This window comes from Vombatus ursinus, unplaced genomic scaffold (assembly GCF_900497805.2).
Source record: "Vombatus ursinus unplaced genomic scaffold, bare-nosed wombat genome assembly UNPS02014959.1, whole genome shotgun sequence".
Taxonomy (NCBI): domain Eukaryota; kingdom Metazoa; phylum Chordata; class Mammalia; order Diprotodontia; family Vombatidae; genus Vombatus; species Vombatus ursinus.
The window spans coordinates 4,285,500-4,429,678 of NW_020954737.1; the positions used below are offsets into that span (position 1 = coordinate 4,285,500).

General features: G+C 38.5%; 2 protein-coding genes across 2 annotated transcripts in view; both read right to left on the reverse strand.

Annotated features, from left to right (window-relative positions):
• Positions 1 to 9,579: 9,579 nt before the first annotated feature.
• HACD2 (3-hydroxyacyl-CoA dehydratase 2) lies at positions 9,580 to 105,657 on the reverse strand. The gene is made up of 7 exons (XM_027845130.1): positions 105,464 to 105,657; positions 93,931 to 94,048; positions 82,614 to 82,632; positions 56,294 to 56,382; positions 27,356 to 27,477; positions 24,619 to 24,797; positions 9,580 to 10,931 (listed from the first exon to the last, which is right to left on the reverse strand). The coding sequence occupies exons 1-7, from the start codon at positions 105,628 to 105,630 to the stop codon at positions 10,849 to 10,851; spliced, it is 777 nt and encodes a 258-aa protein (XP_027700931.1). The 5' UTR covers positions 105,631 to 105,657; the 3' UTR covers positions 9,580 to 10,848.
• Positions 105,658 to 119,767: 14,110 nt separating this feature from the next.
• MYLK (myosin light chain kinase) overlaps positions 119,768 to 144,179 on the reverse strand; it is a 313,404-nt gene continuing 288,992 nt past the window's right edge. Inside the window, exons 29-32 of the mRNA XM_027845152.1 lie at positions 142,203 to 142,326; positions 128,235 to 128,364; positions 125,713 to 125,844; positions 119,768 to 122,353 (exon numbers count right to left, since the gene is read on the reverse strand). Of these exons, the coding sequence (XP_027700953.1) occupies positions 122,091 to 122,353; positions 125,713 to 125,844; positions 128,235 to 128,364; positions 142,203 to 142,326 (649 nt within the window). The 3' untranslated portion in view covers positions 119,768 to 122,090. The remainder of the gene's footprint in view (positions 122,354 to 125,712; positions 125,845 to 128,234; positions 128,365 to 142,202; positions 142,327 to 144,179) is intronic.

Sequence of the window (144,179 nt, forward strand, 5' to 3'; positions counted from 1 at the left end):
AAGCAAATCAGCTGAAATATCTCAAGGGATATGGCAAAGACAAGTAATGCTGGGGCAGAGGAGCAGACACACTAGCCTGGGATGTAGCAAACAGGAATGGCAAAGGGGTGAGGAGAAACAGGCTTGTTAGGATCACTGTTGTTATTCTCTTGAACAAAGGAAAAAACTCTGGAAATAAAGTGCTACAATTAGTGAGAGTCTTCACTGACTGGGGCTTCAGCCGTAAGCCTAGTGACCCAGTTTACCAGTGTGCAAAGGGGCCAGGTAGGTCTTTTACAGGCCAGGGCAGCAGGCTTCCATCATTCTGGGCTGTGTTTAGGCTATCAACAGACACCCGTCAGTCGAGTTGGACCTGAGGTGACACCTCTGTTCTTAAACTAGTGACTTATTTAACCCTTAGTTTTCTAGGTCAAAAAAGCTATATGAGAAGCTGAAGAAAATCAATATAAACAAAATGTATCTGATTTCCAGACCTGATGAACACTTTCTTCTGTGCTAATAACCCTTAACAGAGACAACCACCATCACTTAAATAAACTAGTCGATATGTTTATAACAATATAAGCATAACCTACTTATTTCAGGGTCTTGAAAAGCATTATATTAACTGGTTGATAGACATTAGCCCAGACACCAATTCTGTAAATTCCAAACAGGTCCCACTTAAAACAGCCATCTGTTCAGGACAGATTTTTATCTGTAAAAGAGACAGAGAAAATAATCTAAGGCATGAACAGAGGCATTTAAAGACTGTGAGAAAAACAACAGTCCAGGAATCAAGTTAACTTGAATCCCCAGTGTATTCAACATGTGGCAGGCAAGAATTCTCTGGTCTAGACACAGCCTTATAAGGTGGCCTGACATTTTCTCTCATGGCCCAGGCCACTCTCCAAAAATATCCCAGCTCAGAATAGGGGGTTGGAATTGACCTCCCGGGATGTTGGCAAAGAGTATTAGTGAATAAGCCTCTCCAATAAATAAGAGTATGAACACCTGTTTTATTTTTTTTTTTTATGGTTTTCAAAATGTAAGTATTTTAAAATGGGCAACATGGGGTATTGGCATAAAAAGCGAGTACAGAAATACATTGGGATCTGTGTAATTGTAAAGATATGAAGAGCTGAGCTTGCATTTCTCAAATAATGTGCAATTTGGGGGGCAACAGGAACGAGGAGGAAGTTCTTTTTTTCTTCTAGTTTATACTTTAGAATCAGTTTTTTTTTTCCTTTATGGTCCCTGAAGGTCTTTGACTAATTTTCATAAGCACAGGCATTTTTGCTTCTGTGTCAGAAAGATCTGAATTCAAATCAGGCCTCAGACACTTTCTGGCTGTGTGGCCCTGGGCAAGTCACTTAACCAGTTTGACTCAATTTCCTCATTTGTAAAATAGTGATAATAATAGCACCTACTTCCCAGGGTTGTTGTGAGGTTCAAATGAGACAATAATGGCAGAGTTCTTAGCAAGTGCCTGGCACATAGTAAGCCCTATATGAATGTTAGCTGCTATTATTATTGTGTTTGCCAAAGCCCTTCCACGACCACGACTACTCTGTCCTTATGAACTACTGCCCTCTAGTGGTGACATCAGGCAAGGCATCAGCTCGTAAGGGACCGCTGACCATTAGAAAGGATTAGACTTATTCTACTTGGCTGTGGTGAGCAGAGCTTGAACCAATGAATGGAAAGTACAGGGAGGCAAATTTCAGCTTAATATGAAGAAAATTTTTTCTAACAATCAGTACTAAGAATGGAATGGCATGTTTAGGGAAGGAAGTGAGTTCTCCATCACTGCCAGATCTTTGAAAGACAGCTAAATGGACATTTGTTAGGGAAATGATAGATGGAATTAATGATTTAGGTGGGACAATGTTTGAGGTCCTTCCGACTGGGGGAGTCTATAATTCCCTCACTTGACACATGAGGAAACCAAGATGCAGAAAAAAATTAGATGACTTGTCTAAATGTCACAGCACATCAGTGGTAGAGCTGAATTACAACCTAAGGTCTATGGAACTGTAACTTCTACCCATTGGTCTTAATTTTGCCTTCTGGAACACAGCAAGTCTAATCTAGTCTCTCTTCTATATAATAAGGCGTCAGAAACTACATCTTGCTAAAAGGTACCAGAAAAAATGAAGCAATCAAATTAAAAGAGCAAGGAATAGTCTACCTGTCTGTCAGATCTACGGGGAGGGGAAGAATTCATGACCAAACAAGAGGCAGCATTACAAAATGTAGAATAGATAATTTTGATCGTATTCAATTAAAAAGCTTTTGTACAAACAAATCCAATGAAACCAAGATTAGAAGGAAAGCAGAAAGCTGGGAAACGACCTTTACAGCAAGTGTATCTGATAAAGGTCTCATTTCTCAAACATATAGAGAACTGAGTCAAATTTATGAGACTACAAGCCATCCCCCAATTGATAAATGGTCAAAAGATATGAACAGGCAGTGTTCAGACAAAGATATCAAAGATATCTATAAGCATATGAAGAAGTGCTCTAAATCACTTTTGATTAGAGAAATGCAAATTAAAACAACTCTGAAATACCACTTCACACCAGTTAGATTGGCTAATATGACAAAAAAAGGAAAATGATAAATGTTGGAGAGGATGTGGGAAAATTTGGACAGTAATGCACTGTTGGTGGAGACAAGAACTGATCTAACCATTCTGGAGAGCACTTTGGAACTATGCCCAAAGTGCTATAAAACTGTGCATACCCTTTGACCCAGCAATAACACTACTAGGTCTGTATCTCCAAGAGATCATATAAAAGGGAAAAGGACCTACATGTGCAAAAATATTTATAGCAACCCTATTCGTGGTGCCAAAATATTGGAAATAAAGGGGATGCCCATCAATTGGGGAATGACTGAACAAGCTGTGGTATATGAATGTAAAGGAATACTGTTGGGCAATAAGAAATTATGAACAGGCAGATTTCAGAAAAATCTAGAAAAACTTGTACAAACTGATGCAAAGTGAAACGAGCAGAACCAAGAAAACACTGTACATAGCATCAGCTGCATCGTGTGATGGCCAACTATGAATGACTCGGTTTTTCTCCGCAACATAATAATCCAAGACAAGTACTAAGGACTTACGAAGGAAAACACTGTCCACATCCAGATGAAGCATTAATGGACTCGGAATGCAGATCAAAGCACATTTTTTCACTTTGTTCTTTCTTGTGTTTTTTTCTTTTTGATCTGTTTCTTCTTCCACAATTGTGATGAATATGGAAATGTTTTACATGATAGCATATGTATAAACTATATCAAACTGCGCACCATTTTCAGAAGAGGGGAGGGGGAGGGAGGGAGAAAAATTTGGAATGCAAAATTTTGTAAAAATGAATGCCAAAACTTTCTTGATATGTAATTGTGGGAAAAAATAAAATGCTAATTAAAGCAAAAATAATAATACGCCTTCAGAATATGAAGACAAGTATGTCTTCCTTTTGTCTCTTTTCCAAATCATTCTTGTTGTTCTGTCCTTTTAGTCATGTCTGACTCTTTGTGACTCCATTTGGGGTTTTCTTGGCAAAGATACTGGAGGGGTTTGCCATTTTCTTCTCCACTTTTCCAGATTAAACATTTTAAATTCCTTCAGCTGAAAACCTAGAAAAGAAAGTTCTTACCACCAACACAATTGGCACTATTAAATCATTTGACATCAGAAACTGGTATCTTTCTATCACTGGAAATGCCATGAAAGAAGAGGCATTACCATTTGTTCTTCTGCTACACCCCAAGGAGCATGGAAGATTTCCATTTGACTTGCAGCTGAAACCTTCCACATGTACCTGTATATGAATGTGAGGTCCTTGAGGGCAAGGGCTATCTGACTTTTCTATTTGTATCCCCAGCACATAGCACATAGTAAACACTTTATAAATGCTTTATTCATTCATTTAGGTATTTCATGTGGAGTTGCAAGAGCCTTTACCATCCTGGCCAATATAATCTAATTTGCCAATTAATGAAGGGCTGTCTTTTGTCTCCTAGAACCAGAGTGTTGTCCATTCTATCACTGTTCCTTGAACATTTGACTCCAAAGAAAAAAGCAGCATCTAGAAATTCATCTGAGTAGCACCACTGTGTTGGTAAAAACAGGAATGAAGGAAGTAAATGAATATTAATTAGTAAGATCTCCTTAGCAAAGACATCCAGCTTTCACATCTAAGAACACTTGACGAAATGAGGGAATTAGATAAATTGTAATGTAAAGTCTCATCTCCAGTATTATGATTTTTGGTTACCAAATCATAACTTTTTGAAGGGCTCCTGATAAATTACTTATTGAAAATGTGTTACCTTCTAGCTATTTGGAAAGTGATATGCCTTCATGATATGCCTCTTTGATGCCATCAATAAAAACCTATCAGAAAAGTGGACAGCAAAAGGTCATGACTAGATTGTAGGCAACTTTCTATCACAAAAATGGGTCTTCTGATTCAAAGCTGGGGGATGGCTTCCCAATGAACAATGAGATCTGTCCTAGAGCTTGAAATTTAAAAGGGGTACTTTTGTCCCCAACCTGGGTGAGCTGAGGAGTAGGCCACAGAAGACCCTATCAAGGGGAAAAGTAATTACATTTGGTCTGACTAGAAGTAACGGGGACGTTATAGGAAAGACACAGACCCTTTTTCTTCCCTGCCCTCTGTCCCTCCAAGGCATTAGTATGGACTTTATTTAAAAAAACATATTTATAATAATCATATGAATTTGACACACATCAACAAATATGAACACTTTCTTAAAGAGCAGAAAAAGAGGCTTGTATATGACCATGAATCTCCATTACAGTTTGTGTTAAGTATATATTAAATTTATAATTCCAACACTGCCCTGCTTGTTATCCCTTCCATACTTCCCTGTGTGTGTGTGTGTGTGTGTGTGTGTGTACCAGCATGTGTGTGCATGTGTTTGCATTTTGCTGTTTCTTCTCTTTTTTGAGGATCAGGTCTGTGTCCAGGTATAAAACTAACTCTTCCTAGACCATGATGCATCTCTTATCTCTCTCTAAATTACCTGCAATCTCATGTTACGTAAACCAGTGGTGCCCTAGAAGGAGTACTGATTGGTAACCTAAGTCTTACTGGAGGGACTCCTTGCAGGAATGCCTTTTTGTCTAACCTTTTTTTTTCTCCCTGACTAGTGATTTCATCTTTGTGTAGAACTCCTGTTGTAGAAATGTCTTAGCATTGATGTAGATGAGCAACTCATGTGTAACTTCTAATCCTGGAGAGCTGCATGAGGCAGAGAGAAATTGAGCGACTTGCCCATGGTCACACAGCCAATGTGCATCAGGGGTTAAGCCTTGAAGCTACATCTTTTTGAATCCAAGCCCAGTACGCTAACCACTATATCATGCTGCTTCTTCCTTTAGGGTTACTGTTAAAAATTACATTCTCAATCTATTAAAGTCATTCTTGACAGATGTATATGTTTGCACTGAACTAGAAAATCTGACACAAGTCTACCTGCTTACCAGTCTTTATTAAATAACTTAATCTGGTCAAGAAAGTCTTATCTTTTTCTTTGAGTAAAATTCAACCCCAAATACTCTGGGCCACTTTCTCAAAGCCTTAAGAAACTTCTGATCGGGACGGCAATTCCTTCCACCCTTCAAGAAAAATAAACTAGATTTTAGGATAACGTTTTCTCAGGGAAACAGTCTTCATAATATTTTTTTTAGTCATTAATCAGCAGTAAAGAAGAGGATACAAAGTGTTTGTAACAATGCCGTTGCAATATTTAATGGTGAACAAGAAATTGCCTGTCTGTGCTGAGGGCCTGAGCTGCTAGGTGGCGCCATAGTGCACAGAGTGCAGGGCTTGGACCCGGGAACTCACCTGCCTAAGCTCAAATCCAGTCTCAGACACTTCAAGTCTCCAAACCCAGTTTGCCTCAGTTTCCTCACCTGTAAAATGAGCTGGAGGAGAAGGAAATGGCAAACTGCTCCAGTATCTTTGCCAAGAAAACTCCAAATGGGGTCATGAAGAGTCGGACACGACTGAATAACAGCTTAGAGTCTATCACTGGATTTAAAGGAATGCATGAATAAGCTCATCCCTTAGATTGTGAGCTACTTGAGGGCAGGGATTACCTTTTACCTTTCTTTGTAACCCCAGTATTTAGCAGGGTGCCTGGCACAGAGTAGGTGCTTAATAAATGTTTATTGACTGATATATTTCAGGGAATTTTAAAAAATCAGACTGATTAAAAAAAGAGAGATCTTTCTTAGTTGTGTGATAAGATCACAAATGTAGCAAAAGAAGAGACTTTAAAAGCAATCTAGTCCAACCTCCTCGTTTTACAGATGAAGAAACTGAGACCCACAAGTATTCAGCGGTGGGAGAGCCAGTATTTGAACCCGTATGCTTTGACTCCAAGAAGTGCTAGGAACAATTTTTCTCATTAAATAAATCAACCATTAGGCTACGGATTAAAATAACCATGTGAGTAGAACTGCGAGGCTATCTCTAATTTTTAAGACAAATGAGACACAGAGCAGTGTTTATGGTACAGTAGAGAGTACAATGGACTTAAAAGTCAGGAGTCCTGGATTCTGGGTTTGACATTAAGTAATTGTGTGAACCTGGACAAGTGCCCCACCTGGCTGGGCCTCAGTCTCCTCATATGTAAACTGAAGTAGTTGAAGTAGACGATGTCAACTCTTACATTCTAAGACCTTTTACCAGGGCAGCCACAGCTAGTAATTCTGGCACCGGGAACAATCAGCATTGAAAGGGAATCTCAAATCAACTTGAAATATGAATTTGGGGACAGAAGACCCAAGATCTCTGGACAAAAGGTTCCTTGGTAGGGAAAAAACCTGGGATGCTGACCCATGTGAGGGAAGACCAGAATCCCAGGATTAGAGGTTGCCGCCATCTGCTATCTTCCTCTTTTATAGAGCTAAATATTTAGGCTGACTAGGTGCTAACCTGAGTTGTTTCTACTTCTTTAAGGACTGTGTGTTTGTAAGAGCCTTCTAAATATCAGTAACCCTAGTTGAACTGTAACCACAGAACTCTTGATTTAAGGGATTAAGTAGGGACCAAAGGTCATGTTTCCATCACACAATAAAATGTATATGGAAATCTAGAATTGCAAAGCTCAGTGCCTTGCAAACAGGAAACGTTTTCTATCCTCTTCTTTACTGCTGATTAATTTAATGACTACTTCTGGGGCAGCTAGGTGGCGCAATGGATAGAGCACTGGCCCTGAAGTCAGGAGGACCTGAGTGCAAATCCCGGCCTCAGACCAAACACTTGACACTTATTAACTGTGTGACCCTGGGCAAGTCACTTAACCCCAACTGCCTAAGAAACAAAACAAAAACTATTTGCCTGAGAAAACATTATACTAAAATCAAATTTATTTTTCTTGAAGGGCAGAAAACTCAAAGCAAGACTTAGGGAACAGAAAGTCTAAGTCCAGAGAACCTTGGCTTTCCCACATATTCGCTTTCTGATATAGTTGCTGAAGGTTACTAATAATTGAGATTTACTCTGTATGGATAACAATTCATATCACTGGTATTTCAAACCCAGGCAGATAGGACATCAGTTTATTTTTAAATGTAACACACAAATCAGTATTTTATGAATTAGACTTATTACCACAATAACATTATCCAGTAGAAAGTTTCCAAATGCATGCGTAAAAAGTTTAAGCATAGTCTTTGAACTTCAGATTTCTAAATATACAAAAAATACATTCAACTTACGTAATTTTAGTGAATCACTTATAAAATTAGTTTAATTTTCACAACATAGAAAAATACAAAAAGACTATATATACAACATATACATATATATGTATATGTAAATATATATGTAATTTTCACCCAAATTTCAATGGAAATGCATTCAATTTGACATAATCTGATAAATTCTTTGTCCATAGCCATGCTGTTCTTTCTTCCTAAGTGAATAATTAATAAACAAATGTTAATGTGCATTCAATTTGCTCACATGCACCTATAATTCTAGGGCTTGTCAAATTTTCATGTTGGAAGTTCACTCCTTTACTGTTAGGAAGAAAATGTTTTATTCTCCAAGTCTTTAGAATGCCTTTGATAATGCTTGTTAAACGTTCAAAAGAATGGTCCTAAGTGGCAGATGGAGCACAGCAAGCTGCAGAGGAGGCGCCCATGTCTACAAAGTACTACTGCACACCTCAAAGAAACTTCACTTATTGAAAGAAGAAGGGGGCTCCTGCAGGGGTGATCTGAAGACAAGCAGATCCAGTTAGTTGCAAAGAAAATTCTTTTGACTCTATCTTGAAATCAAGAAAACTCTGAAGTCTGACAAAATTCCCTCCAAAATACCACATTATTTTTCTGTGCAGTAAACTGCACTTCAAAAAGATGCTGGTCTCTGTGGGATAGGATGGACTTAGCTTACAAAAGAACACTACTATTTCAAATGGGAAACTGATTCATGTTGGAGAATCGAGAAACCAGTTACTGAGAAATATTATGGAAGGGATTCCTTGGTACGCCTTACTTGTCCGCATTATGAGTAGTTCAGATGTTGGAATGGGGAAGGGAAGAATATTTAATATAACATAAAATTCCCAGTGAGACCCTACTTGAAAAAGGATTATGTTTTTCTTTTATTATCCAAATCAAATTTGGTGAGGTGCCATTGTTTGCACTGGTCTACTTATCATGAATGATGATACAATCCCAAAGCAGAGACTCTTAAACAAACAGGATTACTCAGAACAAAACGATTGTTTTCAGCATTTTTTTTCAATTTCCATTCTTCTTCCTCTTCTCCAACTCCCAAAACTATTAAAAAAAAAATAACCAAATATTTTCCCTCCTCCCAATAGCAAAGTAGGTGTGGTCCATATTGCTTCCATTTTATAAGGGTATCAAATTTTGGTGGAAAGAAAAAAGAGAAAAAAGGAATTTGGGGTCAAAAAACATTTAATATGATTAAAGATTACCTGACATAGTGAGGAATTTCCATGCCAACTCAAAGCAGAACAAATTCTGTCCCGACACATCCAACATAAATCTCACTAAAATTGAAGCAAAATTTTAAAATTCAAACCTAAACTAACTTGTTCGTTTTTTAAAAAATAATAATTATTAGCATTTATATAGCACTTTAAAGTTTGAAAAGTGCTTTATTTATGTTAACTCATTTGATCCTCACAACAACCCTGGGAGGTAGGTGCTATTATTACCCCCATTTTACAGATGAGGAAACTGAGGCACAGAGAGGTTAAGTGACTTGCCCAGGGTCACAGGGCTAGTAAGTGTCTTAGGCAAGAGTCAAAATCAGGTCTTGCTGACTCTATGTCCTGCACTCTGTTCAATCCAGCTGCATTTTCTCCTTCTACCTGGGCTCCATATGCTATTTGCATAATTCTTGTTTATTTTCCTTCTTAGCTTACAAATGCTTATGAAACAAGCATTAAAAAAAAAAAAGGTTAAGCTGGGTTTTCCATTATAACATTCATCTGATCTTAGCAAGTGTATTTAAAGCGATAATTACTCTACAGACCAGACATTTTGTTTAATTACCATTAAAACTCAACCAAAATCAATTGGGTAAAGGCTCCAGAGACCAAACTTTATTTAGATTCTGATGAGTATCTAAGATTAACTTTCCAATTTTAATCCAACTTCTTCTTTAAAGGTTTGAGACAATGTCACTAAATTAGCAGGTGAGTAATTAAACAGAATGAAGCTTGCAAGTGAAACAAAAGAGCTTGACAATGCTTGGGTTCATTACTTCCCAACTTTAATTTTTTTTACTGCTTCTGTATTCATAACATAGGAGTTGTTGAAAGAAGAATCATACCCAAGGAAATGCACTGATAGAGAGGAGCTGGATAATCGAAAAATTATAAAGATGTTAGAAAAGCTATCCCAGATTGGTTTCTGGAACTCTACTTCTCAGGACAGCCCCTGCTCCTGACCTGTTTCTTCTCTTTCTGTAAAGATTTTTCCACCCCTACATACCCTGCTGGCTAACAGACTGAACTGGGTTAATGTTGGAAAAGGTTCATAATAAGGGGTTTCTTAGTAGTTCTACTGTGCAAATTTGTTAATTGCCTCAAGAGTTTGTTTCTGCCTGAGAACTGTTTCTCGACTGAAAAACTGACTGAGGCTAGGCCTCTAATGACCTACAGATATTTAGGCAACCGCCCCTCCTTGGGAAAGGGCAATGATTGCTTAAATGGAGGTCCCCCAAAAGAGACAATTACAGTCGGTGACAGAATTGTAAGGTGGACTGACATCTGAATTTGCTGCTTCTGATGCCAAACATTGCCCCTTTGTTCCCCAGGCTTGCCCAGTGCAATTCCCTTACTGGATGTGGGGTGATATTACTATGGTCCCAGACAGAACCTCAGAGCATTCCCAGGAATAAAGTTGGTCATTCCAGCAATACATAGTTTCCAGCATGCAGTCAAGTACTTTGAAAAGGCAAAGCTAAGTACACAGCAGAAACAAAACATAATTAAAATTTGAGCTGGGCATTCAGTTGGTACAACTTTTATCGCTTGGACTATAACTCTGAAGCATTGAGCATGAAGGATATTTAGCAGATACATGAAGAGAAGGGAAGCTACATAACATGTCATCCCCTCCCCCTCCTTACATTTTTGGAATTTCTGGTTGAGAAAGCATGCCGACAAGATATTCCAGTGTGTTTCATGTAATAACTCCTTGTAAATCTCAGGTCCACTGGCCATGTCTTTTTTAGTATTTAAAAATAGTCCTTGCTTATTCTTCTCTGTGAAACATGTTGGGAACTCAAAAAGTCTGCAGCATTTTTGATCTGTGGAGAGTTTTGTGGGGGAGAGCAGGAATCATTCACATTTCTTGTGTTCTTCAGGATGAGAAAGGACCTTTCTTCTCTGGTGTATCATGTGCAAGTACAGCTGAGGGAAAACTGGAAAGAAACACAATGAGATTAATAGCTCAAATTAAAGGTGACTTTGAAAAGCCCCCTACCACAAGGGCACGCCTTAACAAAGGAGAGGAGCACCTGGGGGGAATGGCAGGGTGGTGGACTGAGGAACAAGGAGCACTGTGGATGACAGAACAAATCAAACATTTCCCTCGTACAGTTATGTTTATTGAAAAGAAGTGGTAAACAATTCGCTCTTTATGTTTTAGCCAAAAGACGAGGGGGCACAGCTGGGCAGATGGCAGTCATTACTAACACAAGTAATAACAACAGTGTCACACTGCAGCTGGCTAGTCCTTTCAGATTTTTTCAAACAGCTTTCCTTTCTAGTCTCACATTCAATACTTATGAAAACTTTGTGAGGTGGCTGGGTTGGCTTTTATAAATGAGGAGGCCAAGGTATTTGTGAGCCATTCATAGAGCTGGGCCTGGACCTCAAACGGCAGGGAGAGGTAGAGATCTCGAGGTCTAGCCTGCCTGACATTTTAAGCAGAGTTATTTTAAAACACCAAGGATTTGTAATTTTGTCCATATGGCTGCTCCTGCTGGCGATGGCAATCCCTCTGTAACACAGACCATCCTCAAGTGGTGCTGTGGAGAAATAACCCGACGAGCCTTCCAAGCTTAGCAAGGCTGACCCTTGGGTAGCCGGCACACAGGCAATCCCGGGGCCCCACTGAATTGGAATTATCAATGTGGAAAGAAGTGGTTCTTGAGTAGGGCTATGAAGAAGACTGGGAAACTGATCTATTCTAATAGGAAAAGAACAACAGGGAGGCCTGAGGACACAAAGGGATGGCTATTTGATTTAATCAAAATTAAGTGGAGTTTTGAAGGGGAAAAGTGATAAATCTCTATTTCTTCAGATGTATGCCAGCATTGAGGCACTGGAGATGCTGTTCAAACTCAGTTCACTAAGTTCTTTACTAGGAAGAAGAAAAGTCAGTGTTAATTTGGGTTATATCAGCCAGGTAACTCAAGAGTAAAGTGGTTTCCAGATCAATTTTTTACTTAAAAAAAAAAAGTTCAAATCCATATCTTGTCGTTCAGCAGTGTCTGATCAATTCAGTAAATACTGATTAAGCACCTACTGTGTGCACAGCATATGCTAGTAGCTGCAGTGGACAGTGACCCTACACATTCTAGTAGGGCGGAGGGATTAGGAGAGGCTATAATACATAAAGGGCAGCAGTGAAGTAAAGGTCAGTGGAGGCAGTAGAAGAGAGTAGAAGGATTACTGGCCTTAGGGTCAGAACACTTGAGTTTAAGTTCACACACTATGATGTTGGCCTACTCACCTGGCCTCTCTGGGCCTCAGTTTTCTTGTCTATAAAACAGGCAGAGTGACTTGGGAAGCTCTTTCTAGCTCTAACATTCTGTGATTCTATAAAAGTCTGACACTAAAATGAAGGATGTTAATTAAAGCCAGGGAACACTTTTTGAATATTAGTCTTTGCGAGAATGATTTTGATCAGAGAGTCCAAAAAATTTGACAAGCTCTATTATATGAAACCAAAGATATAATTAAGCCATAAGGATGTTAATTTTAATATGAATAATGGTATTAATAATAAAATAATATTACTAATGAAATGGGAGAAATTTAACATTTCTCTAAATTTAGGAGGCCTCAGCAGAGAAGCAGGTAGATTAAAAAAGAAACTACCTGAACATCTGTAATCCCACCTGCTGTAATTAGTTCAGAGCATGTATGTGTGTGTGTGTGTGTGTGTACACAGTATATTGAGGACTTCCAGCCTCCCCAAGGCTCTGAAGAATACAAGGGGTGAAAGAACAGTAACAATTTCTCAGGCTGGGGCCAGCAGATCGGGGAGGGACCCGAAAGCAGCTCAGTCACTGATGAAGAAACAGGATGGTTAAGGAGCAGACTGCTTCAGCCATCCCAGAGGCTGAGAATGGAGATGGAGCAGCTTTTTTCTGTTCCCTTCTTCCCAGACAACTCCATGACGGCTCAGCACCAGCGACAAGACTGGAACTTCCCCTGCATTTGGAATTACTCATATGTCCAAAGGAGGGGCTGCCAGGACCCTAAAATAATTGTGGGTAATTTTCTGTAGCCAGGATAGAGAAGAATAACTACAGGAAGTCCTACGAGATTTCCTAATAGAGAAGGCCTGGTTTCCTCCTCCACATTTCAAGGAGAGATCCCTGCTGCTTCTGGGGAAACAGCTGATGATCCATGACAACCTCCTGGCAGTGTCCACCTTCACCTCTGACCCACCAGCAGGGCTCAGCGTTACTCTAAAATGAGGGGGTTTCCATTGGGCTTACTCACAGCTCCCCAACAGTGTATGATCGGGGCGATGACTCAGAGGAGATTGATGAAATCCCCTGCAATTTGTGATAGGGGTGAGGGAAAACTGAGAGCGAAGCTTCTCGAAGCAAAATGTCTTTTTAATGCTGATATTAGGGACAACCTGCAGCACCCTCACTTTCTGATGACCTTAGTCAGTATTCATAGTTAGCTGAGGATTGCATCCTGGGCCTATATATGTCAATAATACTGAGTCACCTTGGGCAAAGGCAGCTAACCTTGCACTTTCCATCTGTAGTTCTGCTGGGTTTGAACTCTACGGAACATGATGAGCCCCTGCCAAAACACCCGCACTGTCCACCCTTCCTCCTCTTTAACGTGCTGTCTTCTCCCATTAGACTGTAAGCTCTTTGAGGGCAGAGACTGCCTTTCTTTTTCTTATTTGTATCCCAGAGCTTAGCACAGTGCCTGGCATATAGTAGGTGCTTAATAAATGTTTACTGAATTAAATGACTGAATCTTTTCCAAAAGTGCAATGAAGAAAGCCACAAAAATATCACAGGGTGGTGCAAACTGGAAATTAGGAAGAAATAGAAAAATCTTCAGAACATTTAAGAAAGCCATTCCCAAATTCTTTTGATAAAGACAGGCGAGTGTACTAGCAAACGCACAGGAGTGTAGACCACCCTGAGAAACTAGATGAACATCTAGATACATCACCAGGATGAGAGAGCACTGTGCTGAGAGTTCTGGAAGGACTCAAGGATATAACTGGGAAGTGGGTGGTCCAAAGTTACCTCTCAATATAAATGATCAGAGTCTTGTCAATGTAACTGCCATCCATAAGAAAAGCTGCTCTGTGGACTCTGGATAGGAGTTTCAGGTAACTACTAGAAGCCATAATAAAAGGCAAGATGACAGAATATTTAAGAAATCAAAAGTCTGCGGGGTGGGGTGTAAGGTCACATTTTCCTTAAGGGAAAATAAAATTTGATTAATCCATTAAAGCTCTCTGAGGAGGTTAAAAAAAAAAACCCCAAAGCATGTAGATAATGAGAAACTAATAGACATCATTTATTTGAACTTGCCCAATAATCATTCTATACCCAAGACAAAATTTTATAACTCAGGCACTGGGGGGAACATGTGGATCAAGGACAGGAAACTGGTGTTTTAGAGACAGGAAACAAAGGGATTCTGTTCCAGGTGGAGAAGCTTAAACAGTAGCATCTCCCAGGGACTGGCACTGAGACTAGTTTTATTTCACTGTTTTGTAACTAAAGAGGGATTGCAAAGTAAAATCTTCAAGTCGGTAAATGACACTAAGCTCTTTTGGGTAACGAAATGTCAAGCCGACGAGGATAAATTGCTGGAAGACGCTCTGGAGCTGTGTGAGTGGGCAGAAATGTGGTAAGTAAGCTTCAGAAGGCAGGTATGAGGTAATACATTTAGGGAAAAATGAAGGGATCTCTCTATCAAGGAAGAAGATGCATTCCAAGGTCATGCTTCTTTGTCAGAAATTCCACTTCCAGAAGTAGAAATAGCATAGAAAGCAAGGAATACATTCCAGGATGGCAGAAAAAGAGGATTATTATGAGGTTAAAATAATGAAAATCACCTAAAATAATGCTGAATGTGGTAGAAAACATAAAATATACACCTGTTAGTATTGGAGACAGAAGACAGGGATAGTGAGAGGTAGGCCACTAGGGAAAGGAATAAGGAAGACCTGGGCCAGGGCAGGGCAGGCTCCAGATCTTAAAAGAAGTTTACGTAACATAAGCTTCTCTGCTTCCAGAAGCTTCTGGGATAACCTTCTAGTTGATGCATTTAGCTTAGCCCCAATGGATTTTCCCCAGAGCAGCAGGACCCCAGAAGACCCTCTTCATGTCACAAGTCACCCCGAAAGGACTAAGTCAGATTTACCTTCAGGGCATTCATTCTTATATCAGGACCTGACCAAAACATGATCTCAGTTGTTTGATGACCCTTGACATTACTTTAGGTAGGAACAAAACATTTTGTTCCAATATCAGGTGTAAATCTGGAGATAAAAGATCTGAAAATGCAAGGCAGCATATTGACCAACTTATTCCCATTAAATATAATCAACCAATCGAGTGCAAATGACTGATAACAGCAGATCCTCCTCTGTTCTGATGGGGGGGGCAGTTAAAAAGTGGGAAGGCTGATGGAGGGAAAGGGGGAAGTTAGGAACAAACTTCTATGATTTCACAACTTTGTTAAGGTTTGGCGTTTTTTGCTTTGAACTCTTTGTCTAAGTCTTTTTCTGGTGTGTAGTCATCCACAAGTCATTGAATTATTTGACACAAGCCATGTCAACAATGCTACATGTGATTTAAGATGACTCCCCCCCTCCAAACATGGCTGACTTGACAGGGGACTTGGTTCCCTGGGTCTTTCAGGTATGACTAGATTCCAAGTTACAGTTACAGAAAAATGGACTCTAACATTTTAGTTACCATCCTGGAAAAGGATCAAATTGCTCACAGAATGACAGATTTAGAGCTGGAAACGACCTCAGAACCCAGTGAATCCATCTCTTTTACTTCACAGTTGAGGAAACTGAGGATGAAAGAGATTAAATGACTTGTCCAGGGTCACACAGCTAGTCATTGTTTATCCTTTATAGGACTGTGATCAATACAAGTCTTCCACAGTTGATCATCATTACAATATTGCTGTTACTGTGTCCAATTATCTCCCAGTTCTGCTCATTTCACTATACATCATTTTATATTTTCATAACTCTCTTTCAATGTGGTATTACGTTGTTGTTGCTGTTGAGTTGTGTCCAACTCTTTGTGACCCTGTATGGGGTTTTTTTTGGCAAAGATAGTGGAGTGGTTTGCTGTGTCCTTCTCCAGTGGCAAACAGAGGTTAAGTGACTCGCCCAGAGTCACATAGCCTGAGGCCAGATTTGAACTCAGTTCTTCCTGACTCCAGGCTCTATCCACTGAGCCACCAAGCTGCCTCCTGTAGTATTATGACCAAAAGGCAAAGCATCTGACAAAGTCTCCTATAATATCCTTGTGGACAAAAAATGATGAAATGTGGGGATTCTTACTTTAGGTAGAATGATTATATCAAAGAATATTAATAGTTCAGAGTTAACCTGGAGGAAAGTCTCCCATAGGGAAATGTCTTTAGTATCATCCTATATACAATTTGTTATTAATAGTTTGCACAAAGATATTGAAGAAATGCTTATCAAATGTGCAGATGATCCAAATACGGGAGTATCAATTAACATAAATGTAAGAGAAGACTCAAAATCATGTTGACGAACAAGAATACTGAGCTTAGATGAACAAGACAAGTAGGTTTGGTGTGGGTTCAGAAACCATATGAGAAATAATTGAAGGAAAAGAAAAGAAAAGATAGAATGGGGGGCGGGGGGGAGGGGAGAGACTAGGTGTCCCCAGTCTGGAAGTGCAGTGACCACTCCAAGGACTGATCCAAATAATCCCAATACCAATAAGCAGAAAACTTTGACCTGCTCCATTTTCCCAGCCTGGCCCAGTTTACCTCTCTTTAGGTAGTCGAGTGGCCCTCAGCTCTCTGGGGCTCACCATACTGAAGCCAAATTTAGTACAGATACTCCCTTGGCTTCAGCCCTACTACAGCTTGGAACTCTTGAGCTCCAGGGCTTCATCGGCATCAGCCTCCCCAAAAGCTAGAGTGGCTACACCATCGTGCCCAGCAGTGAGCGTTTTCTTCAAACATCTAAGTGCTGTCACATGAAGAAAGATTAGACCTTCCTACTGCTTCAGAGAACATAATTGGGACCGAGGAGGGGGGAAGGGAGGGAAGGAATTAATATACTTCAATCTGTACTCAGAGATCATCAGTTCTCTCTCAGTAGGCAGATAGTATTTTCCATCATGGGTCATTCGGAATTGTCTATGTATAGTTTCATGTAAGTCTTGCCAGGTTTTTCTGCAACCATCCACCTCATCATTTCTTATAGAACAATAGTATTCCATCACCATACCCCACAACTTGTTCAGCCATTCCCCAGCTGACGAGCATCCCCCTCAATCTCCAATTCTTGGCCACCACAAAAAGAGCTGCTATAAATATTTTCGTACATACGGCTCTTTTCCTTTCTCTTTGACCTGTTTGGGTACAGACCTAGTAGTGGTATTACTCAGTCAAAGGTCACACACAGTTTTATAGCCCTTTGGGCATACGTGAAGACAGTCTTTTATACATTACACTGAGGAGAGGTCCAACAGTGGAAAGGGCAGCTTTGTAGGGTTGTGAATGTCTGTCACTAAAGTAACTCAGGCACAGACTGGATGATCACTTGTTAGGGGTACTGTAAGAAGAGATTCCTGCATCGGATAGGAAGTTGGGCTCATTTGCTTCTGAAGTTCCTCACAACCATAAAAAGCAAGGTTTAAATGAAGGGACTGCGCAAACGAATTAAGATGAATTACAGCTTTTCTCCCTTACAGAGTGCTAGCTTTTTAAACTTCATAGCAAAATCAACAAGAAATCTGTATGCGAAAGAGGACTGGATTAGATTGCCTCTAGGGCCCCCTATTAGCTTCTAAATCTGTGATCTGAGGACACAATGAAAATGCATTTCACTTTATTAAGAAAATAATTTGGAATGGTGCAGTAGATAGAGTACCAGCCTTGGATTCAGGAAGACCTGAGTTCAAATCCGGACTGAGACACTTGACACTTTTTAGGTGTCTGAACTTGGGCAAATAACTTCACCCCGTTGCTTCACAAATAAATAAATAAATAAATAATCAAATAAATAAATAAAAAAATAGATGGATCGATAGATAGATAGATAGATAGATAAAGAAATAAATAGTTTGGGATGGGGGGGGAACAACATTGTCTATTGGTATAGATTAGGTCATTTTCCCCCCAAATGTAAATTATAATTTTATCTACCCCAAGGAGTTCAATGACAAAAAGAATAGGCCTATATACACCAAAAATACCTATAGCAACATTTTTTTGTGCTAGCAGGGAACTGAAAACAAAATAAATGCCCACCAACTGGGGAATGGCTAAACAAGCTGTACATAGTGTGTTATAGGAAATGATGGAGATGACAAAGTTCATCATCCAACAGGGGAAAACTTATGTGAACTGAAGCAAAACTAAGTCAGCAGAAACTGGAAAGCAACATAAACAATGACTACAGCAATGAAAATACAAAGAACAAGACCAAAACAATAAAAATGAATGTTGTGACAGTTTAACGATCAAGATGTAGAGCTACGAGAAAGCAACTCCCCTATTCCTTTGCAGAAGTGGGAGCCATGGCTGTGGAAGGTTGCATATACTATCACGTTTTTCAGGATATGTTGGTTAGTTTTGCTAAGCCGATTCCCTTCTTCCCCTTTTTTATTCAATGTTATAAAAGAAATTACTTTCTAGAAAAGGGATAAAGGTAGAATACACTGAGAAATTTAGGTGCTGTAAAAACAATGTATCTTCCTTAAAATGATTAAGTAGCATCTACCTGAAACCTTCAGTAAGCATCATATGTAATGGGGATAAGCTCGAAGCATTTCCAATAAGACTGGGGGTGAAACAAGGATGTCTATTATCACTACTGTTGTTCAATACGGTACTGGAAATGTTAGCTTTGGCAATAAGAGAAGAAAAGGAAATTGGAGGCATTAGAATAGGCAAAGAAGAAACAAAGCTATCACTCTCAGCAGGTGATATGATATACTTAGAGAATCCTAGAGAATCAAGTAAAAAACTACTTGAAATAATAAACAACTTTAGCAAAGTTGCAGGTTATAAAACAAACCCACATAAATCATTGGCATTTCTCTATATTACCAACAAAGCTCAACACTAAGAGATCGAAAGAGAATTCCATTAAAAGTTACTGTAGACATTATAAAATATTTAGGAGTCTACCTGCCAAAACAAACCCAGGAACTATATGAACACAATTACAAAACACTTTTCACACAGATAAAGTCAGACCTAAATAACTGAAAAAATATCAGTAGGGTAGGCCGAGCTAAATAAAAAATGACAATTCTACCTAAGCTAAATTACTTATTCAGTGCCATACAAATCAAACTACCAAAAAATTATTTTATAGGGCTAGAAAAAATAATAACAAGATTCATCTGGAAGAACAAAAGGTCCAGAATATCAAGGGAACTTAATGAAAAGAAATGCTAGGAAAGGTGTGGCCTAGTCACGCCAGATATTAAACTGTATTATAAAGCAGCAATCATCAAAACTACTTGGTACTGCCTAAGAAATAGGGTGGTAGATCAATGAAATAGGTTAGGTACACAAGACATAGTAATCAACGAGTATAGTAATCTACTATTTGATAAACCCAAAGACCCCAGCTTCTGGGATAAGAACTCACTATTTGACAAAAACTGCTGGGAAAACTGGAAAAGGGTATGACAGAAACTAGGCACAGACCAACATTTTACAGTATATACCAAAAGAAAGTCAAAATGGGTTCACAATTTAGATATAAAGGCTGAAACTATAAGCAAACTAGGAGGGCAAGGAATAGTTTACCTGTCAGATTTATGGAGAACAGAAGAATTTATGACCAAACAAGAGATAGAAAACATTATGAAATGCAAAATGGATAATTTTGATTACATTAAATTGAAAAGTTTTTGCACAAACAAAGCCAATGCAACCAAGATTAGGAAGGAAGCAGAAAACTGGGAAAGTTTTACAACCAGTGTCTCTGATAAGGGCCTCATTTCTAAAATATATAGAGAACTAAATCAAATTTATAAAAATACAAGTCATTCCCCAATTGATAAATGGTCAAAGGATATGAATAGGCAGTTTTCAGAGGAAGAAATTAAAGCTATCTGTAGTCATATGAAAAATGCTCTAAATCATTATTGATTAGAGAAATGCAAATCAAAACAACTCTGAGGGACCACATCACACCTATCAGATTGGCTGACAAGACAAAACAGGAAAATGATAAATGTTGGAGAAGATGTGGGAAAATTGGAACACTAATGCATTGTTGGTGGAGTTGTGAAATGATCCAACCATTCTGGAGAGCAATTTGGAACTATGCCCAAAGGGCTATACAAACATGCATACTCTTTCACCCAGCAATATCACTTCTAGGGCTGTACCCCAAAGAGATCATACAAATGAGAAAAGGACCCATATGCACAAAAATATTTATAGCAGCTCTTTCTGTGGTGGCAAAAAATTGGAAATTGAGGGGATGTCCATCCATTGAGGACTGGCTGAACAAGTTGTGGTATATGAATGTAATAGAATATTATTGTGCTATAAGAAATGATAAGCAAGCAGACTTCAGAAAAACCTGGAAAGACTTGTATGGACTGATGCTAAGTGAAGTGAGCAGAACTTGGAGAACATTGCACACAGTAACAACCACACTTTGCGATGACTGACTTTGATAGACTTAGCTCTTCTTGGCAATGCAAGGATCTAAGATATCTCCAAAAGACTCACAATGTAAAACGCTATCCAGATCCAGAGAAAGAACTATGGAGTTTGAGTGCAGATCGAAGCATACCATTTGCTATTTTTTTTTCTTCTGTTTTGTTTTGTTTCCTTTCTTGTGGTTCCTGCTATTGATTCTAATTCTTCCTTACAACATGACTAAAGTGAAAATGTGTTTCGTAGGAATGTATATGTAGAGTCTATATCAGATTGCATGCCATCTTGGGGACAGGCAGGGAGGGAGGGGGAGAAAAATTTAAAATTCAAAAGCTTATGGAAGTGATTGTTGAAAACTAAAAATAAATAAATTAATAAAAAAATTATCAATAAAATTTATTTTAAAAATAAAACTTGTTTTGTTTTACTTAAACATTTTAAAGTCTGCTGCTGCTCTCCCTTCCTGAGTGCCATCTCACAGATCCCCGAACCAACTCTGTTTTACACTTGAAAAAAGCTGATCTTTTTTGTTATCCTGATTCTATCACCAACAAGCAAGACAGGCTAATAAAATAATGAAAAATAAATGCAAATTTGGCTTTTTCATGAAGTTACCTACCTGAATATTTCTTCAAAATGGCACAGGACTTAGATTGGTATATTTCACACAAAAGCATGAAATGCTATATTCAGAGCAGACAAACTTATCATTTCTAACTTGTGACTCATTAAAAGCCTTAGTTTATAAAGTTTCAGGTACTAAATGAAGGATTAAATGTTGCTTGAGTTTAAACTGGATTTATGATATTGCCAACTATAAAGACTAGGAATTGAAAGGTTCCAGGAGTGGGGAACCTGCAGCCTTGAGGCCACATGTGGTCCTCTAGGTCCTCAAATGCAGCCCTTTGACTGAATCCAAACATCACAGTTCCCCACCCCTGCACTACTGCAGACAGACATAAAAAGAAAAAGATGTGGTATGGCAAATATTTTCTGGACAAGAGCAAATTGATTACAGACAATTCTCGACTTAAGAATGGAATGCGTTCCAAAAGTTAATTTATAAATTGTCTGGTGTTTTCCCAGAACTCTTTAAGATGGTTAGCTTTTAGGTCAGCCCACAAAAGCCCATCTAACCTTTCTGTAGAGTATTATACTAATGGCATTAAGAGAATCCAACTACCATGTGCAACAATGCTTCTATGTGAAAATTTATTTGGAGTCTCCACTTGGAATTTCAGAAATACTGTGGCCTTGGGAGCTAGACTGAAGATGATTGGCGAGAATGGTGATCCTGCCAGTTCCAAGTCTTTGTCAGTGGCTCCCAGAGATCCTAGGGGCCTGGGAAAGCAAGTTATTGGTGATAGAGCAAAGACAGGAATTTCAGGAGATTGAGGATGAGAAGAGAAAGGGGAAAGCAGAGACCATGATCTCCTTCTTGTATAAATTTTCAGTGACACTTTTTAGTTAAGGCTGGATTCTTGTCACTACTTTTTTTCTAATGGACCCCTGGGCTTGACCTGTAGGTTTCCCTTTTCACTTCCATCACCTGGAGTTCCTGAGGATGGTTTCTCTCTTCAGTGGTTTACTACAGAATACAATGTAGACTTAACAATTCCTCCCCTACCCTAAAATCCTCCAAGTAGGTATATAACCCAATGGGAGTTCTATTTCTAACGGTTTCTACTGCTATCAACACTAGGGAATGAAGAAAGAAGGGAAGAAAAGGTTTCCTCCTGTGCTTCCCACCCTCATTTACTATAGAAGCAATACCATTTCACAACCAGCCTCCTGCTGACAGGCCTCCAAATAAGGCCAGAACCTGCTACGGCCTGAGTTTTGTTTTTGTTTTTTTAAAACTGCTGGCAATAAAACATAATAAAGTGGAGAGGGAATAAAAGGCTCCCTGCTCCCTTCTGGTGCTGCCCCCCCCCCCCCCCAATTTGTGTACTTTTAACTTTTCAACAGAAAAAGAAACTGCAGAGAGGTCATGATAGTGGTTCTTTGGATACAGAAAGAACTAAAATGGATTCAGTTCTATTTCAGAGGTTTTTCTAAGAATCTCTTGAGCTTTGTCAATAGAGTAGCAGGGACCCCCTCAGGAAAGAGGAGGCAATTCATAGATTATATAGAGAAGATGTTTTAGAGGCCATTTAATCCAACCCCCTGCCCCCTCTGTAGAGCAGAGGAAACTGAAGCCTAGAGAGACACAGTGACTTAAGGTCAGGCAGCTGGTATCAGAGCTAGGCCTCTAACCATGTCTTTGCAGTCCTGATGTAGCATCCTCTTTCAGCCTCAAAGCATAACATTGGAGATGTTATCCCCCAAACATTGCTGGGGCTGAGAAGGGGGAGCTAGAGGAGCAAAGATAGGAAGGGAAATGACTATGAAGGTTCCACTTTCTTCCTTTGCCTCCACTGCAGATTCCAACTTGAACTGGCCTTAGGTCCAAGAGAAAAGCAGGGGCTGGGGTTGGGACCCCAGGCAACATTACTGTTTGCAGGGGGGGCAGAAGGCAATAAGCATTTACATAGCACCTACTATGTGTCAAACATTGTGCTAAGCACTTTACAAATATTTTCTCATCTGATCCTCACAACACTGGGAGGTAGGTGCTGTCATGATCCCTATTTTACAGTTGAGGAAACTGAAGCAGAGAGCAGTTCAGTGACTTGCCCAGGACTAGTAAGTGTCTTGAGCTCATGGCTGACTTCAGGTCTTCCTGACTCCAGGCCCAGCACTCTATCTACTGTACCAACTAACTGTGGAAGTAAAGAAATGGTAGAGGCATCTGGCAGAGGGAGGTTTTGATGGCTAGAGTTCCCAGGTAGCTATTTGAGCATAAAGTTCATAATTATTTGGTAAGTGCTTTTATGGGCTTTACACTTGAGTACCATAGCTAAAAGAAGAATTAGAGCTATTTGTCCTTAACCCATAGTAAAGCTTAATGAATGCGCTCCCTATCTACCTTTATCTATCTGAATACTATGCCCTAACAAATAGGATTCTTCTGAGAAGTATCAGTCTTTTATGAGGCTGAAATGGAACACAAAGGGGTATTTACTCAATCAGGGTATCTCTGCAACAATAGCAGCCCACAGTAATGCTAAGTTTGATACTTTAAAACCTGAAGTATTAAAGTGATGACTAATTGGCTCTCCACATATTTAAAATGTGTGCTGTGCTCTTAAAAAAAAATAGACATAAAAAACCCTTTAAAATCCTAAATTTGGAAAATTCTAGTTAGCAATTCTTTGTTGCTTCTTGTTTCCAAAAAGAAAAGAAAGAAAATGGGAAGTAGGGAGAAAAATAAATTAGTTTTCATATCCCCTCATCTCCAAAGGAAATAATTACTTCCAACTTTTTCTTTCCCAAGATTCAAAGCAAAATCTTGTTGAATAATAAATGGAAAGAGAGGCACAAGTCTTAGAAGGCTGAGTCTACTTCCCAGGCCCTTCTGACTTTTCCTGTCCTCCCTTCAGCATTTTTGCCTGGATGTTTAACACCTGTTATAATATTTACTGTTCAATGTTGTTTTGAGGGCAGTGATATTAAAAAAAATCAGGCAGCTGGCATCAGAGCTAGGCCTCTAACCATGTCTTCGGAGTCCTGATGGAGCATCCTCTTTCAGCCTCAAAGCACAACACTGGAGATGTTATCCGCAAACAGTGCTGGGGCTAAGAGGGGGGAGGTGGAGGAGCAGGGATAGGAAGGGAAGGACTATGAAGGTTCCACTCTCTTCCTTTGCTTCCACTGCAGATTCCAACTTGAACTGGCCTCAGGTCCAAGAGAAAAGCAGGGCTCCACAGCTAATTCTCTTTAATGGAAAATATTCAGTTAAAATGGATAATTTTCCTTGTGGATATAGACCCTACCTAGTAATTTATTTTATCTTGATGCAAAAACACTCTAATTTAATATCTAGTTACTGGATAGACAACAATATTTACAAAAACACATACATTATAGTTTACTTACGTGGAATATAAGAGATCATAATCAGAATGAGGAATGCATAGTAGTCAAAGGAGAAATTGTATTTGTTAGGTAAGCTAATGGAATACAAGCTGGCTTGTCTGACGAAGGGCAAAGCAGCATATATCGTGAGTAACTCGCCTGACACTCCCATTGGGTACAGTACAATGAAAAGCGTGTACCTAAAATAAAATAAACAACAAAAAATTTACTGGAGAGGCATAGGACTCAAGTGTTAGTAAATTCACTCCCATCAACACACTAGGGCATATGTATGTAATGTATTCTTATTAAGCCTTAAGAAACAATATGTAGAATCCAGAAAAGCGCAGGGAAGACTTACATCAACTGATGCAGAGTACCACTTAGAATCAGGAAAACAACGTACAGAATGACCTTATTGAGTTGTTCTAACTCTCTGTGATCCCATTTGGAACTTCCTTGGCAAAGATATTGGAGTGGTTTGCCATTTCCTTCTCTAGCACATTTTACCAGTGAAGAAACTGAGGCAAACAGGGTTAAGTGACTTTCCCAAGTTCTTACAACTAGTATCTGAGACCAGATTTGAACTTAGGTCTTCATGATTCTAGGCCTGGCACTCTATCCACTGGGCCGTTGAGGTGCCCTTCAGAATGACTATAACAATGTAAACGGAAAGACTGACAACAACAAAAACCCTTAAATGAAGTTATAATACCAAGTTTGGCTCCCCAAAAAGAGAAAAGGCTCTTCCCTCCCTTCTTTGAAGAGGTGGGGGAACTACAGATATGGAGAAATGCTTGGATTGTCAGACTTGATCAGTGTATTGGTGTGCTTTGCTGAGCTACTTTTTTTTATTTTCTTTTACTCTGGGCTAAAGGATAGCAAGTAAGAGAGGAAAAATATACTTGGGTATGAAAGTGATGCTAAAACAAAAGCTATCAGTAAATGAGTTGTTTTTTTCTTTTAAATCATTCCCATCCTTCAAATGTGTACTGAGTCTTTAAAAAACAAAAATCATACCAAAAAAAACCCCTCTAACAACAGTATCTAGATTTTTCTGTTTACCCACTATTTTCCTTTGACCTAAATTTTAAGAGCCAATTTTTGAAAAATGACTAATAATAGGAACTTTTTTTGGGGGGGGGGTAGAGAATGTTTCTTACCAGTCTCAAAAGGCATCCATGACTATACAATATCTCAAATTAAAAAGTGAAAGAACAAATTTCTTCATCACCTTAAAATTACTAAGACATTAGTAATAATAATGATCTCATCTTCTCTGCCTCCTGGCTTCTCTCAAGTTTCAGTTAAGTTAAAGTCCCACCTTCAGCAAGAAGCCTTTTCCAGAGCTCCTTAATCTTAGTGCCTTCCTTCCGAGATTTCCTCCAATTTATCCTGTGTCTATCTTGTTTGCACATGGCCGTTTGCACGTTGCCTCCACCATTAGACGGTGAGCTCCTTAAGAGCAGGGATTATCTTCTACCTTACTTTGCATCCCCAGGGCTTTCTCTGCACAGTGCTGGCACAGCAGCACACAGAAGGCACTTAGTAAATGCTTATTGATTTGGCTCCCTTGATAATAGTTCATATTTATAAAAGCTCTTCATGGTTTAAAAAGTGCTTTCCTCACAACGACCCTGGGAGGCAGGTGGTACAATATTCCCCTCCTCATTTTAAAGAGATGAGGACAGTGAGGCTCAGAGAGTCATGGGGGAGCACAGGGAGTCATGGTTTACAATCCTAGTATAATCAATGAGGTAAGCAAAACACTTGTCTTGGTTCCTCAGTTTCCTTCTAACTAAGCTTACAAGAGATCTTCAGACTTAGCTGAAAGTAGATGTCTAAATGATTGACAGTCAAGCATGAATTCTGATAAATTTGAGAAACTGAAAACCTTACTAGAAAATGCTAACTTTTCCCAGAAGATTAATAGTCTGAAGTCGGTAAGGGAAGAATTACATTTCATCATAAATACTGAAGTGAATGTGAAAATCTGATGAAAAAATTTACCTGAGTACTTTTAAGCCTCTGACACTGGCACTTATTTTTTTTGATAAGTTGTTCAATTAATGTCATCTGGACCTACGAAGTCTTGTTTGAGAATTTAACTACCTTTAACTCTCAACACCATCATCAATGAATTCTTTTTAATAGATTTTGTTGAAATCATCAATGAATCCCTAGCATATATTCACAAGATACAAAGTACAATGCCAGACCTGAATATTTTCTTCTACTGGCTATTATTTTAGTCTGTATAGATGTTAATTTGGAACATTCTTCCCAGTGAAATTGAGAGGTACTAGAATAACAGCAAATATTTACCGAGCTTCAAGGTTTACCAAGTGCTTTCCTTCCCACAACTCTGTGAGGTGGGTGGGGAAAGTGTCATTGATGTCACTTTACAGGTGAATTAACTAAGGCTGTGAGAGTTTAAGTGACTTATGCATGTTCACATAGCAAGTACTGTCAGGAGCAGGATTTGAATCTAGGTCTCCTAAATCTAAAACCAGAACTCTGATTTTCTTATTTATGAAATAAAAGTTTTGAGCATCTACCCTATGGGAAGTACTATAATAGACGCTGTAGGGGGGATCAATAACAAAAAGACATGGTTTTTGACCTGAGGGAGACAGCACAGATGAGATCCCCATCTGTTCTGCTTGTTACTTCTATCCTCAGGAGGCAAAACTTCGGAAATAATGAAGAAAGGAGGAACAGGGTGATTGTGATAGCTATGACTCAACGTTCTTCTTACCTGGCCCATTTGATGATATAAGGCAGATGGTTTAGTAGACTAAATGTATAAAAGGAGTAGCGAATAATCTCAGTGATTGTCCAGGCAATCACAAACAGAAGGACACTGTCTTCATTCTGTACCTGTTTAAAGAAGGGAAAAAGACAAAACAAAACACCACCACCCCACATTAAAAAGAGTCATTCACAATATGTTAAAAAGTTGTACAACTTAAAGGTATTATCTACCATCAAATAAGTACCTATTACGTACAGAGTAATAGTAGGTTAAGCCAGTAAAGAAAATAATGTTTTCTGCCCTCAAGGAGCTCACAGACTAAAGACATCGAACCAATGCAAATATCAGGAGGAAATCCTCAAATAACAGCAATAAGAATGATATGTAACCAATAATAGTTGTGGCAAGTACTAAGGAAAGTGATGGGCTAGATGATGTCTGGAAGGCCTAGAATGAAAAAAGATCTTTTGAACACCATCTGCAAGGCAGGCAAGGCTTAGAGGAAGCTGGTCATGGCAGGTGGGAGAAATAGCATGTGCCACAGCTCAAAGACAAATACAGACAAGTTATGAGTGGGATGGAGTAAGTAGGTTTGCTGGTTGGTAGAAAGAACATGAATTCAGGGACAGTGGGAGCTGAGAGTAGTTAGGTAAGGGGGTGGGAGGGCAATTGTAGAAGGCTTTTAAAACCATTATTGGGAGTTTTCATTTGATTTATATGACAACTGGGAATCACAGTAGAATATCACAGGAAAGAAAGGCAGTGTAATGATTAAAATGATGACTAAATATGGTTCTGCATGAAGGGCTGCTTTAAGCGAGGACAGAGGAAGGATACCACCTAGGGGCAAGCCCATTTACCGGCCTTTTCTCATGACCTGCTTGTTTTCCATTTTAAGCCATGAGGTTCTAGATCTTGACTACAATGTCCAGACTTAACTGTTTCAGTAACCTATTTGCTGACTGCCAGTTTTTCCTTCCTTTGGATATGTTCATGTGCTTAAAAGCAGTATAACTTATCAAAGTGCCACTAGATATCACTGCAATTCACGCTGTTTATACAAGGAGTAATGTTGTCTCTCTGGATGCCCAAGGGTCTTACACACATATACACACACACATTCAATAAATTGCTATAGTGTTTTACACCTTTTCTGAGTCATGGACGCTTTGGAAGTCTGGTGAAGCCTAGGGACCCATTTTCAGAATGTTTCTAAATGTAAAAAATGTATAGGATTGTAAAGGAAATCAAAGGTTAGTGAAAATAAAGATGTAATTTTTTTCCCCATTCAAGTGCACAGGCTGACATCTATCCATGGATCATCCTTGGGCCACAAGTTTAGAACCCCTGCATTAAAGTCATATTTTGTTTTTGAAAGAAAATTATAAGTACCAAGCTCGACTTCTCCTGAACCTTAATAACTTGTGATTTCCCACATTCGAGTGTGAAGGGCAGGCCAAGACTATATGAAAAATTAAGACTTATCTTAATATCTTTTGGGGGAAAAAAAGAATAAATCTTAATGAAAAAGTGGACAGTCTCAGTCTTACTACTTATATGATAAAAGTCTATTAATGCTACTTTCTGACCTTTAGGTTTGTAATGTTAAAATAATTCTTATGATGCTTAGGTTCTTCTTAAGAAAGTCTACATGCAGTTCTCCACCTACACAATGAAATAACTAGTCATTTACATAACTATTAACTAAATTGCTCTGACAATGAGTCTTATTGTTCATAGTTACTATTCTCTAAAAATAATAAGAATTTCATGCTGTCAAAAGAAAGAGTTACTTTTCCCCTTCCTTCTGCTCTTACATTAGCGGGGGTGGAAAGAGGGCATCTATACCACACCAAAAACATCTTGTTTTGAGAACACCCTCCAAAAGTGAGTAAGTTGAACTCATGCTTAAAACCCAACACTAACAGTTGTGTTTCTTGAGTTTATTTTGTGTTTTCTTGTATTTGTAGATTATTAGGACCAAATTAGAAGTGGGAGAGGGGATAAAGTAAGCTCTGAAATCTTTTGAAGTCTATATGGACATGTTTTGGTACTTCAAAGGTGTCTAGTCCTATCTGAAATACCACAGAGTATTATGAAAACTTCCTTTAAGTACTTCAATCAATCTTGGGGAACTTTATCCCTTGGTTTCTCTTTCTGGGATCCCAAAACAGCTTTTGAAAGTTGTTTGCCCCTTTGAGCTAACATTAATAATGATACAAAACAAAGCAAAAAGTCCACCTAAGAACTTCGCAATCAGCCATTAAAAACAGAATAAGTATGAACTCAGGCAAAGTGTGAAAATGTGCTTGCTCCTAATCCCTTGATAAAATTTCATCCTGGGTCCCTAAGAGAGAGCAGCTCCTAAAAGGGCCACTGACTTTCACACAAATGATACTTTTGGATCAGATGGAAGTTCAACACAGTCATTCTCAAAAAGGTACAGATGAGAGAAAGCTAACTGCATAAATAACAGAATCAATATTCAAAATTATGTGAATTATGAAAAACAAGCCAAATATGTAACACTAGGCCAAAACTAAATGAATGACATTTAATGAAGATAAATGTAAAATTCTGTAATTATGTTAAAAATGAATTGTACAGGATAAAGAAGACCTGGCCTGCTAACAGTTTGGCTAATTCAGGTTAAAAAAAAGAAAAGATCTTGGGGTTTTGGTTGAGTCAACACTATGATGTAGCAAAACAAGCTAATACAATCTTAGGTAGAGTGTCCTAGTGCCTTGGTTTCAAGTAATAATAGTCTTGTATTTTGCATTGGTTAGATCATATCTGGAGCATTATGTTTAAGTTCTGGGTTTGACACTTTCAAATCAAAAAAGATCAACTAGGATGGTGAAGATTCTAGAGCAGACTTAAAAAGGAGAGACGATAGTATTTTCAATACTTGAAGGACTTTCATGTAGAAGAAGGAACAGACCCATTCTGAATTGCCTCAAAGGCCTGAACTAGGACCAGTGGGTGGAAGGTACTAGAAAGATTTTGGCAAAGGAAGAATTTTCTAAAAATGGAAAGTGCTACCTTCTGAAGTAATGAGCTCCCAGCTTACGAAATTATTCAAACAAAGGTTGGATGACCATCTCTCTGCCAGGCATTGTACTGGACAGTTAGTTGGATTAGGTGATTTTGAAGGTCCCTTCCAACTTTAAGAGTCTATGTAAGTGACTTTAATTCTTTCTTTAGGGATTGTTAACTGTACATGTGAAAACTGTGAGTGTTCTACATTGTGACTACAACTAATACTTCCTTAAATAACTACAATCTTGAAGTAGAAAATATAGGTATATGTTCTTTAAAAGCAAATAATTTTCACTTCAAAAGGAAGTTGAAAAGAATACTTTTGGAATCTACCCTTTCCCCCCATTTTCAAAGATTGTTTTCAATCTAGAAAATACAAATATTTCTCAGCAGCACTAGACTTGGAGTCCGAAGGTGAATCACAACTTCTTTGGGTACCAGTTTTATCATTTGTAAACAAAGGACTTGGACCAGATAACCTATGAGGTTTCTAACTTTAAAGGTCTATGATGTTAATTTTGGAAAGTCAGGATGTTCATGTTTTATTTTTAGTGACAAAATAGCTTTTAAAGGAGTGACACTGCCAACCTGTGGTGTTTCTAAAAATTGTCATCAGGATTATTTTAAAGCTCAAGTCATTTATAATAATTCACATTTACAAAGTGCCTTAAGGTTTACAATGTATTCTCCTCACAACAACCCTATGACGTAGCTAGGCCTATTATTCTATTTTACGGATCATAAAACAGAGGGCTCAGAGAGATGAAGGGACTTTCCTAGGCAATTCATTAGGAAGGAAATAGCCATAATTAAAATCCAGATCTTCTAAATCTAAGTCCAAGGTTCTTTCTACAAAGGTTCTCCCTTTTACAGATAACCAGCATAAACCAGCAGTAACTCATCATTTTTCTACCCCCAAATGCAGACAAAGGCAACTTGCCTTACCTGTATCCTCACCATTATCCTCTTAATCCCCAATTTTAAAACTCTGAAGCAATCTTTGACTCCTCTTTGTCATTCAATCCCTACATTCAGCTGAAATGTTATGAATGCCAGAGGCCAATGCGTTGTGAGGTAAGTGTTTTTCATTCCTTTCAAGCTCCTATTATAGTTGTATCCTGCAGTGATTTTTAGGAAGGAGTTACCCTTTTACAGAAATAAAAAAAATGTTAAAAACCAGCTTGCCTCTTGCCTTTTTTATTGACATCCCACACAACAAACATCCTTTTCTGTGGCAAGGACAATCACAGGCAGCACAATTCTTGGGTATCATCAGGAAGCAACTAAATAAATATCTAACCCAGAACCTGAACAGACCCTATACTTACAATGGACGTTTTGAGACATTATGCATGTCGGCCTGCTTCCTGGGTTGCACATGCAGAGAAACTTTTTTTCTACCACGAAACCAACAAAATAAGAACTTTGAACACAAATATCTGTGCTTCTACACTCTGTGGGGTCCAAACAGGCCACAAGACATTTGATAAACTTCTGGGAATATTGACATACTTTTCACTCTCACTCATGGTCATAATATGAACTTGATTTGATTTCCATACAAATTGTAGATAGGGTCTAGGATCTCTTAAAGAGATCACTGGTAAATGTCTAGATAGTAAAGCTGTGATTACAATGAACTATCATGGCTTCATCAAGAATAAGGTCATGCCAGTCTAACTTCATTTCCTTTTTTTGATAGTATAACAAAACTAGTAAATAAAGGGCAAGCTATAAGAAAAAGTTTACCTAGATTTTAGCAGTGCTTATAATAATTTGAGATACTATTCTTGTGGAGAAGATGGAGAGATATGGATTAAATGAAAATATAATCAGAAGAATTCAGAATTGTTTAGATGGCCAGACTAAAAGATAAGTTGTTAATAGTTCAATGTCAGTGTGGCAGGAGATCTCCAGTGGGATCTGTGCTTAGTCCTATGCTGTTTAACCTTCTGAATGGAGACACATATGGCAATGCAGATGACAAAAAGTTTCAAGGATAACTAACACAGTGGATGACTTGACACAAAGGGCTGAATTTAATAAGGTGAAATTCAAAGGGGCAAATGTGGTTGTGTACTTGGGTATAAAAAAAATTAACTTGACAAGTATGTGATGGGGGAGGCTCAATTAGAATCTGAAAAAGATCTGGGGGTGTGAGTAAACTTCAAAGTCAGTAAGTTAGCAGTGTAATATAACAGAAAAAAAAACATATATATATATATATGCACACACACACACTTGGGCTTCATTAAGAAGAATATAGCTTCCACAATAGGGAAGTGATACTCCCACTGCACTCCACCCTCATCAAACATCATCTGGAGTACTGTGTTTAGTTCAGTTCAGTTCAGGACCAGGAATTAAGGAGGACACTGATAATCTGGAACCTATCCAGAACGAAGCAATCAGGATGGAGAAGGGCCTCGAGTCCATGTCTTAGGAGGACTGGCTGAACAAATGGGGGATATTTAGTCTGAAGAAGAGAAGATGGCAGGGGAATGGGGCGGGGAGACCAACAACGTGATAAGGACGGACAGGGACCTGAGGGGGTGTCATCAGATTTGGGTTTTGTTTTTTTTTTTTTGTTTTGTTTTGACTCAAAGGGCAGAACCACGAGCAGGGTGCAAATTGTAAAGAGGCAAATTTAGGCTTGATGTGAGGAAAAAACTTGGGCACTGTTTTGCCTTTCTATTTGTGTCCCCAGAACTTAACACAGTGCTTCGTACACACAGGAAGCACTGATAACTGTTTTTTCATTCATCTGTTCTTCAAAAATATAATGATCTTAGGGACAGCAAGGTGGTGCAGTGGATAGAGCACCAGCCCTAGAGTCAGGAGGACCTGAGTTCAAATCCGGCCTCAGACACATAACACTGGCTAGTTGTGTTGCCTCTGGGAAAGTCACTTAACCCCAACTGCCTCACCAAAAAAAAAAAAAAAAAAAAAAAAATAATGATCTTGGTGTTGATGGAAGATGCTCCAAATATAATATGATTCCTTTGAAAACTGTCCATTCAACAAAGGGATCTTTGCAAAAGATTATGTAGTTAAATTAGTTCACATTTGCAGGAATCAGTGTCCAAGGTGTTCATACTATCAGAGTAGTATAATTGTAGATAGTTATCTACAGATAATTTAGAGTTTTCTTTAAGGAAGTAGGAGTTTATATAATAAATTTATATAAGTTTATATAATTAAATATGTAACACAATATATAAATATATAATATATAAATGTTAGTTAAATATATTATATATAAATTAAATAAGTTTATATAATAAAAGTAGAACTGTTATTCTATCTGGATATAGTCATAGCATCAACTCATTTGAAAGTTAGACATATACCTTTTGTTCTAAAGAAAAGAACAGAACCTGAAGAGTTTTAGCATCTAAACCACAGAGACTTTGAGCTAGTTATCAAAATTAGATTAATTATACCAATTGTGTTGGTACTAAATCCTAATGCTAAGATGAGTTATGTGCATTGCTAACAAGGTATTACACAATGGTAACCATCAATTGTAGTCAACCAACTCTGTTGTGCTTGGAGAAAGTTTCTGTAAAAACTTGATCATGCTCAAACTTATCAGCAATTGGTCTTGACAATACCACTGCAGACAACCAAACAAGTAACACTCAGAGAGGGGCAGTCTGAGCTAACTGTTTTTACAATTGAGAATTTTTGTTGCCCCTGCAACTTCCACTGTTTCATGGAGACTGCTTTCTGGGATTCCATCTTTATCATGGGATCAGCAGAAGATGAAAATGAAAAAGGACCTCATGAATTCTATAATGTATCAACATTAGGTACTGATATATCAGAAAAAAAAAGCAAAATTGGAATTTCTAATGTCAATTTCTTTAGTTATAACATTAATGCTACTGGTGTCAACCCAATGCAAGATACAATACATGCAATCCATATGTAGCTATCCTAAAAACAAAGTAAGAACTTCAAGTCATCCAAAGTTATTTGATTTCAACATACCTTTCTTCTAAATTCTATTAAGCAAATTCTAACATCTTGCTGCAGGGTTGAAATAACCCTAGATTTTCAAAAACTGTGCCAGAGTAGTGCAAACATCAAAGTTTCTATAAAGATAGAAAAAAGGCAAGCAATGTGTAGGCCCACATCATTACCCATCTACTTGTGAAACATTTCGTGGCACTGGCCAGGACAACACAAAGATGTTTTATAAAATGTCAAGTTTTTACTTACTTTTAAGGCTTTGCTAACACATTGTGATATCCATTAACATTATTTACTATCACTTGCACTACATCTTACCATGCTGTAGTTCCTTTGTCTTTTGGGATCTCATATTCCAAGCCCTCTGTTCCATTACTGTGGTAGCTGCTAAATCTCGTGTAATCCTGACAATAGCTCCATGGTATTTTAATTATTTCTTTCTGGAAGCCAAGATGGTGGAGGGAAAGCAGTGACTTGCTTGAGCTCTCCCCCCAAAACCCCTCCAAATACCTATAAAAATGGCTCTAAACAAATTCTAAAGCAGCAGAACCCACAAAAAGACAGAGTGAAACAAATTTCCAGCCAAAGACAGCCTGGATGGTTGATTGGAAAGGTATATTGTGCCGGGCTGGGAGAGGAATGCAGTTCGACATGGGGGCGCAGGCCACAGCAACCCTGGAGCAGGCCTCAGAGGACTGAATCGCCGGCAGCTGTGGCGATTCTCAACCCATGAACACCAAAGACAACTTGGAAGGTCAGTGGGAAAAGTCTGTGACTGCGGTGAGAGAAGGAGCTAGGTCTCAGCTGCAAGTCTCGAGCGCTGCAGCTGTTTCCTGAGCTTCTGGCCCACAGACTGAGGGGGAATCAAGTGGCTGATCTGAGCGGGATTGCAAGGATCTCTTTGTCAGTGCTGATGCAGGAATCTCTTGCTTTACCAGTGCTTGGATCTGGGTCACAGTTCTGAAGGGTGGTCCTGGGGCGAGCAAGAACGCTGGTGTGGTAGAGCTTGTTGTGGTGGGGGAGAGAAACACCTCGCCCCTTATCATAGCACCTTGGAAGAACTGACACTTTTCAGGTCCCTAGAAGTATCTCTGAAAACAGCTGTACAAACCCCTGAAGCTTGGGACAGTACATTCTCCACATTGGAAGTAGACTTTTACCTTAACAAAGAGTTTAAAACTCAAGTAATTGGTTGGGATCATGGGTACGCAGTGCAAAAAGAGTCAGATTATATTATCTTACTTTGGGAACAAAGAAGATCAAAACATACAACCAGAAGAAGACAACAAAGCCAAAGCTCCTACATCCAACCCCTCCAAGAAGAATATGAATCAGTCCCAGGCCTTGGAAGAGCTCAAAAGGGATTTTGAGAAGAAAGTAAGAGAAACAGAGGAAAAACTGAGAGTTTTGCAAGAAAATCATGAAAAACAAGTCAACAGCTTGCTAAAGGAGACCCAAAAAAATACTGAAGAAAATAACACCTTAAAAAATAGCCTAACCCAAATGGCAAAAGAGGTCCAAAAAGCCAATGAGGAGAAGAATGCCTTAAAAAGCAAAATTAGCCAAATGGAAAGGGAAGTCCAAAAGCTTACTGAAGAAAATACTTCCTTAAAAATTAGAATAGAGCAATTGGAAATTAGTGACTTTATGAGAAATCAAGACACTGTAAAACAAATCCAAAAGAATGAAAAATTAGAAAATGATGTGAAATATCTCATTGGAAAAACAACTGACCTGGAAAACAGATCCAGGAGAGAGAATTTAAAAATATTGGACTATCTGAAAGCCATGATCAAAAAAAGAGCCTAGACACCATCTTTCAAGAAATCATCCAGAAAAACTGCCCTGATATTTTAGAACCAGAGGGCAAAATAGAAATTGAAAGAATCCACTGATCACCACCTGAAAGAGATCCCCAAAGGAAAACTCCTAGGAATATTGTAGCCAAATTCCAGAGTTCCCAGGTCAAGGAGAAAATATTACAAGCATCCAGAAAGAAACAATTCAAGTATTGTGGAAACACAATCAGGATAACACAAGATTTAGCAGCTTCTACATTAAGGGACTGGAGGGCATGGAATATAATATTCAGGAGGGCAAAGGAGATGGGATTACAACCAAGAATCACCTACCCAGCAAAACTGAGTATAATCCTGCAGGGGAAAAAATGGTCATTCAGTGAAATACAGGACTTTCAAGCATTCTTGATGAAAAGACCAGAGCTGAATAGAAAATCTCATTTTCAAATACAAGACTCAAGTGGAACATGAAGAGTTAAACAGGAAAGACAAAATCGTAAGAGACTTATTATGGTTGAACTGTTTACATTCCTGCATGGAAAGATATTTGTAACTCATGAGACCTTTGTCAGTATTAGGATAGTTGGAGGGGAAAAAACTATATGTACATATATATAGATATAGATATAGATATAGATAGATAGGAGGCACAGGGTGAGTTGAAAATGAAGGGGTCATATCTGGAGAATAAAATTAAGGGGTGAGAGAGGATTATACTAGGCGAAGGAGAAAGGGAGAGGTAGAATAGGGTAAACTATCTCACAAAAAAAATAGAAAAGAAAATGCTCTTACAGTAGAGGGGAAACGGGGGAAGGTGAGAGGGAATGAGTGAATCTTATTCTCACAGGATTTTACTTAAGGAGGGAATAACATACACACTCAATTGGGTGTGGAAATCTGTCTTACCCTACAGGAAAATAGTGGGGGGGGAGGGGACAAGAGAGTAGGGGGATGATAGAGAGGAGGGCAGATTGGGAAAGGAGGTAATCAGAAGCAAGTACTTCTGAGGAGGGACAGGGTCAAAAGAAAGAATAGAATAAATGGATGGACGGGATAGGATTAAGGGAAATAGAGTTAGTTTTTCACAGCATGTCTACTATGGAAGTGTTTTGCATAACTGTACATATATAACATATTTAGTTGCTTGCCTTACCAATGAGGGTGGGTGGGGAGGGAGGAAGGGAGAAAATTTGGAACCCACAGTTTTAAAAACACATGTTTAAAAAAAATGTTTTCACATACAACTGGGAAATGGGGTATAGAAATCCATCCTGCCCTACAGGAAAATTGAAGGGAAAGGGGATAAGAGAAGGGGGGGAGAGATAGAAGGGAAGGCAGACTAGGGGAAGGGGTATTCAGAATGCATGCCATCTTGGAGTGGGGGGAGGGGCGAGATGGGGTGAAAATTTGGAACTCAAAATCTTGTGGAAGTAAATGGTGAAAACAAAAAAAACAAATAAAAATTACCATAAAAAAATTTATTTCTTTATGGCTGCTCAAAGTATTTTTTCCTTGATCTGAGAGTTCTGGATTTTGGCTATAATATTTCTGGAAGTTTTCATTTTGTAATTTCTTTTAGGAAGTGACTGATGGATTCTTTCAATTTCTATTATGCCTTTTGGTTCTTAGATATTTGGAGAATTTTCCTTTATCATTTTTTGAAATATAATATCTAGGATCCTTTTTTTTTGTTGCTATTACTGTTCATGGTCTTCAGATAATTCAATGATTCTTAAATCATTCCTCCTCAATCTATTTTCCAGGGCAACTGACTTTTTTCTGAGATACTTCACATTTTTTTCTATTTTTTAAAAAAAAGTCTTTTGCCTTTGTTTTAATGTTTCTTGATGTCTTATGGAGTCATTAGCTTCTACTTGAACCATTCTAATTTTTAAGGAGCTATTTTCTTCAGTGAAGTTTTGTATACTCCTTTTACCAAACTTAATTCTCTCTTCACAGTTTTCTTGAATAGCTCTCATTTCTCCCCCCCCCCCCTTTTTTTTGCTTAAAAACAAAAACAAAAACAAAAAACAACTCAACTCTTCCAGGAATTCTTGTATCCAATCTGCATTTTTCTTTGAGGATTTGCTTGCAGATGTTTTAAAGTCATTGTCTTCTATGTGTCTTGGGCTTCCCTGTCACTACATTAGCTTTTTATGGTCAGGGGTTTTGTTTTTTATTCTTTGTTCTCATTTTTAGAGCCTATTTCTTGACTTTGGACTTTAGTGTTAGGCTCTGCTCATTGAGGGCGAGGGTGGGGGATGGGGAGGCAAAACGAAGCAAGAGGGGCATGTATGGTTTGTGTTTCTGTCTTTTATGTCCTACTGCTTTCACAGCTCAGTCTAGGGGCTTTTAAGTTCTTCAGGGTTTCCAAAGTGGTATGATCCAAGGAGAAGTTTGTAACTGCCCCCCTGATCTGCCCTCTTTAAGTTCCTGACCTGGTTTGAGTCTGTTGACTTGAGTTTCCATAGACTGCTGCTAGATTCAGTCACTCTAATTTCTGAAGAATTAAAATTGCAGGTGATCTAAAAAGCATGGAATAGCATATGATATACACAAACAGGCTGTAGCAGATAGACTGATGCTTTTACAATAGAAATGGTCTACTGTAAGACTGTACTTAAAGCCTTTCTAGCATGGTAGGACCTAACAGAGCTTGAGCTCAGCAAAAGAACTGTAAAGAACTGAGGCAGCTAGGTGGCGCAGTGGATAGAGCACTGGTCCTGGATTCAAGAGGGCGTAAGTTCAAATCCATCCTCAGACACATAATACTTACTAGCTGTGTGACCCTAGGCAAGTCACTTAACCCCACTGCATAACCACCACAAAAAAAAAAAAAAAGAGAGAGAATTGTAAAGAATCTAGGCTCATTTCCACATCATGATGAAGCAATGGAGATCTTCTGTGGGTTTTTCCCTAGATTTTTAAAAAACAGTACTATCTTTTGTTCCCGTATATTTAATTTTACTTGCTTTGTTTTTCCAGTTCACATCATTTTTGAAAACTTTACTTCTCCAGACTTTTGTCTAAATTAGCATGATTTTCATATAAGTCAATCCCTGATAGGTGTCTTTAGCCTTACCTAGTCAGGAACCAGACCACTTCCTGTAGTTTCCCAGCCACTCAGGTAACGTGCATTTTTCTCCTCCTCCCTTTCTTCCCCCTGGCTTTCCAGAATCCCTTTATGATTGTCTTTAAACTCCTTGAGGGCAGGGACTGTCTCATTTGCTTTTATGTGTATCCCCAGTGCTACATGCTTGCACACAGTAAGTGCTTAATAAATGTTTGCTTACTCACTCCCACCTAATGCATACTGTCTTAGTGATTCTGGGCAAAAATCAGTGCCCCAAGCAGTTCTCTAAAACACTTGCAGATATGAATTGGTAGAGGGAATTTTCCCACCAGGAGTTCTCTACACCAATGAAATCACAGGTCTGGTCCAAAACCGCACATGCTTACAGAGAGCTCTTCTTTAGTCGATATCTAAATAACACTCTACATATTTTATACCTCAAATGCTGCATTTAACCACACAAGAAGTAGCAGCTTGGTGATGCAATGAAGACAGCCCTGGGCCTGGAGTCAGTAAGATCCTAGTTCAAATCCAGCTTCAGATACTTGGTTAGCAGTTTGATCAGGGCAAGCCACTTACCCTTTATTTTTTCCATTTGTAAAATGGGGATAATTATAGCATCTTCTTTCTAGGGATGTGGTGAATATCAAATAAGATACTATTTGAAAAGTGCTTTGCAAACTTTCAAGTGCTCTATAAATGTTAGCTATGATTATTTTATGATGAGGAGTCATAAAGTCACAGGATTTAGAGAACATCTTGTTCAATACTCCTATATTGTACAGTTGAGGAACTTAACAAGAAAACTGAAATTAAATATTTCTAGTTACATAGACAGCAAGAGGCAATAAGTGTAGAGTTGAGACCTGAACTCAAGTCTTATTACTCCTAACCTACTGTTCCTTTTTATTAGAGCACTAGGTCTCACTGAGGGACAACAGAGGCCTATGTGAAAGGGTGGGAACCAGAAGGTGGGGCAGAGTGGCTACTGCAGCGTGTATACTAGTAAATTAAGTAGAGGTTATGGACAAGGCCAGCAATCTAGAGTGTCAAGCCTTACCAGTGGATGAGGTAGAGGCTCAGGGCCCAGGTAAGTGGGCCTGGGCAAGTATTCAGAGATGCAAGGCAGGAGGGTAAAGGTAGGAACAAGTCTAAGTAAACAGGCTAAATTTCAAAGGCCAAATAGAGCAGAAAGAAAAAGGCAAAGAACGAAGTTTATAAGCAGAGACCAGGAACAGCTTCTCAGATTTGAAAGTGGTGAGCAGGCCCACTTAAAATAATATAAATGGAGTATGAACTGATCTTAGGACAGAGACAATCTGCCATCCACCCTCATTTTAAAGTAACTTGTTGGGTTTGGGAAGGTAAAGGCTAACAAGGATTTTCTACATGGCAAGGCAAAGATCTGTAGATGCCGGTAATTGTAATGAAGAGTTAGCTCTTCTGGAGGATCCTCTCCACAAGTCTAACAATATACCCAACATTTTAGGAAGTGAGATCGATAAACACTTCTGAATAATGATTTACGTAGCTTTGATAGCCATTTCAAATTGATTTCTATCCTTAATGATCACTGGAAATTTGGAAAATACTATTATGTGGATAGCTAGATTTTTAAAAAAATACATTTAGACAAATATTAACCAGAATCTTTTCATATAATTTGACAAATTCATGCATTATTATTTATGATATGAATTCTTAATAGATGCTAAGGTAAGAAAGATACTATATGGAAAAAAATCCTCATCTTTGGGGAGTTAGAATCTAAATGATAAGGATGACAGATACCAAAGAATCTACGACTGAAAAGAACTCAGGAAATAATCTAATCCAACACTGTCATTTCACAAATGAGGAAACTGATGAGTGGAGGGGGTGCAGAGGGTGGTGGAAAGGAAGGGACAAGATAGGGAGCCCTTGATCAATCTGACTAATTCCCTCACCAACTCGACTATTATTATTATTATTATTATTGGTTATTGGACATAGACTTTTGTCCATTACTTTCTTCCCAAGGAGGTGAGTATATGCCCAGGCACTTTGATGAGAGGACATAGGGAACTCCTTTGATTGGTTCTCAGTGACAAAGGCTGAATCCAAGTAGACTGGCAACAGAATCAGAAAGGATGGACTCTTGTTAGGAGAGCTGTCCTTCCTTTCATGAATCTTGATATTTTTTTAATAGGTTAGAAAAAGAACGTAACTCTGAAGAACTTATCTTTAAAACCTTAGGAATAACAAAATAAAGTGGTTAAGAAAGCTCTTACCATTCCCAAATAATTATTTAGCACTGTTTTTTGGTGCAAGCTAGTTAAAATTAAAACTTAAGATTTACTAGATACTAGGAAATAAGGTTTTCTAAATTCACTTCAATTCAACATATAATAGCCATCATTTACATAGCCATTAGGAGTGTATATAATCTCCTTTGAGCCTATCCATTGAGCCTATTTTAGTATCATGGTAATAACCAATTATTAATTTGGGATCCAGGCTTTTCTCCTTTATTTTCTTATTTAAGGTCCAGTCTCTGTAAAGTCAGTCTCTGAAGGACATGACTGATTGATGAGATCATTCTAGCCCTCAAGGTACGTGCTCTACAATCTTGAGTGGGACCCCACCCAACTAGGAGACCTTACTTCTGTTATGAGTGTAAACAGAATCCATTTCTTGAGGAGGGAAGACAGAGCCATCTTGTATGGGAATCGGCAAAGAGACCAGTATCAGTGGAGGGTAGGGAGTGATGAGAGATGAGACTGGAGATCAGGCTGTATGAAGGCCTTAAAAGCCAAATAGAGGGTTTTATATTTGATCCTGAAAGTGACTAGGAGCCACTGGAGTTTATTAAATGGGGAGGAGGGAAGGAAGAGGGAAAGAGGAGAGGACATGGCCAGATCTACACTTAAGGAAAATTAATTGACGTTTGAGTGAAGGATAGACTGGAGTAGGAACTCAGCACTTGAAGCTGAGGACTGGGCATATATCATGGTCAGTTAGATTCCACTGGGCCAGGCACTCCTATAAAAGCTCACACATCCAAATATACACTGGATGGCCATTATAGTGAGCTCAAGCTAACAGTATTTAAACAGAGTGGCTAAGTGCATTCATCTTCTGGTAAGGCTTACATTTCTTTCCAGGAAACAAAGCCAACAAATTTCACAGGATCAATGTTCTAAATGAGGAGTGAAAGGGAGAGGTGGGTGCAGGAGGGCTGAGGCTGCCACCCTCTTGTCCCATGTCAGACCGCTAAAAGAGCACCAATTCCTTGAACCAGAGAGGTACTCAATCTGATAACCCAAGCCCAAAGCACTTCTCACCACTACCCTATGATGTATTTTCAACTGGTTACCTCTTGGCCTAGTAAAAAGATTTTTCTCTTACCAAGCTTCTCAGCCAATTATTATTTTTTTACTTTGATTATTGTTCTTAAAATAGTTCACCTACCATTATAACACTAACTTCCTCTTCCAGTCTTCATCACTCACAGCAGATTCTCTCTCAATGCCTCTTTTCTTCCATGAAAGGAAAGATCTGCCTCACAGGTTTTTGTCACAGAGATAGTAGCAAAAAAGCAAAAATAACACGCTGCGTCTTCCTCTTCTTAAAGGCCAAGACAGCACACGTAAACTATGAAAATCCTAACAAGCTCCTCAACCAGTTTCATAGATCATATTAAGCAAAAAGGCCACCATGCAACTATGACTTTAAACCTAGACCAGGGGAAGGACACCTCTGCAAGCACGTCATGCAGGCTATAGTTGACTCGAGGCTTGACCTTATCTGGTGGGGAGCAAGCACCCTAGGAAATTATATTGTTCAGGCTCCAGCCACTACATTCCATAGTGCAACTTTCCCCACTGAGGGCTACTGTGGTTATACCATTCAGAGCAGAGCTTCTGAGGGGTTAACAGTAATTAGCCAGAATTTCTGAGGGTAATAACTCCTGAAGCCTAAGGATATAACAAGCAGTTTTCATCTATTAACACTCACCTTAAAACCTACTTAAACCTAACTGTCTGGAAAAAGCACTGGGTTTGGAATGTGAGGACGTGGGCTTATTACATCCCACATTGACTTCCGTAACCTCAGGAAAGACCACTGGGTCTCACTTTCTTCGTCTGTAAAATGAGGGGGTTGGACTAGAAGACTTTTAAGGTTCCTTTTAGCTCTAAATTTGTGGCTGCTTCTTCTTTCTCTCCATTAAATCAAATTCTCTCCTCCCTTCACTTCATCCCTGTGTCCTTTCTCTGACGTGGTGGTCTGTACCTCCTCACAGCTTTGATTTCTCTTTCTTCCTTCTTCTCTCTTCCACCATATTTTCTCATTTTCAACTGTCTTTTTTACTTTATGAAACCTACTTGATCTTTTATATTTGATGTACTGAGTAAAATTTAATGTTCTTTGCTCTGATTTTTTGAGAGAAAAATATACATTAAATTGAGTTATTTTTTATTTTTCTGTGGCCCTTGACTGATTTTCCTCTAGGTTAATGGCCCTCACCGGACAAAAGATTTCTCAGCCCTGATCTGTCTGAACATACCAAACGAAAAACCAAAGAGAAATACAATTTTTAAAATGCTACTCACTGGTATGATTATGATGAAAGTAGCCAAAGCAAATATGGTAACATGAGAATATAAAGTTTTTGTCCTGTTAAATAAAAGTTACTTTTTTGAGCAATCTGAAAAAAGCCAGGATTTTTAATAATGCGTAAATATTGAATGCATCAAACTTAAAAGAGTTAGACTTCTTTCTAAAATGTTAAGGACATCCTCAGCATGCAGTCACACATCAATTTATATCTTACACAATCCAGAAGTACACGAAAGTTTCATTTCAGCCTTGAAAGGGGCTCTTTTGTGCAGACTGTTCTCTGGAAAACATAGATCACTCAGCAATAATCTTTTGGACAGTATATCTATCTTCTGCACTCAGATCAATATAGAAAAGAGTTTCTTTTGCTGGGAAAGAAAGTTATATAATCTCCTTTTCTGCAGAAATTTAATCATAAAGACATACATTGCCCTAGAATGGCAGTTTTCAAATCCCCCCACCCTCACCCCTCCCACCAGAAGAATAAAAGACAACCTCTAGAAACCCTGTCTTATCCTAAGGATTTTCAATAAGCCCATTTACCCCATTGTGTTTGCCGCCTAAGATAATTATTAGAAGGCTGGATGAGAATTCAAATATCCTTATCAAGATGCTTTGCTTCCATAGTGTGAGTGCTTTCTTTTAGCCTACTCTAGGAGAAGATTCTAGAATAAGTTACTTACACCCCAATTTCTATGCAGATAAAGAATTAGTTTGACAAGGGAGCAGCTAATTTAACAGGCAGGCCCTCCCACAGACCAGAGGCATTCAAATGTATATTAGCTGATGCTACGAAAAAATGCCAAACATGTATTGTGGAATGCACCTGCTTAAAATGAGTTTATCTGTGTTCACTTTTCTTAGCTTGGATGAAATATTTTACCAAAGCTCACGACGCATGAAAATCAGATGACTTTTACTGAGTGAAACTGAAAACTTGCTCTAAAAAAAGAATTAATAATCTTGCCTCTATTTCTACAACATCTTTTAACTCATAAAACAGAATGTAAAATTCAACCAGGTATTTACTGAAAAATTTTATTTTAGTGGAGCCTACACAGAGGGTACGTTATATACTTTGAAAAAAAAATCACTGGTATCTTTTAATTATATCTAACATAATATATAATTATAATATATAACAAGATATATATGTGTATATATAGGTATGTCTATTTATCTATCCTTTCCCCCTCCCCTAGAAGATTATAAATGTTTTTAAAAGATGAAGCATATATAGGATACCTACTTAACGTCTACATCTTACACTACCATTTGTAATGGAAAACTTAGGCTGAACCCTAGTAATGGTTTCCCAAAGCAATGGTTTGAAGAGGATCTCTATAACAAATTTAACAAAGGATACTAGCTTTTATCCCTTGATTCTTTAAAATAACAAAATATCCCAACAGATACTCCTTAGTTTTAAATATTGCTAAAGTATCGCTGGGTATCAACAAATGATAAACACTGATGAGGAAAATGTTGGTAACTAAAAGATGTGCTCCTGTCCTGTTACCATGTAGTACCAAAACTCTCAACTATAAAAGCCAATTTGAGGCTACTGAGGAAGGCGAGCTTGAGTGTCACAATTTAACTCACTGACCAGCTAACTGGCAGAATAATCCTGTGATAAGGGTTTTTATTTCCAAGTACTAATAAATTGGTGACATAATTATAGAAGTGATGCCTGAAATAATTTTGGTTCCCAGATAACAGCTATCATAACCTTTTTGCTTATTTAGCAAACTACTATTTTAAATTTAAGATAACAATATCTTTCCCTTCTACCTTGCATTCTTTGCTATGGCTATCTACTGATGTCTATAGTCATGCTAAAAAGTCAAAGGTTTTTGTAAATGAAAGAACCACAAATAACCAGGTTCAATTCTGAACAAAATTTCCAACTATTTGTAATTGGCAGTAACATGTATGTCACATAAGCTGAAGCAGTATTACAGAAAAATTACATGACTCAATAGAAAAATACTTAATAACACATCTGTTAACTTAATAGGACACATTCTGAGGACAAACTTCTTCGTTAGACATTTCTACCAAAAGTAGAAATAATAGAGACAGAGGGATGCTTCACAAGATGTTATATAAGGGGGCTTATAATACAAAAATATAATTAAATGCAAAAAAAAAATATCCTATGCTTTGAAAACAAAATCAGGGTGTCTTGGGGTCAGAGGAGAGGCTTTAGGGCAAGAAGGTGTTTGACCTATACTGGAATAGGAAAGGGACAGAAAGTAGGATCTAGCGGAAGATCAACCTACTCTTGAGCAGAATGAGCTCCAGGTTCTATGGGAAGGCAGTGACAAAGAGACTTACACTTATCAGATGCCAGCAGCTTCTGGGAATAGACTTTCTATAGCTATAGTCAGATCAGCCCCCAGCTAATCCACCTTAAGGATTCATCTAGCTGTGTCTCATAGCAATGCTTAGGTTTACCAGGATATTATCAGTGATGAAATAATAAGATTTTTTTCCATCCTCAAGAAGAGTACTAATTTTAGAAGCAAAGATGATGTAAATCCACCTACCAGAATAGTTTAAGTAGAGAGTAAGGGACTGAGTAGAGTACAATGGAGAACTCTGAATATTCAGTCCCTAAGGGAAAAACTAATATTTAGAATATATCCAACTCCATTATCCTTACAAAATGAGGCAATGGGGTGAGCATGAAATAGGCTGAAATCAGAGTTAGATGACTTCAGTTCTAGATCAGGCTTTTCACTAACTATATAATCCAAGGTCTCTGTTTCTTCATCTGCAAAATGGGGATAGCAGCTGTCTTATCTCTCAAACAGGGATGTTGGAAGGACCAAGAGAACTTTGTATATGTGTGAAATGTGTGGCACATGCAGAGAAAAACAAATGTCTACTGTGTGATAGAAGCAATGGGTAATTGTAGAAGATGTGGCTGCTAAACCAGGCAGACCAAAAAACAGAATGAAAGCCTGGTATGTACACAAGTTGTTCAGAACTTGGTAAAGAAAAACCTTTATAAGTAGAACTACTGGAGTTTGGATAGGTAGATTCCCAAACTTCTTACTTTTACCAGGCACATAAGAAAACTTTAAAGAAGGAAAAATGAGAAATGTTTGTTTTTTTAATAGGTATCAGACGGTAGGTGGGAAGAACGGAAAATACAAGAAGGAAAATGGAAAGAAAGTAGAGACTATATCATAGCCTATAAGGCTGAGGAGGAGAAAGAGGGCATGAGAAGAAAAAGACTTCATGGAGGACATATCATAAGACTCTACTTTATAAGGGATGAGCCCAGAAAGAGATTAAATGATAGGGATGGGAATTCTGATTATTAATTCATTTGTTCACGTACTTATGAGGTAAATCTACAATAATGTTGAAAAATGCATGCAAAGTCAGGGAAGTGGGACCAGAAATAATAACTGAAATTTAAGACAGTTCTTTGAAGTTTGCAAAGCAATTTACATATACTCTTTCATTCAAGCCTCATAATAATCCCTTTTACAGATAAGGGACCTCAGGCTCAGAGGAGTAAAGTAACTTGTCAAAGGTCACAGTGATTATAAGCAACAGTGACAAAATCTGAACACAGTCTTCCTAGTCCCATCTGTCTACTAGGCCAAATTATCTTGAGTAGAACTAAAAGAATTTATATGCAATAAAGATAAGAGGTCAAGACATGTTACATGAAAGTTATTATCTTTTCTTATCATTCTGTTTGTTAATAGCCATAACTAATTTCTCAAATGCTAGATAATTAGGCAAATACATGGAGATGTAAACAAGTTGCTGTTAAGAGTGATTTTCAAAAACCTAAGAAGGATGGTAAAATCCTACTCCATTTTCAAGGTGCCAGAGGGTGGTAAATGTTAGAAGTTACATTAAAAAAAGATCAGTAAGTAAAGAGACAAAAACTTAAAAAAAAAAATATTCAAAGATAAAAAAAAATGATCCATGGATAATAAAGAGGATTTTTTAAATTTTTAATTTTTTTTTAAGTTTTCAACATTCACTTTTATAAGATTTTGAATTCCAAATTTTTCTCCCTCCCCTCTCCCCTCCTTAAGACAGCAAGCAATCTGATACAGGTTATACATGTACAACCACATTAATCATATTTCTACATTAATCATAGTGAAAGAAGAATCAGAATAAAAGGGAAAAACCACAAGAAAGAAAAAACATAATAAGTGAAAACAGTATGCTTCAATCTGTATTCAGACTCCATAGCTCTTTCTCTGGATGTGGATAGCATTTTCCATCATGAGTACAGACAGATTTTTTTTGAGGTATTAGAAAGTAAGGGACTAAGTGGATACAATGCAGAACTTTGAAAGTTCAGTCCTTAGTGAAAGTCAAAGAACAAATGAGAGAAGTCTGTATATATAAGTCAAGACAATGAAGAAAAAGAAGGTCAAACAAGAAGAAAGTCATTAGGCTATAAAAATGTGCATACCCTTTGACCCAGCAATACCACTTCTAGGGCTGTGTCCCAAAGAGCTCATACAAATGGGAAAAGGACCTACATGTACAAAAACATTTATAGCAGCTGTTTGTGTGGTGGCAAAAAATTGGAAATTGAGGAGATGCCTATCCATTGGGGAACGGCCAAACAAGTCGTGGTATATGAAGGTAATGGAATACTACTGTGCTGTAAGAAATGATGAGCAGGTGGACTTCAGAAAAAACTGGAAAGACATATATGAACTGATGCTGAATGAAATGAGTAGAACCAGGAGAACACTGTACACAGTAACAGCCACATTGTGCTATGACTAACTTTGATAGACTTAGCTCTTCTCAGCAATGCAAGGATCTAAGACATCTCCAAAAGTCTCATGATGGAAAATGCTATCCACATCCAGAGAAAGAACTATGAAGTCTGAATGAAGATTGAAGCATACTATTTGCTCTTTTTTTTTCTTCTGTTTTGTTTTGTTTCTTCTTTCTTATGGTTCCTCCTATTGGTTCTAATTCTTCTTTACAACATCCCTAATGTGAAAATATGTTTAATAGGAATGTATATGTAGAGCCTATATCAGATTGCATGCCATCTTGGGGAGAGGCAGGGAGAGTGGGGGAGAAATTTTACAACTCAAAAGCTTATGGAAGTGGATGCTGAAAACTAAAAATAATTAATTAATTTTAAAAAAAGAGTAAAGGTACTAGGTAGAGAGATCATGAAGCATGTAAGTAGCAAAAAGAAATGGGGGTGGGTTTAATGGATTAAAAGCAAATTAAAATGGCATTAAAAGCTTCCAAAAATAAAGCCATTCTTTACTGAATTCTTTACTGTTTCAGGAGCACGTCTTCCAGAAAAAGACAAGAATGTGGACTAAAATCAGTGTACCAATCAATAGAATAAACAAATAATTTAACTGCAAACATCACTGCTCCAAAAGTAAACAGCATGACTATACTGCTCAACTGGGGAAGTACTTCACAGTGTGATAGCCTCAGATAATTAGTAACTATTTATCAAGTACTTACCATGAGCCAGGCACTGGGTAATGAGTTATATAAGAATTTTAAAGACTCTCTGAGCAAACACTGGTTGCTCAGATTCAGTGAAATATTAGTAAAAGGTAATATGACAGATTGGCAAAGATGACAAAAACAGAAAATGGTAATTGCCAAAGAGACTGTGAAAAAATGAGCACATTAATAATCCACTTTCAGTGGAGCTATGAATTAGCCCAATCAATCTGAAAAGTAATTTGGAAATATGCCCTTCAACATCACTAAACTGCTTATTTTCTTTGACCCAGGAATGCCACTACTAGGCTTAGCAGAGATCAACGAAAGAGGAAAGGCACCATATAGACAAAAATATCTCTAGCAACTTTTTGCTATAGCAAAGAAATGGAAACTAAAAGGAATGCTCATCGACTGAGGAAAGCCTGAAGAAAGTATGGTATGAATGGAACAGATTACTATCGTACTATAAAAAATTATAAAATTTATAGCTTCAGAGAAAACTGGGAATATTTATATGAACTGATGCAGAATGAAGTGAGCAGAAGCAAGAGAAAAAGGTATTTAATAACAATATCCTAAAGAAAAAACCATCTTTGAAAGACTTAAGAACTCTGATCAATGTAATTATCAAACACAATTCCAGAGAACTGATAAAGCATGCTACCCACCTATTGAAAGTGAAGTGATAGCCTCAAAATGTAGAATAAGATGTGTTTTGCAAACAGCCAACGTGGGAATTTCTTTTGCTTGGCTATGCATTTTTGTTATAAGGCTTTTCTTTTTTTTCCAATGGGGGGGGAGAGGAAGATGTAGATATGAGAAGGAAGAAAGGACGGAAAAAAATGAAGGAAACTGATGTATTTTTTTAAAGGCAAAGAAAAGAACAGAACAAAGGCCAAAAAGAGTCACAGATAAACGGGATAGCTTTGAAAGGTTCATGTTGAACTTATTATATATTTTTAAAAAGCAAGCAATAGAGAAGAAAGATTCACAGTTTCTTGTACAATCTTTTTTTGTTGTTGTTGTTCTACTAGGCATATGGAAATATTAATTTTATTCAGAATTTCATAAGTTCAGAATTTTTTAAAATATTAACAACTAAAGAAAGGTAATGTGATCAATACAAGAACAAAGACTTTATTAATGACATTTACAAAAAGAAACAGGGAAGATAAAGAAACTAGAGGCCAATGACACTGCTAAATCTTGATTATAACATTTTTCTTAGAATCACAGAATATTAGTATTTAGCAATCACCTAGGACAAACCTCTCATTTTACAGATGAAGAAACTGAAGACCAGGGTTAAATGACCTGACCAAAGTTACACACTAAGTTAATGTTAGAGCCAGGATTACAACTCATGTCAACTCATAGCCAAATATTCTTTCCGTTACAACAAACTATCCTGCTTTAAAAACAAAAACAAAAATACTGGGAAGACCAACAAAAAGCTTAATAGACAAGAAATCATAAAAAGGCAAAATATAATCAACTAGTGAATTTATACTAAGAATCATCAGGGAATATTCCAAAGGAGGAAGGGAAGTATTATTAAAATTTTTGATCAAGCCATGAAAAGATATAATATGCCAGAGAAACTGCTAAAATATAAAGTGAACAAAGAGATTGATTTTCACAAGCCACACAAGCAATCTATATTTTATAGTCACACAACATATACACAAGAAACAGTAATTGGTAGAGTGCTGACTTGGGGATCAGGAAGACTGAGGTTCAAATCCTACCTCTTATACTTAAAAGCTCTGTGACCATGAACAAGTCCTTAATTTAACTTCTCAGTCGTATCTTCCTCATCTGCAAAATGAGGATAACTACCACATAAGACTGTCATGGAGTGTAAATGAGAAAATATACGTAATGTGCTTTGTAAATATCAAATAAACATCAGTTGTGGTTACTATTGTAATATGGAGTCATCATATGGGGTATTAAGGAGCGTCCCTTCACTCTGCGGGCAAGGTGGAAAAAACAAAGGGGGATGAAGCAAGGCTGCCTATAGTTTACTTTACTGTATACACAGTCTATACTTCTCATAGGAACATGTGTGTTAATTTGAGGAAAGTCCAATGGAAAAATGGGGGTGGTGATAGGCTGAATCAAGTCATAGGTAGACATTACCACATTGGCAACATCAGAAGGATACTGTATTTATAATGCATAAAGATAATATGCTATAATAAAATCCAATTGGATAAATAACCTAGATATTTAAAAAATCCAAATTATGAAAAAAGTAAAGATAAAGAAATAATATTTTTCTTACTTGTGGAAAAGAGAAAAAAATTTATCAACTGAATAAATGGAAAAAATTGTTGGAGATGAAATTCATTTAATTCTGTAAAAGGGGAAATGGTTTTACAAAACGTAAAGTAATGTATCCAAAATAAAAGAAACAGATAGGGGGAAGGGACTTCGTGATAACTTTATTTGGTGAAAATCTGACTTTTAGAATCTGTAAGAAATTGCAACAATTTATAAAAGTAATGCTCATTTTTAATGGAGAAAATGATCAAAGAATATGAAAATAAAAATTAGAATGTTCTCATTGAGTATGACTGTTTTAAAAAGGCACCAAAATTTTATAAATACCTAAGATTAGAAGGGAATAGAATAAATATTTTTATTATTATTTTATTAAGTTTCAGGTTTTTCATTGAAATGTAAATAGAGGATTTAATGGTTTTATATGGCATTTTATTCCTTATTTTATTTGACTGTATTTGTTGATATTGTTATTGCATTTAAAATAGTTTTATGTAAAGACTGTAACAAAAGCTGGAGCAAGAGTGAACAAAATGTGCAACATCAATGAAGTTTTTAAAAGGTAGATATAAAAATAAAGGATGGGTCTATGAGAATTTTGGTATACACTTCAGAAGGGAAGATTTTTCAAGAAGACACTGGGAAATGAAAATAAAGAAAGAGGAAAAGAAAGTTAGTATGTGGGAATTCAGGCAGGATTATACCAGAACAAGGAACTAATAAAGTAGTTTCTGAAGCCAATTTTCTTAAGCATTAGTTATGTATGGTTCCTACCAACAGAGATCTTTCCTATGGTAACATGGAGCAAGAAGACCATTATAAAAGAAAGGCTTCATATTTGCTGTTAGAAAAAAGAAAGGTGGGTGTGATGAGTACAGAATTGTTTATACCTCTATATTTTAGCATTAAGGTGGAACAGATAATTTTAATTAGAAAACAAATTTCTATTTTCATCTGTCCATGCTGAAATGTTGGTGGGAAATGCAGGCACTATTGATGATGAAAAGTTCATCTGAAAAAATGCAACTTGTGAAAAGGAGGGGGTGAATGAAAAAGATTTTAGAACGGAGGATCAACACTAAGAGCTGAAGAAAAAAATCAGGAAAAACATATACTATACCCAGAAAATTAATTTATGGAGTTCAAGATAGAGAGATTAGACATAGATTGCAGTGGTTACATAGATTAGAAGAACTAGGTCAAACATGAAACTGCACATAGAATGCTTTATATAACAAACTGCTTATTAAAGCCAAAATAACACCTGTCCAAGAGAATAGCAGAAGGAAGAGGAGATCTGGCCAAACTTTTGTCTTTGGAAGCACTACAATAAAAGACAAGAGGTAGCTGGCCAAGGGGTAATGAGGGGTAAGATGGCAGCAAAAAGGAAAGGGAAAAGGGAAAGAACAAAGACTTCTGGTATGGCCAGAATGCTAAAGAAGAGTCAGAAGAACTGCATGGAAGGATAAGACACATCATGGAAAAGGAGAAAAAGGAACAGATGGAAGGAAAACAAAGGCAACTGAAATGTGCAGTGTTCTCATGAGATGGATACATGATCCTCCTGGTTTGTTTAGTAAGGAGAAACTAATTGTAAATATGTAAGTATGACTAATATGTAAATACCTTTTATAAAACTTGGAGCCTGGAATGAGAATGTCTTAAAGAGCTCTTTGAAAAAAATGCAGCTAGACCAATGTGAGGCATCATTATGACTGAAGATAAATAACTGCTAAAAAATAAATCCATAGACAATCTAGAAACTTTGCTCACCAAGTATTGTCCTGCAGGCTCACTGGTCAGATTGGGGCCCTGAATTCTGTCCCTTCCTCTTCTGCCCACACCCTCTGGTGGTGATGTTGGGCACGCATCACTGATAACACTGCAGAGTTAGTCCCAGATAATTAATGATTGTCTATACTAGACAAGTTGGGTAAATATGCTTCTTTTTGTTTTCCATTTGAACTTGGGATTTCACATGAGGGAACTTGCTCACCAGCTATATCTCGGGCTGATACGCACGGACAGACACTTACTGAGTTGAACAGGGCACTAAGAAAGTTAACTGTTTTGTCCAGCGTCACAGAGTCAATGTGTGTCGTAAGTGAGACTTGAACTTGTGTCTTCCTGACTGCAAGGTGAGCTCTCTATTAATGATACCTCTCATGTACAAACAACAGATTAACACTAGCACAGGGAACAATATTCAGCCTTCAAGGACATGCCCATAAAAACCATGTCATCATTTAATTTTTTCATCTGTAAAATGAGGGGCTTTAGCTAGATGAATCAGGTTAGATTTTTAGAGCCTATTAACTAGTGGAAAATGGTAAAGAATACTGAAATGTGTTACTGCTAAAAAGAACTGACAGGTCATTCTGAGTGTGAGAAAAGAAAACTATGACTCAAAAGGAGGTTAGGAGAGGGTGAAACTAGATGACAATATGGAAGAAGACTATCAGAAAATGACAGGTACAAAAGATTTCCAAATTAAAGGGAAAAACCAAGTACGAAAATATTTAGCAAAATGTGTACATCTATACTGATATCAATGTGAAAATGTGAAACTCTCTTATTTTAATATTTTATGTTTTTGTCAATTACATATAAAAACAATTTTTAATATTCATTTTTTTTAAAATTTTGAGTTCCAGATTCTCTCCTCCCCCAAGATAGTAAGCAATTTGATACAGGTTATATAAAACATGAAACTTCTACATGAGAACATCTGCTATTGGGGTCCCTTGCTTATTTTTCTCCAACTGGGGATTCCTTTGTATTATTTTTACTATGCATGTAGAAACACAAAATTGTTTAATGCTATTCTTGCACTTCAAAAGTTTAGGTATCTTTGGGTGGTGAGATAGTATCAGTTTTCTTTTTAAAATGAAAGGATTGTGAACATGCAAATTCCACATGACTAACAAAATATTAATTTAATCAATTTAGGTGAAAACTCATTAGCTACAGTGTAAAAATAAAAATTGTCAGACTAAATCTGGGATGATGGAATGTTTTGACAAAAAATTTGATAACCATATCATAGAGAAAACATGAGAATTTGGATAGGATGCATTCTGAGTTCCAATAATATTCAATAATATTGGCTCTTAGTCATTGGAATGAGTGGAAAGACCACGTACGTATAGCTATAGATTAAAACTGGCCAACTGGCTGGGGAGGGGAGGCTATCTAGTTAACATGTAAAGAAGCAGAGAATACATTCATCAATTATAACTTTTGCAAAGATTATTGGGTACATTTTAATCTTAAAGATCTGTAGTTTTTAATGCGTCAAATACATCTGTGAACCTGAACGTCAGAGCATTAACTAGGACTTTTTGTACCATGGGCACGTACTACAAACTGTGCCTGGGGCAAGAGGCAAAACAAAAAACAAAAACCCAACCCAGCTTTAGTCATGAGGGATGAAGAGGCTTACATATTGCCCTACAGTGAAAGTTCAGAGACTGTCTTCCACCTCACAAAATGGGCCATGTGGTAGCTTCCTTATTTAACTAATTATTTTTGGTAATCAAGTATAAAAGCCAGTTGTTTCTTCAGGCAAGTAAAATCAAGTAGCAACATCTCCATCAAGTCAGCTTGATTGCTGGGAGGCTGGAGTGGTAGCAACTTATGCAACAAGCAGATAGATGCTTTGGAAATGGGACGAAAAAGACAGTTTGAAGATACACCTTCCTCTCCCACTTCAAAAGATCACATTATGCTCGAAAGGACCTCAGGAATCATTTAGTCTAGACTTAAACCTCTTAGACCACCTTTGTCCAACTTCCTCATTTCACAGAAGAGGCAAGAGGCCCGGAGTCGGTGTCAAAGAAAGTCAGCTAGGTTGTTGAAATCTGGCTCTTCTCAGGGGCACTAGACCAGCAGGCCCTAGTTTTGTGACTCAGGAAAAGCAGCTAAGCAGGAGAGGGGGACGCTTGGTTCTTCCAGAGGTACCCTGCCACCCTCTATTCTTACTCCCTCTCTGGACTCTACTCTGTGACAAATATGAGCTAGGGCAGGCAGAGCTTTAAGACAGAGACAAAAACCTCAGTTGAGAGGTAGCCATGATTCCAGGAAGACCCCAGGGGCTGAGAAGTTGTCTCCTTTCCCTCACTTCAGGCTTTCCTGTCTCTAGGGAGGCATCCTCTCCTCACTTCCTCAGCCTCTGTTACAAAGGTATTGACACTGAAGGGACCCCCTTGTTGAACCATGGCCGCATCTTCCTCCCCATTCCTAGGCTGGATTAGAACTCCAATTATAGCTCTGGTAGTGTGGGAGTAAAGTTAAGCTGCTCTTAGCCCAGTGAGGTTCAGGAGCTAACGACTTCATTCTACTCCTAGCCTTCTTGGGTTGTTCTCTGAGCCTAGAGCCTAATGGTGCTGAAAGCAAGCAAGAGTAAGGAAAAATGCCCAACACACATTGTCCACATTATCTTGAGGATCTTCACTATAGGACTTTAACATTTGAAATGTATCTAATAATCTGTAAGAATATTGCATTTTGAAGCCCATTCCTCCACAAAAGTAAAGTTTCTCCAGTGAATGTGAAAATTAGTCAAATGATGCTGATATTAGTTGGAATTCAATCTTTAGCCATAACACACATATATGAAAAAGAAAGACAGAAAAACGGGAGTTTTTGTCTAATTACTAGTCTTATTATATTTCATCCTATGATTTAAACACTTACCTCTTTGACACTGTGTGTTACTGCCCATATTAGAAAAACTCTTGACATCACCTGGAAAGAAGTCAGGACTACAGAAGAGGGAACAATTCCTGAAAAATATTTTAGTATTGGTAAATTCACTGATTTGAATATCTAGTACTTCATAAAACAATTGAACACATTCCAAATTTAGTATTTAGAGCTAAATAGTATTTTAAGGTCCCTGACAAAAGAAATTGTAAGTGTCAACATTTTGCCACAAAATGTTTCTTTACTCAGAAACTATGTGAAGTTACAAATCATATAAACTAAGCACCTTTACTCCAAATATAAAGCACAATCTACAGAAACAAGACTTAAGGAAAAAAAAAAAGCTTTTCAAATAATCAATGAGAAAATCCCCATAAGAAACTTTTAATGTGTTGTTGTTTTTTTCATCTAGGTAGAAAAACAAACTATCATTTAACCATCAAGACGGATGACAGAGGAGAAGGTATGAGAATGTACCTTCCTCCCTTCTTTGAAGAGATTGAGGGGGAGGGCAGGGTGGTGTTAGGGGAACAGGGAAGGAACACTATATATGTGCTGGTAACTTTAATGTACTGGTTTTGTTCCTTTTTTTTTCACCTTTGATATAAGGAATGACTCTCTGGATGGGGAAAGTGTGAGAAAAATAAAGGCAATATAGAAACAAAAGACAATTAAAATTGTACTTAAAAGTGGAAACAGCATTTGAAGGTGTCACATTAATCTCAAAGTCACTCCGTAGACCTCAAAACCCCTTCTTCTTTTGTCTAGTGAGATGTGAGATCAGTATGTACATGGACAGTTCCATTTTTGTCTTTCTGTCCTCTGGGACCTATAGTGCTATGTGGCATTCAGTGGTTGATGAAGTACTACTTCATAAAATGTGTGTTTTATGTATTTTGACAGGTACTCCTACTCTAAACATCTGTCTTTAATTTCCTGACAACAAATCTACTTACCATTTTCTTGGACATGCCTCTCTCTGTGAGCTTTTTGTATATGGTCCCTTGTGCCCTGTAAAGCCCTCTGAACCATCCTACCCTATCCTTCTCTGCCTTCAAAACTAACCTTATTCAGGGAGTATATTCAGATTGAGCCAAACCTTAGTCATTTTCTTGGACAATATTGAATAAACACTGAAATCCTTACTCCTCATCTCTCTCTTTTCAGATGTTAATCAAAGAATTCATTTCAACAAGTTTCTATTAAGAACTATGTGCCAAAAATTATGTTTGGCACTGGGGATTCCAAGACAAAAAGGAAAAAGATCCTGCCTTCAAGGAACTTACATTGTCCTGGGAAGAAACAATAAACATACAGACAGATACAAGATACATACAGAGTAATATGGAGGGTGGGGCAGGCCACGCAATAACAATTGGGAAATTAGGAAATGCCTTAAGCTCAAACTTGAAGCTAGAGATTTCAAGAAAAAGGGATAACTTTCCATGCATGGAAGACAACTTGGCCAAAGGCATGGATGGATGGAGGACCAGCAAGTAAGCTAGTTTGGCTGGAATGCATTACATGAAAAGAACTGATGTGAGCTCAATTTGGAAAAAAAGGCTGAAGCCAGAATAGGAAGGGCTTTAGGAGCTTCAATTTTATCCTAGAAAGAAGAGGAAGACAAAATCTTCTTGAGCAGGGGAGGAACACAGTCAGACATGTACTTCAGGAATATGCTAGCAGCAGAGAGGAAGATGGATTAGAGAGAGGAGAGAGTGAAGGCTGGAGATCAATTAGAAGACCGCTCCAATAGTCTAGGCAAAAAAGGAATGGAAGCCTACACTAGGCTCACTGATTATATATTACGTGTGAGAGTTAGTCTCATCTCTCTACTATACTCTAAGCCCCATTAGAGACAGAACTATTTGTTATCTGAGCTTTCTCTTCCAGGACCAATTATAGAGCTTAGGATAAAATAGGTGTTTAAAACAAAGTTGTGCAAACACTGTATCATGCAAACAGCAATTAACAGTTATGCTTCATGATGTGAATTTGATTTCTTGGTGTCAAATATGAAGCCTGGGCAAGTGTGGCAGTATTATTGCAAGTGTGGCAGTATTATTACAAATGTGACCTTGGACAGATCTCAACATCTCTGGCTCTTGGTTTCCTCATCTATCAAAGAAAGGGTTTAGTTCTATGTGTTTATAAAAAATTCTGTATTGGTAGCGGCTTACCCGAACTGTGGGCAGAGAGTTTAGGAAGAAATCAACAGTGTGTGACAGGCAATTTTGCAAACAGAACTACAAAGTGACAATACACCACAGGGAACAAACACAACAAATTTTCCTATCATTTTTCAGCTACTGGGGAGATACACGTAAAGACATCCTGACAACAAGCTGACTGGGGACACAGGGCCCCCATTTCCCTTTTGCAGAAGCTATTATCCCAACGTTTAACAGATGGGAAAGCAAGGCTACACTTACTCAGGTGGCAGGGACATTTGAAAGTTACTTTGTAATTGCAAAAATCTAGTGTGCTACTCTTAGATTTGCCTGACAAATTTGTAGAGTAAGGACTCTGTTGTGATTTGCCCCCCTTTGTGGATTTGTCCACAAAAGAAATACAAAACTTTTGCAGAGCTATAGTTCTGCATGTTCCTATTTTACATTTTCCTGTTTATGCTTTCCCACATTTTACATTTCTGTCCATTTGCCACATTAGGTCATAAGTAGGGTCTATATACTTTGCAATTTCCTGAAGCAACTATGTACTACACAGTTTAGGGTGCTGGGCTTGGACAGGAAGTTAAGGATCACAGTAAAAGAAGAAAAACAACAGAAAAGGAGAGGTCAGAGAAAGTAAACAGAATACACAGTCAAAAGTAACATTCTAAAAAGTCAATTAACTCAGCACATATACATGGGGCAATAAGGCAAAGACCTATGGTCTTATCTCATGTTACTCCCTTCCACAACATTAGGGTCCAGCTGCCCTTAGTGATAGGCTCTCAAAATAAGACACATCCTTAGAGATCAGAAATTAAAGAATTAAAAGTTATAACTCGACAAATATTTCTTACAATTCATGGTAAAAGGACACTGAGCTATCCAAGTTGGGGTAGCGGCCTCACCCCAAACAGCAAACTTGGAAGCTAGGGACAATTTTTAAAATACTGATCAAGTATGCAAAGGAAACCTAAAGGGAGAGATTCTATGCTCTCATTTGTTCAGAATTAAAAGGAGTACTGTATTCTCTCCATTCTTCCATCCTGCCTCCCCCTCCCAAAAAAAAGGTTAATAAATTGGATAATACTATCCCAAATCTACTATCCCAGAAACAGCAGTCTTTAGCTGGCACTGAAGAGGATGATATGAGAACTCCTCATTGGCAAAAAAAAAAACCCAAAAGAAGCCCAAACTCCTAGGTTCTCCCTCCCTCCTCATATCCTTCCTTAATGTCATTTGTCACCGTACTTGCATCAAGCAGCTCCTTTTCTCCTTTCTGAGGACTAGAAAAGCAGATCACCAAACTTGGAAATCGTATGGGCAGTAGGAGCCAATAAGCTTTAAGTCAGGGCCTAACAGTACCTGAGGTATATGGGTTTTGTGACAACTATTTCAACAAGAGGCCTGCCTCCTTCTTTCCTTCTGGTGTCATAGCTATATTTTAGATGGCTTGAGGTTGTTTGACATCGGAGCTATGGTAAATATGGATCTATTTATGAAGTAAATATCAACCAGATTCTAATGATTTTCTCTCTGCAGATGATAAATAACATTATTCAAAAAGATAAGAACTGTAAAATATCTGGAACAAAACTACAAGAACCTACACTGTTACTCCTAGGTTCTTTTATGTGACAGCAATTTTCCCCTAATCCCTGTATTATTATTAATTAGCATTTCTATGGCAACTTAAGCTTGGGAGCTGTTATACAAATTTTTTTCACATTTATTAGTGCTTTAAATATTTCAGATCATGCAGTTAACTGGGACTGAAGGAGAAGAATGGCAAGTATTTCAGCTCTGAGATAAAACTAAGTACCATTTCTTTTCAATAAATCAGTTCAATTAACATTTATTAAGCATCTACATACACTGAGCTAGGTGCAAGCAGGGAGGTGGTAATGAAGCTTAGATAAGACACAGGCCCTAACATCTTGGAGCTGACTCTGATATGGGGATATCACACCGATACAGCTATTTATATTTTATATTGTGGCTAAGCATATATATTTTAATTAAATATGATTCATTTGGCAGTGGTTTTATTAATCTTTTCATCTTGCATGTGACATTAGGAAGTAGTTGTGTGTAATGGATTACAAAAAGTATGCAAAAAGGCATGGCATCACAATTATTACAAAAGTGGTTTAGAAAGATTGATAAAATGATGGAGAAACAGGAATACCAATGTTTCTGAATTTAAAATATTTTGCTAAAAATGATGGTTAAGTTTATTAGAGTAATGCAAAAAAAAATGCTATGTAAAGTCTGAGTCAGGAAGAGGTTAAGAATTAAAGAAAGAACTTCAGGAAAGGTTTCCTGTCTAAGGTCTCATCGGACCAGGCTTTAAAGAATACAACATGCAAAAAGAGGGTGGGAGGGCTCTTTAAGCATGGAGAAGAGTATAGGCTTTTGCTCAAAAGCAGGGAAGCTCAGGGGACAGGGAGTGGTCACATTTGACTAGCATACATCATTTATTGGGAGGAAAGCGGAGCGGTGAGTCTTAGATAAAGCTGGAAAAGTAGAGTAATGTGAGACAGAAGATTCTGAACTCTTTGGGTTCCACATGCATGTTCATTTCTCTTGTAATAAACCTAGTTTTCACATAAATTTTGTGAAGTTGTGATTGCCTGTTGACAAATATAATAAGGATTAATTCAAAAGCACTATAAAAGGTGTACAGAGACCTGTGTAGAGACAGAAAGACCTGTGATAAGGCTATAGAGTATATAAGTGGAAATAAGACACTATACCAAGGGGTAGCACCATCACAGAGGCAGAATAAAAAGGCTTATGGTGTATTATATATATTATACTAGAAGTGTCAAATAAAACTGATTGTTATTTGAGTAGCTATATTTATGCCCTTGGATTTCTAAATTGCAGTAAGTGTTTAAACCTAAGATGAAGCAACGTAGTAAGATCTCTGCTTAATAAACATGTTTCTTAAATTTCACTTAATGGATATGACAGACTCGGAGAAACTTGCAAAAACTCATAAACTAATGTAGAATGAAATGCGTAGAAGCAAGAGAACAATTTATAGAATGATGACAATAACGTAAAATGGAGCAACTTTGAGAGATTTAAAAACGATTGATTACTTCTTTATTGCTTATGTGCTTCCTAAAAGCCAAAGTGATCAGAGAAAAAGGAGCAGGACTCTTACATTTATGCAGTTCTTTTTTGTTACAACAAAGAACTGTAAACTCAGGGGGCAGTCATTGAAAGTGAAGTGGTTGAACAAAGTAAGGTACATGAATATAACTGGGCTACACAAAAAATGAAGAAAGAGAAGGTTTCAGAGAAACTGTGAAAAACTAATGCAGAGTGAAGAGTGCGAAACAAGATTAATTTTTATAACGACAACATTACAAAGACAAACAACTTTGAAAGACTTTAAAACTAATCAAAGAAATGACCAACCATGATTCCAGAGGACTGATGATAGCTAAGCCTTCCATCCACCTTCGGACAGAATGGTGATGTATTCAAAATGCATTTTTGGATGTGGCCAATGTGGGAATGGTTTTGTTTGACTATGCATCATTTGCTACAGGGTTTTTCTTTTTCATTTCGGGGGGAGGAAGGAGGGATGGAAGAAAGAGAAAAAAAGAAAGACAACTGAAGCTTAAAAAAAATGCACAAAAGAGAACAGAAAAGTAAAAAAATCACAGACAACCAAGACGGCTCTAAAAGTTACACATGAATTTATCATACATTTTAAAAGAATTGCAAGCTGTATATAAAAGACTCACATTTTCATGTACAGTCTTTTTTTATGTCTATTTTATTTGGTGTTTCTTAAGTTCAGAGAAAAATTAAATTTAAAAAAGGGAGGATGGACTTGGGGGAAGTTGGTGAGTAGTGATAGTGATGAAAAAAATGAAAAAGTGTCAAAAAACATTAAAAACTATAAAGAAGAGAGCAGAAGAAAAGTTTATTATGGAGATTCAGGCAATTACAGGATGGATCTTGTGTTGTTTTTTTTTTACCGCCATGTTAAATGTAATATACATTTAAAAACAAGTTGTACATAATAGAAATTCACAGTGTTATATACAATCCTCTTTTCCATTTCTCTTTGTATGATAAAATTTTTCTGCATGTTGCTGTTCAGAATAAAAATATATTTTCAAAGTCACCAATATCAACTTCAAAAAAAAATCCTGCTTAGGTATATTTTTAAGTTATATTTTGATAAGCTTTTGCAACTTTCAGATTTTCAGAAAGCAATTTGTACCTAATTATCAGGGTGTGATTAACTGCTACAGGATCATTTGATGCAAATTAAGGATAACAGAGTCTAGTTTCAAAAAGGAAAAGCTCTTTTTGTAAGATAGGAAAATTTAGAAAAATTTCTCAATGGACCAAAAAAAACCCAACAAGACTTAGCAAAAATGGGTGCTGGGAATCTTATCTATCTGGACTTTGGCAAGCTATATGGGAGAAAAAGAAGGCATTTTGAAGAGAAAGGAGCTAAGTCAAATGGGGGACTATTCTTGGAGAAGGCTATGGAAAACAGAAACTCGTAGAATGATTTTCTAAGTACCCTTAGCTACAATCACATAAGCTATTTAAACAGTGATTACTATAAGTGATTAATGCTTAGAGTTTTATTTAAAAAAATAATAACTAAATGGAAAAGTATCCTTTACCCTCTTTCTTGATTAACCAGAAATCATAGCCATTTGGATCAGGTAATCACAGCCAAAGGACACTACCTACCTGGTGGCAGAGAACTCTTAACTGTAGGAAAAGTAAGTACCTGGGAAGACATAAACCGTCTCCTAAGAGTAGGCCTTAAAAACTTGAACCTCAAGAGTTAGCAAATATCATGAGTCCTAATGCTCTTACCCAGTCCTATTTTCCATGTCCTGACACAAGAATAACATCTTAGGGGAAAGGAGAAATTCACTAAAGAGGAGGACCTCAAGAGAACAAGGCAAAAACTTAATTAAAGGTAAATCATGTCAAACTATTGAAGAAACTGAAAAGCAAACAAAACAAAACTTTTTTTTTAAAGAAAACAATTTCAATCCAAACCTAAGACTTCTTTATCTCAATTTAACCAGAGCTTGAAAGTGACTTGGCCAATCAATGTTCAGGTATAAAAAGAACAATGCTTCCTACACTATAATGGGGAAAGAAGAAAAGTACTTACTTTCACATCAATCATTTGGTATTACAGTGATCAGAATGGTATGAGTAAACACACTACCCAAAACAAAAGATTTTGACAGCAGGTTATAAAGCAAAACTTATAAGAATTAATGAGAAATTACAAATCTTTCAGAAATTTTCAGAACTGTCCATTTAAAATTTCAATTAGTCAAGAATAGTTTAAAAAAACAAAAGGCAACTCATGCTTGTACCTATAAAATCTGAACCAGCTGTTCATTAAATCTTCCAAACCTTTATATAATAAAATATTTTAACTAATACCTGCTTCAACTGAATGGTATACACATGCAAATAAATATTCTGTCACAAGCCATAACTTCATTTAACAGTCACCGTACTGCAGAATCAGCTAGTATTTCTAAAAGTGGTTCTGGGCATGGGATACTCTATCTTACATGCTTAGTATTTAAACCGGTACTGCATTTGAGGTACAAGGTATGTAATCAATTCGCAAATAATCATGAAAAAAAATGGTCAACATAAATTTGGAACAACTTTTGGTGATATTTATTCAAGAAATGTTTGTTCCAATTAAGCTGTTTTGTTCTGTTTTTTAAAGCAAGGGAGGGGCATAAAAGAGGACAAGATGTGTACTGAGTAGGTAAAGTGTGTGTTGAATTTTATATTTGTGTGCAATAACAGTGGAAGTTGGGCCTATTTTTATTTCAAAAGCCTTACTTTGTTTCTAGACTGTACAAAAGGATGAATGGTTCTATCATGCATAACACATGCATATCATATTGCTCTCTTTCTAGAGGGACAATAGCACAGATCTTTAAGAGTTTCACATACAATTCATATACTTTAAAATATATCTTTCAACAAAAGTGTTGAAATTGAGTTTTGTTGTCCGGTCTCTTCACCCAGAGTTATTTTAAGTGAAGATTTCCCTATCAGAAATTTATACCTTATTATCACCAAATCCAAACTGTTAATAAGCTAACCGTGTACAAGTTAACTTAGGTAAAAATAATTTTAGATATGTATACTTTACATTTGCATAGTGCCTTATTGTTTATAAAGTACTTTCACATATATCAGTTTATTTGACCCTTCCAAAAGCTCTGTAAGGTACCATTACTCCCATTTCCCTGGTATGGAAATGAAGGTTCTGAGAGGTCCAATGATTTGACCAAGGTTACAAGCTATTAAGGGGTGGAGTAAAGCATAATAACAATGCTTTACTAATAGTACCTTTCACACATCAAGTACTTGATAAATATTTGCCAAATGAATCAATTATTAAAGGAGCACAATGGGCCCGAAAATCATTGATACAATTCATAACGAGAGTTCAGAGGAGCAATCGCTAGACTTTCATGGCATACAGAGATAATTCTACTGTGGTCTCTGGGTAATACTACCATGTAACAGTCCTTTATAAAACTATATTTCCCGATGTTGCCTTGCTTGAAGGTGGAGTCCACCTGTCCATCCATGCTTTATTATTCACTAAGATACCCTGATTATGTCCATGTCTACAAATCCCTAATGATCATTTCCAAGTTTCTTAGAAATTCTACTATCTGGTAGTCACCGCCAATGGCTAAGTGTTTCTTTTATTAGGACAGTTATAAGCCCGGGTTGTCAAACAGCAAAGAAGGGGTCAGAGTAGAATGTGGTATTGCTCCCGTGGAGTTAGGGGAAGATAATCAAACAGAACAGTCGTTTCATGTGAACGTCACTTGGAACAATAACAGAAACTATCAAGGTATTCAACTGCCTAACACATTAATGAATCTAAACAACTCTGAGGTTTCACCTCACACCCTGCAAATTGGCAAAAATGACAAAAAATGGCAATGGTCAAAGTTGCAGGAGAGGCAATGTGGAAGGAAAGGGACACTAATACATTGTTGGTGAAACTGTAAAATGGTACAACTATTTTAGAAAGCCATTTGGAATTATGTGGATAAAATAACAAAAATGTCCATACCATCTCTGAACCAGAACCTCCCTTACCAGGCTTACATCCAAAGGAATCCAGTGATAAGAGGAAAGTCCCATAAACTCCAAATTATTTATAGCAGCCCTTTTTGTGACAGCTAAGAACTGGAAACAAAGTAGATGTCCATCAACTGGAGAACAGCTAAACAAATTGTGGTACATGTGTACACATGTGTACAATGAATACAGGGAGGCATGGAAAGATCTATATGAACTGATGCAGAGCAAAGTAAGCAGAGACAAGAAAACCATATGCACAGTAACCACAACAATGTAAATGGAAAGCTGAGAGAATAGAAGAGAGGGGAAGAACTGTGGCAGAGGAATGGAAAGAAAGATGGTTGGGAAGGCAAAGGAAAAGAGAAAATTAGGGAGAGAGGCAGAAAGAAGCTAAGAGAAGGTAATGAGGGAATAGTGGGCTGGAAAAAATGGAAAGAAGATAAAGATATGAGGATGGAGGAAAGTATAGAATGAAATGGAGGGAGGACAAACCAAAGGAATTAATCTTTCTATAGTACTTTCTACTTACTGTAATGACTTTACTCTATTAACTGGCTAATCTATCTCAAAGGATAAATCTATTTACATTAACTAGATCTTTGCATAAACTTCAATCACGTCCTGCCTTAGCCTTTATCTTTTCAGATTCACAAATTCAATTTTCTTAAGAATCTCTTCATAAGTAACCTTTCTTATCGCCTCATTTTAATTACACCTTCCTCAGTTTCTTTGTGTCTTTCTGCAAGCAAAGAGGTACAGATACAGTAGGAATATATTAAAACAGAAATATCCCTTCTGGAGTGGTGGGCCCCGGGCTATTACTGTGTCAACTTTTCCCTCTAGACTACAGGTTCCCAAACTTATTTGGCCTACCACCCCCTTTTCAAAAAAAAAAAAAAATTACTCAGCGCCCCTCTGGGAATCTTTCTTTAACCCTTTAACATTTTTTTTTTCGTGTCACTGGTGGCTACTACTGCTCCCCTGATCATTCCAGCACCTCAAAGGCGGTGGTATCACCTACTTTGGGAATTTATGCTCTAGACATTTTATTATATACTTTTTATTTCATATATTTTAAAAATATATACTTGTAATGTTTATTTGTTTGACAAAAGTAAATAAGGGCAATGAAGGGAGAAAAAGGAAAGAAATATCATAAAAGGACAACATAGATCTTAAGAGGCTGGGGTGCATGGAGATGGGGTGAGAAGGGTATTGCTGCTAAGCAGCCATCCTTGTGCTTCTTGAGTACTGATTGCATATGAGTTCTTGAAGTTGGTAGTTTTTTAAAATACCAACAGCCCCATTTCTCTTATTTTGCAAAGAATAATATGGAATGTAATTGAGTAATAAAATCACTTAAACATTTACTCTTAATGATTTCCACATAAAAATCATTTTCTATGTGTAATATGCCCATAATAATTTATTACATACTCCCTCTACAGCCTCTCCTGTTTGTCTATTTAATCATCTCTAAATTTGTGTATATATTTTTCCTTTTAGGTAGTTATAGAATATGTTCTTTTGGTTCTGAATTTTTCATTTTGTACAATTTCATGTCTTTCCAAGTTTCTTTACAATCCTCATATTTAGCATTTTAATGGCTATGTAGCATTCTACAAATACCACCGATGAACACAAAATGTGATAGCTAAGAACTGGAAACAAAGTAGATGTTCATCAGCTGGAGAATGGATATACTGGTTGCCTGCAGTTCTTTGCAATTAAAAGATATAATGATATTGATGTTATTTATGTACATATTTTTGAACGAATATTTTTTTTCCCTTTGTGATAACACTCTTGTGGGATATTCTTTTTAAACATTTTACTGCTTTCTTTAACATCACTTTCACTTCTAAATAGGGCAAATTGCATGATTATTTTGGTAACATTGTGCATTGGTGGATTACCTCCAAAAAGATTCTGATTTGCAATTCCATAGGCAACTTGCATACCTGTTTCTCCACAACTGCACAATCGACCTTATTGTCAATCCTATTCTCCTGGAATAGCCAACTGTCCCCCTAAGACAGCGCTAGTCACCTGGAACCCACAACAAACTGGCACTAAGACCTCTCTAAGGTATAGAACACCTGGCTAATGCAGATATGTTTTTCATGACCATATGTATAATGGGGATTGTATTTCTTGTTTTCTCAATGGGTGGAAGGAGGGAGAAAAATTGGAATTAAAAATAAAAATTAAATTTTAAAAATTAAATTAAAAAACCAACAATAAAATATAGAACATAGGGAGATTGTCCAAATTTGTCATATCTAGGGCTGGCTCTGTGTACAAGTTTAGGATGTTTTCTGTGGGTTTTTCTCATTCTTCTGATGACAGCTGCTGTGAGTAGCAACAGTTAACATTTTAATCATGCTTCATCCTCACAGCACAAAGAGCTTTCACATACATATCTAATGAGGTTGAAACATCCTGGGAGTTGGTTATTGCCAATAATATTAACTCTTTTTACCAATGAGGAAAACTAAGGCCCCAGGAAGTTAAGTGTTTTGCCCCAAGTCACAGACTCAGTAATGGCACTGCCCAAACTACCCTGATCTTCCACCTACGGGCCTGGGGCTCAGTCGATCTTTGACAGATCAGCAGCAAAACGAGCCGATGTCTCATGGGGAGCCTGGGCCATTTATCTATTCTGAAAAGCCCTCACTAAGTCACCTCTCTTATTTCACCGAATTACAGATTCTCATCTGGAGGAAGAGATCTTCACATGAGAAAGTATCTGCTACAACAACTACCAAAAAAGCAGGCAGGTAGTAGGTGAATTTTTCCATTTGACACAAAGTTTACTGAGGCTCTGTGCTCAATAGCACAGAAAGTAGAATAGTATTAAGTAGAACCTATGTCTCTTGGTCCCTAATTTATTTACTGTATTTATAGCCCCAATGCCTAACAGGCCCTTAGTACAAGCTTGTGGATCAGAAAATGAATCAGGAACAACAACAACAACAACAAAAAAAAAAACGAAACAAAACCTTTTAAAAGATGTAAAATGCTATCCACATCCAGAGAAAGAACTATGGAGTCTGAATGCAGACTGAAGCATCCTATTTTCTCTCTTTTTGATTTTTCTTTTTCCTGGTTTTTCCCTTTTGTTCTGATTCTTCTTTCACAACATGACTAATGTGTAAATATGTTACAATATGATTATACATGTATAGCCTATATCAGATTGCTTGTTGTCTTGGGGGAGGGGAGAGAGGGAGAAAAAAAATTAGAACTCAAAATCTTATAAAAGTGAGTGTTGAAAATTATCTTTACATGTAACTGGGAAAAAATGCTATTAAGTGGGAAAAATAGAAGAAAAAAACTTTTTAAAGTAAAAATTAAGAATCTTTGCTCTAGAGAGCTTTTTAGTCTTAGGGCAAATCTACTTACTCTGGTCCCTCACTAGATGGCGCTAGACTGCCTCAGTAGCTTTAATGCAACAATCTTGGGTTCTGAAGCAAACAGAACTTGGCCATAATAAACATTTTATAATTTACAGGAAACTTGGGAGATCATAGGAATCATGGGATTTAGAGCCCCAGGAGCATCAAACTCATCCCTCTCTTCATTTTACAGATGAAGAAGCCCCTCAGAGTTATACAGGTAGCACAGCAGATCCTTTCTCTGAACCCACACTTTAAAATTCAAATCTAATGCCTTTTGCTTTACATCATCTTATCCAATCTATTCATTTTACAGACAAGGAAACTCCCTCAGGTCAACTCCTAGGGTCCCTTCAGAAAATGTCTAACCAGAAAATAAAAATTTATAGCCAATGGGAACTCCTTTTTAATAGCACATGTAATTAATTGTTATTGCTGAAAATCACTTGGGATCATAGAATTAGAGCTGAAAAGGGACCCCCTCTTCTTACAGAGGAAGAAGCTCAAGTTCAGAAAAGTTAATTGTCATGTTCATGGTCAGAGGCAAGTTTTGAATTCCAGTTTGCCTACCTCTAAGTACAGCAGTCTACCTTTCACACCACACTTCCCCTCCTTCATGCCTGCCCAAATTTGCCCGTTCATTAACTCCAACAGTGCTCTTAAAGCACCTAAATTTATTTTGCTTTCCTATACATCAATCTCCTTATTTGTTAGTTTTAGCGACTTTCAACAGTCTATTTAAAAAGCCCTACAGACAATATAAACCCAGGACTCATCTCCTGTTATCAATACAGGTCCACCATCTAGTGGCAAAAGTGGGTAACTCCAACCTACAGGAAACAAAAACTTGTTGGGTTTTTTTTTTGGTCTGTTTGGCCATTCTGTTTTCCAAAGTGGTTTCCAGCATTTCTAGTCTTTTACAATATCCTTTTGCTGCCAAACAATTGTCTATAGGCAGAACCAGTATCCACCTAACCTTCCTAGACTTGGCTCTGAAGTTACACGGGTGTTCTGGTTCTGCAATGTCTCTGTTCCACATTTATGGTTGCTGCTTGCCAGGATAACAAGCTGAAGTTTATTTTAATTGAAGGGATTTTCAACAATAGCTTTCCTGGCAAGGACAAGATGGACCCTTTCATATTTATCTTGGTATTTCTAACCGCCCCAGTCCTTAGTTTAAGGCACTGCACAAAACTGGTGCTTAATGTTTGTCAAATTAATATGAATCTTGGTTCCCCCAATGGCTTTTTCTTAATGAAATCCAAGTGGGCTTATTAAGACCACTTTCTCTGGACACCTCCCCCAATTCCTCTTAAAAGGTCCACTGGTGTCAACTTTGCATGTGTTTTAATTTTTTTTAAAAAATGTGTTGATTGGTTTGGCTGATTCCCCCCCCCCTTCTTCCCTCTTTATTTAAAAAAATTATCATAGGGTAGTTCTCTGGGATGAGAGAAGGGAAGGTATATGGGGTAAATTTAGATGTATAAAAACAAATCAATGAATTTTTTTTTATTCTAAAAGAGCACTTCTCCCAGTCCTATGCTTATTTTCTACCGCGTGAGCGTCAAGCAGATCCACCCCTCTTATCTTTTCAAGCAATGTAGTAAGAGCTTACACATAGCTTTTTAAGGTTGCAAAAAGCTTTACACACACAGTCCCACTTGATAGGAGGAAGAGTATGATACGGTTGAAAGAAAATGAAGATAAGAGAAGACGGAGGATCCAATTCTTCTACTTCCTAGTTTACTAATGGACAAGAAACTGAACCTGAGTTTCCTCGAAAATGTGTGAACTGTGAATAATGCTTAGCTTAACATGGTCACTGTAAGCAAAGTACTTTGTAAATTGTAAATGTGTTACACAAATACCAGCTTCAAGAGCTCTCCTCACAATCCCATTATACAGATTAAACTCAATTCAACAAAGCTCCTTCTGTCTGTCTATTAAGCACCTCAAGCTGTATAAACCCAGTCATCATTTCCTCTGGTCAGTCTAGTGGCAAAAAGGGGATAAACTCCAGTCCTTGGGGGGAAAAAAAGGTTTGTGCAAGGAACTATGGACACAGATAGAAACAAAGCAACCAGGCCTCAAAGACCTTGTAACCTACTGGAAAGAAACATGCACAAATTAATATTATACAGGGGAAACTGAGGAACAGCAATGACTAGAGAGAGGAGTAAAGAGGGAAGGCTTCACTGAGGAAGGAGGTACCTGAATTGTCCTAAAGAGAAAGATTGAGCCACAGGGATGAAAAGGGAATGGATTTCAAACATGGAGAACAGCTTATATGAATGCACAGAGCTGGGACAGGGAACTTAGTTTGGGGAACACAGCAGTTTGCCTGGAAAGGGGAGCAGCATGGAATAAGGCTAGAATGCTATTAAGAGAGTGGCAGATTGTGAAAACCAAGATTAAGTGGCTTGTCTACGGCGACACGGCTAATAAATTGTAGCATTGGACCTGAGACTCAGTGCTTCTGATTCCAAGTCTACTGAAAATATCTGGCAGCCCAAGTCTTTTAAGCTGTTAAAGTTTAAAACTGTACTAAGACTTCAGGGATGGTCTACAGAGACCAGTTTTAAACATGTCCCATCCTTCGCTTCTCTTAGTAACACACAGCCCCCTGATCAGCAACCTTATCCATAATGTTGAAGTGAGGAAGAGCAAGTGACTTCTTGTATGCACCAAAAACACACCACCAAAATACATGATGTGCAATACTGACACAGCTTCTCTCACACCCAGCTGCTTCCCACATTCTGTCCAAAGTCCTCTGCCAGGCTTTTTAGGATTTCCATAGTCTGGTCCACCCCTGCCCAAGTCAAGCAGACCCTGCTCTGTCCCACTACCACAGGGTTCATTATTGACCCTGTGTCTTTGCCATGTGGTATCTGCTCCATAACATGCCCCCTTTCCTCCTCTCTGCCTATCCAAGGCTTCTCCACCCTGTAAGGCCCAGCTAAGCCCCACCTCCAGCATGAAGCCTTCCTAGACCACTTCATTGCACAACGACCCAACCTGCATGGTATTGTCAATGTCACACTTCATTATTCTCTATTACTTAGCACTTAATTGTCTGTTTCAATAAGACTTCAAGTAGACTGGCTCTTACTGGGTAGGAACTATGCCTTTTATTTCTTTTGGATCCCTTCAGAGTTTAGCATAGTTAGGCACATAGCTGGTGCTCTGTACATGTTTGTTAAGTGAATGTTGAATGCCTTTGGCATTAAGAGAGAAATATCTTCAAAGGTTCCTGCTAATACGAACATCTATGACTAATATGGCATAGAAGCATAAAATATTAAGAGCCAGAATGGATCTGAAAAAGCTCATCTAGTCCAAATGCTACATTGTACACAAGAGGAATTGAGGCTTAGGAAGGTTGAATGACTTGCACAAAGCAGGTTTCTTCTCCAAGTTTAATGTTGCCTCCAACCATAAAGGAGGAGGATACCGGGGGAACAGAGACATGATGGCTGCCTTCAAGTTTCTGAATGGCTTCTTCTACGTGGCCCCAGAGGACAGAAGTAGGAGCAAGGAAGAAGACACAGGGTGGCCAGTTTAGATCTCCTTCATTTACCATCAGATCATACAAAGGTGGTGGGCTCTGTCTCCTTGGAAGACTTCAAGTCGAGACTGGATAGTCACTTGTCAGACATGACACTGTGGTGATTTCTCCATGGTGGGGTCAGACTATATGGTCAATGAGGTCCCTTCCAGCTCTCAAATTCGGTGATTCCACTCCCCCCTCTTCCCTCCCCTATCTGTCAGGGAAAGGGCAAACACTAAACAGAAAGAATGGAGTGAACCAGAAAGGCTGGGCCTGGGGAGACTGGGCTTAACAGAGGGGATGAGTTCTACAAAAACAGAGCTGGTATCTTAAGTCAGGCACTAGCAAACTACGGCACTACACACACGAGCCAAGGGTGGCAACGCAAGAATTTTTAATGGCATACTCTCAACTGAACAGCTTCAGTATGAGCACATTTAGCACTCTTCCCAGGCTTTACAAAACACTAAGGCTAATTATGGATGCCATATCACACACATACAACTCTACTGACAGCTAGATACATGCAATTTGGGCTGATATCCTTAGACTTCTTCAGCCTGTATCTTTATTTCTTTTGAGGGTCTTATTTTTTTGTGAATTATTCACATTTTGTATCAATGCTTATTGATTATATTTGGTAGGTAAACTAACCAAATTTCATTCATTCATTCATTCATTCAACCAGCATTTACTACATTCCTATTATGAACAAGGCACTGTACTAGAGCCTGAGGATGTTAAGACAAAAGGAATTAATGTTCAACTGTCCTAAAGGAACTTAGATTCTACAGGAGTATAGTACAGGAGTATAGCTAAGCAAATATAAAGTACATATAAAGTAATGGGAGGGGGTAGAGAGAGGGCACACTTAAACTGGACCTTGAAGGAAGCCAGGAATTCCAAGAGGCAGAGGTTAGGAAACAGAGCATTCCAGGCATGGTGGACACTGTGCAGAGGCAGAAAAAATTGTGTATTAGGAACAGCAAAGAGAACAGTTGCGTTGGAATGGAAAGTGTATGAGAGTAATGTGTTATCAGTTAGGAAAGATGTATGTTTCAGCAAGCCAGTGAAGGACTTTAAATTACAGAGAGAGAATTTGTATCTTATCCTACAGGCAACAGAGAGCCACTACAGCTCTTAGAGGAGCGGAGTGACACAGTCAGGCCTGTGTTTTAGGAATGCCAATTTGGCAGCTGTGAGGAAGACAGATGCTTATCACATGCATTCTGCTGCTGAGGGGTTGCTAACATTCCACTGGGGGGCAGTGGAGGGGATGTGAATATTCTTCTCTACCTCCCGCCCCCTCAAAAAAACTTTCCTTAATTGGCCCAAGGCCTATTAATGGAGTTCATTCCCTGACTGACCATTATTACCTTAATAAGGACACTCCACAAGCACTGTATGAACCACATAAAACAAAAAGGTTCAAATGGATGTTTCTAGGCCCTCTAGAAAGGCTAAGAGAACTCAGATCCATAGGGGTCCAATGAAGTCATTCAGCCCATAGTCTCTGTATCTTGCAATCAAGACAGAACCCCTAGAGACAGGCAAACTGAAGCCTAGGATATCTATACAACAGTAATTACAGTTGGAGAATATCCAGGGAATCACTGGTCATAACATGAGGGCATTCAACATTTCAATAACAGATGAGTCGTATCCTTCTAATCACACGTGAAGGGTATTCTTGTTCTTTTTCATTTAAACCCCTGAGAAAGGGTTTGAACTCTTAAGAGAGACAGAGATAGAGAGACAGAAACAGAGGCAGAGAGAGAAAAGATGAGGTTCTTCCACAATATGGATGATATTTTTCAGACACAGTACTCAGATTTTCCTATGGGCAGACATCCCTGGAAGATGTCCCTGTGAATGCCAACAGTACCCTATACTGAACATCTTGAACATACTGAAATTGAAAATTTCTGAAAACAAATTTTGAGAAAAATTGAAAACAAATTGAAAATATCAAACATACATGTTATATATATGCTACATAGTATATTATTTATATAGTGTATATATATAGTTTACATGTAGTATATATTACATAGTACATAATTATATATTTCTTAGTATATATGCATGCATATTTATGTATATATGCATGTATGTATGTATGCAGGTGTGCATCTATATCTATAAATATACATGTATGTGGAAGATCTGAGTTCAAATGCTGAAATCCTGCTTCAAAAGTTTAAATCCTCCTCTAGCTGTGGTGCCTCGGGCAAATCGCCCAACCTTTCTCAGCCTCAATTTCTTCATCTGTTATAAGAGAATGACAATAGTACCTATCTCGGAAGGTTGTGAAGTTCAAATAAGATAACTCTCTGTAAAGACTCACAAATCTTATATAAATGCTAGTGATTGTTACAGTTAAATATGTATGACTCCCTAATATATGCCCTTGAGATTCAAAGGTAATTGCCCTTTTTTACTTTCAGTATTTAAAAAAAAAAACTCCTAAATGCAAAGTAAATAAGGAAGACTCTGACTTGATTTCATCTAATTATTGCTTCCCAAAATACTGGAATTTGAGGGAGCAATTAGATGACATATGAGAATAGTGGGACAGAAGATCTGAAATAAGGCCTATCCTGGAAAATGTGGGTTACGTGGTCTGCTAATCATGCTCCAAAATTATCACTATCTCCTTTCCAATCAAAATCCCCATTCCCTGAGTATTCTAGATTTCACTTAAATATTGATTTGATAAAAGTTAGTAATACTTTCATTCAGTTGATCTAGGTTACTTTGGCTGAACTAGTTTCTCCCCCTTCTCTTTTTATTCTTTTGGACTTGGGTGTTTCTGATTCTAAGTACAGCATTCTATTCACTCTGCTACCTAGGCTTAGCTTAACCTTCCCACGAGGTATTAAATTTTAAAAAGTAAGCTAACCAAGTGACTCTTAATTGGTAGAGATGTGAGAGAGCAATCTTTTTTGTGTGGACTGAATAGGGTCAGGGGAGGGGGACTTCTGAGGCTACCCAAATGCCTTTGGGCTCTAGGAGAACTAGTCCCACACCTCATTAGTCTGCCAAGGAATAAACCATATGGAATCAATATTCCTTTGTAACATATAACCATAGACTATCCGCTAAACTCTTCCTAACTATACAAATCTCTGAACTGAATTCATAGGCTTCAGGTTTTATGTTTTTTTAGAAAATATTTGAAACCTCAATTGCAGCCACAACATAAACAAAGGTGTCCAGTACTAGCTGAACAGTCATTAAGATCAAGTTACTTTTTTTTTTTTTTGATGAGGCAATCGGGGTTAAGTGACTTTCTGAGGGTCACACAGCTAGTAAGTGTCAAGTGTTTGGTCTGAGGCTGCATTTGAACTCAGGACTTCCTGACTTCAGGGCTGGTGCTCTATCCACTGCGCCACCTACCTGTCCCAAGATCAAGTTACAAATACACAACCGTAAGTATCATGTATTTTTCTGCCTCCTACTTTTTCAAGTCCCACCTCTCCCTACCCACCATAAAATGAGCTTATTTAAAACAAAGCTCCTCTTCACTCGTACATTCAGAAGTTGTGTCTAAAGGATATACACAAATAAAAAAAAGCTACAAAGTCATTTGAAAAGATCTTACAGGAGAGCTACAGAGTTCAATTAGGCTATAAAACATGAAACTTCACAGTTTGTCAGGAGTTGTCCTCCAGATATCCTTAAATACAAATATTGTGGAAATATGATTTCCAAAAGAAAAGTAATAAATCTAGTTTCAGCAAACATAAAAGAATGTGAACCACTGCCTAGCTTTCAATGGCCTTTGTCATAATTTCTTAAGAGAACACAGAAAAACACAATTTTAAAAAATATAACATTTGCTTCAGTGAAAACTGTACAACTCACCAAAAAACAAAAACCACCAGAAAAGCACTCAACTTATTTACCAATTCTGTTGAGCTCTTTAGAAAATATAAATGAATAAGAACAGCAAAATGGTTTTTTTTTCAAACTTCTCATTTTCAGTTGAAGGAAAAAAACTCCCTTAGTTGTGGCAAAGCATCAGGATCCCATTTTGAAGGCAAAGTCTACTTTTTACATGAGAACATTTTTTCATCTTATAGATTTTTACTTGGAGACCCCCTTTTGCCACCTTGCATTCTTTCTTCACAACTATGGGTATAACTGGTGCTGAGGCCCCAAGTGATGCTAAGAGTAAGAGGTCATACATCATTAAAAAGTGAAGTTATTTTAAAAGAAAGGGAAATGAATGTGAGTATTTCTATACAATGACTCAACAGCCTTATGGGAGAAAACTAACCCTAGTAGTTTTGGAAAATGAATAAAACCTATCATTACCAGCTTTTAACATCCCAAAATATTTCACTGTCATAAGCATGTAAACCGAAGACATCTCAAGGTTCTTTTTAAAAAGTTCTGAATTCCAAGCTATTACTTATATGAAAGCTGGGGAGAAATAAATCCTTATTTCAAAATTAAACTTGTAAGCTGCTTGGAGAAAAAAGCTGTGAGTAATGATGAAACAAAGGGTCTAAGAGGAAAAAAAGAAGAGCATTTAAAAAACAAGTTTTTGGGAATCTCTTCAAAATATGGATTTCAACTGAAAAAGTGAAAGGACTTTAGTAACAGATCTCCTATATCTCAGAGAAGTATATTACAGGGTCTGAAGGAGTTTAGCTGAAATAAGACTTTCACTGGAGGTTTTGTTGAAAATCTTTCAAGCATCAGGGATTTTTTTTAAAGGCTCTTCAGGTAAAAGGTCTTTAGTTTGCACAAAATTTGGCCAGAGCTCTTTTCACAGGTAGTGGATGTACTCTAGATTTGTCCTCAGTCCTCACTGTTCTCACTGTATTCTCATGTAGGGTGTAAAAGTCCTCACTGCCCACTGATAAGGACTTTGTTCAGACAACTGGTGTTATCTCCTGGATAAGGTGTGAAATCTTTGGGACAGCTAGGTGGCAGGGCAGCTAGGTGGCACAGTGGATAGAGCACTGGCCCTGGAGTCAGGAGGACCTGAGTTCAAATCCGGTCTCAGACCGGACACTTGACACTTACTAGCTATGTGACCCTGGGCAAGTCACTTAACCCCAATTGCCTCGCAAAAAAAAAAAAAATCTTTGTCTTATCCTGAGTTGCCCAACTGAAATCATATTAAAGATGATTCTCAGTCAATTCATATATCGTAGCTAAATCTCTGTACATGGCATTTAAAAAGGATGAAGGAGAGTTACAAGGGTAACAATGAGAGAAAGGGACAATGATGAGGGCTAACCAGATTCTCCCCACCTTGGATCACTGCCTGGTCTTGGGAGGGGATTTTGTGTAGCTCAATGAATGTGAAGTGGTCTGGTAGATAGAGTACCTGAAGAACTATGTACAGAGGTTCACAATATTGTACAGGAGGCAACAACAAAAAACAGTCCAAAGAAAAAGAACAAGAAAGCAAAATGTCTTTCTGATGAGGCTTTACAAATTGCTGAAGAAAGGAGGACAGCAAAAGGTAAAGAAGAAAGGGAAAGATATGCCCAACTGAATGCAGAATTCTAGAGAACAGCAAGGAGAGATAAGATGGTTTTCTTAATTGAGCAATGCAAAAAAAAAGAAAGAAAGAAAAAGAAAGAAAAGAAAACAACAGAATGGAAAAGAGGGCTCTTCAAGAAAATTAGATCAAAGGAAAGTGTCATGCAAAAATGGGCATGATAAAAGACAAAAATGTTAGGGATTTAACAGAAGCAGAAGAGATTAAAAAGTGGGTGGCAAGAATATACAAAATAATTATACAAGAAAGAAGAAAGACCTTAACATCGCCAATTAATGTTACTGATCTAGAGCCAGACATTCTGGAGAATGAAGTCAAGTGGGCCTTAGGAAGCACTATGAACCTAGTGGAGGTGATGGAATTCCAGCTGAGCTATTTAAAACTCTAAAAGATGATGCTGTTAAAATGCTGCACTCGATATGCCAGCAAATATGGAAAACACAAGTGTCCACTGAATTGGAAACGATCAGTTTATATCTCAATCCTAAAGAAAGGCAATGCCAAGAAATGTTCAAATTATCGAAGAATTGCACTCATTTGCACACCAACAAGGTTATGCTTACGATTATGCAAGCTAAGCTTCAGCAGTATGTGAACGGAAAATTACCAGCTGGTTTTCAAAGGGGCAGTGGAACTAGAGACCAAATTGCCAACATTCTCTGGATTACAGAGAAAGCAAAAGAGTTCCAGAAAAACATCTACTTCTGCTTCACTAAAGCCTTTGACTGTGTGGATCACAACAAAATGTCGCAAGTCCTCAAAGAGATGGGAGTGCCAGATCATCTTACTTGTCTTCTGAGGAACCTGTATGTGGGCCAAGAAGCAACAGTTAGAACTGAACGTGGAACAAGGGATTGGTTTAAGATTAGAAAAGGAGTACAGGGGCAGCTAGGTGGTGTAGTGGATAGGCCCTGAAGTCTAGAGGACCTGAGTTCAAATCCGGCCTCATATACATAATACTCACTAGCTGTGTGACTCTGGGCAAGTCACTTAACCCCAACTGCCTCACAAAAAAAAAAAGGAGTACAACAAGGCTGTATATTGTTACCTTATTTATTTAACTTATATGTAGAATACATCACATGAAATGCCACGCTGGATGAATCAACAGCTGGAGGCAAAGTTGCCTGAACAAATCTCAACCCCCTCAGACATGTAAACAATACCACTCTGAGGGCAGAAAGAAAGTGAAGAAGAATTAAAATGAGAATAAAAGAGGAGACTGTAAAATCTAGCTTGAAAAAAAATTAAGATCTTGGCAACTGGTCCCTTAATTTCCTGGCACAGAGGGAGAAGAAATGGAAGCAGTGTCAGATTACATATTCTTGAGCTCAAAGTTCACTTCAGATGGCAACTGCAGCAGCTAGGTGGCACAATGGATAGAGCACTGACCCTGGAGTCAGGAGGACCTGAGTTCAAATCCAGCCTCAGACCCCTGACACTTCCTAGCTGTGTGACCCTGGACAAGTCACTTAATCCCACTGCCTAGCCATTAAAAAAAAAAATTTAAAAGACACTTGCTCCTTGGAAGGAAAGCTAGAGCTAATCTGGACAGCATAATTAAAAGCAGAGACATCACCCTGCCAAAAAAGGTCTATGGTTTTTCCACTAGCAATGGATGGCTGTGAGGGTTGAAACTGAACTTGAGTAATACTTAAATACTTTGGTCACATAATGAGAAGACAGGTATCATTGGGAAAGACCCTGATTTTGAGGAAGATTGAATGCAAAGGGGATGGCAGAGGATGAGATGGAAAGATAATGCCTTGGAAACAATGAACATGAACTTGGACAGACTTCAAGAGAGAGTGGCGAACAGAAGGGCCTGGCATACTATGGTCCACGGAGTCACGAAGAGGTGGACATGATTGAACAACTGAAAAACAAAAACAACCACCAGAGTTCCAGGACTTGGTTTCCTACACAGGTAGTCTGGCCACCCTCCCGATCCTAAGGAACAACATACTGTGAAGAAATTCCTGGACCAGTAGAGGAATTTTTGGCCCAAGGAGCAAATCGGGACTTTGTCCTTCACTGGTAATGTAAGTTATAGGTGGATTGTGATGGTCTGGAAGATTCTGCTGATGTCAAATACTTTTAGCTCATAAGAGAACCTCAGGGGAGTATTTTAAGTCTGCAAGACAGTAAAAGTCCCTAAGGAGATGTGAGGCTCAATGGAAAGGAAGGCTGCTTAACTTGCCAGCAATCCTGAATTATTTCTGGGGAGGAGTACATGTGTTTGGTAAGAATCCAGGATATTGCTCTAAGTTAGGACTCTATGGTATATGGGTCCCTGAGACAGGAGACTCACCAGAGGCGTGAACTACTTTACTCTTTAAGAACTTCAAGTTCTTTCCTCTTGACAAGGCACTGGCAGGGGGAATACAGTTAACTCCAGAAAGGCAGATGGGGTTGTCCTCTTTATCAGCTCTGGTGTGCACCTTTTTTCTTTTTGTTGAGTTAAAAAAAAAAGCCTCATATATTCAATATATTGTTAGTCTGAATGCTTGCATGGGCAATTTTCTTTCTGCTATGGAAACTTAGAAATGAACCTTATTCTGATGCTTCCAGAGGAAGATATCCTGCAAAGGATATAAATAAAAAACAAAGCATGACTATTGAGAAGCTCCTAAGACTGAACCAGGTCAGTGGAAACCCAAAACTTTGCTGCTAGTCCACATGTAGGCTAAATAAAAGATATACACTGGTTTCCTTTATTCACATGCTTATTAACCCCCTCAAAGAAATCACACAGGTTAATGAAGCATGATCCCCCCCCCCCGAATATGTGTTCAGTCATCCCAGATCAAGTTCTCCCTGTGCAGTCTCCAAACTGGAACATGATTATGAAGAATACTATCTTATATTTGCTTTGTCCTTTAAATTTTCAAAGGCATATGTATATTACATTATCTCATGTGATCCACACAACAACCCTGGTAGCCTGTTAGGAGGGTTTTATTATGGTCATTTTTTGGATAAGGAAAGTGAGGCACAGACAAGTTTTAAATAGTACTGACACTAACTATGACTCCTTACCTAGCTCTTGCCACATCTACCAGCTCTTAATTACTGCCTCTACCGAAGGACAGTGATCATAGTTTCTCAATGAAGAAATTGAGACATATAAGCAAAGGATATTTCTTTCACAAAACCTCATTAAAAGCATGTTTTCTATTGGGAAAAATTTTTTACAGTAAGTTTCTCTGATAAAGGTCTCATTTCTCAAATATTTAGAGAACTGAGTCAAATCCATAAGGATAGGAGTCATTCTCCAATTGATAAATGGTAAAAGGATATGAACAGACAGTTTTCAGAAGAAAGCAAAGTTATCCATAATTACAAAAAAATGCTCTAAATCACTACTGATTAGAAAAATGCAAATTAAAACAATTCTGAGGTAGCACCTCACACCTATCAGACTGGCTAATATGAAAAGGAGTATGACAAATATTGGAGGGGATGTGGAAAAACTGGGACACTAGTGCACTGCTGGTGGAGTTGTGAATTGATCCAACCATTCTGGAGAACAATTTTAAACTAAGCCCAAAGGGCTATAAAACTGTGTATATACCCTTTGACCCAGAAATATTACTACCAGGTCTGTATTCCAAAGAGATCAAAGGAAGGGATAAAGTCCTATATGTACAGAAATATTTATAGCAGCTCTTTTAGTGGTGGCAAAGAATTGGAAATTGAGGGGATGCCCATCAATTGGGGAATGGCTTGAACAAGTTGTGGCATATGACTGTGACAGAATACTATTGTGCTATAAGAAATGATGAGCAGAATGGTTTCAGAAAAACCTGGGAAGACTTATATGAATTGATGCAAAGTGAAAGGAGCAGAACTAGGAGAGCACTGTACCTAGTTAGCAGCAATACTATATGATGGTCATCTGTGAATAACTTGGCTATTCTCAGCAATATAATAATCCAAGATAATTCCAAAGGACTTATTATTAAAAATGTTATCCACCGCCAGAAAGAGAACTGATGGAGCTAGAATGCAGACTGAAGCACTCTTTTTTATACTTTATTTTTCTTTGGGCTTTTTCTGGGTCTGTTTTCTTTTACAACATGCCTAACATGGAAATATGTTTTCATGACTGCACATATATAACCTATATCAAACTGCTTGCCTTCTCAAGGGGGAGGAAAGGAGAGAATTTGGAACTCAAAATTTTTAAAAAAATGTTAAAAATTATTTTTACATGTAATAGGAAAAAATAAAAATTTTTTTTTTGAAGTACATTTTCTTTTCTTAGAAATGTCCCTAAAAACCCAGGATATGTCATCACTTACCTATAGGGAAAGGGTGACTGGGTGGTTTTAAATTAAAATGTTCAACACTGGCATTCAAATAGTAACTCCAGTTTCAGAAACCCCAAACTATACCAATATATATAATCTTAACACCTACAAATGATTTTTGGTTTTCTTATAATTACTCAAATAAGTAGATAATTCTATTATTCCTCAATTTAAAAAAAAATTAAAACCATTAAGTATAGCAGAGTAAAAAATTCCACACTTACCTATAGCACAGTGTAAAATCTAGAAGAAAAAATAAAAAAGGAATATTAGTGAGAGCTTTGAATAAAAAGATTTTTCGTTATTACCAGTAACAATGTAAATGAAAGACTATAATACTCCATTTTAAGAACTGGCTATCAGCTGATATGTGATTCTTGTTCAGGAAGCTTTAAAAAAAAATTAGACTGAATACTGATTAGTTTGGAAGATTTCCTAAGGATTAACCCCATTTATGTGTTCTTTTAGTTAATTTCAATTCAACTCTCTATAGTATACATACATATTACATTTACATAATAATTATACTGAGGCACTTCATTTCTCACCCACTGATGTCCCAGAAAATCTGGCAAGAACATTAAATTGAACTCAATGAAAACACTGTAAGTCACTGGAACACTTCCTACCCTCAGAGATCTTACATTCTACTGGAGACAAACAGATGCTCAGATAAGTAGACTCCCCAAAAAAAATCTGAGAAAGGAGACAATACCAACAACTGGAGGATCAGGGAGGGTTCCCAAAGGAACCAGCACCTAAATTGAGCTTTGAAGGAAAATAAGAGGTATCTGAGACATAGAGAGGAGAAGTATCGTAAGACTTAAAGCTGAATGTGACCTTAGAGATCAAGTCTCAATTTTACGATAAAGAAAGTGAGTCACATGATTTGCTTAAGGTCACCTAAGGAATTACTGAGATTTAAAGCCAAGTTTTTTTTTACTCCAAATCCAGTTCTTCTTATGCTATACCACAGCACTACTCCTAACGTTCCAGGTATGGAGGACAACCTGCACAGAGTACGGAGTTCAAGTATTGGTTAATGGTCCAATTTTGCTGTTATGTAGTCTGAAATAGGGTTGGAATTCTAGGTAGAAGCTAGATTGCAGAGGACCTTTAATGTCAGGCTGGGCAGTGTTTGTATTTTATGCTAGAGCCAATAGCGAGCCATTGAACGACAGTCAAATGTATGCCTTCAGAAGGTCACTTTGGCAACTGAGTGGCAAACAGACTGGGGCAGAAGAGACTGGAAAGCACAATGACCAAGTGAGAAGCTATTACAGTAGTCTAAGTGAATGATGATGAAGAACTGAATTACAGTGTGAGTGGAGAGATGAGAGATGGACGCTAGAGATGCCATACAGAACTGACAAGACTAGACAACTAACTGGATCTGTTGGGTAGAGGAAAGAGAAAATTAAACTATGACTCTGAGGACGTGAACCTGGGTGACTAGAAACAAGGAAGTCTGGGGAAGAAGCTGGCAGGGATATACACTGAGGAAGTTATGATCATTTCTGTTTCGAACAATTTTGTACTTGAAATGCTGAAGGATTTCCAGGTAAAGGTGTCCAGTGGACAGCTGAAGACACCAATTCCAATGGCAACAAGAAACTTTATATAAAGAGATAAATGCTAGACATACAGATTTAGGAGTCTTCTCCACAGGAACAAGAACAGATGACATCACTAACAGAAAGAATATAAAGAGAGAAGAAGGTCTAAGATCGAGCCATAAAGACACACATGCTTGGGGGCAAGAAATGGACACTGATCCAGCAAAGTCCAGCACTGTATCTATTATATGATACTGCCCTCCTTCCCCAATCACTTTTGTACTGGTACATCCCAGGACCTGGTGTGCAAGCTCCTAGGATCTTAAGGGTCACAGATTTAGAATCTGGAAGTTATCTACTTCAACCCCCTCACTTCATGTTATATGACTTAACCAAGGTCACACAGGTACTAAATGGCAGAGCCAGCCCTTTGACTCCAAATCCAACATTCTAATTTATTGCAGTGTCTTCCCTTCTTTCCCTATACCCCAATCAACCTAGACATTGAAAAGAACAAAATTATGAATCAGTTTATCAAAGCAACTAATTTTAAAACTGTCCCTGCCCCTCTTCCCTGACTTTCCAATAAAGAACAGACAAAATATAAAACACAAAAATAACAACTTCGAGTTAAATGAGTAAGGGTTTTAAAAAGCAAGGAAATGATTTCACCTTCTTGTTGACAGGAGGACACTAAGAATTAGGAGTACCCTTAGGTCTCTGTGCAAATAAAGGCTTTCCTAAAAATGGACCTATTATTCACATGTAATCTTTAAGCCACATAACAACTTTCTATTTTTGTATTAACGAAGGTATAAAATTTCATGTGGCACTGAGAGGATCACAGATTTACAGCAAGAAGGGATAACAGACATCACATAGCTCAACGACCTTCTTTGCCACTACCTTCCTCTAATTTCCTGGATTCCCAAATATACAGACACTCAATTTCTATTTATGGAAAAAATATAAGTTTTCCTTAAACCTCCTCCCACTCGCAGTCAATTTTTCCTGCTCCTCAAGAGGAGTAGGTCATCCTTTCTGTTGTATGAAAGGTGGATTTACTACAAAGAACTACTACGAAACATAAAAATAGCCTAACACAACAGATGGGTCAAGTTTACAAGTTACAAAGGTTTTTATGTCTTAGTTCTGGTTTTAGGCACAAACTACAGCAAACTAGGCAGCTTCCTTTCTTAGCTCCCTCTTCCCTCCAGTTCTGACATTTTTCTCCTAAGTCTTACCTTTTATGACAGCTCAGTTTTGACATATTTGCTATAGATTTGGTTGGCATGGCTATTGGCATCTCAACTTTCTACTCCAGAAATTTAAATTTAAATTTAGGTACCTCTCCCCTAGAGTATATCCTTCTGCAGAATACAAGACTTAAATTGGATACTATCAACCCCAGACAGTATCCTCCTGGGCATGCTGACCTTCTGCTTCCCACATTACTTTTCTCAAAGGTATCATCTCCTTGGGCTTCAGGCTTTTACCCTTCTGCAATCGATCTCTGTTTCTGCCACTGGAAAGTCTCTCCTCTTAACCTGCCTTCTCTGTTCCTAGTTGGTTTGCCTAAAGTAAATTTTACTGGATTATTCAGGTCAGTCCTGTCTTTATTTATCTCTGCTTAATTACCTTATTGCACTCTGTCCCATCTTCCTACCAGTAGTCGAACTTTGCCCCAAAGACTCTGGGCACAGATACCTTTCACCTTTTTCCTCCTCGAACCAGGCCTTCATACCAACCATTTCCACACCCCACTGCCACACGGACTACTGCCCAACATCTGTCTTTCTCCAATGGGCTCTCCTTTACAGGTTGCTATTAGAATGAAAACTCCTTAAAGGCAGGGACTATCTTGTTGGCTTCTATTTGTATTTCCAGCACTTAACACAGTAGAGAGAATGCAGTAAATGCTTAATCAATGCCTTCATTTATGCTAGCAGAAGGGGCACTTAGAGAAATTCCCTTCTCTAAGCCTCTATTATGTAATTTCCAGTCTCAGCTCTCCTCAATCTCTTATTCTAACATTTTCTTTACTCTGCTTCTATCTTTCTGGTCCACCCACAGCTTCCCAATTTCACTGGCCAAACTAAGCTGACTAAAGCCAACGGGAGTTGATTGTTTTTCCTTGTTTTCAATTACTGGCTTAATCCTATGGTAATGAGCATCATTTAGACCCTGACACTCATGGGACAGATCCTTGGACTATGTTGTTATATTAATAACAAGGAAAAATGTATAGCAAATATAAAATCAACACATTCTCACTCCAACCGCCTACATAACTGGGCAGAAAGCAATTCACCAGTCACTTTTCTACCTTATAACATTTGAAGGGTTCCATGTGACAGACTCAAATCCATCACAGTTTTGGAGCACAGCATTATAAATTTCTTATAAATTTCAAACTATGACTAAGTTTAAGGCAGTGATGGATAGAGCTGACCTTGAAGCCTGGATTCAATTACCACCTTTGACACATGACGCCTGTGTGACCCTGGGCAAGTCATTTAATATTTCTCAGTCTCAGTTTGCTCATTTGTAAAACAGTGCTAATAACGGCACTTACCTCAAGGATTTTTGTGAGGATCAACTAAGGATTACTTTGTAAACCTTAAAGTTCTATAAGTATTAGCTACTATGGTTATTACTATGATCTTATTTATCGATCTTGACTCTGAAATCCTAAGTTGCTTGTAGCCAAGGTCTCATACCTAGCCCTTCCACCTGGTAATCAGTATAGTGCAAAGCACAGAAGATACAATGCTCAACAAATACCTGCTAGATTGGATGGAAAAAATGATGTGCAGAAAAAGATGAAGGAAATCTTTACTGGGGGTGGGGTGGTGGACTTTTTAAGTTATTCAGAAGAAAAGCTATTTTTCACTAAAAGAAAGTTTTACCCTTTATTGCTTATAATGTCTTTAAACCTCATTCTGACCACTCTTTCAATCTATCCTATCACTGCAATATACATGTACACACACATCATATATATATGCACATATAGTCATCTAGTTCAACTCGTTCATTTTATACAACATACACATTTTACAAATCATAAAAACACAATTTACACATCATACACATAGATATACATATCACATATGTAGGTATGTATGTACGTGGTATGTGTATAATCCTAAGGACTATATATTTATATGTGTGTGCACATATATGAGATGTGTGTATATATTAAATATTATCCTTACATATGTATTATATATGAATTGAAATAATCATTGATTCTCTTTTTTAAATTGATTCTTTTTATAGTTAATTGATTTTGTCCTATAGCTGTCTAAGTCATGATTCCCTGTCTCAGAACTTAATTCAGGAATCCAGCTGGTCTGCAACGAGTTTAGAAATCCAATACTCCTGTTAATTATTGTTCTATTCTGGTATCAAGAAAATCTGTTACCCTCAAAGAAGGCAGGCAGACACCAAAGAGTCTAGTCAAGTATCTTTTATATCATCCAGCTATCCTTCAAGTATATCTAGTTTGTTATCCAAAGAATCTCAGTCCTTGCAGATACAGCTGGATTCAAACAATGAACATTTCTTAGTGACAGAAGGGAAGGAGGGGGTTGTTGTTAGCCTTCATTTCCAATCTCCAACTAATCATATTTTCTTCCATCTATGATGCTAGCCCTCCTATTTTCCGTACTCCCCAGAACTATAAAAGAGAATTATTCCCCTCATTCAGGGTCTTAGCTTTGCTGGGGAAGCTGAGATCCTATTATTGGTAAATTCACACTTTACTAATAACTTGTGCTTAGAACTTTGTGCCTCAGTCTAATTTAATTTTAACTGTTACAGTATATATAAGAGATGTGTGAGTATATATTAATTACTATTCTAATCAAGGATGCTCCTATTAATACAGACCTCCTACCTTAAATCTCCTGAACTTTTGCTTCAACAGAAACCAGAATTACAGCAAGTCCTATGCTTCGTGAAAAGAAGTAAGTCCAGTCAATTATAAAAAAAAAGTTTCTGAGAAGGTGTGGCAATTCTTCTCACTCAGTTCTGTAGTGTTAGGAAACATTCAGGAATTATATCTGAATGGAATGTCTCAGGAAATGGCCTAAGTAGGTCTGGTAAAGGAAAGTGAGAGGTTTCAGCTATGTGATGAAGGTTTTAGAGATGTGATGAAGCTTTAATGATCTGGTACCTATATGCATATACCTTGTCACCCCGGTCAACTCCCACCCCCGACTGTGGGCCCTCCATACGGCCCTCCATACATAGGAAGGGCCATGGGATAGTCAATTTAGAGTGGCAAGAAATTTTTTAAGAAGTTCAACTTGCTCATTTTACAGATCCACAAACAGAGGCACAGGGATTAAGTAATTTCCCCTAAATGATACAACTAGTAAGTGGCAGAGCTAAGGTTACACTTAGGTCCTGTGATTCCAAGTGTAGTAATCTTTCTAAAGCACCATTTCTTAGTCAAGTCTGTTTCCAAACTGCCTTACTTCCATGCTAAAGCAAATCTGGATTTACTATGGAAGGATTCTATAAAAATAATTTTGGTCACTTAAAAGGGGCAGAAGGGGGCAGCTAGGTGGCGCAGTGGACAGAGCACTGGCCTTGAAGTCAGGAGGACCTGAGTTCAAATCCAGCCTCAGACCAAACACTTAACACTTCCTAGCTGTGTGACCTTGGGAAAGTCACTTAACCCCAATTGCCTAAAAAAAAAAAAAAAAAAAATTTTAAAAATTTAAAAAAATATAAAAATAAAAGGGGCAGAAAATCCAGAAGGTACAGAACACTGCAATGTCCTACCCCCAAGAACTCCCTTTTAGTGGGAATTTTACACATCTCAAAACTGATTTTAAATAAACCATATCCCCCTTCATTTATAATGATATGCTAGCAACTTGATTACTAGGCCTGTGGGTAAACTTGAAAGTTGTCACTGAAACCACAAGATAACCACCTTACTAATTCCTTAAAAAGAGGTATGGGCATGTTTTAATATGTCCATGCTTCCATGCTGCCATTTTCCAAAAATAAGTCAAAAGATGTTTCTGTTCAAAGTGTTCAATGGTGTTCCTTAGCTGCAGAGGATTTTAAGAGCAATCTGGTCCCATAACATATACAGCACTGGAAGCTTGTAAGCACATAATGATTTTGTTTTTTGTACTATCACCACACAAGTGAAGGATCTTACCCCAAGCTAGAAGGTAAGAGTGAACTGATCAGAAACCCAAAGGCATCACCTCCTCTACCACCACTCCAGATTGAGCAACAATTAATTAGATTTGTCGTCATAGAAACACTTAATACTTGGCCCTTTGCATGATAATACAATTACTCTTTGCATACGGCACATTAAAAATAAAAAAGGGAAGAAAATAGTCTCTGTAAAGTATAGGCCATTAAGCCATACTTAAGATTCCTGTTAAAATTCTAGAATTTACTAATAAAGGAATAGTAAACATGCAGAAGATGAAAGGATGATCATAAAAAGCCAATGTGGCCTCATAAGGAAGAGATAATGCTAAACTAATTGCATTTCTTTTTCTTTTTTTTTTTTTTGACAGGATTACTAGAATGCTAGTTCAGGGGAGTGCTGTAAATTTAACTAGATCATATCTTATTTTTAAATATATTTTATTAATGTGTCTTGTCTTTATATCACAGTCAATTGTGAGAATAGCTCCTCCTGCACTATCTGTCTACCAGGTGAGAAACCCCAGAGTCTTGGATGTAGGGGAAGGGAGAAACTGGTATTACTATCATTACAGATTACTAAAATCTCTGGTCTCTACATCTATCTTAAGCTTTTAAAATGTTCAATTTCAAACACTGTTATAATATTGCTGTAATGAAACTAACTGCCCCTCTGCAAACACTGTTTATTCACTCTATTCACCTATTCATAATGATGTTCTCTAAACTCTATTTTGAGACCTCCTATAAATTGGCTATATTGTTAAGCAAAGTTAGTGATCTTCAAAACTTTTGACAGCTATAATTAAAATATATCTTTTAAGAATAAACAAATAATAAAAACTTGGTTAATCAGAATGCTCAGGGAATGGGGGTTTTGGTTAAGTCGAGGAATTCAAAGCCCTTTTTTGTTTAAACCTGTGCTGTTGAATATCTTTTTAATCTATACTAGTTCACTTTCTCACATCAGTAAGTACAGTATACTGAATATAAGAGGATTGAGGACCTCACAGTGCTTTGAAATCATTATGTTAACAATCTACTCTAACTAGATTTAGAAGCACAAGAGAAGTTGTTTAGAGTCACTGAGCCAACAGAAAAATCATGCTCATCATTTGACATTTCTATAGCATTTTATAATTTAAAAAGTCTGCAAAGCACTTGATATACAGATTTCTCAATTCAGCTATGAAATAGCTCTGTGGGGAGGGCAGCTAGGTGGTACAGTGGACAGAGCACTGGCCCTGGAGTCAGGAAGACCTGAGTTCAAATCCAGTCTCAGACCAGACACTTGACACTAGCTGTGTGACCCTGGGCAAGTCACTTAACCCCAACTGCCTTGCCAAAAACAAACAAATAAACAAATTAAAAAAAAAAAGAAATAGCTCTATGAAGTAGGTGCTACAGTTATTACTATTCCCATTTTACAGCTGAGGAAACAAAAGCTGATGTTAAGTGACTTGCCTATGATTATGCAGCTAGAAAAACAACGAAGAAACTAAGAAAAGGGAATATAAAAACGTATCCAGTAACACTAGTCATATCATTTGAAAGAATTTTCAATCCAGTACAAAATCCTGGGCAACACCCATAATTAGAAAGCATGATCTGGATGATGAGCCAGCAAAGGACACTGGAGAAAAGAATGGTGAGGCAGGTAGAAGAGCTAGGAGAAAGTAGTGTCTAAAAAATTCAAGAAAAGAGAGTGAAAGGAGAAGCTACATGGTGCAGTGGATAGTGCTTGGGCCTTGGAGTCAGGAGGACCTGAGTTCAAATCTGGCCTCAGACACTTGACACTTACTAGCTGCGTGACCCTGGGCAAGTCACTTAACCCCACTGCCTAGCCAAAAAGCAAAAAAACAAACAAACAAAACAAAGAGAGTGAGGAGCAATGTCAAATGCAGAAGATAGGTTTAGTAAGATGAGGACCAAGAAAAGGCCATCAAATTTGCCAAATAAAATATCACTTGGTAACTTTGAAGAGATCAGCGTCAGTGGAGTGATGTCCTCAGAAGCCAGACTGCAAAGGGGTGAGAAGTGAATGAGAAAAGACAAAGTGCAGAGAGCTTTTCTAAGAGTTTGGGGAAAGGAGAACTATAGAATGGTATGAAGGGATGGTATAATGAAGAGAAAGTTTTTTAAAGATGGGGGAAACTTAAACACATTTGAAGGCAGTACAGAAGGAACCATTAAGGAGAGAACAAAGATTAAAGAGAAAGAGAGGCTGACTAAGGTTGCAATATGCTAGAGAAGACAGGAGGGGAAGGTATGAAGGGCACATGTAGAAGGACAGGTTGGTCTTGGCAAAAAAAAAGCCACCTCAGTGTCAAAGCAAAAGGAAGAAAAGGTAGAAGATTATTTTAAGGGGGTCTTGAGGTGAAAAGAAGGGATCTCATAACAAATGGTCTCAATTTTCATGGCGAAGCTAAGAGAAGAGGGCCTCAGCTGAGAGGAAGGAGGGAGGCAAGAAAGGTGTGGGAGGCTTGAGAAAAGCAAATAAAGTTTGGAATAATAACTTCTGTAAGAAGTGAGATAAGGAACCAATTAGGAAGGATAAGAGGATTGCCTTACTGCAGGAAACTGCATAATATGAATTTATAATGTACCCAGTTATATGAGTTTCTGATTAGCAATATCAAACAAGGCACAAAACAAAGAGATACATATTCACCAAGGGTATTCACCACTTTCATGGAAGATGTTTTATAAAGGGTCCAAATGGAAGAGGGAATCCTTATAGATGATGAGATGCTTGGGTTGTTCTTGCGGGGAAATGGTATTGTTAATGATTGCCTCAAATTCAAGAATATTATAGGGCCTCCTCAACAAAATTCATTACCACTCAAAAGAAATCAGCCTAGCAATTCACCTAAGAAAAACCAAGTAGATGAAGAGTGTTTATTTCCCAGATGACACATACAAATCACAACTTCTAGTTAAGATGTCAACATGAAAGATCTTCAAGAACCCCAGCTCTCCCACAAACATCTCAGCAAATAATTAAAAAGTGTACCAAATGGAACAGCGATAAGGAACCTGCAGCCTTGAGGCCACATGTGGCCCTCTAGGTCCTCAAGTGTAGCCCTTTGACTAAATCCAAACTTCACAGAACAAATCTCCCCCTCACCCTCCTTTTTTTTTTGGTGAGGCAATTGGGGTTAAGTGACTTGCCCAGAGTCACACAGCTAGTAAGTGTTATGTGTCAGAGGATGGATTTGAACTCAGGTCCTCCTGACTCCAGGGCCAGTGCTGTATCTACTGTATCACCTAACTGCCCCACAAATCCCCTTAATAAAAGGATTTGTTCTGTAAAACTTGGACTCAGTCAAAAGGCTGCACCCAAGGACCTAGAAGGCCACATATGGCCTTGTGGTCACAGGTTCCCCACCCCTGAGATGGAACAATGATCAAGGTGAGCAGAGAACCAGTAAGGTCCTCCATCTAGTCCAAGACTGTACAAGAAGAGGGTCAGAATTCTAAGAGTGTGTGGAAAGAGATATGGAAGCCAGCATGAGCTATGGTAAACACATTATTTAGCACATGGACAAGAACTGCCAGGATGATGAGGTTGGCAAGGCTGATGGGTAGCTATCTATACCCTATCTATATCTATCTACCCTCTGATGCACCCACACCAGAGAGATCACAGATTCCACCAAATATCAAAATATCCTTTTCTTGAGTTGCCATGGTCTAAGACTTGATCTCTAGTGCAGTCTTTTGGTAATAAGCCTATCTATTTTTAGCTAGGTGCATCCTAATAAAGCAGATGTAGTCTGATGTTGGGATCATACTTGAAACTATTCTACTGTGGAAGAACCTTTTGGAGCAGTTGCTTCACTGGCACAATTTTTGAGACTCTATAGTCACACTCACACTATGATAAGGAATGAGAACAGGAATTTTCTGGAGGATTTATTAATTATTGGAATCAATATCATTAATAGCTAGAATAGCTAGCATTTATACAGTGTTTAAAGATTTGCAAAATAGCTTACATATTTTATATAATTTTATCCTCACAATCCTGTATTCTGTATCATGCTGTTATTATCCCCATTTTAGAAATGAGGAAACTAAAAGGTGAGAGAAGTTAAGTGACTTGCCTACAGTCACACAGCTAGTAAAATGTCTGAATCAGGATTTGAACTCAGGTCTCTCTGATTCCAAATCTAGTGCTTTTCCCCCTGGCCCTACCTAGTTATTCATTTACTTCAAAGACCTGGTATTTCACAGTTTGGGGTCCCAGTTCTATTAACAGAGAGGGCCATCTCTATGTCCATGTGTAGGTGGCCAAGCCTCTGGTGATGGGCCTCTCTAAATGTAGCTGGTTGGTCCTCTGAGCACAGTACACAGTTTGTCATCTGCTGATGCATCCTTTGAGAAGCAAGGTCACTTCCATGGCATTATGAGAAAATGGAGCAGGATTTTCATTGCAGGAGAATTATTTTAATAATTATGCAATAGTTCTTCACCCCCATGGTGACCAGATGAAGGTTAACCCTAGGACTTCTTTTAAAAGTTCAAACATACGTAATTCCTAAAATAACTTGTTTTGTGATTTCTAACAAAAGTCACCCAGAAAACTTCTAGCCAAAAAAGAGTTGTTTCGGCTTAAGTTAATTAGGGTTTTGTATTTACAAAGTTGAAAGAGGGGGTTTAAGCATAGCATAGGCAAAATTCCAAATACTGACAAATACCACACAAAAAAGATGGCTAAGTATATTTTAGTAGCAAGTTTCTTATTTCATAAGACAGATTCTTATGGTTATCGATAACATGGAAATATTTCATATCCTACCTCTAAGAGGGCTCCGGTCTGGAAGAATTTCAAAGGCTTCTCAATTGAGTAATAAAGGTTGTGATAGCTACCTTTGGCCAAATATGCTCTGACCAGACCAACTGCAATAACAAGCCACCTAGAAAAAGAAAAAACAACAAAGAGGCAAGCATAAGTATAACTGAGGGTGACAGAAAGATAGGATAGAGACAATGAGGTTACACAGGTAGCTCCTCTGAACAACAACAAAAACTGTGCAATCATAACTGGGGAAAATACCAGCAGAGTGCTGTGTAAATTACACAACAGTGTACCCAGCAATATTTCACCTATCTGAAACTTAGTTTACTGATATCCTTGCACATCCAAAACCATACCGAATAAACATGAGTAATCAGAAAAGGCCTCCAAGCAGGCAAAATTGAACACAATGACTACGCAATTAAACTTCATGCGTTTTACTCACTGGAAAGTTTCTCAGATTGTAATTCTGGGCCATTTTATTTTTATTTTAGGAAAAATTCTAATAATTTTAGCTCATAACCAAACCCATAGCAGGAGCAGAAGCAGCAAATTAGAAGTGGGAAGGGAGACGTCTTAAGAAAGACAAACTGACTACAATAAAAACTGACAAATGACAGCAAGAAAAGAGATTACTCTGAAAAAAAAACTTCTAAAAAGATATGAAAACAAACTATGGCATCTGAATGTAATGGAATATTATTGTGCTATAAGAAATGATGAAAGAGTTTCAGAGAAACCTGGGAAGACTTGTATGAACTGATGCAGAAGGAAGGGAGCAGAATTGGGAGAGTAATTTATACTATAGCAACCACATTGCAAAAATGAACAATTGTAAAAGACTTAGGAATGCTGATCAATAAAATGATCAACCACGATTCTGGAGAACTGATGATGAAGCATGCTACCCACACCAACAGAAACGTGAGGAAGAATGCAGAAGGAGACACATTTTTGGACATGGCCAACAGGGAAATTTGTTTTGCTCAATCGTGTACATTTGTTATAAAGGTTTTTTATCCACCACCAATGCGCTCCCACCCCCACCCCCACCCCCATCCCCTGCAGTGAGGTTGGAGGAAGTGCGATAGGAGAAAAAACTTAGTAACTGAAAATAATAAAATTTGATTTAAAAAAATAAATGCTATGTAGAACAGACACAAAAGGTATAGTCTACTTTAAAATCAGACTTGACTGATAAATCAAGACTCTTAAAATCACCTTGTTTAAGGAGGCAGGGAAGGAAGTATATGTTTTAGAAAGACCAACATAAAAAGGATTAAAATATACTTCTCTCAGTAGAAAAATTTCCAGTAAAGATTATGCTATCAGATTTCATGATGTATAAGCATTTTGCTTAACTGGTTTTACTTTGTTACAAGGGAGGGTTCAATAGGGGAAGGAAGTATATCTCAACAAAGGAATGACAAAAGACAACAATACTTTTTTTGTTCAAATATAGCTCAAATAAAAAAGATGTTGGTACTCAAATGCATAAAAACCTCAGTTATCTACAACACAGATGTCCTCAGGGGATCAAAACACTGAATGTTTTACTGTACTTGAATGACTTTTTAAAAATCTTTTTTTATTGTAAACCCAATAACCATCAATAAAAACAACCAAACATACAAAACGTAGAGCAAAATCCCATCCTAGTCTTCCAGATTTTAATAAGAACGAAAAATTAATAAAACAAATACATATGTACATAGGCACATATATATCTATTTATATACTATATCTACATTTTATATACTACATATTTCTTTTATATCATATTCCATTGACACTCACCTATATATGCACACATATATATACATGTGTATACGTTGTGTATATAGATTATGTATGTATGTATGTATGTATGTAGGTGTATTTCCTTTGTCCTTTTCCCAAGTCCACATAAAACACTCATCTTTAGTTTCATTTTTCTTCCTTCTTTCTTTTCTTATATGTAATTGGAGCCAACATGTATACAGTTCTGATTCTGTTGATTCTTTTCTGCCTCATCCTGCATAGGCTTTTCTATAGTTTCTGCCACAGGTCATAGTTCTCAGTTTTTCTGTCACTATTAGACTGTGAACTCCTTGAGGGCTGGGACTATCTTTGCCATACTTTGCATCATCAGTGCTTAGCACAATGTCTGGCACATAGTAAGTGCTTAATAAATACTTACTGACTGACCAGAATATTACTTATATTAATCTATTAATTAATATGATATAATCTATTTGGTCACCCTCCACTTGTTAGAAACATAGGCTGCTTCAAATTTTTTGATATTACAAAAAGAGCAGCTACGAATTTTTTTCATAATGCCTTTTTAAATGATGTACTTGGGATACAGTTTCAACAATGGAATTACCAAGTTGAAAAGTATGCCTTTCCTATTGTTGCAATATTGCTCTCCAAAATGTTTTCCATAGGGGCAGCTAGATGGCACAGTGGATGGAGCACCGGCTCTGGATTCAGGAGGACCTGAGTTCAAATTCGGCCTCGGACACATAATACTTACTAGCTGTGTGACCCTAGGCAAGTCACTTAACCCCAGTGCCTAGCCAAAAAAAAATTGTTTTCCATAAACTACAGCTCCACCAACAATGTATTATAGCGTACCTGTTTCTCCAAATTCTTGCCAACACTGGATTTTTTCTCTGACTTATTTTCAGGATCTGGGGTCTTGTGTAGAAGGGAATTGGTGTAAAATGACTCCAAATTTATTCCCAATGCCATCAAGTTAATTGAATCTCCTCAGGAATTTCACTTAATGCCCCAATGAAGATGAGGAAAGTTGGTTAAAATGAGCATATTTACCTCTTATTTGCCACAGTGATGTTGAAAAAATTAAAAGTTGTAAATTGCTTTAAGTTTCTTTGAGGTAAAGGACTCTAACAAAGCATTATCATCAAAATTGATCCCTTGTATGTCATCCCCAAAATCTAGTATAGAGGCTTATTATAAATAACTGATTTACCAACAGGGAAAATACATAACTCAGTCTTTAAAGTTGTAATTTAATGTAACACAATCCTCTGTATTTAAAGATCTCACAGACCTTATTTAAAGGGACAGTAAAATCCTTTTAAAAGAATGTAATATTACTTTAACATTCTGGATCAAAGCTATTATGTAAAGTGTGTACTGTAATGCTGTGAGACCACAGAACAATAGCGCTTGGAATGCTTACTAGCAATTCACTGATAATTATTGTAATTTTCACCATCATTCATCCTACTAGTAATACTAAGTATCTACCTTAAATGTTAGCTAGAACAGATGTGAAAAATGATTTCTGCTCTTAAAAGCAGATTCAATGAATAGAATTTCAGAACTGGAGAACCTGAAATGTTATCTAGTCCAATCTCCTCATTTGACAGATGAAGAAACTGAGGCCTAAAGTGATTTGCCCAAGGTTATAAAGCAATTGACAAAGCTGGGACTTGAACCTAGTTCTGGTCTAACCTACTTTCCATTGCATCATGTTACTTTGCTTTTGTTGAACAGTTACTGACTGTAATGTTTAAAATATAAGATCTTATGCCCAAAGGACTACAAAACTATGCATACTCTTTGATCCAGCAATACCACTACTAGGTCCATAACCCAAAGAGATCATTAAAAAGGGAAAAGGACCTACACGTACAAAAATATTTATAGCAGCCCTTTTGGTGGTGGCAAAGAATTGGAAATTGAGGGGATTCCCATCCACTGGGGAATGGTTGAACAAGCTGTGGTAGACGAATGTAATGGAATACTATTGTACTTTAAGAAATGATGAGCAGGCAAATTTCAGAAAAACCTGGAAAGACTAGCATGAACAGATGCTGGGTGAAGTGAGCAGAACCAAGAGGACATTGTACACAGTAACAGCTACATTATGCGATGATCACCTTTGTTAGACTTAGCTCTCCTGAGAAATGCAATGTTCTAAGACAATTCCAAAAGACTCATGATGGAAAATGCTATCTACATCCAGAGAAAGAACTAGGGAGTCTAAATGCAGATCAAAGCATATTATTTTCTCTTTTTTTGTTGTTTTTCTTTCTTGTGGTTTCTCTCTTTTGCTCTGATTCTCCTTTTACAACATAACTAATGTGGAAATATGTTTAATATGACTGTATGTGTATAGCCCATATCAGACTGCATGCTGTCTTGGGGAGGGGGGAGGGAAGAAAAATTTAGAACTCTTATAAAAGTGAATGTTGAAAACTACAAAGAAATTAGTTAATTTTTTAAAATATGTAAAATGTTAGCCAGCAGTGCAACACTGCTCTCTCCTACGTTTTGTTTAACAGTATGATATCTAAAATGTTAATGGAATGAACCCTTTCCTTGCTGTAGCAGCACCAATATTTATCCTGATGATGTCCCAATCCTTGATATTTCTGAACTCCAGGAACATTTGCACAAACCCCAGGTCGAAACAATAGGTCTGAATCCACAGCATCTGCTGATTCTTCTGGGACCAAACTGAGATAATATATCCATCAAGGAATTCACTGTCCCAAAGCAGAATGGCTGTCTTGCAACAGATGGGGTAAACTGGAGAGGTCACGAAATCATGGATTCAGAGTTGTAAGGGATCTCATCATAAGCCAACTAGTCTAATCCCCTCATTTTACACATGAGGGAATGGAAGCCCAAGGAATTAAGTGACTTATCCAAGGAGGCACAAATGATAGGGGTCAGAAGAGGGATTTAAACCCAAATCCCCAGCTAGTGGTTGGTTGACCACTTGTCAGATATGTTATAGTGGGAATTCCTTAAATAGCACTGAGGAGCCTTCTAACTCTCGAATTGAGTTAATTCTAGTATTCTATGACCTGGTCAAATCCATAATGTTTGGCCAGACCAAAAAGCATTACTTGTACTTGTGGAACCTAACACAGGCATCAAATGTCATTTTCTGTTCATCTCCAGGGCAAATCTAGACTAAATAATGGGCACCCCAGAAATCTAGCTTAATAAAAAAAAAAGTTTACATTTATACAGGTTTAAAAAAAAACATTTCTTATATTTTATCTTATTGGTTCCCACAACAATCTTGTTAGTAAAGGGTACAAATATTATTTACAGATGAGAAAACTAAGGCCCAGAGAGGTTAAATGTCCCAGAATTAAACAGATAATAAGTGATAGAGCCCAGAACTTGAAGCTAGGCCTTTCAGATCCAAAGTCAGGGTTTGTTTCATTCAGCTATGTTGCCTCTTTGAAAACCATCTAGCATGGTTTGCAGGAGGCAGACATTTTGGCCACAAATAGTTATTCTTTAAAATCCTTACATTAGTGCAATTCACCCTCCTTCTTTGGTATGAAAAAAAAAATGAACAGAATACCACAGTGAATGAAGCCTTTCTATAGACTCTCCAGACATGGAGGACATCACCTATGCAAAGGCACAGAGATGGAAGATGGCGTGTCAGGTGTGACAAACAGCAGGAAAGTAAGTTTAGCTGGAAACTACAGTGAATATGAAGGGGTATAATTAATGATAAGGCTGGAAAAGTAGCCTGGAGGCAGACTGCAAATGTCTTTAAATGCCAAAGAGTTGAAGGCTTGGTGAATGACTGGATACATGCGATTGGTGAGAATGAGGCCAAGAACCTGGGTGACTGGAAGAAGGGTGATACCCTTGATAAAAACAGGGAAGCTTAGAAAATGAGTGACTTGGGCAGGGGGGAGAGATGATACCTGTTTCAGACATGCTGAGTTTGTGAAGCCTATGGTGATACAGGGTTAGAGCTCAGGTAAAAGACTACAGTTGGATGGCTCCATATAGATTTGTGAGTCAGCTGTAAAGAAAAGCAATTAAACCCATGGAAGAAATCGTAGAAAGAGAAGAGACCAGGAGAAAGCTTTGAGTCTCAGTCAGGGGCAGGACATGGATGATAATCCAACAAAGGAGAATGAAAGCAAGAGGAAAGAGAACTGGGTAGAGAACTAAGAGTAGTAGTAAAAAAAAAAAAATCTAGAGCATAAAGAGTATTCAGGAGAAAAGGGTGGTAAAGTGTCAAATGCTTCAGAAAGGTCAAGAAAGATGAGGATTGAGAGGTCATCAGATCTGGCAATTATGAGATCACCAGCAACTCTGAAGAAAGCAACTCCAGTTGAGTGATGAGGTTGGAAGCTAAACTGTAAAGGACTGAAAAGGGGGGAAGTTGAGGGGCAGCTAGGTGGCTCAGTGGAGAGAGTGCTGAGCTTCAGGTAGGAAGGCAGACCCAAGTTCAAAACTGGCCTCAGACACTTCCTAACTGTGTGACCCTGGCCAAGTCATTCGATGCTGTGTGCCTCAGTTTCCTCATACGTAAAATGAACTGGAGAAGGAAACGGCAAAGCACTCCAGTATCTCTACCAAGGAAACCCCAAATGAGGTCACAAAGAGTTGGACGTGAATGAAAACAACAACAAAGTAGAAGGCATATAGGAGCAACCAAACTGATAGTTTTTTCTAGGGGTTTGGCTGTTAAAGGGAAGAGAGATAAAGGATAATGACTTGAGATGTTTGTAAGAAAAATATTTTTGTTCATTTTTAGATGGAAGATACCTGGCAGTTAATAGGTAGCAGGAAGGAAGTATCAGAACAAGAAAGACTGAAGACAGGGGAGGAGGGGGGAGAGATGGTGGGGCAATCTGCCCAAGGATAGAATTAAGGGAACAAACAGCAGAAGGGCCACCTCTTCAACAAAGACTGGAGTTAAGGAGAATCGAGTGGAGAATGGTGACAAGGGCTTTGGAGATGTACAGAAGGGAAGCAGTAGGAGCTCTTGACAAACATTCTATTTTCTTGGTAAAATATAACCCCAAATCCTAAATGATACACCACTCGGACACCCTCCCAAAGTCCTGTGAGGAAGCTGTATTCACACTGGTTACTCTGTGAGGTACCTTCTCCAGCAATGCCCTTTCCTGTCAAGGTCCAAGGCTCAAAACTCCATTCTCACATAGGATGAATCCTCCATCAGCATTCTCTGCTTCTAGTAACCTGCTCTGGACTCCCCTGCCTTCTTTCTTGACCCCATATAGATCAGTGGGCTGCCAACTGATACTCTGCTATAGACACAAACTGTTCCCCACCAAAGCCTGTGACATCGGCTTAGAAGGAAACCTGCATACGCGCAACAAAGGGGAACATAAAAGGGCTGGTCCCCATCAGGCTTGGGCTCCTTGGCAAAATGATTCTCAATACAAGCTCATTAGGGTGCTCTCACTAAGAGGTATCCCGGAGAGATAGGTGTAGCTTTGCTGAGAAGCAACGAGATTAAAAAAGCCACACACAAAAAAGACCTCAGTGATCTTTTATAGACCCAGTGGCATGAATGCTCGAAGATGGAAAAGTCTCTCCTGGGGGTTATTAGAGCTGCAGTTGTGGGGGGGGGGGGGAGAGGAGGTTCCTAAGTTCTGTAGTCTCGTTGCAAACCAGAGTTCATGGAGCTCTGCTGCTCAGTGGTTACTGCATAGTAGTAGCTATGACCCTGTTGAGCTGCTGTCAGATATACCACATTAATAACAGCAAAAAAGGAGAAAACTGGCACAAAGCATTTCCTATCATCATTTAAATATAATTTCTTGAATGCATATCTAAGGATATATCTCAAGAAAATTCATTTTTTACCAAATGTACTTGGTTTTCTCTCCCAGTCAGATTTTATTATTTGTACTTCACTAAAATTTAAATGGGGAGGGAGGAGAATGGGACATATAACTCTTATTCAGTTAATTTGTAGTCCAAAATAAAATCAATTATAGTATTTTATTTCCTGGACTATTTTTGCAAAACAGGCAATATTTCACTGTAGTTTCCTTGAAATATAAACATCTCTAGAAAAATTCAAACACCACACACAACCATCTACACTAAACAAGCATGTAAATGCAATTTCGGTAGCATATCACCCAAGAATTCATTTAACCAGCAATTTTAATTAATACATAAATATCTGAAAGTTTTTTTAAAAGGCATCTGAGCAGCCAAAAATAACAGGTGTCACAAAGCTCAGGCACAAAGGCCCATGCACTGTGCTCCTAGGACAGCCTGTCAAGTCCTCGCTCAAAGCCTAGAATGGGGAATGGTCAAACTGTGGTATAAGAATGAAATGAAAAATTGTGCCCTGAAAAATGACTAATATGAGGAATCTGGAGAAATAGTTTTTATAAACTTATCCAGAGAGAAGTTAAGCAGGACCAGAAGAATAATATAACCAGGAATTACAATCCTGTAAACAAAAAGAACACAAAGACTGCTGAGTAATTGTAATGACCAACCTAGGCCCAAAAGACTAGACCAAAAAGCCTCTTCCACAATGGCTTTGAGTGAGGACGACCAGAAGTGGAAGACTACTTTAGGTACTTCTTAAACTTGGGCAAGTCACTTAACCTCTTCCTGGGTGACCCCGGGTAAGTCACTTAATCTCTTTTGGCTTCAGTTCCCTTATCTATAAAATAAGGGGTCTCTAAGATCTCTTCCAACTTTAAATCTATGATCCTTCAGCCTATAATTCTAACATATGGCTTGACTTTCCTCTTGTAACATTGGAGAAAATTATTTGCAGGAGATTTACTGGGTATATCCAGAAATGACTGATGTAAAAACAAAAAGCACTCATTGATTTCTTTTAAAATACATATTTATTGAGCAGCTACTATATACTGTGCTAGGAGCTGTGGAGCATGAGAAAGAACAAAACTGTCCATGACTTCACAGAATGTATCATTTAGTAGAAATTTAATATGTGCTGTAATAAAGTTACAGAGTGCTATAGAGGATCTGAGGAGGGAGAAATCACATCAATCTTAGGGAGAGATCAAAAGAAGCTACATAAAGGAGGTAGTATCTCAGTTGAGTCTTAGAGGACAGGATTTTAATAGCCAGAATTTGAGGAGGATATTCCAGGTGGATGAAAGAGTATGAACAGAGAGGAAGGAAAATGTGGAGTGTAGTCAGGCTTGAGAGGAGTAATGAGACATAAGTTAGAGTGCCAGGCCCAGGTTCCTATATTTCAGATACTGCTATTAAAAAGTTTCCATTTTTGGAAAAAGGATTTGTTGACAACGTACTTTAAAAAAAAATCTGAGAAACAAAATAAATTTATTTTTAATTTAGAAATGCTCATGTTATGTACACAGACAGTCAGTGCCATGTTGTAGGTGGTAATGTTCCCTTGTTGGTAGGGACATGTTGCCAAGTGACCAATGATCACCAACTACCTGTGTGTCCTTGGACAAATCACTTTACCTCTTCAGGCCTCAGTCTTCTTATCTGTCAAATAATGATGTTCATAAGTGATTTGAGTCCATGATTTTACTACTTACTGAAGAAATCTGGTAGTTTCCAAATTAGGAATTAGTAGAATTCCAAATGTTCATTTAGAAATCAGTTGCTTTTAATTCACAATGCATTTTCCCAAAGAAACAATATTATGAAATAGAGAGCTGCAAGTGAAAGGGAAGCTGTGGAAGTTCTTTGGCCAGACCACAAAAACCATAGTATATTTGCAATGAAAAGTAATAAGAAATAATATTAACATCAGTACTTGACGCCAAGAAAAATTGTAAAATTGGATAAAATATTTTTTATCCTGAGTATTGATACTGGAAGAAAAGCTGATTTAATGTAAACACTTTGGTCTAGCTCACTATCAACCAGATGGAAACCCCACTGGGACAAATAAAGGTCAGTCCTTTCCCCAGTCCACCTTCAACTAACCCTCCTACCTAGCAAGTAGCTCTGGGCAGAAGCCTAATAACTGATTCATCAAGAGAAGCATGCATCCGATGCCCAGCTGCAGAGACCGCTCTGGAAAAGCCAGAGAAAGGACACTGGGCAGTGGCAGGACAGCAGCTGTCACTGTCGCCATTCCTGTGTGGCTGGCCTGCTTTGTTCATCTATACAGATGCTCTTAAATCCGATGGCCAGGATAAACCTCTTCATTCCTATGATAGTGATTCAAATCTGCCCAAACAGGGTTGAAGTAGACTTTCAAAGACTGAGGAACAAAGGAAATTAACAGCAAAATAATGGTTTTAAAGGATCCTTAATTACTTCCAAATCCACAAATTGATATGCTGCCTGTTCATTAAAGTTTTCTAGAAATCTCTGAGAACATTTCAGTCTATTTTGACTATTGTACCTTTAAAGTAATAAAACTTTACTACTTTAAGTATAATCTATATTTAGACTTTTTACTAATCCAGCAATCTTTCCTTCATTAGACTGAATCAATGACATTTTAAGAATACTAAAAAATTAAGGTCTCTTTAAATGTTTAAAGGATTTTTTTTTCAAAATCAGGCATTCATTAGGTACCAAGTATAATGGTAATAATCATTAAGTACAAAGTATGTGCAAAGCATTGTACTGGGTCCTTTGAGGACTAAATTTTTTTTAAGTTTTAACACTTCCCAAGAGTATGAATGTAAATTATTGACATCCTGGTAACAGGTTAATTTCTCTCCACCTACTCAAATTCTTCCCAGTTGAAGACACTCCCCCTAACCCCCCCCAATCCCCAAACTCATACTCCAGATTATAACATGAAGATTCCCTTCTGACCACTGAGCTAAAATCTGAACGCCTTAAACTCCTCTCTGGCCCTTTTTACACTGATAAGCCTCAGTCCCTTCCCATACAGAGAAGACAAGGAAAAAAAAAAAGTTCTACATATATTAAACCTTCTTCCTCCCCAACACCAGCTCCGGTGGGAATTTTATTTTTGCATATGCCTCCTAATATACTCGGCTACCCATCACCTACAGAAGGACAGCTTCCTTTTCCCAATACAACTAAATATCCTCTCTGATGGGTCTCTCACATTCACCACCTGCCACTCCCCACCCAGACCCTTAAATACTTTGTTTTTGCACAACAGCTGTTCAACAGGTCTGTTCATCTCCAGCTTTCCTCCTCTGGGATCCATTCTACACACCCAGGTCAAAATAACCACTTCTTTCTCCTACTTCAATCGATGGTTTCCCCTGCGTTTCCTAAATGAGGTCCAAACTCCTCAGTATGTCATTCATTCCAGGTTTTCCACCATCGGTTTTCAACAGACATTTCCTGACTCATCTCCCCAATTTCCTCTAATTATTGTTATAATTAGTTGTAATTATTAATAATTATTATAATTCCCTATTAAGTAAACTCTGGCTCAGTACATTCCCAGACCTTTCACTCACTGTCGGTTCTTTGCTCTCGGTGCTCCCTCCCCCTAGAATAAAACCCACCCCCAGCTATCTGCCCAAATCCCGTGTCGGTCCCTTCCAAGCCCAGCCCCCCGCCCTACGGGATCCGGTGATCCCTAAGTCCAGGCTGAGACTGCAGCCTCAAGCCTAGCTATGCATGCGCGGATCTCCTCGCTGCAGGAGCCCCGGGGGGGGGGGGGGGGGGGGGGGGGGCGGGGGCATTCCGCCCCCCGCCCCCCCCCCCCCCCGGGCCCCCCCCCCCCCCGGGGACCCCCCCCCCCCCCCCGCCCCGGTTCAACCTTTCCTCCCACCCCCACCCTGTCCGGTCACCTGTGCCCCCTTCCCCTCCTCACCCCGCAGTCATCACTACATTGTAGATGACCAGGTACGCGGTAGCCAGGGGCCCCGGCCCCTTCTTCTTCCGCGGCCCGCCGGCTTCACTGGGCCCAACCCGGCCACCGCTTCCATTTCCCTTCGTCCCAGTCGCTGAAGACCCCGACGCCACCGCCGCCGCCGCCATGTCCAAAGAGCCGATCCCTACCTGCCCCGGGCGAAGAGAACGCGCCACTGAGTGCGCCCGGCCCAGCGACGGGTAGGTGGAGGGCCTCGGAGAGTGGGAGGCGGGGCCAGAGTGACGAGAAGGGCCCGGGGTGGAGCGCTCAGGGTGGAGGGGGGAAGGGAAAGAAAGAGCGCCGCGGACGCCATCTTTGATCAGGGCAGCTGACCCGCGAGGCCCTCTCCCTGGTCTTCTCTACTGTTCGCGCCACTTCGAATCGAGGCGAACGACGCTCTTCTGTAGCCCTGCCCCCCTTTGCCATAGCTGCCACTTCCCGGAGCGCCATATTAGATGAGGGCAAGTGAATGTAGTCTCACCCCTTCCAGACCTCAGCAGTGTTGCATTTGACCCAGTTAGGCCACCTGTCACTCGGGCCTTGCGCTCGCTGTAGCGGTTGGTTAATGTCAATCCCCACCACGGGGAGGTATCTCTGCTTCCTGAAAGTAAAGAGGATGACAGCGAGGACTTTTGTACCCTCTAATCTTTTGTTTTATTCTTTTCGTGTCCGTTGGGCTGAATCGAGGGAGGGCTTGAGAACCGTAGAATCACAGAAAGTCTAGTGGAAAAGGGGCCTTTGGAATTCTCGAGACCGACCCCCCCCAATTTACATATGAGGGAAACTGAGGTTCACAGGGGGGAAAAGGCCGCCTTCCCCTGGATAGTCAGGAGGCTGAGGCTGGACTGGAAGCCAATGCTTCCCTCGCCTAGCACTGGCAGCCTTTAGGGCTTCTCCCCCAGCTTACCGTATTTTCTCTGGTAAGCGGGCAGCAGTGGGGCGAGGGGGCGTGGCTTTGCTCTCCAAATCTGCGAGGAGGGCGACGCTGCCCCTTAGGGGTGGGGCAAGAGCGCGGTGTTTCTGTTTGCTGCGAGGGTAAAGAGTGCGTGTTGGGGAGAGCTGGGGATGCAGCCGGTGGAGCCCCCGTGAAGTGAAGTGTCCAAAGGACACGTCCATTTCCTTGGGTGTCCCCATAGCGTGCCTTTCTCCTATTTGTCAGCCTTGTAGAAGGAATCTGGCTGGTGGCAAGATCGTCTCTTAAATGAACACTTGTGGAATTGAATGCTCAGATTAAAAAAAAAAACTAGTGTAGACTGAAAACTTAGGAAATAAATGAATTATTTATTGGGAATATTTGCTTTACAAAAAAGTCCCTTCAACGAATTTGTCCTTTACCAATTTTAAGTGATTGTTTAAGCAATATCGTAAGGATAATCCACCACGAAAGACTGAGTTACTCTGATCAAGACAATTCCTAAGGCCCCACGATGAAAAATGCTATTTACCTTCAGACATAACTGATGAACTCAGTACAGACTGAAGGGTACTTTTACATTTTTTCTTAATTTTTTGAGGGGCAATGGTTTCTTTTGCAACACGGCTAATAGGGAAATAGGTTTTGTAGGACTTCAATGTATAATCGATATATTGCTTACCTTCTCAAGGGGTGGGAGGAAAACAATTTGGAACTCAAAAAATGTTTTTAAATGTTTAAACTTTTTCTTACATGTAATTGGGAAATATTTAATGAAATAAATAAAATATATTTTTGAAAAATTAAATGCTTGTTAGTACAGAACTTAGAACAGAAAAGGTTTAGTAGAACTGTTACTTCCTTTGAGAGAATCATTTAATTCTTCTGTGCTTCAGTTTCTTCATCTGCAAAACAGTAAACTTCCCCTCCCTACTTCATAGGATTATTTTGAGCTAAGCACTTAACATCAACGATAATTCATGTTTATTTAGGGCTTGATCTACTTGACCTTTTATTAAAGCCCTACTCTAGTCCCTCAGCTGTTTTAGAGGTGACCTTGACTCTTCAAAGGCTGTGATAATGAGTTAAGGGCCCTGCAAGTCTTATCACACGTTGGAAAAGCTTTAAAGCCATTCCCCAATTGATAAAAATGGTGAAAAGATAATGATTAGTCATTTTTCAGGGAAAGAAATACAAGCTATCAACAGACAAGAAAAAAATGCCCTAAATCACTAATAGAGAAATGCAAATTAAAACAACTCTGAGGTTTCACTTCATACCCATTAGATTGACAAAAAAGGAAAGTGACAAGTCCTGGAGGGCAGTAGAAAAACAGGTACATTAATGCACTGTTGATGGAACTGACCTGGTGGAGCCATTTTGTAAAGCAATTTAGAACTAGGCCCCAAAAGTTATTAAACTATGCATACTCAGCAAACTATTCCACTCAGCAATACCACTATTAGGTCTATGCCCCAAAGAGATTTAAAAAAAAAAAGAGGACCCATATGTACAGAAATATGATAGCTCTTTTGCGTTTACAAATAATTGGAAACAGGTCACCTATCAATTGTGGTATAGCTGAGTAAGTTATGATGTGTGAATGAGAAGAAATACTATTTTGCTGTAAGAAATAATGAAGAAGGTATGGTTTCAGAAAAACTTGAAAAAACTTGTATGAACTGATAACAGAGTGAAGTTAGCAGAATTAGAAAAATTTGTATAATAACATTGCTGTAAAGACGAACTTTGAGAGACTCAGCTCCAATCAACAAAATGACCAACCACGAGTACAGAAGACTCAGGATGAAACATGTTACTCTCCTCCTGCCAGAGAGGTCAGGACGACTCAGTGCAGGATGAGACATTGTCAATTAGGGAGTTTGTTTCAATTGCCTATATATGATTGTAATGGGTTTTGTTTTTCTTTTGCAATGGGTTGAGAAGAGGGGAGAAGAACAAGGGAGAGAAGGCCCATTTTAATTAATTGGGGGGAAATTTTTTTTAAAGCTTTGATTGTGGGCTCAGTGATGGATTATATGTCTTTCCTAAGATGAGAGGGCTTACCACCAACTTGGCTGCAGGATGGTAAACTTTTTTTTACTGAAGCAGCTCATAAGACTAAGGCATAGAGGAAGTTGCAGTCTGTCCTGATGGAGGAAGTAACCATATAGATAACCACAAATCCCTGAAATATCTATTTACAGAGAGCCTGGAAGCTGGTGGCAGAATAATTTAACACTGTAATTTGAACAGCAAAAGGAGCAAAGATAAAGCATCTCTGAAACCATAAGTTACTAGGAAAAGCAATTTAATTTGAAAAAATTCCATCTTTACACTTCAGGAGTATATCAGATACATCAACTTTTGTAGTCATGAAATCAATAAGCATTTATTAAAAAATATTTTGGCTACACAACTTTGTTAGGCACTATGGAGGGAAAAAATGTTTTATTGCCACTTAATTTGTGACCCTTGTGACTTCACACACTTGGATCACCCAAGCTCTTCCATGATGTCTACGCCTTCATTTTCTCCTGCCCTCCAAGCCAGTCTTTTTAACTTTAGTTTTGTAAAATTATGGGCTTAATTACACCAATAAAATAATAGCAAGCAAATAAACATAATAAAATCCCATATAAAGTCTTAAACTCCAAACTATATTTTTATCATACAGATCTTTTAATAAAATAACTATTTGCTCTCTGCCCTTTCTTGACCTATCTTCCTATTTACAGTTTCATTGCCATGGCCAGTTTTTTATAAAGAGATGAAATTGTAGTTCTATACTGTTCTAATTCCCTTTTCTTCGGTGTATCTCTTCACAAAGGAAAGAGCACTGAGGTTGAAGTAAGAAAACCTAGGTTTGAATCCTGCTTCTGTTTACTGTGTGATATTAGGCAAAAAGCTCTTTGGGCTCAGTTTCATCATCCACAAAAAGAGGGTTGAAATGGATCTCAAAGGTCTCTGAATCTTATGATCTAATGATCAATTGGAGGTTTTTAAAAAGCAAAATGAGAACCCTCGTAATTTGGAAAATATTTTAAAAATATTTATATTTTATGTGTGTGTTTATATATAGATATATATATACACATACATACATACACACACACACACACATATATATATGATATATTTCCTTTGTAAAAAAAAATCCAAACCATCCTTAAGATCTACTCCTTACAGTGGGATCACTAGCTCTTTGTAATTCTTGTTGCACATTTCCAGATTGTTCTTCAAAAAGTTCATAATCCCACTGTCTAGAAGCTGTTTTAATTTGCACATTTGATTATTAAGAGTTTAAACAATTTTTAAATGTTTATTCACAATGTTTTCTCCTTTAAGAATAGCCTTTTTTCTTATTTGGTCACTGGAGAATGGATGTTACTCTTTAAATTTGTATCAGTTCCTTATTGTTTCTAGTGGTCGGATTTTTAATCTAAAATATTTTGTCATAAAAATAATTTCCTAATTTCTTTGTCAAAATTTGGGACACATTGCTTTTTTGTTGTCTCCAATCCCTTTATTTTTATATAATCAAATCCATCCAAATGAGCACTTAATATACTGCATGCAAGAAATATGAAGCTGTGGGCCACAAAAAAGGAGGAAGACATTGTTCATGCCTTCAAAGAATTTATAATTTAGTAGAAAGTGTGATATGTGCCCTGAGAAAGGTACAAAGTACCACAGAGGTTTCCAATATTTTCTCCCATTGGTTAGAATTTTTATCTTCCCCACAATTGAGGTAAATTTTACATTTTTCTCCCCATTTTGTTTGTGTTTATATTTAGATCACTGATCCACCTAGAATGTTTTGTAGTTGCTATCAGTGTTGGTCTAAGCTCATTTTTTGCAATGCTGCTATCTAATTTTTCTCCAAATTTTTACTGATTTAAAAAAATCTCTCAGTTATCAAAGCCCAGTCTCTCTATATATTTGCTTCTTTGCCCCCTATGGTACTTCGAAGGAGCATGGACTCAAATCTCTCCTCTGATGGTCAGTATATGAATGACCTTGGGCAAATCACTTACCCCCCCTTGGCCTCAGTTTCCTCATATGTGAAATAAGGGGTTTGGATTAGATTACCACTGAGCTCTAGATCTATGATCCTCTAAACCTATCCTGTTTTATTGCCTTGTTTTTAAAAATCCGGTTCCAGATTGGTAATTGTTATTGTTCAGTTGTTTCAGCCCCGTCCCACTCTTTGTGACCCCATTTGGGGTTTTCTTGGCAAAGATACTGGAGTGGTTTCCCATTTCCTTCTCCAGCTCATGAGAAAACTGAGGAAAACAGGACCCTACTCAGGGTCACACAGCTACTAAGTAACTGAGGTCAAATTTGAACTCAGGAAGCAAGATGAGTCTTCCTGACTCCAGGTCTGGCACTCTGTCTCACCGAGCGGACCTATAAATTGTATTTCTCTTCTCGCTACCTACATCTCTCCTGACTTAGCTGTCAGGAACTTCCCTGCTTCCCTCACAGCCCGTGTCTCATGTTCATGCCAACCTGTCTTTGCTCAATCCTTGATCCAGCAAAACTTCCAGGTCTCTATCCTAAAGAGATCAGAAAAAACAGAAAAGGGCCCACATGTACAAAAATATTTATAGCAGCTCTTTTTGTGGTGGCAAAGAATTGGAAATTGAGGGGATGTCCATCAATTGGGGAATGGCTGAACAAGTTGTGGTATATGAATGTAATGGAATACTATTTTGCTGTAAGAAATGAGAAGCAGGCAGATTTCAGAAAAACCTGGAAAGACTTGTATAGACTGATGCTGAGTGAAGTGAGCAGAACCAGAACACATTGTACACAGCAACAGCCATGTTGTGCAACAACTGACTTTGATAGTGTTAGCTCTTCTCAGCAATACAATGATCTAAGACAATTCCAAAAGACTCATGATGGAAAATGCTATCCAGAGAAAGAACTACAGAGTCTGAATGCAGATTAAAACATATTGTTTTCTTTTTCTTTTTTTTTGTTTTTTTCTTTCTCGTAGTTTTTCCCTTTTGTTCAGATTCTTCTTTCATAACATGACTCATGTGGAAATTGTTTAATATGATTGTACATGTATAGCCTATATCAGATTGCATGCTATCTTGGGAAGCGGGGAAGGGAGAGAGAAAAAATTTGGAACTCAAAATCTTATAAAAGTGAATGTTGAAAACTATCTTTATATGTAATTGGAAAAAACAAAATACTATTAAGTAGGGGAAAAAGAAAAGAAAAGTGTAGCCCAGAGGGGGTGCTATGTATAGAAACTGCTTAATAGATTTTTGATGAATTGAATTGAATGGATTGACACACAGCTAGTTAAATGCTGCCTGGAATTCTTATGACTGTGTATGCTAACTTGTGAAGTGGGTTTCTTGGATCAGACTAGAAGCCAGAAGATCTCCAATTTCTGCCAGCTTTCCTGCAATCATTAACTAAAGGCACTCAGAATTTCATTACTAAGCTTCCCCACTCTTAGCACTGAAATACCATCTGGATATTTGTTAATATATTCTCCAAAATGACATTTTCCCCACATCAAAGCATATCCCCTCCCCATCCTACCACATGGCAGCCATGGTCAGCTAAATATTCACCAGGTCATCGTGGAAAGGACTGCAGAGGCATCCAACACATGCTAGAACAAGAATTCCCAAGAGATCATTCAGCCTTAGTTCTAAGCCCACACTCTCCTGAGGCATCCCATTCCATTTTTTAGACAGTTCTAACTCTTAGGAAGTTTTTCCTTACACAAAATCAAAATCTGCGTCCCTGGAACTTCCACTAATTGATCCTATTTCTGCCCAACAAAGCCAAACAGAACAATTCAAAACCCTCTTCTGTATGAGACCTTTAAAAATATTTGAAAATTTCAACTTCTCCCTATCTTTCTTTAATGCCTTCAATCTAGCTTAAGTCTCCCTCATCCTTAAAACCCCTCCCTAGACCCTACTCATCCTTCAAGCCATCATCTTAGATATCTTTTACCTTTGTCAGCCAAACTGCCTGGAAAAAAATTTCTTTACACTCACCTTGATTTCCTCTCTTCTCACTCTTCTAAACTATCTGTGATCTGGCTTCTCACCTGGTTACTCAAATGAGATTTCTCCAGTAATCTCTTAATTGCCGACTATGTTGGCTTTTTCTCAATTCTCATTCTTTTTCTCTGAAGCAACGATACTGATGCTGATGACCACACTCTCCTCCTGGATACTCTCTCCTCCATGGGTTTTTGTGACACTGCTCTCTCTCTTTTGGTTCTCCTCCTACCTATCTGACTATTCTTTCTCAGTCTCCTTTGCTGGATCATCATTCATATCATACTCCCTCCCTGTGGATGTTCCTCAAGGTTCTGTCCCAGCACTTAGCACAGGGATCAGGAGATAGTAATAAATAATAATAATAACAGACGTTTATTGGCTGTCTTGGGCTCTCTTCTTTTCCTCTATACTACGCGTGGACTCATCAGCTGTCATGGATTTAATTATCCTCTCTTTGCTAATAACTCCCAGATTTGTTTTCCCAGGTTATTTCAAGTTTCTCTCCTGAGCTCCATCTGTGTATGGGACATTTTGAACTGGATAGAACTCAGCATGTCCATAACTTTCCTCCTAAACACAACCCTCTTCTGCACTTCTCTCTAAAGATCTGTAGAGGAGTCACCCAGGTTCACAACCTTGGTGTCATTCCTGAATCCTCACTCTCATGTACCCACATAGCCATTTGGTTGTCAAATCTTGCTGCTTCTCCCTCTACAAAGAGTATCTTACGGATCCCCTTCTCTCTGCATATACAGCCACCACCAGAGTGCAGGTCCCATCTTTTCTCCCCTGGGTTATTACTTACTGGTCCCTCTGCCTTAACTCTCTCCCCATCCAATCTAGCCTTCATCTAGCTGCCAAGTTGATTTTCCCAAAGTGTAAATCTGTTACATCACTGCTTTATTCAGTAAACTCCAGTGATTTCTTATTCTCTTCAGGGCCAGATGTAAATCTTTAGGCATTTAAAGGCCTTCACAACCTGGTTCCAACATGTGTTTCCAACCTCATTGCACATTACTCCCTTCCACACACTCGCCTGGTCTAGCCAAACTGACCTTTTTTGCCACTTCTAAAACATGGCACTCCACCTCTGCTCTCCATGCGTTTGCACTGGCTGTCCACTATGTAAGGAAGGCACTCCCTATTCCTATCTCTCAGGATCCTGAGTTTTCTTCAGGACTCCGCTCAAGCATGACCTTCTTCCCCATGAGGCCTTTCTTGTTCCCCTCCTTTCTTTCAAAACCACCTTGTATCTCTTGAGTATAGCTATACAAGGACATATTGCCTTTCTGGCTAGACTCAAGAGCAGAGACTATTTTTCCTTTTGTCCTGTTATCCCCAGTGGTTAGCACAATGTCTTGCACATAGTAGGTGCATAATAAGTGCTTGTTGTTTGATTGTTCTAGCCTATCGTTTTGTCTTTTTGGCTCTTAACTTTTTTTTTAATTTGACAAGTTACCTGTACAATGGAGAGTGGCTAGGCAGTGAATGGACCTGGGTTCATTTCCTGTCTCTTTGTGTAACCTTGGGCAAGTCATTTAACATTCCTGGGCCTAAGTTTTCCGAGTTGTAAAAAGTTGTTAAACTAGATGGTCTCTGAGGTCCCTTCGGGCTCTAGCTCTGTGATCTTATGGTCCCCCCACTTGAGCAGGGAGCTTAGTGAGACATCTTGTTTCTCACCGGGCTGCACTACTCTGAGGTTGCTCTGACTTCTCTGCCAGGCTGCCGTGTTAGGCACCTTCTTCCCTATCCCCTGCTTTTCAGCTTCCTCTTGTGTGTGGTTTTCCTCAATTAGATCGCAAGTTCCTTGCAGGGACTTTCTTTTTCATATTTGTATCCCTAGCACTTAGCACAATGCCTAAAGGGAATAGTAGGTGCTTAATAAATGTTTATTGACTATTAACAGTCTCAGTTATTCAATCTGTAGATTTCTGGACGCCAATACACACAGTAGTCCCTTTTGGGGATAGACATCAATAAATTAATGACTATTCTGTGGGTTTTGGTCATTCAACTAGCTCCAGATACACCAAACTATTTTATCATCTAGTCCACATTTCTCCATCTTATCCACAAAGATAGCATGAGACTTAGTTTATCTGTTTTCAGCCAAATGTTTGGCTATTTCTACAGTTTTCCCCAGATCTAAGTCTAATAATCCTACCTATCTGATGAGGTCTATAGGTCTAAGGGTGCTGGAACCCCAAAATCACAACACACGGGCCCTGCCTGAAAGAATTCGACTCAAATCTTCTTTCAGCCAGAGAAAAATTTTATTAGAGATAAACCATACAGGCCAGACTCTCAAGGAATCTGAACATTAGTGACGCCCGTAAGGATAAGCGGGCTTGAGAAAGTCTCAGCCCTTAAATGGGGGCCAGGGTGGATCTTATATACACTCAAGTAATTTTGGGTGACCAGAGGAGGGGCTGGGAAGAGGATCTGGGTGACTGGGGGAGGAGTTTAGGAAGAATTCCAATTGGAAGGTCTGCAAGATTGAATAGACAAAGGGAATAGATAATGAAGGGAACTGGAAGGAAGAGGTTTGAATGGGGCCTGGATAAGATCAAAGGGGGCACTAGGGCTTTCAAAGGGAGATAGGGAGAAAAGCCTATAGTGAGTGGTAACCTTTTGAGACCAGAATGAGTTTAAGAGTTTTCTGGGGCCTGTAGACAAATGGGAGCCAAATTCTTTTTGGGGCAAGGGGCAAAGGTCTCAGCTTGGGTCCATACCCCATCCATCATATCCACTGAATCTGGCATGACCTTTTTTTTTTTTTTTTTTTGCGTGACCTGTTCTTGATGAATACAAGCTGGCTATTGAGTGATAACCTTTCCATAAACCACCTTTTTAATAATGTTTAAAATTTTGTCATAGGAAATTGCACCTTTGCTTCGAATTTAATGGTTGTCATTAGGTTGTTTCCATGTCCTTAATTTAAATAATATGCCCCAATAACTCAGGGGTTAAAACAAGGAGCAAATGAGATGGGCTTATAGCCCATCTGAAGAACTCAATATTGGCTCTCTAGAAAAGGATGATTTCTTTACCTCTTCAATATGATTGGGAGAACTTCTTGGATTCGACATAGATCATTCTGAGTACTGGGTTAGAGTGTTTTAACTCAAATCAGATCCTAAACAGAAGACAGTGAGAGCAAAAAACCACTCCAGATCTGAGAAATCCCAAAGAAACCTATGGACCCTATGTAATACCAAATGTGACTACTTTAAAGAGCATCATCCAAATGGTAAAAGGCAAGAGACAGAGGTGGAACACCATAACTTGAGTGTTTAGTGGAAATAAGAAGATAAAAATAAGGCATCTATCCTCAAGAAGACCACTTATAATATTGCAAATAAAATATTGCAAAGAAGAATAAGAGGATGTGGTGTTTCATTAATGGAAAGCACTACATGTTCTTAGTGGGAGCATTCTAGGAATAGCCCAGAAATACATTGGTGACTCCAGCATACCCGTAGTAGTGTTCCCAGCAAAGACTCTGTTGAACCAAGGCCCACAGTGCTGGAATTACATGATTCTTAAGTGTCTTGTTTGCCCTGGTACTGCTTGGGGGCAGGACATGAGGTATAAGGTGCTAGGAAGTCTTCCATATGATGCCCCTTAGAGTGTAATGCTATGGGTCTGAGACTAGTTGCCCAAGTGATAGGTTGAAGTAGGGTTAGCTGTTTGAACATTTAGTCAGTAACACATCTAGATTCATCAAGGGTCAGAGGTAGTCCATATGACATAGATCAACACTAAATTTTCAACAGAACCAGAACCAGGCCAGAGATAAGAGGCATGTTCATTCACAGAGTGGGACCTGAAAGTGAAGACAGTCAACAATCCATTGTCAAAGCAAGAGTGAGAAAAACCCAGAGTGTCACATCTCCCAAAATCCACTGAAGTGTAAATGCTACGCTCCTCTCCAATTCCCTTCTGGATTTCCCTGTCAAGGTCATTCCTTTTCCTCTAGTTTTCTGTACTTTACATCAAGGCTCACACTTCCTCTTCCCTCTTAATCTCACTGGTTAAGTGAAGACTGTAGGCGATTAATAGAGTAGTTCCACACAACAAAAATGTTGGGGACCACACTTAGCTGGTTGGCTCATATAACCAATGAGCAGTTCGCTTAGTGGAAACTACCCAAATTATTGGTCACTCTATGCTGCTTCCATGATAAGAAACACAGAATTGGTATTTTAAAATGTTAAAGGTAGAAAAGTGTTTTTAAGCTTTTTTTTGGCACGGTGGTGAAATTTATGGACTTATTCTCAGAAAAATGCTATTTAATACAAAATACATAATAACTTTGTTGTATATTTGGAGGGAATAGCAAGTTGTACGTAGTAGATTTGTAGTTTCATGTGCAATCACCTTTTTTATTGTACTGTGTCATGGAAATACTTGCTTTATTCCATGAATTGAAAATAAAATTAATTTAATTTAAAAAAAATAAACATGTAAAATAAAACAAACAGGATTGCCAAGGTAATCAATTCGATTGAAATTAAAGAAATGTATTTTTCCTTTTTAAGTTTGTGGACTCTCTGAAATGTAGTGATAGATTCATTGGAGGATCTGTGGACCTCAAGTTAAGAAGCCCTGGAATTTGTTGTTGTTGGATGTTTTAGTCCTATCTGACTCTTAGTGACCCTATTTGGTGTTTTCTTGGCAAAAATACTGAAGTGGTTGACCATTTCCTTCTCCAGTTCATCTTATAGATGAGGAAACTGAGGCAAAAAGGGTTAAGTGACTTGCCTAGGGTCACACAGTTAGTAAGTGTCTGAGGCCACATTTGAACTCAGGAAGATGAGTCTTCCTATTTCCAAGTCCATTGCTCTATCCACTATGCCACCTAGTTGCCCCTGGAATAAAAGGTGGTACATCTATCCACTAAGAATGATGCCCTAAAACCCTAAATTTTCTAGTACACTTAATGAAAGTTTAGTGCCCATTATTAACACTAATCCCCCCCCCCCGCAAAAAAAGACTGATTTCTCTTAAGCTGCTTTTTAAAATTTAGTCATGCCTTGTAGACATTTACTGCCAAATTGCAGTTGCCCCCACTTTTCACCATGAAATCAAAACCGTGGGTGACAAGCCAGTCTCATTTAAAAAGATAGAGACCAATGTAAGAAGTTAAGAGAAAGAAGTAGAAACCATTTGTTTTTAGAAAAGAAAATTGCCGTGTCATTTTATCACTATTCATTTCATACTCTTGCTTTTTAAAAAGTGAGGGTTTATTTGTGGATGCCTATCATCCGCTGTTATTAGTACAGATCATTTGGACTGTATCTTGGGGGTGTTCCAAGGATGCTGGCGTATGAGGCACAGTTGCAAACACTGAAATCAGAGAAGTCAGAAAGCAAAGTCCCGTCTTAACGTGTAAAAAGCTCGAAGCTACAAGTTACTAGCTGTATTTTCAGCCAGACATAAAAGATATAAAAACCTGGAATACATAAGAATTAGTTTCTTAATACTTTAGAAGAAAGGTAGTATAGAATAAAAATGCTTTGGTTTTCTTTCTTTGGCCTGTGATTTCAAATGAGTAGGAGGTTCCTCGCAACGGCAATCTTTTTGTGAATGCAGATCTGCAACTGGTAGTCCTAGAGAGAGAATTGCCTAGGACTCTGAAAAGATGACGGACTTACCCAGGGTCACCTAGTCTAGCATGTATTAGAGACTGGACTTGAACCCAAGCCTTTGGTTCACGCTGCTTCTTACCTACTTCCAAATAACTAGTATTTATTTATTGAGACAATTCTTTCCCTTTGAAGAAATCATAGTTAATCATTTAGACATTTCTAGATTATAACTTAATAATTTTGGATAATTATAACAAAATTAATGGTCAAGGATTAGTTTCCTTTCAGGTTATGCCTTCTGATAGCCTCTTACCAGGCAGGATAAACAAAAGGGATAGTAAAATGAGAGAAATGGCAGTTTTTTAGTCATTACCAGGGAACACCTTTGGAATTTATGCAGACAGAAAATCTTGAGTCAAAAAAAGCACTAATAAGAATAGAACAGTTGCTATTACCTGCTAGAATCTCCTTCTGACAGGCTATAAGACAATGTTTGGATGGGATTACAAATATAGGGGCAGCTAGGTGGTGCAGTGGGTAGAGCACTGGCCCTGGAGTCAGGAGGACCTGAGCTCAGATTGGGAGAAATGTTTATTCCTCTGTTATATGAATAACCAATTATTGAATTAGGACTAAGGTTTTCCCCCCTTCTATTTCCTCATTCACTGTAGGCTATTCAGTCAATCTTTGAAGGGCAGGGCTAATAAAGAGATGAAATCTTGGTCAGACTCACTCCGCTGGGAAAACTCAGATCTGTTCAAAAGTTAAAGACATTTTAGTTTAGGTGAATTGATGGATTCTGGCCCATTGTGTTTTAATCAGACAGGTCTGGGTAAAAGTGGATTTTTCCCTTTTTTCTAGATCTCCCTAGACAAGGTGATACGTATAGATAAGTCTCTTTAAACAAGGCTGAGTGATCAGTCACATCCCCCAGGTCCTCATTAGAGTAAGCCCACCTCTCATTATGATATTCATTCTTCTTATTAATTGTTAACCAATCAGAGTTGATTGCCACCCTCAGGAACACCTACTCTTCCAAAGGCACGTAAGAGTTGAGTGGGTTCCATGAGGAGCCTTTGGCATTGGAGAGTGCCACTGACCCCTTTTATTAATTATATGCTACCATGATTAATAAAATGATTGATTACCCAGAAACTATGTCTCTTGAACCTTTTATACTTCACAAAATCTGGCCTCAGACACTTCCTATCTTGTATGACTCTGGGCAAGTCACTTAACCCTGATTACCTCCAAAACAAAAACAATGAGTATGGAATTATAGGAGCAGCTAGGTGGTGCAATGGATAGAGTACTGGGCCTGGAGTCAGGAAGACTCAACTTCATGAGTTTAAATCCAGCCTCAGTACTACTAGTTGTATGACCCTGGGCATGTCACTTAACCGTGTCTGCCTCAGTTTCCTCATCTATAATGTGAAATGACAGACCACTCCAGTAACTTTGCCAAGAAATCCCCAAAAGGGGTCAGAGTTGGGCATGATTGAGCAACAACAACAAAAGATGAAATTACAACTAACTAATGTTTAAAAGAACTTGGCCTAATACTTTGCTGACAATAATAACTTATCACACTGCCTGCTGCAAACTGAGCCATTAAAAATTTTTTTAAACACTAATTTGTGCAAAATAATTTTGATTCTAATACCAAAGTCTATTTGTACAACAAAGTCTGGCATGCAAACAAATGAGAATGTGCAAAGAGTTATACAACTAGCATGCTTTGTGGTATTCTTTATTTAAAAATTGTGAGTTAACTACAGCTGTAGTGTTCTCATTTCTTACCATTTTGATGGTATAACAAACTGGGGAAAACAGCATAACTTCAAGAAGATATTTAAAAAAAAACCAAACACACATATACACACATTCGCACGCACACACATCATTATTATCTAAACACATTTTAAAATGGTGAGAAAAGCTCTGAATGCACTAAATCAAATTTAAAACCCTTTCTTATAATGGACTGTGGCGATACTGTGGCTAGGAAAACAAACATTCTTTTATCTGTTTAAACAAAAAAAAAAAAAGTAAAAGACACTGGCATTTGGAACCTAGCAGCAAAGAGCAAAGCAGATACAAAGTTCATTAAAACATAAAACACAAAATAAAGTAAGAGACATGAAACTCGGTAATATCAAACATCCTAAAGTTGATACTGTGTAGGATTGCACAGATTGTTCATTGAGAAATGGTTTAAGAAACTTTTAAGAACTACCCTTTTCCCGAAACTGACATTTTAAATTGCTGCATATTACAAATAGGGGAAAAGGAAAAATATATGTGTGTATGTATATATATATATATATACATACACACATGTGTCATATGTGTGTGTGTATATATATATATACATACACACACAAATATATTTGGAATGCTATACACACAAATAAAATGCATTTTGCACATCAACTCAAGGCCTATGTTATTAGCCTTGAACAAGAAACAACTAAGTGCTAACTAGGACTGTGAAAGAAAGTAAAAGACTTTAGGATTAAAGATTGGAAGTCTGAGTGTATCTATCAGACCTGAGGAGAAATCACAGGGTTTGGGGGGGCAGGTTCTGTTGCACATTCAAGATGAAAAACATTGTGGAACACATAGGGTACACAAGCTTCTTTGGAAAGTGTTTGGAATAAAAGAATAATTCAACTCTAAGACTACTTTTGGAGGTGATTCCAAAGTACATGATGGTCTACAGCTAAATCATCAGTTGAGATCTGTTTCATAGTGGCCAAATAAATAATAATATCGATGATAGAAGACTACTGTTTTTACCAAACCGATTTTTGAACACTCCAGTACAAAAATCTTTACTTTTATGTGCCTGACTGATAACCGGTAGTAGCACATATCTGACTCCTTATTTATGAAGAGAATTATTGGTCAGCATTTTGATCCCCCCCCCCCAGGTTATGCTTATTTCCTGCACAAATATCTGAAGCTATTAGACACTTGCAAGGAAAAGAAAAGTGTTCTTTTTTTCCTTTCCCTTGGTTAGGATGGAAGGACAGATACTGTATTTTTCCAAGTAAATTGAGACAATGTCTAGAGGGAAGTGATGTACTAGGTACTGATCTCAGGGCTAAATAGAGCAGTTGCTGAGTTCATATCCAAGAGAACTTGGAAGGGTAATGAAGAGGGATTAGAGGTCCCAGGAGCGGCAGCACACTTGCAAATAAAATTTACCTCTTAAATTTAAAAGGGCTCCATTGGTTCCAAAACAAAGGGCTGCCTTGGTAGACCAGAAAGTGTTCCCTGGTGTCATGGGGCAAAGAGAAGAAACCTCAGAAATCCACAAAGAACTTGGAAGCCACGTTAGCTTCTGTGGTCTTGCTCAGGACCTAGGCTACAATCTGAGCTGTCATAAAAGATCTCAAAGGGGGGGATTGTAGATACACAGCTTAGATAAGCGTTTTCCGCTCTTCCCTAGAAAAACAAGTCGATCAAAACATGATTCTACAGGACCAGTGATAAAGCATGCTGCCCACCTCCTGACAGAACAGTGATGGATTTGGGGATCCTGAATGAGACATACAAGGTGTCTATAAAGTCTTATATCTTACGGCTTAAAAGTGCACTAAGGCTTTGGGAACACCCTGTATGTTTTTTGGACATTGCCAATGTGGGAATTTATTTTGCTTAACTATGCACATTGGTTATAAGGTGTTTCGTTGTTGTTTTCCCTTCAATGGGAGGGGAGGTGGGAGAGAGACTTTGGTTAATTGAAAAAATAAAATTAAATAAAAACCAAATTGGTCAGGCAAATGACTGGTTGGCTTTTCTACTCTGAAACTAGCCACTCTGGCATGTTAAGGTGCCTGCTAATTCAGATTAATGCCCATAAATAAAGCTGAGAGGTATCAACTGATCATGCTGAAGAATCAACCCCCAAATGACCTAAATATATAATCTATCATACTAGGTGGTTTGAATATTTTGGTTTTTTTTTTTTTCCTGAACTTTACAGAAACAGTCTTTATAATAGGATTTGGAAAAGGCTCTTTCTTTGTGGCCTTGTGTTACTCTTCCTCTTCTTCCTCCTCTTCACCCTCTCCTTCACCTTCTCCTTCTTTCCCCATGGTTTCCACAATGAGCTCAGCGGTGCAGGTGGCTTCTCCCAGGCTGTTGACGGCTTTGCAGGTATATTTGGCATCATCATCCCCACAAACATCGGCGATAATTAAAGAGCAGTTCCCATCCTCGTCGTAGTCTATCTGGAAATGGCGAGATTCCCTGATGGACTGGTCGTCTTTGAACCAGACGACCTCAGGGTCTGGGTACCCTGCAGCACACATAGAGGGAACAATACCGGTTGCAGTAAGCATGTCTCCCACCTTGGCCCCAGTGCATCTATAGTCAACTCCAGATGGACTGAATTAATAAAGGGGTAAAGAGCAAAAAGTGTTCTATTGGCAGGAAATATTTAGGTACTTATGTTTCAATAGAAACGTGTATGGGAATAGCTCAAGCCAAAAAGAGATGCTAGAAGGGTGGTCATCTTCCCATCTGGCCACTCTGGGGATGGTCAACATCAAGTCTCAGGGTAAAGTTTCACCCATTTCTATACACACATAGTTTGTGGTCTTCTTCAAAACTCCAAAGGATGACAGCATCAGAAATCTACAGCTAAAAGAAGCCACTGAATCTATCCCCCTCCCTTATTGTACAGTTGAGGAAATTGAAGCCCAGGGGTGTGACCAGGGCCACACAGATAGTACAAGCCAGAGGAAGCACCTGAGCTACAAACTGGAATTTGTAGTAAGAGTGAACAGGAGATTGATAACGTCAACAGAGCGGTCATGATAAGAAAAATCTAGTTAACTCGGTGGTACAATGGATAGAATGCTGGGCCTGAAGTCAGGAAGAACTGAGTTTATATCTGGACTCAGACACTTTACTAGCTGTGAAACCTGGGTAAGTCATTTAAATGCTTCCTATCTCAGTTTACTCATCTGTAAAATGGAGATAAAAATAACAACTACCTCCCAGAGTTGAGAAGATAAAATGAGACGCTGCTTGTAAAGTGGTTTCACAAATTTGAAAGTGCTATCTAAATACTAGCTATTATTTTTAGCTATTACAATAATCTGCTGTGGTAAGTGAAAATTAACTATCCAGGTATATTATATATACATTATTGTGTATATATATATATATATATGTGTGTGTGTGTGTGTGTAGTATATATGCGCAGTTGTATGTATATATTTTAATAATTTATTATTACTCTATCAATATCAATTAAATAATATTAAATAATAAAATATTAAACAATAGTTTAATATTTAATATAATTAAACAATATATTTTAATGCACATACATACAATTGTATATATATGATATACTGTATATGTATATACAATATACATTAGGTATATTCCTATGCCTATATACAATATGCACATATATACAATTGTATACATATAATACATTGTATATGTATATACAATATACATTAGGTATACTCCTAAAAAGTCTCGTGTAAGAGAAATACTTGTCTGCCAAGTTAGGTTTCCATTAACTTCCATTTTAATTTTGGAGATATTTTCTTACATAAAAATTCTAGCTCCAATGCAGAATAAAAATCACATTTAAAAACTTAAGAATCCTAACATTTATTCCAAGGAGCATTCTGTCCTTGTTTATCCATTCACAGTTCTCCTACACACAACCCCTACCAGAAGGCAGACCAATGAATGATTGCTTATGTAAAAACCTTTTTTTTTAAATCAAAGAGGGAGGATGGGGTCTAAATTTGTGATTTCATTTATGTGGAGAACTCCCAGAGTGGAAACACCCTCCCCCAATGCAGATTGTTTGTCAACTATAAATTACAATTAAAATGACAACTTGTTTGTAATTTGCAGCGCTGCCTAGGAGCACCAAGAGGTTAAATGACTTCTTTTGGTCACTTGGCAGGTGTGCACAGGCAGGTCTTGAACCCAGGTACTCCTGGCTCCAGTGATGGCTTGCCATCCACTAGTCCCAGGTGGTCCAATTCAGGGGTTCAGTCCAAGACTCCTACTTTTGAAATTATCCTGCTTTCCTCTCCATTCTTACCAATCCCACAACCTCTTCCAATCTGCTACTCTGGTATCTCTTTGGGACAATGCTTATGGTACCTACAGGCATTGCATCATTATCCTATTAAATATTTTTCTCACCCCATTGAGAACTACCCAGAAATCCCATCTCCTCAGCTGCTCAGGCTTCTTCCAAAAACCAACTTGTATTTATTTTGTCTACATTCGGTAGGAGAAGCAGGGTGTGTTACAGGGGATAAAATATAAACTTGTAGGGGGACATTGCTTCATTCATTGTACTCGTAGTCCTAGCTTAGCATAGTGTCTAGCACATAGTAGGTACTTAATAAAGACTTCTTGATTGATCTAACGCTGGGCGTGGAGCCTGGGTTCAAGTACCTCCTCTGACACATACTGACCATGTGACCTTGGGCAAGTCATTTGACTTCTTATTTTCTCATTTGAGAATTCCTTATCCCAGTGAAATCACAGGTTCCATCTCTATCCTCATGTTAATGTACACACAAGTTGAATATAAGTTCCTTGAGGGGAGAGGCTGTTTTCATTTTCATCTTTGTAACTCCAGGCCCAGGTGCAGCGTCAGCACACAGGAAATACTTTAAGATGTTTGATAACAGTTTAACTGATTGATCAATGAAGGACATTGACTTTCTTGACTCTGGAACTATTTAAAAAACACTCTGAGCCCACTCTGACCTACTGAAATGATTCTGCAAATGACAGAACGTGTGCCTTTTTAGGTGACTGACTGCAAGGGCTATGACCAGTTCCCTGAGGGCACCTCTCCAGAACTTAACTCCTAGTCCATTCTTCCCATTCGCTTTGAGATGGTATAGTGCACATAGGGCTGCAACCTGGAATCAGGGAGATCTGAGTTCAAATCTTGTCTTAGACATTTACTGTGTAAGCGTGGATAAGTCACTTAACCTCTCTCTGCCTCAGTTTCCTCATCTGTAAAATGGAGATAATCATAGCACCCACCTCCCAGGGCTCTTATGAGGATCAAATGAGCTAAAATTTGTAAAGTGCTTTGCAAACCTTAAAAAGTGCTATCTAAATGCTAGCAATGATTATTATTATTACATGGCCATCCCCTTATGCCTAAAATGCATTCTATTCCCTCCTTCCTTGTGTCAAGTAGCTCAAGCACCATCTTCTACTAGAAGCCTTACTTGATTCTTGTGACCACTTGTGTCTTCCCCTCCCAGACAACCTTGTATTTGACTGTTCTATATTTATTTATCCTTGCTTTCTTTATATTTATTCTGCATATACTGATGTATGTCCTTGTCCTCCCCATTAACTTCGTGAGATTAGGGATCACCTCAATTTAGGTCTTTGTATCACGGATGCCCGGCACAGTGCCTGGCACACAGCAAACACTTAATAAATGCTTCCTGACCGACTGGTTAATTTTAAACTTCAGAGTTCAGGAAGGGTTTTACATGGGTTTCTCCTCAGCAGCTGTCACATGGTGGGGTCTCGTGAGAGAGATGATTTCCTCAGTGGAACATGGTGAATGTTCTGCTGTTTCTCAAATCGGATGTGGGAATGTGAAGTAAACATGTAGCCAAGGGAAGGCTGCTGGCGACTTACCTTCTATCTTGCAGTCAAATCTAGCAGCACTCCCCTCCACGACCTCTATGTCAAGAATGGTCTTGGTGAAGTAAGGTTTTACATGGGGCTTCTCTTCAGCAACTGCCTCGAGGAAAGCTTGGGAGACATCTTCTGTGGGGAGCAAAGGACAACGGGGCTAACTCTGAGGAGAGGTTTCTCCAAATCGAGAGGATGCGCAGCTACCCCCATCCCTTTAGCCAACCTACGACCCTAACAATCAGGTTGTTGTTTTTTTCAATATCCCCCTCCCCCATTAAAAATGAACAAAACACTTCAAACAGAACTGAGTCATTGGCAGGCTTGCCCCTGGGCCTTGTGGGCATGCTGCCAAATGGCTCCTGGAAGATGCCCAAATCAGGGATAAGGACTTACCCCTCCCTCCCCACCACTGTTAATGCCAATGCATTAAAAAAGAAATTCCCTTTTTCAAGGACAGACATCTGCTTTATGCTTTTTGTACAACTGGCATTATGGTGTGGCTATCAGGCCTGGAGGTGGTCTGCTTGACACTTGTGTTTCATATTGTTTCAATGGAAAAAGAAAACTATGCAAGCTTCCTACGACATTTTTGATAGATAGCCCTTTGTCCTAATCTAGCAGTTCTGCCTCCCTTCTGAACCAAATCCTAACTGCACTTGATAGTTTTCAGCAACTTTTCATTCCCTTCCTTCACTGTAGAGACATAAATTTAAGGTTTGATCGGGAAAAATAATCAATAACTGCATTTTAAAGATTGCAAAGCCTCATTTCAGTCCCAAGAGGTGCCTAATACAAGCGTTATCACCTCCATTTTTCATGAGGAAATTCAAAGTCAGAGAAATTAAGTGATTTGCCTAGGCATCAGAACCAGGCCTAGAACCTAGCTAAGTTTTACTTACTCAATGGATACAGTATATACATAGGTTTTGTAGTTGGGAAGATTTGAGTTTGAATGCTGCCTCAGATATTCACCAGCTTTGTGACCCTAGGCAAGTCACTTAACCTTCTCAGCCTCATTTTTCTCATTTGTAAAATAGGGAAGATAACAGCACCTACCTCATACATAGGTTGTTATAAGGATTAAATGAGATAACCTAGGTAAAGTGCTTTGCTATATAAATGATGATGCTGATTATTCCAAGTCCAGGGCTCCTAATCCCAAAGATGTCAAACTCATAGCCTGGCAGCTCATAGCCTCAAAACTCCTAAATACAGTTCAAAGCAGACTAAATTGGGAAATTTTTTTTTTTTTAATAAAAATCAAAACAACATAGATAATGTTAATCTGTGGTTTTCTAAGTCAATATGTTGCTGCAGAGACAAGTTCTGTAATTCACAGGATCATTTCAGTAGGTCAAAATGGGTTCAAAATGTTTTTTTTTTTAATAGTTTCAGGATCAAGAGAGGCAATGTCCTTCGCTGATCAATCAATTAATTTATTATTTGAGTTTAACATCACTGCTTTATACTCTATCATCTTTCTTAGCGCACCACTGCTCCCAGGCTAATTCTAGGAACGGGAGGGTTATTTGGAGGGTTGGGAGAAGGAAATAAGACAGAATGAGCTCCTTAAATCTGCAGACCCCACTCTGCTGACCCCACTCTGCTGGTCATATTAGCTTAAGGTGAATTTCAGGGCTAGCTGAACATCCTCCTGCTTCTGCTATGAGGCACAAATGGGCCTCTGATGAGTTTCTCTCCAAAGCAAAAGCTACCAGACAACTTGATACATCTAAGCCACGGGAGGTGCCTCTGAGATAACGAGGCAGTCTGGGTCCAAGCTCACATGAAGATGGAAACAATCTTTGAAAAACATTTCTGTCCTTATTTTGGTCCTCCCCACTCTCCCAAGAGTGGCATGATCTGATTATTACTACTACTAATATGTCATAGTGGCTAGAGAGCCAGACACAAAGTCAGGAAGCCCTGTCCTGGACATATCCTGGCTGTGTGACCCTGGGCAAGTTACTGAATTTCTCAGTGCCCTGGGCAGCTCTTTAATCATATGGGCTGCAGCATAATTGTGAATCTGCAGGGGTAGAGGTTGGTCCAGGGGTGGGGAACATGTGGCCTTGAGGACCCTGTTGGTCCTTCCCTGGGAGTTCTCTATAGCAAAGAAATCCTAACACTGATAAAACTATAGGAATAATAATAATAATAATAAATAAGGGCTTTAAAGTTTGTAAAATGCTCTGAGCAACAACCACAAAAAAAGCATTTGTTAGAAATTCTTGGGAAAAGGATGGCAAAAGAAGTTGAGACCAAATGGTTCTATAACGTTCCCCATTTCCAGCTGTCAAAGTGAGGGAGGAACCCATATTAACAAAAAAAAAAAAAAAATCTCCTATTTAATTACTGGTCTCAGGGTCAGGAAGCCCAGGAGCATCTCCAAATTCCTTCTTCACCACTGTGCAAAGGATGATTCAAAATGTTATCCCCTCCTTTCCCTGATGCTCCCTCGGGAACATCCTGTCCCCAATAACTACTTAATGAATACAGTGCCTTTTTTGTGAGTGCCTTACCTTCTGTTTCTAGCTTTTCTGCATTTAGAGGGCTGGTTGGTGACCCTGAAGAGGACTTTCTGCCACTGAGCCCCGAGATCATTGCCATGGAGGACAGTCTTCCTATTGCTCTCACAGCATTGCCTGTTTTCTGGAAAAATAGACACAGGGCTGGACTCAGAAAAGCTTCCTTGGGTTCGGCTCAGCTGCAGCAGGAGGGTTGAGGAGAAGAGAGTCTAGCTGAGGAGAAACGAGCGTTTGTCCTCCCTGAGAAAAGAGCCCCACAGGCTGATCTGCCAGAGGAATGAGCCAAACCCTGCGCCGCTCAGTACTATCAGCGTGTCAGAAGATGTTCAGAGAATGGAATGGGGCCCTGGAGCTGACTCGGTGCGTTAATGTGACTAAACAAGGTCAACATGAGACAAAAACTCTTTTCAAACTGTGCTTCAACTCCCATAAAAGGGATCGTTTATATAAAGCAACTGCAAGCATAGACAGCTACAAAGACTTATTGCTACCCGGACACTGGACAGGGCTGGCTCTCAAAACGCTGCTTTAGCAATTCGTTTTTAATTGGCTGAGGGCTGTTGCTATAGCAGTGGAGGGAGTTGGGCTGAAGAGAAAAGATCTTGAAAAGATAAGTTCTTGGGCAGATCGCTTTGTGACTTGGCACTCCCTGGGCCTCAGTTTCTTTGTCTAGAAAAGGAGAATTTTTATAAAAAATGATCTCTCGGTTCTTTCCACGTGTACAGTTTTATGATTCTCCAGTTCTTTAGAGATTTAAAGACAACAACGAATGTCTTAATACTTATTTTCTTCTCACATTACTGCCCCTTACACCGCACATCCCACTTCACTCTCCGCTTTGCCCCCGACAAAACTGGCAGATTCTTAAAGCAAACAAGAATCGCTAATCACCAAAACCAGTTAAAACACCGGCCATATCCGACAATGTATATGCCTCATTTTTCAGCTCCAGTCCATCATCTCTTTGCCAAAAAGAAAAGTCAGACTTTACTGTCTGTCTTCCGGAGTCAAGAGCGTTCAACGCCCTGATCAGAGTTCTGATGTCATTCAATGACATTCTTTACATTATTGGGGTCAGTGTGTAGATAGAGGTTCTTAAACTGGTGCCCATGATTTCAGGTCGGTGAACTTGGATGGGGAAAATTTTTTTTCCTTAATCTCTAACTAAAATGTAGCATTTTCTTCAATTATTTAAAAACATTATGAGAAGGGGTCTGTAGGTTTTGCCAGACTGCCAAAGGGGTCCGTGACACAAAAGAGTTAAGAACTCTTGGTGTGAACTGTTCTGGTTTGGCTTACTTTGCATCTATTCATACAAGCTTCCCCTAGTTTTTAAATTATTTATGTTCTTTATATTTAATTCTCTTTATGATTTATATTGTGCTACATCTTATGGCACAATGATGTTCTTTTTTCTGGCTAGTCCCTATTTAAGCTGTGAAATCTCACTAAGGACATTTCTAAATGCAGGTATTAAAAAAATGCAAAAAACAGCAGCAGATATTTGTTCTTCTGGACACCCTGATCTTTACCCTCGACACCCTGGGGCTGGAGTCGGCCTCGATATATAATCCCTGCTAAGCATGGTCCCATAACTCTGAAGCATAGTTTCTTTGTACAGTCAGTCCAAGCAGAGTTTGGAATTTTACAGAAAGTAATATTGTGGAGAAATTGCCAAGAACATACAACATTTTCCTTTCATGATCTCTGGCTTTAAATTAGAATCCCAGACCCTTGGATGACTGATTTCTAGCGAAGGAAATAGAACCAGGAGAACAGTATACACAATAACTATAATGATGTAAACAAAAATAATACTAAAAAGCCCAGATTAATTGCAATGACCAATTTTGGTCCCAGAGAACAGATGAACAATCAATATGCAATGGTTAAGTACTTACCAATGACAAGTCAGGACCAGGGAGACGTTGGGAGAGGCCCTGACTCTGACACATAATATCAAGACCCTCTACAGTTTGCTACTACTCTGTTTTTTTTTTAAATTAATTTTATCAATATCTTTTTACAAAATTACCTAAAATTTCCCCTGAATCTCCTCCCCTCACTTCCCACTGACCACTCTACCTTCTCAGCTTTATTTCATACCACTCCCCAAACACATAGTACACTCTTCCACCTATTGAACTTCCATCCTTCATAGCTAATTCAGGATTTTTGAACCCTGTGCCTGGACGCCCACGTAGGACTGATTCATTTACATGGTCACCTTTAGTGCTAAATCTATGATTCTATGATACTAAGTTTTCCCTGATCCTCATCTTCTCTACTTTCCCCACTCCTCGGATCTCAGGCATCACTTTGTTTGCACCTCTCATATACTATTTTGCATTTAGTTATTTTTCATATGAGCCATATCCCCTGGAATAGACTACAGACCCAGTGAAGTCAAGGATTTTATCTTAACTACATATTACCTCCAGTGCCTGGCACAGTGCTCTGTTGCAGAGGAGACATTGAATAAATGTTTGTAGAATTTCCCTTGTACACCCATTTTATCTTGAGCAATTCTGGCATATCCATTATGATATAGAAATGTCATCCAGTAAAATATTTTGAATTTGGAATTGATTTATTGAGAGGCTGAGATATGGTAAATATGTTAAAGCCCATACATAGAAATGAATCCATTTGTAAATGGGCTAGCCCAACTACCCATTGGCAGACAAGAACTGACCAGGGGCAAAGAATAGTTTGATTCAAGGCTCCAATAAAGAGGAAGCGACCGTCTCCCAAGGCAGCTCATTCCGCTTCTGGATAACTTTGTTGTCTGGTTGTCTCTTTGTAACATCTACCCATTGTTCTTACTTAATTCTGGGCACTGGAGGTCTTCATTACCTATAGCTTACAGACTTTATCCCCTTCCTTTTTTGGAAAACCAGGACATCTGCCTTTCTTTTTTTATTAATTTATTTTGACTTATCAACAATCATTTCCATAAGCTTTTGAGTTTTAAATTTTTCTCCCCCTCCCTCCCCACCTCCCTCTCTAAGATGGTGCGCAATCTGATATCGGCTATACATATACATTCCTATTAAATATATGATGTTGTAAGTAAGAATTAGAATCAATAGGATGAACCACCAGAAAGAGGAAACAAAACACAACAGAAGAAAAAAAATAGCAAATAGTATGCTTCAATCTGCTTTCAAACTCCATAGTTCTTTCTCTGGATGTGGACAGCATTTTCCATCATGAGGCCTTTGGAGATGTCTTAGATCCTTGTATTGCTGGGAAGGGTTAAGTCTATCAATATTAGTCATGGCACAACATGGCTGTTACTGTGTGCAACGTTCTCCTGGTTCTGCTCACTTCACTCAGCACCAGACCATACAAGTCTTTCCAGGTTTCTCCGAAGTCTGCCTGGCCATCATTTCTTATAACACAATAGTATTCCATTACATTCATATACCACAATTTGTTCAGTTGATGGGCATCCTCTCAATTTCCAATTTCCAATTCTTTGCCACCACAAAAAGAGCTGCTATAAATATTTTTGTACATGTGGGTCCTTTTCCCATTTGTATGATCTCTTTGGGATACAGCCCTAGAAGTGCTATGACTGAGTTACATCTGCCTTTCTTTACTCCCACAATACATCTCCTATTCTCCACAACTTTCAAAGATCACCACCAGGAAGATTCTGAAATCCCACTGGTTCTCTCATTATGCAAGAGTGTACATCATCTGGGCCTGGTTTTGTCTCCTGGTTTCCTCCTCCCCTCACACCCTCTCCTTGTACATACTCACAGACACAGAATGATGAAACATGGTAGACAGGGCATCAGATGAGTAACTTAAGCCAATAGACTACATGACTTACTTCCTGACTAAAGAGGGATGGGTCTTACTGTTCTTCTATCCATTTTCAGAATTTAACCTGAGAAAACACTTGTTTCAGTCTTTCTGTTGCTGGTATTGTCAAGTGTCATTCCCAATCTGTTTTGCCTCTGCTCCTAAAATTCTTGGGGACCTCATTAGTGACGTGTCAATTGTCCCCGTTCTACTTTGCTTCCTCAATCCATTTAGACTTAAATTGTTTAGGTGTATATGGACCCATTTGGCGGTCTAGTGAAATCTATAGGTCCCTTTTCAGAATAAAGGTTTTATATGCATAAAATAAAAAAATAGAATTATAAAGAATATCAATTATATTGAAATATACTTATCAAAATGTTTTTTAAAAAACAAGCTTATGGACCCCAGGTCAAGGATTCCTGCTCTAGGTCTTACAATCATAGAATTTTGGTATTTTAGAGTTGGAATGAAACTTAGATCATTTACAGACAGTTTTTGTTTTCACAATACCAAATTTGACTTGATGTAAAGAATTCTTAAAGAAATCTGCATTTTAAAAAAAAACACCTATGTTAACTTTATTGTATAGTATGGTACTCTCTGTCTCTCCACTCCTGCCCCTTTTTTCAGCACTCTGTGGCCTCCCACCCCCAACTGGAAAAAAAAAATCCTAAAAAAATCTCTCCAAGTGAAAGCAGAACAGCAGACTAAGGAGAGATCACTATCTCTACCGGTGCCAGATTGAGGGCTTGGATTGAGACTTCCAGTGCCGAAAGAGTTGACCAGCTCTGCCTACCTCCTACTTCCATGTGTCTGTCCTTGCTCCTCCAGGCTTGGGTTCCCTGTGTCTGCACCCCCATCCCCCCCACCCCGGTCATGTGTTGCCTGTCCTCTCCTGTCTGTGTCTGCCTGCTGGGTTTTTCCTCTTGGTTCTGGCTAGGCCCCCACATGTTCTTCCTTCTGCTTTCACTTCTCTGTCCCTATCTTCCACATGTTCTTGAACTGTATGCCCATCCCCTCCCTCCATGGGCACGTGAATCTCTCCCTGCCTCCTTCCTTTCCCCATATCCATGGGCAGATTCACATTATGTAAAAATTGCTTTACTCAGAGGTTTGCAGAATGGTCCACTTATGCAAAAAGCGAGAACTGTCTGTAGTTCAAACCTCTCATTTAATACATGGAAAAATGGAGGCTGAGCAAAGTTAAATAATTTGCCTAAGGTGACATAGCTGGTTAATGGCTGAGGAGAGTAGAATGTCTGACTTCTACATCAAGGCACTTGCCATGAGATGACACTGTTTCCTAATTGCTATTTGCATGGACTTTAGCATTCCTGGACACTCAAGCACATGGTGACCAGGTGCTTGCTTTGGATCACAGAACTGGACCCTGCCGCCACAATCTGTGTGTGACCTGGAAAATTTGGGAGAATGGAGTCACTAATAAATGTTTATTGACTGACTGACTGATCATGAAGAGAACTAGGAATGTTAGGATGGGGAACAGACTTTTTGGAGGAAAATGATATCATGGCCATTTGTGCCTTCCAGAAGAAGTACTGTAGCCTTCCAGAAATGGACTGTCTTTTAAAAACCAGCTGCTAGTCAGAACCACACAGGTCACTTGGTTGCCATTTTCTCGGCATTTAGGAAGAAGCTAGTATTGTGCTACTATCTTCAAAAGGGATGACACCTTCCTTGACTTTGTGTCCCCCTCAGAAATTTTACCTTGAGCAATACTGCCTGTCATACACAAGGCAAGCTTCTCAGGAGAAATGCTTCCTAGGATGAATCAGCCATAGGTTGAGTGGGGGCAGCTACCTACCTGGCCTAGTGGATACAGTGCCAGGCCTGAAGCCAGGAAGACTCCTCATCCTGAGTTCAAATCTGGCCTCAGACACTTCCCAGCTGTGTGACCCTGGGCAAGTCATTTAACCTCGTTTCCTCATCTGTAAAATGAGCTGGAGAAGGAAATGGCAAACCACTCCAGTATCTCTGCCAAGGAAACCCTAAATGGGGTCATGAAGAGTTGGAAACAAATGAAACGAATGAACAAAGAGTTTTATATTCTGCTCTGGCCAGATCATATCCTGAGATTTGTTTTCAGGACTCCTTATTCTCGAGGACTTTCCAATCTTCCCCAACCTGCAGAACAGCCTTCAGTCAGTTAGTCCACAAACATTTATTAAGCACCTACTATGTGCCGATGGCTGTGTTAAGCACTGGGCATATAAGGAACAGTAAAAGACACTCCCTGCTCTCTGGGGTCTCACAGTCTAATGGGAAACTCAGCATGCAAATAACTATGTGCAAAGAAGCTATATACAAGATAAACTGGAGATAATCCACAGAGGCAATGCACTAGAATTAAGCGGTATCAAGAAAGGCTCGTCAAAGGAGGATTTAGCTGAGACTTGAAGGAAGCCAGGGATGCCAGGAGATAGAGATGAGGAGGAAGAGAAGTCCCAGGCATGGAAAACAACCAGTGAAAATGCCTAGAGTCAGAAGATGGAGTGTCTTGAGCAAAGAAGAAGAAGGAGAGGGGAAAAGGACCCACATGTGCAAAAATATTTATAGCAGCTCTTTTTGTGGTGGCAAAGAATTGGAAATTGAGAGGGTGCCCATCAATTGGGAAATGACTGAACAAGTTGTGGTATATGAATGTAATGAAATACTACTGTGCTGTAAGAAATGATGAACAGGCTGAATTCAGAAAAACCTGGAAAGACTTGTATGGACTGATGCTGAGTGAAGTGAGCAGAACCAGGAGAACGTTGTACACAGTAACATCCAGTTGTGCCATGACTAATATTGATAGACTTAACCCTTCTCAGCAATACAAGGGTCTGAGACATCTCCAAAGGCCCCATGATGGAAAATGCTATCCACATCCAAAGAAAGAACTATGGAGTTTGAATGCAGATTGAAGCACACTATTTGCTATTTTTTCCTTCTGTTGTGTTTTGTTTCCTCTTTCTGGTGGTTCCTTCTATTGGTTCTAATTCTTACCTACAACATCACTAATGTGAAAATCTGTTTAATAGGAATGTATATGTATAGCCTATATCAGATTGCATGCTGTCTTGGGGAGGGAGGTGGAGAAAAGTTTAAAACTCAAAAGTTTATGGAAGTGATTGTTGATAATTCAAAATAAATTAATTAAAAATTTTAAAAAAAAGGAAAAAAAATAAGAGGAAGGAGGCCACTGTCACTGGATTGCAGAGTACATGAAAGTGGGAGTGTAAGGTGTGAGAAGACCAGCAACATGGGAGGAGGGAGAGCAGGTTATGAAGGGCTTTGGATGCAAAGCAGAGAGTTTTAGATTTGACCTTGGAGATGATAAGGAGTCATGAGAGTTGTTGAGTGTGTATGTGTGTGTGTGGGGGGGGGAGAGGTGACTTGGTCAAATCTGCACTTCAGTAAAATCACTTTGACAATGGAGTGGAGGATAGACAGGAGTGGGGACAGACTTGTGGCAGGTAGACCAACGAGAAGGCTATTCCAATGGTCTGGGCTCAAGGTGATGAGGGCCTGCATCAGGGTAGAAGGAATGTCAGAGGACAAAAGATGTTATGAAGGTAAAATTGACAGACCATGTCACAAATTGTATATAGAGGATGAGAGTGAGGAGTCAAGGATTATACCTAGGTGGCAAGTCTGGGTGACTAGGAGGGCTGTGGTACCCTAGAGAGGATAGCAAAATTAGGTTGGGGTGGGAAAAAGATAACTTTGTACATGTTGAGTTTAACATGTTTACAAGACATGCAGTTTGAGGTGCCCAATAGGCAGTTGAAGATGTGTGACTGGAGGTCAGCAGAGAGGTTAGGGCTGGATAAGTAGATCTGAGATTCATCAGCGTAGAGATGATAACTGAATCCATCGACGAGGAGAACCAGGAGAGAGTGGTGTCACGAAAACCTAGGCAGAAGAAAGCATCAAAGAGGACAGCAACAGTGTCGATGGCTGAAGAGAGGTCAAGAAAGACGAAGATTAAGAAAATGCCATTGGATTTGATGATGAAAAGATGACTAGAAAGCAGTTTCAATTGAATGATGAGTGGAAGCCAGAATGTTGAGAGTTAAGAAGAGAGTGAGAGACAAAAGGAAGTAGAGGCATCGATTGTAGACTGCCTTCTCAAAGAGTTTGGGCACAAAAGGAGGAGAGATACTCACTAGTTGTGTGACTCTGAGCAAGTCACTTAACCCCAATTGCCTCACCAAAAAAAAAAAAAAAAAAAGTCAGACTTTCTGATCACCAGGCAGATTGTGGCTGCTATGATAATGGAGCAGCTAGATGGCGCAGTGGATAGAGCTCGGGCCTTGGAGTCATGAGGACCTGAGTTCAAATACAGCCTCAGACAATTGACACTTACTAGCTGTGTGACCTTGGGCAAGTCACATAACCCTGAATGCCTCAAGGCAAAAAAAAAGGAGTAGAGATAGGACACAATACTTAGCAGAGATGGATGGATCAAGTGAGGGTTTTTTGAAGATAGGGAGGCATGGGCATGTTTGCTGAGAGTAGGGAGGGAAGCAGCAAACAGACAGGGAACGATTGAAGACAGTGAGAGAAGACAGATGATAGAGGAGGCAATGTGCTGAAGAAGTGGAGATGAAATGGGGTAAATTGTGCATATCAAGGGGCGTGCCTTGGCAAGGAGAAGGGCCATTACATGACAAAGATGTGAAGGAGGAATCATGGCAGAAGGCATCTGGGTGACAGGCAATGAGGAGGGGAAAAGAAGAAACTCTTGGCAAATAGTCTTATAAATCAAGGCCTCTTTACTACCTTAGAATCATTCCCCACATATACTTATCACGGGAACCCTAGCCTGGCTTCTGTCTTTCATCACAGGAAATCCCCAATTTATAAACAACTTACCCATATAAATGGGAAATAGGGAAGTCTGAGCCTGAAGCTTTCACCTTTGATCCTAATTCTGATTGTGTAGGAAGTGATTAACCTCCCAGAGTTTATCTTATTTACAAAACTAGATGGAGCAATACTTTAAGTTTCCGTCTTTGTTTCTTCATTTAAATTTTTAATGAAATATATGGTATGCAAGCACTCACTAGATGTATGACAAAAATACAAGACTGGAAAAAAGTGATATTGTTTCAAATAAAAACATTATTATGCATTAATAATCAAAGATTCTATACTTGGAGGGAAAATCTGCATTAAATGAAGATATTCATCACTCAGCTAATCATCTCTTACTCCTCCAACAGGGAGAAATGTAATAAATGCTTGACAACCAGAATGCTTTTTCACATGGCTTACATTAGAACTCAGTTATTATCTATCTGGTTTTGCAAAATGAGAAGAGGGTCATTCCTCTAACTTAAACTTAAAAGCTCATTAAAATTCCCCCCCCCAATCTTTATTCCCTGTTCCCCCACTTATTTCTTTTCTGTTTCTTGAAATTAAACATTCATTTCATTTTTACGGACCAAGAACCTTTTACATTTTTTGAAACAAACAAAAATTCCCAGTTGATCCCAATTCCTTTTCGGGGACATCTGGCAAAAGCTCTTTATTGCTTTTAACCTGTAGTGTAGGTTGGACCTTTGCCTCCCAGCCAAGAACTGACTACTTGATTCTGGATTGTATCCATAGAAACTACCTCACCACCGATGATAGGGCACAATAGCTTGACAGACAGAATCCTTGAAACCAAGGGGTCAAAAAGCAATTCCCTTGTATACCTCAATAGCTGCTTAGGTCTAATATCTGCATGCCTACAGCTTCCTTTGAGAAGAGGATAACATATTCCCATGGCAGTTAGGCCCAGTTCAGGCCATTGAGGATCTAAGTGTTCTGTCATCAAAGACAAGAAAATACCATATGGTGCCTTTTTTATAATCTTTGTCCAATAATGCTTATGACCTGGTATTTTCTAAGGAACAGAAACTAGGTATCCAACCAGGCCTCTAATTCCCATTCTCTGCTTTGTCCAGTCACTTACATATTATCTTCCTTTTTCCTGGTGAGCTGAGGAAACCTCACAAAATCACAGACTGTAATAGAGAGGCCTCAGAAGCTATCAGGCTCTATAAAGCTTGAAGTCAAAGGTGAGTTTTAGAGTCCTAGGACCATCTGCTCCCAGGACTCTCATACTATTTCTAACTAAAAGTATTTCTTTTTAAAAAATAAAAAAAGATTTTTATTGAACTTTTGTTTTTATATCACCTACATTCTTCCCTGTATGTTTCTCTTTTCCCCTTCTAGACAACTATCCTTTTATAAAAAGAACATGTTTTCTTTGTTTTAAATACCTAAATTAAATTTAAATAATTTAAAATAAATAATTTTTAATAATTTTAAGTATTTAAATTAAAATATGAAAATTTGTTTTAAAAAGAAATGCCCCCAAACTGAATATAAAACTTCAGTTGTGGTCTGACAGGGCAGAGTAAAATAACACTATGTCCTCCTTGACTTGTATTGAATTTGTGATCCTCCTGAGCCATGTTTTTTTTTTTGAGTTCAACAAAGTAGGACAAGTGAGATGCTTTATTTCTATTTAAGGATACCTCTCTTCTACAGATATAAAGTGTTATCTTTCCCTATGCAATGCAGAGAAATACCACATTACTGGTGGCCTGAAACACATCTCCTCTGTGCTTTTTGTCTCTGCATTGGATCTTCTGAATGTGTCTCACAGAGGAGAGGGTGGTATACGTGCTCCTGAGATGGAACTCAGCATACATTCTCCCCATAGAAAAAAGGTTACCATGTTGGTTAGGTATAACAGAAATCATGGGGCAGCTAGATGGAAGAGTGGATAGAGTGCCGGCCCTGGAGTCAGGAGGAGCTTAACCTAAATTTAAATTTAGCCTCAGATACTTTAGTGGCTGTATCACCCTGGGCAAGTCACTAAATCCTGTTTGCCTCAGTTTCCTCATCTGTGAAATGAGCCAGAGAAGGAAACGGCAAACCACTCCAGTATCTTCACCAAGAAAACCCCAAATATGGTCATGAAGAGTGGGACACAAGTGAAATGACTGAATAACAACATCAAAAATAAATGAAATCATACTATTAGCAAAATTACTCTACTTTAGCTCCATTAGGGGTAAAACAGGATTTTTGTGGGCTAAAACATTAGAATCTGGAGCTAAAATAATACCTGGAAGGGATTTAATAGCATCTGATCCTACCCTCTTATTTAACACAGAAACTGGGGCCAGTAAATGCTAAGTGACTTGCTCATGATCACCCAGCTGGCCAGTGGCAGAGTTGGCATCAGAGTTTAGGTCTTCCAAATTACAATTCACTGTTCTTCTACACCACACTGTTTCTATGGAAAAGTACAAGGTCTTCCAACATGTCTCAGAGTTGTTGTAAGCTATCAAAGCTGAAATGTTGAAATTCTCAGTATTGTGTAACGGAAGATTATACTTTATGTCTGTGGAAAAGAAGTTATCCTTAAATACTAGCCGGGTGATCATGGCTAAGTCACCTACAGTCAGTTTTAAGTTCTGAGAGCTTGAAATGGTACTAAGGGACACCCTGTACCATAGGATCTCAAATGATAGACTTTTAAACAAACTACTGAGATACAGCCTTGTTCTTTTTTAGTGCTAGAAAATCTGACTGATGACATGGTACACAGAGTCACTCCAGAATGGGAATATACAGGACTATAAGAGCATTAAAAAGAATTAAATAAATGAAAATTATGCATTCATATATCTATATCTATATGGCATTCATATGAATGTAAATGGCACTCCCTGGTCTTCTACAGAAACTCTATGTAGTCCTTACTCTAGATTCTCACTTCTTTATCCACCTATTCAAGTTTAAATATAGTCTTGGCCTTGGTCCAGTTCTAGATGGTTCTGATACCAGCAAGTTAAGCCACTCACTCATGTGCAATCCAGCAAATGAAATAATCTTCCCGGCAGAATGATTACCCAATCTCATGTGCTTTTCTCAGTTCTCGTCCTTTTTGACTTTCTTTTAGCCTCTGGCACTATTCATCACCCTCTCCTGGATACTCTCCTCTCCAGGTCATTGGGTCATTGTTCTCTGCAATTCTCTTCCTACCTCACATCTTCCTTGACTCCTCACTCACATATCCAGTTTGTTGCCAAGCTTTGTCCTTTCCACCTTCACAAGATTTCTCATATATGTCCCCTTCTCTCAGCTCCCAAAGCTGCCATCCTGGTGCAGGCCAACATTACTTCACACCAGGACTATTGCCATAGCCTTCTGGGTGACCTCCCTGCCTCACATCTCTCCCACCCCAATCCATCCTCCACTCAGCTGCCAAAGTGGTCCTCCTTAAAGCTCAGGTATGACCTAGAGTACTGGGCCTGGAGTCAGGAAGACTCATCTTTGTGAATTCAAATCTGGCCTCAGACACTAGCTGTGTGACTCTGGGCATAAACTTGTTTGCACTTGTTTGCCTCAGTTTCTCATCTGTAAAATGGGCTGGAGAAGGAAATGGCAAACCATTCTGGTAGGTTTGCCAAGAAAACCTCAAATGGGGGTTGAATGTACATGTGGGATTCCATAAAAAATGGAAAAAAAAAAGAGTCCTTTACCTATCCCTTCCCCCCTTCCCCCCTTCCCTAAATGCTTTTCCAAGCAGCTATGCTCATTTGGGCCATAGCCCTAGCATTTTAAGTCATTTAATTTCTCAACCAAAAAGTGATGTCTTTAGTGCTATAATAATCTCCCTTCATCGCAGATTGTTGTTGTTATTCAGTCATTTTTCAGTCCTGTTTGACTCTTCATGACCCCATCTGGGGTTTTCTTGGCAAAAATACTGGAGTAGTTTGCCATTTCCTTCTCCAGCTCATTTTACAGATGAGGAAACTGAGGCAAACAGGGTTAAGTGACTTGTCCAGGGTCACAAAACTAAGAAGTGTCTGAGGAAAGATTTGAACTCAGGAAGATGAGTCTTCCTGACTCCAGGCCTGGTACTCTATCCACTATGCCACCTGGCTGCCCATGGCATACCCACGCTCATGGCAAATTTACTGATAGAAAATCACTGTCAAGCCTGTCATCTCTTTTCCCTCTCCCTTGTATCATTTTAAAATTTCTCATCATTTCCCAGTTCAAGAACCTTGCTCCGGTCAAGCAAACCAGCTGAGTAGGAAATTATTTTTGCTTTTGAGTCCTCATTTCCCCCACCTGGGTGGCACTTTCCTATTCTCTCCATTAATCCACATACTCTGGAATCACTGCTCATTCCAGCCTCTATCCCCCTCAACACTCCCAAATATAGTTATGAAGAGCAGTATGGAGCCATGATGTTCGTTATTCTTTGTGTCACGTCCATCCCACGGGACTATAAACTTAACTTCCTTACATTAACCATGTGTCCTCCATTATGCTGGGGGCTCCTCAAAGGAAGGGCAATCTGTCTCTCCTCCCTCTCCAATCTTTCCCTGTGTTAGACTGGAAGTTTCCGAAAAGTAGAAATCATGAGTCAATATAAAGGAACAAACAGTGGATATGGAATAAAGAGATTAGGGATTCTAGTTTTCATTCTGCCACTCATTAACTATCTGAATTTGAACATATAAACCACATCACCTGTCTATCTACTCTGCAGCTTTTCTCATGCATTAAAATAATGATGTTGGTGCAGTGTGTAATAGTACTAGGCCTGGAGTCAGGGAGTTCAAATCCAGCCTCAGACATTTAGTAGCTGTGTGCCACTGGGTAAGTCTCTTAACCCTGTTTGCCTCAGTTTCCTCATCTGTAAAAAATGAGCTGGAGAAAGAAATGGCAAACCACTGCAGTATCTTTGCCAAGAAAACCCCAAATGGGGTTAGGAAGAGTCAGAAACAATTGAAACAATTGAACAACAATGATCTGGTGAAAGAGGGGCCCATGGTTTGGAATATTGCTACCATGGGACAGAGTAATGTAAGTTGACCCATAAGGAGATTGAGCCATTGGAATGTACCTCAGAGGTCATTTGGTCCAAACCCTTCATTTTATAGATGTGAAAACTTAGCCCTGAGGGCTATCTATCCACAGAGCTATCTGACCCTACATAGCATTTCTGACACTTAAGGCTTCCCTGGAAATACAGGAATCACTAGGAGAGCTGGGGAGCATGACCATCCCGTGTCACAGTGACCCATGGCCACAAGCTGCTCACAATGATTTCTAGCTTACCTGCCATTTTCTTCTTGCCATGTACTTCTTCATCCGATCTTTGGAAAGCTTCTTGGCTTCCATATTTTTGGTGTCTTTTATTAGCCATGGATGTTGCAGGCACTGGGTGCAGTCCAGGCGGTTCCTTTCACAGACAGATCAGAGAATCAGAATGTTAGAGCTAGAAGGGACACTGGAGATGGTCTAGTCCAGCCTCCTCAGGTGACCGATGAGGAAAAGAGAGAGACTCAGGTTAACAGTATCACCAAGCAAGTCAACCAGAAAGTTGTGCATAGAACCTGGGTTTTCTAACTCTCAGTACCGTCTTCTCCCTGCTGAACCACACCGGATTTCTAAGACACAGCAACAGGATTTCTTTGCTTGTATCCTTCTATCTCCATTTCAGTTGACTTAAATCTATTTATTTCAGCTTAGTTGGTAAGAGAAAAATACATCTGGGAATAAGAATACATGACCAAAACTAGGTGGCGCAGTAGCTAGAGGGCTGAGCCCGGGGTTAAGAAGAGTCAAGTCCAATCTCAGACACTTACTACCTGTGTGTCCTTGGGCAAGTCACTTAATCAGTGTCTGTCTCAGTTTCCTCATCTGTAAAATGGGGGTAATAATAGCACCTACCTCCCAGGGTTGTTGAGAGGATTAAATGAGACAACATTTGTAAAGCATTCTGTAATCCTTAAGGTACCATATAAAAGCCAGTTCATTATTTATTATATATTTATTATTTACTATTTATAATAGTTTTTATAATTTATAATAGCGTAATAATTAATAACAGTTACTATTATTATTACTAAAGAAAGACCCTGAAATTCTGTTCTTAGTTTGAACAGAAAACTAATCTTGACCACTCAAATTCTGAGTAATTATGCAGTGTTACAATCATGTCTGGGACTACCTGAATGGAGCACATCTGGGAATTCTTCTAGGCCAAGCTGTCTGAGTCTGCCATAAGAAGGAATGGGCAGCACTAGAAACCTTTGCCTTTCTGCTCTGTTTCCCTCTCTAAGAAAAGTAACAGTAATACATGTAGTTAAAGACTTTTAAATCACAGAGCAACATGGGATTATACATGTGAATACCATTAAGCTTCTATTATCAGAAAGTTTGAGAAATGAGATCCTTTGGTTAATCAAATATTTTAGTTAATAGTATCGTTCTTTGTACCACATGTGAATTTAGAATATGAAAAAATACTAAACTACAACTGTACTGAATATCAGTGAATATTTCACTGATACTTGCTGAAGTTGAAGGTGTTTGCTCCTACTTCCAATTTTTTTATAATACTTTGCTTGTACCTTAGATATTTGTGTATGTGCCTTTTTCCCACATTGATTTTTTTCTTTTTTAAAAAATAATATTTTATTTTCCCCCAGTTACATGCAAAGACAATTTTTAACATTTAAAAAAAAATTTGAGTTCCAATTTTTTTCTCTTTCTCTCCCCCCTCAGACAGTAAGCAATTTGATATAGGTTATACATATTCAATCATGTAAAACATATTACCATATTAGTCATGTCCACATTAGATTTTAAATTCCTTACGAGTGGAGATTTCACCATCTCTGTCTTTGCAATCTCATCTTTACAATGCCTTGTATGAATTAGTAGAGACTCTGTGGTTATAATATAGTATCTTTTTAATCGAATGGAGGAATAAATTCTGTTCTCAATCAATCAACAAGAATTTTGTAAGCTCCTACTGTGTGCCAGGCACTGTGTTTAGCTCTGGAGATATAAATCCAAAAAATGAAACAAATTCTAGTAACAAGAAGCTTACAACCAGACCTCCAATTCCACAACATAATAATAAGAGCTCACATTTATGCAATATCCTGTCCTTTGGTTTATTAGCTAGCATTTATAGAGTTCTTTCTTTCTTTCTTTCTTCAGTTGGGCTTAAGTGACTTGCTCACAGCCACATAGCTAGTAAGTGTCTGAGGCCAAATTTGAACTCAGTTCCTCCTGACTCCTGAC

Coding starts and splice junctions, on each gene's coding strand:
- HACD2 (XM_027845130.1), bottom strand. CDS start 105,630: ATGGCGGCGGCGGCGGTGGCGTCGGGGTCTTCAGCGACTGGGACGAAG. Junction 27,478..56,293: donor TAACACACAGTGTCAAAGAG/GTAAGTGTTTAA, acceptor TTCTTTAAACAG/GTACAGAATGAAGACAGTGT. Junction 24,798..27,355: donor TATATCATCAAATGGGCCAG/GTAAGAAGAACG, acceptor ATTTTATTTTAG/GTACACGCTTTTCATTGTAC.